Genomic DNA, 144,179 nt, shown 5'->3' on the forward strand with positions numbered 1-144,179 from the left:
GTTCTTTGGCTTTGAGATTCTGGAACTTGTATTAGAGGTCATCCAGGATTGCAGGTATTTGACCTCAGACTAAGAGTTACACCACTGGCTGTCCTGGTTCTGATTTATTATTTTTGGTGCTGGGGATGGAAACCAGGGACTCTCTCACACTAGGTAAGTGCTCTACCACCCCCAGCCTCTGGTTCTGATTTTTAAAAAATTATTTTTAGTTGTAAATGGACACAATATCTTTGCTTTATTTATTTGTTTTAATATAGTGCTGAGGATTGAACTAAGTGCATCTCACGTGCTAGGCAAGTACTCTACCACTGAGCTACAATCCCAGTCCCTGGTTCTGATTTTTTAAAAATTTGGACTGGGCCACACTATTGGCTCTCGTTGTTCCCCAACATGCAGTGACCCTTTTGTGAGACTTCTCACCTCCATAGTCTTATAAACCATTTCCTCTAAAATTTCCCTCAAATATCTTTCTGGGCAGGAGGATCACGATTTCAAAAGCCAGCCTCAGCAATTTAGTGAGGCCCTAAGTAACTTAGCGAGGCCCTGTCTTAATAAAATATAAACAAAAAGGACTAGGGATGTGACTAATCCTTCTCCTTATAATTCTAATTGGTGCTGTTTCTCTGGAGAACCTTGACTGATACAAAGAGACAAACCCACATAAATATGGTTATTTCATACTAGACAAAGGTGCCAAAAACATACATTGGAGAAAAGATAGCCTCTTCAACAAATGGTACGGGGAGAACTAGAAATCCATATGCCATAAAATGAAAATAAACCCCTATCTCTCACCATGCACAAAATTCAACTCAAAGTGGATCAGGGACCTAGGAATTAGACCAGAGACCCTGCATCTAATAGAGGAAAAAGTAGGCCCAAATCTTTATCATGTTAGTTTAGACCCTGACTTCCTTAACAAGATTCCTGAAATTTTTTTATTTAAACATCCTTTAATATTCTTTTTTTTTAATATTTATTTTTTGGTTGTACTTGGACACAATTCTTTTATTTCACTTATTTATTTTTATGTTGTGCTGAGGATCGAACCCAGGGTCTCAGATGTGCGAGGCAAGTGCTGTACTGCTGAGCCACAACCCCAGCCCCCTTTGATATTCTTAAGAGTATTGCTTTGATTATTTGTTGCTAATAACCATAAACTTGAGTTGGATAAAATAGCACACCCATCCATAAACTCATTTTTTTTTTCTTTTTCAAAGTGATCTAAAAGATTCATTTAGGGCATTTCAGAAGAATCCTTTTAAAGAGACACACAAGATCCAAGAAACAGCTGACTTGGAGAATGGGAAGAACAAATTTTCTGAGAAGTCTGTTATTCAAATGTACTTCAGATACTTACTTACAAGGAATATTTGATTTTCCACTTATGAATAAAAGCCAAACTGAAGGAAGCTGATACACATGTAAGGAACATTCTCCCTGCTCTTTTGAAATGTACTAAGTCAGAAAGCCTTTGAAGCAAACAAGGAGACAGTCCTTTGCTCACTGCAGGAGACATGCAGATGCCTCTCCTTTACCAACACTGACACAGGCCTCCAGCCGGAGGGGAGTCTAAATCTGAAGATAGTTTTCCACAACAGGAGCAGCAAGTTTTTCACTTTCATGCTTTATTGAAAGTAGAATATGAGTCAAAGACAGGTATTGGTAAGCAGGTTATGTTTCTGAAGAATCCCTTTTAGCTGGGCATAGGGCACATGCCTATAATCCCAGCAGTTTAGAAGGCTAAGGCAAGAAGATTGGAAGTTTGAGGCACCCTCAGCAATTTACCAAGGCCCTAAACAACTTAGTGAGACCCTGTCTTAAAATAAAAAATAAAAAGGGTTAGGAATGTGGCTCAGTGGTAAAGCACCTCTGGGTTCAATCCCCAGCACCACCCCCCAACCCCCAAAAAATCACTCTTAGTTCAGAGCAGAATGCTGTCTCATCTACTATGATACAAATCCTTCATGGATCAGTGCATCTGGTATGAAACTTGAGCAAGGAAATATAACAGAATTACATTCCCTCCCACAACTCTAATTCTCATATGTAAACATGATTTGCTTTTATTGCTATTAACCTGTTCAATCTTTACTTGCCCCCTCCCTCTGCCACCCCTCTCCACCACTGATATCACCGCCTACCACTGAATCTTTTTTATTTTTTAGTTGTACTTGAACACAATACCTTCATTTTATTTATTTACTTTTATATGGTGTTGAGGATTGAACCCAGTGCCTCCCAGATGCTAGGCTATCCAAGAGCATGGGAGATCTTTCCATCTTCTAAAGTCTTCTTCAATTTCTTTCTTTAGTGTTCTGTAGTTTTCATTGTAAAGGTCTTTCGCCTCTTTTGTTAAGTTGATTCTCAAGTTTTTTTTTTTTTTTTTTTTTTTTAGGGCTATTGTGAATAGGGTAGTTTTCCTAATTTCTCTTTCAGAGGATTCATCACTGAAGAATAGATATACATTTGATTTATGGGTATTGATTTTATATCCTGCTACTTTGTTGAATTCATGGAAGCAATCTAGAAGCCTTTTAATAGATGAATGGATAAAGAAACTCAGCATTAAAAGAGAATAAAATTTGGGGGCATTTGCAGGTAAATGGGTGGAGATGGAGAACATCATGCTAAATGAAGTAAGCCAATCCCAAAAGCCCAAACACCAAACATTCTCTCTGATAAGTGGATTGGGGGGGGCGGGGCATGGGAAAAAATGGAGGAACTTTGATGGGGCAAATGGGAAGGGAGGGCATGAGCGTAGAAAAAATGGTGGAATGAGATGGACATCATTACCCTAGGTACATGTATGACTGCACATATGGTGTGATGCTACATCGTATACAATCATAGAAATGTAAAGTTGTGCTGCAATTGTGTACAATGAATCAAAATGCATTCTGATATAATATATACCTAATTAAAATAAATTTTAAAAAATTAGTGGTTGAAAGTTTAAGAACAGCATTTTCCCATAATATCAAAGTATCTCCTTCAAAATATTTATATCAATACAAAAGAAACATCAGTAACTTTACTGCCTGGTAAATATCAGCTTAACCCTGTGATCAAGACTAATATCACCAAATAAGACACTGACCTCTGATATCATCTGTTGAGAACACAGTATTGCTTCTGTGATATTTTTGCCAACAATTCATGATTTAAGTCTAATTACAAGAAAATACCAAATTGAGAAACATTTTGCAAAATGACTACAGATGCTCCTGAACTCATGCTGGTAACATCTGGATAGCCCATCCATGATGGTCAATTTGGGGTGTTGACTGGATTAAGGAATGCCTGGATAACTTCAGGGTGTGTCTGTAAGAGTGTTTCCAGGGAAGACTGGCATGTGAGTCAGCAAATGAGTGAGATAGATCCTTAGTGTGGGTGGGGGTTGGGGCTCAGATAGAACTGGAAAGGTCAAGAATGGGGAAACTCTGGTTCTTCCTTCTGTCCTTAGACATCAGAGTCTGGTTTTTTAGCCTTTGAACTAGAACTTGCCCCAGCAGTCCTCTGGTGGCTCTGAGCCTTTGGCCTTCAACTGGGGACTACACAAACAATCTCGCTGGTTTGAGCTTTTTGTTTTTTTTTGGACTGAGCCATGCTACTGACTTACCTGGTTTTTCAGCTTGCAGACAGTCATTGTGGAAAATTTCACTCTGATTTTGTGACTCCATTTCCTAATAAATCAATATTCAAATATAAACATATTCTATTATTCTGTTTCTCTGGTGAACTCTCATACGTAAAAGTTGGAAGTATTTTAAGTTGAAAATGTGTGTAATTCATCTAACTTTCTGAATATCTTTTTTTTTTTTTTAAAGAGAGAGTGAGAAAAGGAGAGAGAGAGAATTTTAATATTTATTTATTTTTTTTTAGTTATCGGCGGACACAACATCTTTGTTTGTATGTGGTGCTGAGAATCGAACCCAGGCCGCACGCATGCCAGGCAAGCGCGCTACCGCTTGAGCCACATCCCCAGCCCACTTTCTGAATATCTTACCTTAGCAACACAGTACTAGATAGAGTGTTGGTGGTCTGTCCCTCCCCCAACACCATGTGGCTGAATGGGAACTTCACCCACTGCTACATCCCAGGATTTCATTCTACCACATATCACCAGCTCAAGAAAAGATGAAAATCCAAAATACAATTTTTTTTTTCTGACTGTGGATCGTTTTCTCACCATCTTAAAGGTGAAAAATTACAAGTTGAGCCATCGTAAGCCAGAGACTGTAATAAAACTCATCAAAAGTATCAAGGTCATGAAAATCAAGGAAGGCTGAGGAACGATTATAGATTGGCGGAGACTAAGGAAACAGATCATCAAATGTCGTGTGGGATTCCAGATTGGGTCCTGAAACAAAAAAAGTGCATTAGTCTCGGTCTATTCCCTAAAGACCTAAATAGAGCATGCTACAGGGACACTGCTGCATCGATGTTCATAGCAGCACAATTCACAATAGCAAGACTGTGGAACCAACCTAGATGCCCTTCAATAGACGAATGGATAAAAAAAATGTGGCATTTATACACAATGGAGTATTACTCTGCATTAAGAAATGACAAAATCATAGAATTTGGAGGGAAATGGATGGCATTAGAGCAGATTATGCTAAGTGAAGCCAGCCAATCCCTAAAAAACAAATGCCAAATGTCTTCTTTGATATAAGGAGAGTAACTAAGAACAGAGTAGGGACGAAGAGCATGAGAAGAAGATTAACATTAAACAGGGACAGAGAGGTGGGAGGGAAAGGGAGGGAGAAGGGAAATTGCATGGAAATGGAAGGAGACCCTTAGGGTTATACAAAATTACATATAAGAGGTAGTGAGGGGAAAGGGAAAAATAATACAAGGGGGAGATATGAACTGCAGTAGAGTGGGTAGAGAGAAAAGAGGGGAGGGGAGGGGAGGGGAGGGGGATAGTAAAGGATAGGAAAGGCAGCAGAATACAACAGACCCTAGTATGGCAATATATAAATCAATGGAAGTGTAACTGATGTGATTCTGCAATTTGTATACGGGGTAAAAATGGGAGTTCATAACCCACTTGAATCAAAGTGTGAAATATGATATATCAAGAACTATGTAATGTTTTGAACAACCAACAATAAAAAAAATAAAAAAAAAGTGCATTAGGAGAAAAAGTGGTAAAATCTGAATAAGTTGTACAGTTCAGTTACTAGTATTTTAGCCATGTTAATGTGCTGGTTTTAATAATTGCACTGTGGTTATGCAAGTTGTTAATGATAGAGGAAGCTATGTGAAGGGTATACATGAACTCTCAATGGTTCTTGTGACTTTTTTTGTAAATTTGTAAACTTATTTCAAAATAAAATGTAAAAAAAAAGAGAGAGAGAGAGAATAAAGTGTAGGGGTGTGATCTATAGCGTAGAAAAAGGAGGAGCCTTTGGAGGAGCTAAGTCTCTTCCACTGAACCAAGGGCTGGGTTGGTAGCGGAGGTAGGCTTACTGGCACAGTGGCAGGAAGTGGATGGAATTTTTCAAGGGCAGACCCTGGTTGTACTCTCAATGCCAATTTATAGGGCTTACCACTGAGTGGGGAACTCAAGAAATCTTTATTGACCAGACCTGAGTTTGAATCATGACTACATTATATCATGATTTCTAGTTGTGTGACTTTGACAAGTTACTTATTCTCTCTGAGCCTCAGTTTCTTCTGAAAATGGGAATAATAATCTCAGTTATTGAGACAGAAATTAATAAGTGTTCAAAGGAATCTGTTTCCTTCTCCTTCTGGACACACAGCTAGATAATGCTTTCCAACTTTCAATTAGGTTAGGCACATAACTGGCTGGCACTTCAGTGGCTCTGTTTGATGAAAGAATAAAAGTATTAAGATGTTCCATTCCAACCTTTATTATATCACCAGTCCTCTCTTGTGTCATTCAAGATGATACATTGTCTGGCCATGGAGGTTGTTTAAAAACAAATGAAGCCCAGTGTGCTGATGATAATGATAATCCCAGTGACTCAGGAGGAGGAGTAACAAAGACAGGAGGATTGTTAAATTCAAGACTACCTGGGCAATTTAGTGAGACCCTCAGCAACTTAGTGAGACCGTGATTTTTATCATACATACATAAATAAATAAATAAATAAATAAATAAATAAATAAATGGAATTAGGGATGTGGCACAATCGTAGAGTGCCCCTGGGTTCTATCTCCAGGACTATAAAGCAAACAAACAAAAAACCAAAACCAAAACAAAGAAACCCTCATAAAAATTTCTAAGAGACAATTTTTCATAAAAGAAACGATTTATTTTACAAAGAACTAACTGCTAATGACTAACCCTTCCCTAATTATGAGCCATGGAGAAAAGCCATGTATTTTTAATAACTTGTCATTGAATAGAACTGGAAGAAAACAATAGCTGCAGAAAAATTTTGCTTTAGTGTTTCTTCTCCCACCCTCTTGACTAATTTGAGGATTTGAGATTATGATAGGCAGTCTGAGGACAGTGGGAAGTGCTATTGTTAGAGAATGGAAGAATTGAACTTCAGCTAATAAAATCTTATTGGTTACTCAGAAAGTCTGGTAGGGTTGCTGTAACTTAGATTAAACTGACATGGTTCAGATTCTGAAACTTAACTTTTTGGGCTCAATAACAGTTAAAGAAAAAAAAAAGTTAAATGAATCCATGAATTCTCAAGGCATCCAGTCTCCTGTGAGAGTAATATATAGACTAGAATGCTAATTTATTAATTTATAATGAGAAATGTAACCAGACAGCAGATTGTATATTTTATCAGTTGCTTGAGACACTATTTCCTTGCAGGAATAGCTTCATGGAAAGCTTAGTTATAATCAGAAAATTTTCTGGTAGAGGAATCTGGAGAAAGAAGTGTTAGATGGATAATTTTTTTTTCTTCTTTTTTTAGTACTGGGGATTAAACTCAGGGGCACTTTACCATTGAGCTACATCTCTAACCCTTTTTATTTTTTTATTTTGAGACAGGGTTTTGCTAAGTTGTTTAGGGCCTTGCTAAATTACTGAAAGTGGCCTCCAGCTTGTGAGTCTCCTGCCTCAGCTTCCCAAGTTGGTGGGTCACAGGTAAGTACTACTGTGACCAGCTGGATGGGTAATCTTTTTTTTTTGGTCAAATGATCTTTTATTAAAATATTTTCCCATGTACTTCTTAACTAGCTGGGGACTCTACTGCACCACTACTGAGGTCATCTATGATGACATGAGGGTGGTGGCCATCAACATTACAACCCACAGACTGGGCAGTCTCCAGAATCTCCTTAAATAGGTCCAGAAGTTCTCTAGCTAAAGATCGGTGACGCATCCGTTGGACAATTTCATCGAAAGTAATATTTCCACTATTTTTAATGTTTCTCTGTTTCTTTCTGTCTCCTGGAGGGCTTTTTTATGATCAGGGCAGAGGCAGAAGGTACTACTTCAATCTGGGCCTGTCTGTTCTGAATGGCCAGTTTTAGTGTAATCCTCAGACCCTTCCAATTGCCAGTTGCTTTGGCAATGTCATCACCAACTTTTTTTGGAGATACACCCAGGGGGCTGATCTTGGGGACCTGGGCAGATATGGCACTGATCTTGCCACAGATGCTCCTCAGGAACACAACTTTGATCTCATTGGGGTCGAACTTGGGCAGCATGGTGGAGGCGGCTGGTGTTGGATAAAGCCGCCGGATTTGGGACTACCAAAGAAAGTTGCACTTTGACGTCCTTTGAGGCTAGACGGGTAATCTTATAAAATTGTGGAAACCAAATGCAACCATTTCAGTAATAAGAATATAATTGCTAAGAAAGGGTTTCTTTTTCTCTCCTGATAGTTTTCTTTCGTATGGGGTGAGCTGAAACGATGCAACTCCTTGCTATCTCTTTACTCCTAGGGAGGGAGAGAGTAATTTATCAGTCTGGTAGATTCAGGAAGAACAATGTAGAGGATGGTTAAGTGGTAGAGTACTTGGTTAGTATGCAAGAGGCCCTGGGTTTGATCCTCAGCAACACACACACACACACACACACACACACACACGAAGGAGAAAGAGAAAAGAGGAAGAACAACCTAGCATTTTGGTCTCATTTGTGGGAGGCCAACCTTATGGGTGACTGAGTTACACTCCCTAGCTGGGTGCTGAGGCGCTCAGTCACAGAAATGGGTGTGTCTTGCTACAGCCCCATGGGTGAAGCTATGCTCACCTGTTCCTTTGTAATATAACCCCTTGTCCTGTTTAGGATAGAATCTTCCATGGAAGTGCCTTGTGTGTGTCCCCTCCTCTTACTGTGCCCTTGGGTGTGGCCTGCCCAGGTGTCAGTCAACCTGCTGACAGTGGACATCATGAAGATAGACTCAGCCCCCTGAAACCTGACCCCTTGCCTCATTTGAATAGCTTCTCCTCAATAAAAGGGGTCAGCGCTGCTCTCTCTCTCTCTCTTTCTATGGACCCTTAAGGTCAGAGGAGCCGCCACAGCAACCCCAAAGAAAAAGGTATTTGTGTCTCTTGTGTGGTTATTTCATGAAGCCCAGTTAGCCCAGTTTAACTAGAGTGACCCCTGAGCCTTTTAGTCGCGAGAACAGAAACCCGGCACACATTTCTTCTTAAGAGTAAGCCTGCTTCCAGAGTTTAGGTTTTCCTCCAGGATTGAAGTTACCTGGTCCAGTGTGCTACCTAGGGCCAACTTCTCCATTAGACACAGTGGACACAGTGTCTAGGGTCCATATTACTTTCAGAGGCTCATGAAAATGTTTTAATTTCTTTTAAAACCAGAAGAAAAACATGAACTTTTAAGTCAAAGAAAAAAATGTTTTATTTATTATTATTATTTTTTTTTTAAAGAGAGAGTGAGAGAGGGGGAGAGAGAGAGAGAATTTTTTTAATATATATATATATATATTTTTTTGGTTTTCGGCGGACACAACATCTTTGTTTGTATGTGGTGCTGAGGATCGAACCCAGGCCGCACGCATGCCAGGCGAGCGTGCTACCGCTTGAGCCACATCCCCAGCCCCGAAAAAAATGTTTTAATATGTAATAATTTATTTATATTTATACCAATGTAGTCACAAAATAAAAATTTAAATATTTTTTTATGGGGGCAGAGGAGGACTCAAGTAAAAAAGCAAAAGTACCTCCAATTCCATGAAAGTCGTAATAAGGCCCTGTGCTGCCTGTGGAACAGGGTGGGTGAGTTCATCTCATCTCAGAGTTCAGGTGACAGGTCAGTTTGATTCTCATGAACTGTATATTCCAGCTAATCCTTACCAGTTCAAGGTGATATTTAACTTTTAATTTACTTTATGCTTGCCCCTCCCCCATCACACACCTTTTGTTTTGTTTTCAGTACTGGGCATTGAACCCAGGGACTTGCACATGTTAGCCAAGCTCTCTACCACTGAGCTACCCCACCAGTGCTTTTAAAATTTTATTATGAGACAGGGTCTTGCTAAATTGCCTAGGCTGGCCTTGAATTTGTGATTCTCCTGCCTTAGCCTCCTGAGTAGGTTACTGTGCTCAGCATGCTTGCCCATTATTTTCAATCTGGGCATACTATTTACTGGGCTCCCTCAAGACTCTAACACAAATCACAGGAATATATATTCTTATATGTTACTATATACTTAGAAAAATAACAAAAATGATGACTTGTATTTCTATATCTTATTTCAGATAAATTACAGCCAAGTACTATGTCTTACACTTTTATAATATCCCTACTAATAAGTTTTCAAGAAATATTGGTTGAATAGAGAATAATAGCCTGGTATTTATAGTATTTTTAAATTTTTTTTTTAGTTGTAGATGGATACAATATCTTTATTTTTATTTATTTATTTTTATGTGGTGCCAAGGATTGAATCCAGGATCTCACGAGTGCAAGGCAAGTGCTCTACCATTGAACTACAAATCCAGCCCTATTTATAGTATTTATAGAATACTATCTTTCAATTTCAGTGAATTTCAGTGATAGAAATAAATTGTGGAATTTATAGAAATAAATTGTGTGTGTGTGTGTGTTTTCTTCCGTACTAGAAATTGGACCCAGGGTCCATGCACTGCTGGGCAACTGCTCTACCACGAGCTATATCCCCAACCCTAAATTAAATAAGGTGCTTAGACTTATACCTGGCACATAGAAGATGCTATGTGTTAGCTATTATTGTTGTTGTAATTATTAATTGCAATCATAACTCAAATGAAATTTTATTTTAATTTTAAACATTCATTTTTCTTTTGTTTCAGGAAAGTTTGTAGGTTATTTATTAAAAAGTTATTAATAAAAGACTATGAAAAAATAAATAAATTGTGCTCTTCTACATTATAGTGTTCATAATGCAATTATTTTCTGACTTATTTCATATCAGATAAAATCTTGTCATTGTTTAAATTCACCTTATGTAAAAGATACATGAACATACATGAAACTTCTGTACTGAATTCTTGGAGTATACATTATGATACCATGCTCATACAAAATAAATCTAACTTCATTAACTCTAGGAGTTTCTTTGTAAATATAATTCTGGGCCTTCTAGAAATTTCCCTAAGAACTTCTTATCTGGTGCTGGGAAGAATGACAAAAATAGTAGGAGAAGATAGTATCATCTGTAGGTTAGAAAACGTAGATAGAGAAGGAAATGGACATTACTTTCTGAAGGAGTTAGCCTTAAAGTGTTTAGTAGTCCTAGACCTTGGAAACTTGAATATGCTGAAACGATGATAGCTAAGGTCTCTTTATCTGGAATTGTCCTTAATGCCTTTCTACCAAAAACACCCCAGACCAAACCAAACAAATAAAAATGTCCCATAATGCTCAAATTTCATCCTGATTATCAAAATTCATGAGTTTATCTTTCAGATAGGCCTTCACCAAACATTAATTGATCAGTCAAGTTCTTAGGCAGGAACTAAAAGTAAAGTCTAAAAGGTGGATGTATTACTTGTCCCCTGTCCAGCTTATGTTTTCCACTAGCCAACACCACCCTTAGCTTAGGGTGAATGTCTTTCAGAATGGCCTTGGATTTGGCTTCCTTCCATTGAGGGGTTGGTTGGTTGGTTGGTTTTGTATTGCAGATCGAACCCGGTTATGCTCTACCACTGAGTTATGCTCCCATATTTTTATTTTTTTGTTTTGAGACAGGGTTTCACAAGTTGCCCAAGTTGGGCTCAAACTTGAGATCCTTTGTTTCAACCTCTTGAGTGCCTGGGTTCAGGTGTGCACCACCGTGTCTGGCCTGGATAGTTTTTTTTTTTTTTTTCCCCTTTAATAGTACAATCAAATTTTGAGAACCCAAATAAACTCCATTACAAAGATTTTTTTCACTTCATTTCCACAAGCATTTACAGAAAACTACCAGAATAGATACTTTTGGATAAAACTATCAGAAAATAATTCAAGTTAGTTTAGGCCAAAAAAGAGGGAGATTTATCATAAGAATACAAAAATGTTTTGAAGAAACCAAGGGGAGCTGGCACCAGGAAAGAGTGGAACCAAGTTGTTCAGAGCCCAGTCTTTTCTCTTCATCTTTTTGCTTTGTTGGCTTTATTCTTTAAAACAACTTCCTTTCCTCTCCAGTTCCCATGTGCAATGCAGTTGTTCCCAGTTCATGAATTAAGCCCACAGACTCAGTGGTGCAAAGAAACCAAATTTCTCTAGAATCCTAAATCTTTTATGCTCACTTAGGTGCTATTTACTTTTTTTTTTAATCTTTATATATTTATTTATTTTTTTATTGTGGTGCTGAGGATTGAACCCAGTGCCTCATGCATGCTAGGCGAGCGCTCTACCTCTGAGCCACAACCCCAGTCCAAGTGCTATTTACTTTTACACAGAAAATATTCATTTGATTCAAAATGACCCTCCATACCTGCAAGTTCTTTTAACTGAAGATTGAAAATATTCAGGAAAAAAAGAAAAATTACTGGGTGTGGAGATGCTGGTCTGCAATCCCAGAGACTTGGGAGGCTGAGGCAGGAGTTCAAGGCTGGCCTCAGCAATTTAGTGAGACTGAGTATCAAAATAAAAATTAAAAAGGGCTGGTGATGTAGCTCAGTGATAGAGTACCCTTGAGTTGGATCCTCAGTACAAAAAAGAAAAAACAAAAACCACACATTTGGACTGAATATATACAGACTTTTCCCCTGACATATGGTTTAACAATTATTTACATAGCATTTCCATTGTATTAGGTTTTGCAGATAATCCAGAGATGATTTAAAGCACAGAGAAGGATGTGACTACATAATATGAAAATATTATGCTATTTAATACAAGGGACTTGAATGGATTTTGGTATCCACAAAGGGTCCTGAAACAATCACATGTGGGATACCAAGGGAAGACTGTATAGTGAAAAATCTCTCCATTCTCTTTCCTTTGGTCACCCAGTTTACTTTCTCAAAGACAACCAATGGAACAGTTTGTTCCATCTCCTTCCAGAAGTATTTTATGTACATGTGGTAAAATCTATCTATGTATCTAGCTATCTATTTCTCGCTATTTTTCTTTTTACACCAATGGCAGCATAACAAATACATATTTTACATAGAAAACATATCCTGGAGATTTGAAGCATCAGCACTTAGAGAATGCCATCATTCATTTATATTATAGGATTCTGTTGTTTTAGTGTAATCCTGCATTTAAACACTTCCCTATTGATGAACATTTAGGTTTCCCCAATGTTTTGCTATTACAAATCATGCTGCAATAAAAAAACTCAGGAACATATGTGATTTAAAATATGCTTAAGAACAAGTTGTATTTCTTTTGCTGTGAGAATTCCTTTTTATGTTTTGTCCACTGTTTTTTCCTATTGGGTTGTTGTTCTCTTCCTTATTTTTTATTTTTTTTTGTGGTAATTGGAATTGAATCCAGGGGTGCTCTACCACTGAGCTATACCAAACAACTACTGTTTTTTACTTTGAGACAGAGTCTTGCTAAGTTTCTGGGACTGGCCTCAAACTTGCAATCCTCCTGCCTCAGTTGCCTGCGTAGCTAGCATTACAGGCTTGTACTAGTATTTGTACTGGGTTCAGTTGTGCACCACGATGTCTGGCCTGGATAGAGGTTTCCCTATTGATTTCTAAGTGTTTATATATTTTAGAAATCAGCCTGTTGTCTGTGATGTAAATTGTGCTGGTTTTTTTTTCTTGTTTATCATTTCCATTTTGATTTTACTAATAGTCTTTGTCCCAAGCCTGATATTTTTCAGGAAGGGGCTAACTGGATAAAGATATCCAACCATGGTTAATTAACTGTGGCCATGGAGGGAGAGTAATTTCTCAAGTCCATTCTTGTAGAATGGAAGTAAGTACAACCAACAGGGAAATTGTGAGATAGGAAGGTTCCTGAAAGTGGATATACTACATTTCAACGTGTAAGAAACATTTTCTAGGGCTAGGGAAGTGGCTCAAGCAGTAACGTGCTCGTCTAGCATGCACTGGGTTCGATCCTCAGCACCACATAAAAATAAAATAAAGATCTTGTGTCCACCAAAAACTGAAATATAAATATTAAAAAAATTCTCTCTCTCTCTCTTAAAAAAAAAAAACATTTTCTAATTACTGTAGGTACATCTGCTGCTTTTTTAGGGGAAAAGAGCTCACAGTTCTAGTGAAGATGTACACCAATGAATCGTTACTATTGCGAATGAGTGAGAGAGATGTATCAAATTGCTGGGGGATTGAGGAAGAAGCAGTTCATTGTGTTTGGGACATCAGGAAAATTTTATATAAAGAAGAACATTTGAGTTGGGTTGTACAGACCCAGATAAATGAAAGAGAATGGTTATATGGGCCAATGGTTTCACCATCACTGGAAGTAGGATGTACTTGGTAGAGTGTGATTGTGTCAAATAGCAGAATGTCATGACTGACAAAACTTGTCAAATGTCAATAGGCACTGGGTTTGCTCTTTAGCAACCTGCCCCACAAATCATATCCTTTGCCGGTAAGGAAAATTTATATCCTGTAACCATACTTGTTGACTTTGTGTGTGCATGTGTGCATGTTCACCCACATGTGCACATTGGGGATTGAACGTAGGGTCTTGTGCATGTGAAGTACCTGCTCTATCACCAAGCTACACCCTCAGTCACTACGTGAAAATTTAGAGTGACATAAGCTGGAAGCTACTACAATATGCTTCCAGCCTGAGGTATGGCTTCCTATTAAAATCCCTCACAAAGATACAGAAGTGTGAATGTATCATATAGCAGAGGAGGATTATCCTAGTAATGAGGAAGCCATCCTTGGCATTATCAAGATTTTTTTCTTTTTCTTTTTTAGATACACTTTGGCAATCACATTTCCACCCTTTCAAGTTTGGAGACTGCCTCATGCCTATCCATTTACACACAGTGAAACTGGGTCAAACAAAGGTCTACTTCTCAAGAGCATCCCTCAGAAGACTTAGGTTTGAAGCCTATTTCAGGTCCATTCCTGCAGGAATAACAGGATTTGGAGGCTGGGACTGAGGGATTTAGATTTTATCTTCACATCTCAGACTTTTTTTTTTTTTTAGTTGCAGATGGATATAATAAACTTATTTTATTTTATTTATTTTTATATGGTGCTGAGGATTAAATCCAGTGCCTTATACATACTACAACCCCAGTCCTTCAGCCTTTTTAAAATGTTTTCTTTTTTCTTTTGAGATAGAGCCTGTAAATTGCTGAGGCTGGTCTTGAACTTGCAATCTTCCTGCTTTAGCCTCTCAAGTCCCTAAAATTACTGGTGTGTGAAACTGCACCCAGCCCTCTCTTAATTTTTTTTATTATGATAGACATTTATTTAAAGTAATATATATGCAGATGAAATAATTTTAAAATTGTATGCTTCAGATTTAACCGACTTCATAAAAATATTATGAGGACAGCTGTATCCACAGATTTCAACTACATGATTACTTCATTTCCCATTCTTCTCTTTCTTTTCTTTCCCAAATAACCTCTTTGAGATATGGTTCAAGATAAAATTTATCCTCCTCATATTTTGTCCACTGCTCTTCAGGCAAGATCTGTTGCCTCATGATCAGGTCTAGTGCTCTCTTAATGAGAAACATCCTGTCATCATAAGGGTTCTCAGGAAGCCTTCTTTTACATCTTCATCCTCATATATCGTATCATCTCGCATTAAGCCTAGTTTATTGAATCCTGCAGCATTGTAATACCATTTTGGAATACCGGGCCTGATGCTGCAACAGCAGCCATTCTTGACTGCCTTCTGGGTATGTCCTAGAGGACGCGCCGGGCCAGTGCCCTCTCTTCAAGTTTTATAAACACACTTATCTCATAAAAGCAGTGGGAATTTATTCAAAGGAAAGGCAATGAGAAGGCTTCCAGTTTAAAAGAAATGTATAACTTATTTATCTCTTATATATTTTTTCACAATTTTTGAGAAAAGCTAATGTAAATAGTTAAGTCTCTCAGAAGAGAAATAGTCAGATTTGGTTTTTCGTTAAGTTTGAATTCCGACTGGAGTATCTTCATTCTCCTCTGAAAAGTTACCTCTTCTTAGATATTCTTAGTACCTTATTCCTTCCCTCAGGAGATTTAATTATTTCCTTATTATTATTTTTTAACTGACTTTGTCTGTCTTTTATAGATAAGTAATTAAGTGGAGAAAATTACTTTTTGCTCATGACTAAGTACACTAGTGTATGTAATAATAACTACCATAAGTCTTTACTTTTACAGGTATTATTTTAATTCATCAGAAAGTAGATATTATGCCATTTGAGAGATAAGAAAACAGTCTTAAGCTTAAGTAATTTCCCCAAAGCCATAGAGCTAGCAGCACCTGTTGAGTGCGGTAAAGCAATTTTTGTTGTTGTTGTTGTGGTATTGGGGCTTGCATATGCTAGGCAAGCCTTCTACCATTCTACCACTAAATTACATCTCCAGTTCTTTAAAAAAAATTTTTAAATTTATTCTAATTAGGTATAGATGACAGTAGAATGCATTTTGATTCATTGTACACAATTGCAGCACAACTTTTCATTTCTCTGGTTTTCTACAATGTAGCATTGCGCCATATATATGTGCAGTCAATACATGTACCTAGGGTAATGATGTCCACCTCATTCCATCATCTTTCCTGCCCTCATTCCCCCTCCCTTCCCTTCCCTCCCCTCCCCTTCCCTCCTATTTGCCTAATCAGTTCCTCCATTTTCCCCATTGCCTACCCCTCATTTTTTTTTTTTTTGAGACAGGGATTGCCACGGTTGGCTTTGAATTTGCAATCCTCCTGCGTGGGCCTCCAGAGAAGGTGGGATTGACATGTGTGACACCTCCCTTCCCTTCAGCTTTCTTTCTTTTTTTTTTTTTTTTAATTTTTTATTTATTTTTTAGTTTTCGGCAGACACAACATTTTTGTTTGTTTGTGGTGCTGAGGATTGAACCTGGGCCACACGCATGCCAGGCGAGCGCGCTACCGCTTGAGCCACATTCCCAGCCTCAGCTTTCTTTTTTGTGTGTGGGATTGAACCCAGGGCCTCCAAGTGTTCTACCACTGAGCAACCTCCCAAGCCCTAAAGCAATCTTACGCAAATTCATTGAAACTCACTCACTTTGGATAACAGCAATATTACCTACTATTCAGCTTCCATCAGATTTGAAATTTAAAAACATAAGCATTCCAACATATGTTGGTCCTATTTTCTTTCAGTGAAGTTCTTGCAACAAATTTATCCTAAATTTAATTGGGAATGGAAACAATTTATGAACTATTATGTAAAAGAGAAAAACTTCCTGAGACAGATTTTCTTTTGATTTGCCATATATTGTGTCAAAGAGTAAATGCTTATTAATTCTTTCACTCAGCAGACATCCATGGGGTGTTTATTTTGTATGCTGAGTTTGGCAGCAAGGAATACAAGGCTGAATGGGAAACAGACCTATCTTAAAGGAATTAGTGATCTAGTGAGGGAGAGTGTAAACATGTAAATAATTATAATTAACTAGAATACTCCAAGTCAAAGCCATAAGAATATAAAGGTGGCACAGATTACTTTCAGTTGGAAGCAAATCATGTTCGACCAAACGTGGCATTAGACAAATACAAAAGGTTTATTTATAATGCCTTACCAATTTTATCTACAAAAGTTGAAGACATTTTTCAAAACATAAACTTCATTATTTAAAGGCTAGTCTTTTCATCTAAAACATTAGAACCAGCTAGGTGTCGTGGCCCATACCTGTAATCAGTCCCAGTTAACTGGGGAGGCTGATGTGGGAGGATCCCTTAATTGGAGACCAATACCTGAGCAGCAAAGTGAGATTCTTCCAAAAAAAAAAAAAAAAAAAAAAAATAGGAAAGAAAGAAAAAGCTTGAATTAAATAAGGTTGCAATGGATTATAACACAACCAGTATAATCAACTGGACTTCTACAGAGAGCAGGTTGTGAGATGGAGTAGCACCAACATAAAGATACTCAATAATTCAAAAATTTTAAAATTTCTTCTTACAAATTACAAGATACATGATCTTGAATGTGAATGAGCATAAAACAATCCATTTATTCCTTGTCAACCTAAAGCTGCCTCTCCCTTTGAAAGATGTGTTGTACTTTTCCTATTGGCTTAGAATTTGAACCAATAAGGGAGGAGGAAATCTTTACAAACATCCACAAAGGAAGGCTGGCCTTGTGAATGTTGAGTAAAGATTGCTTTGTTCTTCATTTGAGTCTGACTTTCAGAATTTTATGGTATTGACGTTTTTCTTTTTACTGGTAGAGTAAGGAAAAAAATTATTCAGCTTGGATGTTGTCTTTGTGCCTTGAAATATTCTTTCTAATGTTAAAAACACTTCATTTCTTATTGTTCAGATTTAAAATGTGATAACTCCTTAATAGATGTTCAAAGGAAAACAAAGAATTTAAATGCAAGCTTTATTATCATGTTGAACATATTTCATATGAACGAAATTAACATTAATTTGCTAGACTTGTTTGAAGTTTATAATTACTAGGGTTCTTTCATTTCAAAAGTGGCATATATTACAGTTATTAGTCTCTATTAAGGGCTGTTGAGAGGCAAAGCTAATATTAGGTTCTCAGCAATGGCTATTACATATTGAGATTCTGGATTATTACAATTTTTTGTTTTTGACATTTAGTAAAAGCATTAAGAAAGGTATTTGCATAGTAATTTCTTAACACTGGAACTCAAGAGATCTCTAAAAAAAAGAAAAGAGAAAAAAACAAAACAAAACTTCCCTTCTTCCCCTTCTCCCCTCGTGTGGGTGATTTTATCAGAAAATTTACCATCCTGAGTTCCCTGTTTACAGGTTTCTAGAAAAATCAATAGAATAGTGTTGGGGCACCAATTAGATCTAAATGAAGAAAAAAATTCACTTGCACTTTCCCCAAATTCACACTCAGTTTATAGCAAGTGTCCTAACAATATTGAAAGACCATGTCTTTTGGAAGTAAAGGAATACTTGGTCAAGAGTTTATTTCATTTCTCTGTTCTGCGAAAAAAAACATTTAAAGGTGGGATACAAAGTAACTGCAAAGAGATGGGACCGAGGAAGGAAAAAAACAAAACACCAAGCAAAACCACCACCATCAGTATCACTAGTCAGAAAGCTAAGATGGGAATTTTTCATAACCTGGAATACTTCATATCAGAACACAGAACAAATAAACCGGGGAAGACAGAGTTCAGGGGGACACATGGAGCAGGCTTGGAGCACAGGCTAATAATATAGAAATCGCAAAAGGGAAGAGAGTATTCTTGCTTTTTCTTGGCATCCGAAGGAAAAAACAAAAACAAAAACAAAAAAACCCTCAAGCTCTGCAGGGGGCAAAGGCCGGTGCCCACAGTTCCACTTGCAAATATGCCTGCACGTTTGTTTCCGCCAGTGAGTTCAGACCCACGTTGGCAGCGCGGGTAGGGAGCAGGCAGCCTCCGTCCGGCCGCCGTTTCCTTTGTCTCCGCGCTGGGCGCCGCGGCTGCGGCCCTTTGCCCAGAGTGAGCAGCCCCTGCGAGCAGTGCGGGGCCATCCGGCCCGCCCGCCGTCCCTCCCAACTTGCAGCCGGGACCCCACGCTGGCGGGCCCGCCCCAGCTGCTATTTCCTCCCTCAGCTCGGCCGGCTAGTACGACCTTGTGTTTGTTTTGATTTTCGGGCTTGTGAGAGAGAAACGAGGGCTGGAAACTGCCGTGGTTCAGCAACTGCTTATTTTGGCAGGAATTCCGGCCCCGGGTCGCTACATTCAACCGCGCGAAACGGCTCCAGCCTTCCCCCAGAACCTGATAAATGGACAGAAGCTTGCTCCTTCCGGTGCCCCTGACTAGGAAGGGGAAAGCCACAGGCTGGAGCCAGCCCGCGGGGGCTGGGGGCCCCACGCCATAGAACCGGCCAGGCCGGGGCTTGCTCTCCTGAGGGAGCGGGAGAGGTGGAGCGCCGGCGGGCTCGGGTCGCCCGGGCCGGCCCCACGGGGCGGGTCGACGCGCCCTGGCGGAGCCCCGGAACGAACCAGAGGTCGCGGCGGGGAGCCGGCGGGTGTGGGGGAGGCGGAGGGCGGCGATCCACCTGGGCGACGTGGCAGCCATTGCCTACTCCTAGAGACCCCTCCCCACGCGGCCGCCCACCCGCCCTCTCGCGGCTGGCTCCTGCGAGGCTGCTCTTCCCCGGTCGGACAGAGAGCGGCAGTGTCTCCCCGCTCCGCGCGCTCGTTGCGCGTCTCCCCCCCGCGGCCGCAGCTGCTCGCCAGCCCTGCGCGGCGCCGGAGAGCGCAGTGGCGGCGGCGGGAAAGGGCTGCGGACCCGCGGTGCCGCGTCGCACACTCGACGACGCGGCTCCGGCTTCGGTGCCCTCTGCCCGCTCCAGGAGCAGGTAAAGGCTTTGGGCGGGAGGTAGGCGGCGGGTCCGGGGAAGGGGCCGGGGAGGGAAAGGATTCCGGGGCGCCGAGCTGAAGCGGAGGGCCTGAGGCAGCGGCGGGTGGCGCTACGACTAAAAGCAAAGCTCCGAACGTGGGGGCCGACGCGGGCTGTCCGGCCCGCGGGCCCGGCCGCGGGACAGAAGGGAAGTGAGGCGTCGGCGAGAGGCGGGCCCTGGCACGTAGCCCGAGGCCGGGCGAAGGCGGGCGCCGCGGCTGCTTCCCGGCCTCCTAGTGCCTGGCGGGCCTCCAGGCCCCAGACACGCCCCTCTTGCCCCCCTGGTCACCCCCTCCGATTCCGCCGGGGCTTGACCTTGCACCCCTCCGCGCGCCTTCGGTGTTTCCCAGGCGGAGCCTTCTGGGAACTTGAGGCCACCTTCCCGAGCACGTAGTCCTAGTAGAGCTGTTTATTTACTCACTTCTCCAAATCCAAACACACAGCCACTCACTCCACACCTAAGGGTTTTGGATTCTGCAGGGAGACGTTCCCCTTCCCTAGTATTTGTGCGTCTTAGACCCGCTTCCACTTCCCACCCCCACTGCAACTTTGGGACCATTCTCGAGCTCTTCTCTGTTCGGGACCCTCTCCCAGCTCTCGGTTTGGAAATCCGACTTCGATAGAGTGAGTCATCTCACCGGGGACACTGTTTATTCTCATTCGTTTTTGGTTACCAGAGTTTTTCCCTTAAGAGAGCTAGAGGAATGAAAAATTGTAGATGTCAGATCATGGTCAGTCAGATCATGGCTTTGAAGAATCTTCCCTTCCCTTCGGCAACCCTCTTAGAACTAGTATCAGATCTTTGTAGCACCGACAGGTTTGTACACATTCTCGCCATGCAGTGGTTGTAATGTCTCCATAGCACAGTTCTGACTTGAAGGCAGGATTGGCTGGCTTTTCTACTCGACATCTTTAAGCCAATCAAGACGCGCTGCTTGCCTGGAGACTGGTTAACTCAGAAAAGGTGGGGATTGGTTGAGCTCGGAGGAGAAAATCTAGAAGATGAACCTGGCCTCTTAGAAAACAATGACTGGTTTCCACTTGCCTTTTCTTCCTCTTAAAAAACAAAAACGGTTATCTTTTGTTGCCAATATCAACCTTTTCATCCCGTTTTTATTGTTTCCTGTGTTTTCTCTCAAACCATCTCTCTTTTGTAACTCACCCCTTTAACCTCAGTTTTCCCCAGAAGAATTCTTAACACGCTTCAAGAAATGTAAACGTGTATTTTGTGTTTTGGCAAGCGTGGTTCATTTTTTTTTTTTTTTTTGTGTCTTTCCTTTTTATAGGTCAGAATTAAATCAATTTTTGGTTCCTATGCCAGAGCCTTTTAAAGTGCTATATGAGGATAGGGGCTATGCTGGAGGTGGTGGGAGAATAGGAAAGAAATGGCTGCTCTTCTGCAGGGAGGCTACAATTAAAGAAAAAATGATTAGCCTGTAGAACAACAACAACAACAATAATCATAACAACAACAACAAAAAACCCCAACTCTACAAATCATCATACAGTACTTGCGAGTATCAGTGCACCTGTTGATTTTAGTTGCTTTAAAGGGGAGAGAATGGGAGTACTGAACTGTATTGAAAAAAAATGACTTGGGCTGGGATTGTGGCTCAGCGGTAGAGCGCTCCCCTAGCATGGGCAGGACCCGGGTTCGATCTTCAGCACCACATAAAAAATAAAGGCACTGCATTGTGTCCATCTACACCTAAAAAATAAATATTAAAAAAAAAAGAAAAAAGTGACTTGAGTTATGGTAAAGGCATGTTTTTCTTCATTAAAGTAGGCACGGTGTCTTATAGAAGTTAAATAAGTATTAGTGCAGGTACATTTCTTTTAAAAAATGCTAATTATTTTCCTTATAACACTTCTCTTTCAAGCCCAGCTTGGCCTGTAGATAGATGCAATGCTTGAGACCCTGGGTAAACACCAGGTCCGGCCACACAGGGGGACCCTGTCTCAAAAACAAACAAACAAACAAACCTTCCCTTTATGATTATTCATGATTATGCATATCTTTTGATATGCAGTTTATTAGTCAATGTGAATTTTAGAAAATAACTACCTAGCTTTGCCTTCCCTTGACACTTTCCCCACCCCAGGAACTGGGTGCTTTACCACTGAGCTACATTCCTTAACCTTTTTGTTTTTTATTTTGAAACTGGGTCTTGTTAGATTGGTTACTCTGGCCTCCAACATGAAATCCTTCTGCCTCAGCTTCCTGAGTTGGTGAGATTATGTGTCCCTGTGCCATTGCACCAGGCCTTCAGCTTTTTATATACAAAATAACATTAAGATTTGGGAAGAAACTTGAGTTTGCTTTGTGAAACAGTAAATATCTATTATATGCCTTTAAAAGTAATTTACATTTGGAATTAAGAGATTGAAGCCCCGTGCTCTACCCTTCCCCCACATTCTGGGGATTGAACCCAAGAGGCACTTTACCATTGAGCTACACCCCCAGCCTTTTTTTTTTTTTTAACTTTTTTATAGTTGTAGATGGACAGTATGCCTTTATTTATTTATTTTTATGTGGTGCTGAGGATAGAACCCAGTGCCTCACACATACTAGGCAAATGCTCTTCCACTGAGCTATAGCCCCAGCCCAACCCCCAGCCATTTTTATTTTGAGACAGAGTCTGGCTAAGTATCCATTCTCCTGCCTCAGCCTCCCAAGTGGCTGGAGTTTATAGAGGTGTGGGCTACTTGGCCCATCTTAAATTAACTAGATTTTTATGACTACTAATCAATGGAATTACTGGATCAAAGAACCCACATTGTTAACACTTGGCTGAGAACAGGTCCTGGGTGTACTAGTTTCACTAAACCTCACTAGACTAATGGTGGATCCTGTTTTTCTAAATGTATATAACCTTTTTCTAAATGTTTATAACCTTTGATCATCTATTGGATCAAGCTCTTTTTTCTTAAAACTGAGCAAGTCCCCAAAATACGGTTTTTAGTGTCTTTTTTTCTTGAAAATATTTTTCTTTAATTTTGCTGTTACTTTGTAGTTAGTTTTTCCTTCCCAGGGCCTTGTGCATTCTAGACAAGTGTTCTACCACTTAGTTATGTATGTTCTTAGCTCTTCTAATGTTTATTCTCTTTCTTCTTTCACATTCCAATTGGTCATTGAACCCTATTGTATCTTTTTCTTTTATAATAGTCACTTGAATTTGTTCCTTTTCTTAATCTCTACTGCTACCATCCTATTTCATGGTTGGTATCTTTCACCTGGGTTGCTGCAGTGGCCTCTTGACTAGTCCTCCCTGTTTCTCGTCTTGTCTTGCAATCAGTTTTTTCCCCTTCACTGTAGCTAGAGTCATCTCTTTTAACACACTCTACTTAAAACCTTTTTTTTTTTTTTTTTTTTTTTTGTGGATTTTCATTGCTTTCAGTGAAAGCAATGATAAAGTCTGAACTTGATTTGGCTTTCAGAACCCTCATGACTTGGCTTTTAGTTACAGTCTTCATTTTCTTGTCACTTTCTCCCTTTGCCCTCAATATGCTAGTCCTATTCAGTTACTTGCATTCCTCCCTTAAGATACTGAGTTCATTAAATATATAGGCCTTAGTACAGAAGCTTGTCTGCCTGAATACCTATCTAGATCTCTCCTTACCTCCTCTTTTGCTTTGTTAACTCATACTTGTCTTTCAGGTTGTAGTTCTGGGCAATACCTCCATGAAAAAGTCTTCTTTGATATATATCTGGATTATTACATGACCCTCCAGTTTATTTCCCTAGGACTCTGTTCTCCTATCACATTGTGATTGATTATTTTTACTGGTTAGGTTATAACAAAGGAGGGAGGTAAATTGAGATAGGATTTCACTAAGTTGCTTAGGCTGGCCTTGAACTTGCAATCCTCATGCCTCAGCACCCATATCTCTGGTATTACAGATGTGTGCCACTGTCCCCGGTTTCCATTCTAATTTTTTTTTTTCTTTTGTTACGGGGAATTGAATCCAGGGGCATATTTAACTGCCCGGTCCCAAACCCCCTCTTTTAAGTTTTGAGACAAAGTCTTGCTAAGTTGCTTAGGGCCTCACAAAATTGCCCTGGCTTTGAACTTGCAATCCTTCTACCTCTTCCTCTATGTTGTTGGAATTATAGGCGTGCTCCAACATGCCTGGCTTTCCATTGCAATTCTTTTTTTTTTTGTTACTGGGGACTGAACTCAGGGGCATGTGACCACTGAGCCATATCCCCAGCCCTGTTTGGTATTTTATTTAGAGACAGGGTCTCACTGAGTTGCTTAGCACCTTGCTTTTACTGAGGTTGCTTTGAACTCATGATCCTCCTGCCTCAGCCTCCCGAGCCTCTGGGATTATAGGTGTGCACCACCAAGCCCAGCTCCATTGTAATTCTTTTTTTTTGGTGTAAGTTTTAAAAATTTTTTTTAAGATATTGATGGACCTTTATTCATTTGTTTATATATGGTGCTGAGACTCAAACCCAGTGACTTACATGTGCTAGGCAAGTGCTCTACCACTGAGCTACAGCCCCAGCCCTCTAATTCATAATTACTCTTCTGATTATGAATTTTATCTTTGTAGGTACTTAATTTGTAGGAAGAAGATGCTCTGTTTTATGGACCTGAGTATTCCTGGGACTGAAATGGTAAATATAATATTTTAGAGAACTAAATTGGCATTTTGGTTTGTGTTAGCGTACTATAAATGTTTGTTGAGCTCATTTGTTAAATAAGACACGTATCTGTAAGATGCTTAGGCTAGTAGTCTAAACAAATAAATATAAAGGTGCTAAGGTAAAGGTATGCATAGAATACAGTAGGAGCTTAAAGTGCTTAGTCAGATTTTGGGAGAGTAGAAAACTTTCCTAAAAGTAAAGTTAATTGAGCCAGGAGTACAACTTTGGTTGGATGAGGTATAGGGACTTCTGGACAGAGCATTTGTGAGGCAGAGATATCATTGGCCTACTTGATGAGGGAAGCAAATAATTAGGTGTAGGTGAAATAGAGAGTACCTGGGGAAATGGGGAAAAGCTCCCTAGATAGGGGGCAAGTTGAATAGGGAGAATGGATAGATATGATATTTGCATTCTTATTGAGGAATACAAAGTAACAGATGGAGTAAATTTTGCATAACATTTCCAGAGCTATCAAGATCTAGTAAAGTTATTTGTTAGGGGATCCAAAGTTGGTAATTAATTGTGCAGTTGCAATGAAATAAAATTTATTTTTCATTTTTCAGGATTTCTGCTGTGATTTTTTTTTTCTGTTTCTAACTCTACTTCTCTGAAGTGAACATTCTCTTTCCCTGCTAAACCACCACCTCTTTTTCTTTGTAGTTAACTCTTTACATTTTAATCTTTTTTGTGTGCGTGCATGTGGTACTGGGGATTAAACCCAGGGGCATTTTACCAGTGAGCTGGTGAGCTACCACCCCAGCCTTTTTTATTTTCTGTTTTGAGACAGAGTCTCACTAAATTGCTTAGGGCCTCAGTAAGCTGCTGAGGCTGGCTTTCAATTTGCAATGAGCTCCTTGCCTAGGCTCCCGAGTTGCTGGGATTACAGGTGTGTGCCACCCCATCTGGCTTATTTTAACCATTTAAAAATGTGCAGTACAGTCTTGCTAACTATATGCACATTTTCACCTTATAAAACTGGAACTCTGTATTCATTGAACAGCTTCTCTTTTTCTCCCTCCCCCGACCCTTGGCAACCATATTCTATTTTCTGTTATCATTCTAGTAAAATTATCAATAATTCCTTCATATATACTAATCATACCATATTCATGTTTCCCCAATTGTTCCAAAAATTGCTGCTTTTTTGTTTTGTTTTTTTAAATACCAGATTTCAATCAACTGTTACCAATTGCATTTGGTTGTTCGAATTGTCCTTCTTACTCTCCCACCCACTCCTATACCTTCCTTTCTTCCTCTGTGATACTGACCTGGTAACTCTGTTGAGACCATATTACATTTGTGTTGCTGGATTGTTTCCTCATGATGCAATGTGACTGCTTTCTCTGTTCCCTGTAATTCTTGTAAACTGGGAGTTAGATATAAAGGTTTTCACTTATTTGTGAAACTACAAACAAGTAGATTTAGGTAAAATGTATTGGAGAAGAGTATTTCATTTAGTAATACTGTGTACTTAATAGTCTTTCTTATTAAGAGGCATGTAATATCTTGTTGTAGTATTACAATGTTATCTGGTCATCAAGGTCAGGTAGTGACATTGATTTTTCATTGTCAAGTTATATTTCTCTCTTTGCATTGAGCAGGTAATCTGTTGTATGCTAATTTGGCACCAGATTAATTCTTTCTTTTTGTCTTTTTTTTTTTTTTTTTTTTTTTTTTGGGCCATGCTGGTGATTGAGCTCAGGGCTTCATGCATACAGGCAAATGCTTTACAACTGAGCTGCATCCCCTGCTCATCAGGTTAATTTCTATTAGCTTTTCACCTAATAATGATTTTAACATTCATTAATGATTTTTTTTTTTTTGGAGGTTCTGTTTTCACTTATTTGTGAAACTACAGACAAGTGATTAAAACAAAACAAAACAAAACAAAAACCTGGCATACAGATTTTGTTTTTTGTCTTGTTCTCATTGTTTTCATTCTCCTCTTTAACAGATGAAAAGATAACAGGTTAGACCAGTCATAGAACTAGGGGACAGTCCAGCCCTGGGTAACTGAAGTGAGGAGAAGGAGGAGCCAGAGGAGAGGCTTAGGAGCTTGGCTGATGGCCAGACACACTAACAGTTCTAACATAATACAATAAAACAGGGACTTCTTTATTCTCTTTTAATTGATGATTTTTGATCAGTGATTATGTGATCATCAGAATGATTGGTTACAAAATGGTGATTTGTTTTGGGTTTTGTTGTTCTTTTAACATTGCATTAGGCTAGCCTCTATAAAGTTTTCCCTCATCAACTAGGTCTACTTTATTACTTTGAAATTATCATTCTTCATAAAAAGGCAGAAAAAATGCCTAATTCTTTCTTTTTATATAACCATTTTCGGAGTCTAATAGACCCTTCCATTGGCGGTGAATGAAGTCTTTCTTTTTATGGCTTTCTCTTTGGAATGTCATGTATATTTACATTATAAACATTCTCTTGGATTTGATTTCATTTAAGGTTATAATTTGATATGAGTTTGCTTTTAATGTATGATATTTTATTTTATAGTAAGAAGACTTTATGTTGGATAACAGGAAGAGGTGTAGAGTTTGCAGGTATCAACTGTGGTCTTACTAAGCATGTCAATAGCATCAATGCCAGATAAACGGTAAGTATTATTAAAATTGTAGGGTATTTAACATGTAGATTTTCAAGCTTTCATTTATATAGTTGAATGATTAAAAGAACAATGTCTCATGAGAAGGAAAATAATCATGGATTTGTTTTACTAGAATTCCTAAAGGAGCTAGTGGTTGTATAAAACACCTTAGAGAATCTAAATGTGGTCCCAGTTTTTCTATTCATTGAGTGTTTTAGTTTCTCTATCTCTAAAATGCCACTCTTGCTTATTTATATTTTATATATTGTTAGCCATCCATAATTATTTGTGGCTTATTTTATGCATGGAACTATGCTAAGTGCTAGTTTGGTGTATATGTTATGATCTGTGTTCTCAAGGAATATAGCTAATTGGGGAGACAAACATATATGGATGAAATTGTAAGTTGATTCCAGTGTAGACATCCTAGGAGGTCACTCTCTCCAAGCCCTGTCTAAGTGGTGTAGGGGAGCATGGGGCTCTGCCACAGGATGTATAGTCTCTTTCCACAATGTCGGAGGTGAAGCTGGGCTTGCATCTTCCTATAACATCTCAGATTCCTTTGCGACTGAGGAGACAAACCATGTAGAAAACATGTTAGTGAAAAAAAAATGTCAGTAAAACTAATAATGGAAGGCTCTAAAATCATTAAGCAAGACTAGTGTTACAATAATTGGTAAAAAATTATAGAAAATATTGAAGGGTTATAGAGAAATCCATCTTCCTGCCTTTCTTCAAACGAAAACCACATTATTCAGCAACTGGTTTTTACCTTTAGCAACGTGTCTCAGAGCTCTGTCTGCTGTTTTTTTTTTTTTTAACTGCTGCATAATTTTTAAAAGTATTTTTTGCTATAATTTTACCATACTCATTTCCATCAGTGTTTAGGATGTTTTCAATTATCAGTTATAAGAAATAGTTCTTATGACATATAAATATCTTTTAAGGTGATTGTTTACGTTTTTTTTGTAAATATTGTCTTTGTAGTGATATGCCTTTTGTACCTTCATGAGATTTTGGTATCTGCTTTACCCTTATCATACAGTACACTTGAAATCATCTTTTAGGTAACCTAACCCTTAGTAAAGATGGATTGTGCTGGTTCTTGGTAGCCTTTGTTTTTGAGGGAGATTTCTGATCTGTCTGGAATCATGGTGTGTTTGGATCCTATATATACCTTATAGGGGAATTTTTTTTTGATGATTTTTAAAGAGCTAATTTATTATTCATATATTTGGTTGTTAGTATCAATTTTCTTAAGCCTGTTCTTCCTAAATGGCTGATAATGAGTATTAAATAGAAGTTTTTTTGGTATATGTGTGTGTGGTTTTGGGGATTGAACCCAAGGCCACGTGCGTCCTTGGCAAATGTTCTGTGTCTCCAGCCACCAGAACATCTTTCTTGTTATAGAAATATATTATTTTTTGCATGTTATTTCACAGTGACAATGGTAAGCTTATTTAAAGTTACTGGTCCTGACAATATATACATGTAACAACAGATTTATTCATAAAATTATATGGGAAACTTTTTGTGTTGATGATGAGATTTTTAGTTGGAGGTTTTTTTTAAGTGATATTATTCGTACGTCTACATTAATGACAGTATTGACCATTGCCATACCACTATAGAGTTTATGTTCACTCTAGTGTAGTTGGGCACCTTTTTTTTTTTTTTTTCTTTTTGGTGATGGGGATTAAATCCAAGGGCACTTGACCACAGCCCTTTTTCTTCCTTTTTATTTTGAAATAGGGTCTTGCTAAATTGCTGAGACTGGCCTCAAATTTATGATCCTCTTGTCTTAGCCTCCAAACATGTTAGGATTATAGGCTTGCACCACTACACTCAACCCTAGTCATTTTTATATTTGAGACAGGGTCTTGCTTAGGTGCTCAGGTGCCCAGGCTGGCTTCAAACTCACAGTCTTCCTGCCTTAGCCTCTCAAACAGCTGAGATTACAGATGTACAACACTGCACCCAGCATATTTGGACAAACTTTGCAAGAACTTGTCTCAAAATTTTAAAAGGACTGGAAGTGTAGCTTGGTGATAGAGTACTTGTTTAACATATACAAGCCCCTGGGTTTAATCCCTTGTACTACAAACAAACAAAGCTAGAATTGATAAGACCTCTGCTTACTGTGCTGGAATGCTATGATGATTATCAGGGAGTAAATATTTATCAGTTATTTTCTCTATCAGTTTAAAATTGAATATTAGAGGTAGAAGGGTTTGGAAAATGTGTATATGTGGAATTTATGTTCATAGTATTGTTATTAATAATTATCTGCTTTTAGATTCTTTATATGAGCCATTTTCTAATATGAGTATATTTCTAAAATATATCAAACCTTACTCATTCTTATTTTACATATCCTTTTAGGATAATCAATTAAGGTCAGGTTTATATGTGAAGAAACTTTATATGCTTTTTTAAACTTTTGTCTTAATATTAGACTCTCCTGGAAAAATGATATGTGAGATCAGATTGTATAAGAGTTAAACATGAACATCACTTATAGTGGAATAAGTGGGACTTAAATAAATTGGATATATAGAGCAAAAATGGTGTTTGGGAGGTAGTGCCAACTTTGTGTGTTTTGTATATCATATTTTTTTCTCTATACAAAACATTAGTTGGATACTCAGATTACCTATGTATTTAGATTTTTTTTTTTTTTAATACCAACAGACAAAATGAAAGAAAAGAGTATTAGGAGATATATAATTTGTACACTGATGAAAGTAAGCATAAAGGAAAGTCCAAAACTCATCTTTAGTTTATGATAATGATTGTTTTTTCCGTGATATGGAAAATGTATATGTTATAGATTACTTGAAAAATCCAAAAGTAGTATGTAAAAAATAAAATCACCTATAATTTTTTTTTGGGGGGTCCATTCTTGTGTAATTCAGTCCCATTTGGGTGTCTGTGAAGGTTGTATTCTAACATTGCCTTTAATAAAGTTTCCATTAAATATTGTCCAAAACATAGTCTTTTTTGTTTCTGTTTTTTAGATGGGGTTTTGCTGTATTGCCCAGGCTGTCCTCAAGCTTCTAGACTCAGCAGTCCTCTTGCCTCAGCCTCCCAAGTAGCTAGGACTAAAGGGACCCAGCTCAAAATATAGTCTTTAATGGCTGCATAAAATTCTATCTTGAATCTAAAGAGATACTGTATTTTATGGAATCTGACAAATCTTGTTTCAGATTAGCAGATTTAAAAAACAAGCAAATGATCTGAATAGACATTTCTTCAGGGAAGATATACAAGTGCCAGTAAACATCTATAATTGTGGTAGAAAACATTAGTCATTAGGGAAATACAAATAAAACCCAACTAGATAAAGCTAGATCCAATTAGAATGGCCATAATTAAACAGAAGGGTAATAACAGGTATAGGTAAGGATGTAGTGAAATTGGAATCCTTATACATTGCTAGCAGAAACTGGAATTTATGCAGTTCCTTTGGGAAAAAGTCTGGTAGTTCTGTAAAGGTTAAACATAGAACCAGGTACGGTGGTATAGGCCTATAATCCCAGCAACTTGGGAGGCTGTGAGGCAGGAGGATCATAAGTTTAAGACCAGTCTCAGCCATTTAGCAAAACCCTATATCAAACCAAAATATAAGAGGACTGGGAGAGAAGTTTAGTGGTAAAGCACACCTGGGTTCAATCCCCAACCAACTAATCAACCAAAGCTTTTGTTTATGGTGCCATATGATCTAGTAATTCCGCCTTTAGGTATGTACCTAAAAAATGAAAACATATGTCCACACAAAACTAATACATGAATATTCATAGCAACATTATTCATAATTTTCAAATATCTATTAACTAATTAATAAGTAAAATGTGGTATACAGTAGAATATTATTTAGCACTAAAAGGAATGAAGGATACAGGCTGGTTGCAACTTGGGTAAACTGAAAACATTGGACTAAGTGAAAGAAGCCACTCATAAAAGATCACATTGTATGATTCCATTTATATAAATGCCCAGAACGGTAGACAAGTCTACAGAGATTGAAAGTAAATTTGTGATTGCCAGGGTTTAGGGTATGGAGTTTCTTTTAGAAGTGATGGGAATATCCCGGAATTATGTTGTGGAGATAGTTGTACAACTCCATAAATATACTGAAAATAACTGAATTGTGTGTACCTCAGATTTGGTGAATTTTGGGCTAAGGGTAGTTCAGTGATAAAGTGCTTGCCTAATATGTGTGAGGCCTTGGGTTAATCCTCTGCAAAACAGACACACACACACACACACACACACACACACACAAACATGGAAAAAAAGAGAGAGAGAGAGAGAGCGAGAGAAACCCCAAATGGTGAATTTTATAGTTTATATATTATATTTAATAAAACTGGTATCAAAAAGATAATTGGGAGCTAATAAGCTTAAAAACAAAATCATATGAGAGATGCTGTTGCTTTTGAACCAGGTAGGTAAGGTGGAGGTAATGAGAAATGGTTGGATTCTAATTGTATTTTGAAGTTAGAACTGGCAGGATTTGCTAAGTGATGATTAGATATAAGGTGTGAAGGGAAGAGGAGGCAAGAATGACTCTTGACTTTTTGGCCTCAGCAACTGGAAACTTCTATTAGCTGAGATTTTCAAGACTAGTTAGGGCAGTTCTTTAGTGGAGGATCAGATCACTTTTTACACATGCCTAATTTGGGTTGTTTATTAGATACATAAAGTAGAAGTGTTCAGAGGGTAGTTTGATGTCTGGAGTCAGGAAAGAAGTATTATTGGAGATGTCAATTTGTTAGCAGGTTGATGTGTTTAAAACCATGAGTCTGGATCAGTGAGGGTCAGTGAGAAAGAAGAGGCTCCCAGGCTCAGTTGGAGCCTCAGAGCAGTTTTCAAATTGAGAGTTGAGAAAGCCTGAGTTGAAAAGCCTGAGAGTGGCAATGTCTTCAGGAGAGGAGAGTAAGTTCTCAGGATGGAGAAGCCGGGAGGAATATGATCCATCAGGTGTGGAAGTATTGCTGTGATAGATCTGAAAAAATAAGAATTGACCTTCAGATTTAATTTTGTTTTCTGATGTTTGTTAGTATAAACAAATACACCTTATCAGCCTTGCTAAATTATCTGATTACTAATGTATAGATTCTTTGGATTTTGTATTCACACACAAATCTATAAATAATGGTAGTTCTGTATTTTCATGTCCTATTCTTAACAACTTTTTTTTTCCTTTTCAAGTCTTAATGTGCTGGGTATGACCTCTACAACAATGGAATATGGAAGTGGTGATAGCAGAAATTCTTGTTTCATTTCTGATTATAAAGGGAAAACTTTCAGCAAGTTCGTAATTGTGAGGGTTTTTGTTTGTTTGTTTTTGATAAGTGTTTTTATCATTTCCATTTTATTTCTAGTTTGTGTAGAGTTGTCATAGGTGGAATTTGGCTTTTCAAATGCTTTTTCAGTATACATTGAGTTGATTATATGACTTTTCTTTATTGTCAGGAATTACATTGATTTCCAAATGTTAATACAATCTTGTATTTTAAAAATAAATTGATGCATTATTCTTTTTCTATGTAACTTTGATATTTGGTAACCTATCACTCATATAATTTATTCATCTCTACTTTAAAATTTTATTTAGGAAAGTTGCATGTGTTTTCATTAGTGAAACAGGACTGTAATTTTCCTTTTTCTTTCTTTGTGGTTCTGGGGATGGAATCCAGGGCCTTGAATATGCTAGGAAAGTGTTCTTTCTTTGTGGTTCTGGGGATGGAATCCAGGGCCTTGAATATGCTAGGAAAGTGTTCTTCCACTGAGCTATACCTCCTGCCTAGATATTTTTCTTTCTTTGAAAGTCTTTGTTAAGGGCTGGGGATGTGGTTCAAGTGGTAGCGCGCTCGCCTGGCATGTGTGCGGCCCGGGTTTCGATCCTCAGCACCACATACAAACAAAGATGTTGTGTCTGCCAAAAACTAAAAAAAAAAAAAAAAAATAAATAAATATTAAAAAAAAAAAAGACTTTGTTAAAGTTTTGGTATCAAGCTTAGGCTAACTTCATAAAATGAACCAAGAAGTCTTTTCCTCCCACCCTCCCTTTCTCTTGCTTTCCTTCTTCCTTCCCTTCTTTCTTTCTTTTCTTCCTTATGTTGTCCAGGTTGGTCTTAAACTCAAATTCTTGGACTTCAGCTATCTCCCCGCCTCAGCTTCTGGACATGCCTGCTTGGGCTGAGATTTATCATCCCCCTCCCCCTGCCCCATTACTCAGAATTGAACTCAGGGGGATTGTACCACTGAGCTACAGGATCCCCAGCCCTTTAAAAATTTTTTGAGACCATTTTTTTTTTTTTTTTGGATATGGAGTCTTGCTAAGTTATCCAGGCGGGCCTTAAACTTGTGGTCCTCCTGTCACAGCCTCCCAAGTAGATGGGGTTACAGGTGCATGCCCAATGTCATCTTAATTTTGATTGCCTTTTGTGTATTTTTGTTTTCTATTTGCTCTTTTGTTTTTATTCTGTATAGTTTTTTTTTTTTTTTAATTTGATTCACTGTTTTTTCCCAGTTGCTTGGGAATAAGATGCTTCTATTATTGATTTTTTTCAGTCATTTTTCTTTTCTAATATACATATTGTCTTCTATGCATGACTTTACAATATCTTAACCTGTGGTATACAACTAAAGTATTTGGTTTAAAATATTTTGTAATCAACATAGTGAATTCTTCCTTGACTCACTTATAGAGTTGTACTTAATTAACTTTCAAGCAATTGGGTTCTGATTATTATAATTATTATTTAAATTATACTTTTGCTGCTGATTTCTAGCATGATTTCATGTGCAGTTGAAAATAAAGCGTATGCTGTGGTTATTTGGGTGCAGTGTGTGTGTGTGTGTGTGTGTGTGTGTGTGTGTGTATATATATATATATATATATATATATAAATTTTTAAAAAACTTTTAAAAAATTCTTGATGGACCTTTCTTTTATTCATTTATTTATATGCAGTGCTGAGAATCAAATCAAATGTTCAAGGCAAGCGCTCTACCACTGAGCCACAACCTCAGCCCAGTTTATCTATTAGTTTATTGAATAGATATTAAGTCTAGTTATGTTTATTGCATGGCTCAACTCTATGTCCTTACTGTTTCTTCTTCTCTTTGCCCTGCCCCACTACTTCAGTTTCCCTGAATGGTATCCCTTTGTAAAAATATAGAACAAGATCACGACCAGGATATAGTCAAGATATAGTAATTCCTTAAGTGTCCCATTTATATCCATTCCTCTTTTTCCTTTTCCTTTTTTTGGTACCAGAGATTGAACCTAGGGGAGCTTAGCCACATCCCCACATCCCCACCCCTTTTCATTTATTTTTTTTTTATTTTGAGACTTAGGATCTCCTTAAGTTGCTGAGGCTGGCTTTTAACTTGTGGTCCTCTGCCTCAGCCTCCCAAATTGCTGGAATTCCAGGCATGTACCACTATGCTCTGCCCATTTCTACTTTTCCCTCCCTCTTTTACTCCTTTTTCAAGGCTTGAAATCACTAATCTATTCTCCATGTCTATAATTATGTCATTTCTAGAATATTATATAAGTGGAATCATTTAATATATGACCTTGTAGGGTTGGCTTTTTTCACTCAGTATAATTCTCTGAAATTTTATATAGGTTAATGTATGTATCAGGTCTTTTTTTTTTTTTTTATGCTGACTGGTGTTTCATGGAATAGATGTATCGTATTTGGTTTAACCAGTTACCCATTGAATGACATTATTATGAATAAAGCTGCTGTAAGCATTTGCCTAGAGTTTTGAGCTAATGTAGTTTTTCATTTCTCAGGGATATAAATCCAGAAGTGCAACTTGTATGGTAGTTGTATATTTAATTTTTTAAGAAATTGCCAAAGTTTTTAAAGTGACTATGCTATTTTACATTCCAATCAACAACATAGGAGGGATCTAGCTTAGACATTATTTGATGTTGTCAATTTGTTTTATTTTAGCCAATCTAATAGGTAAGTAAATGTCATTATAGTTTCAATTTGCATTTATTAATGGCCAATGACATCAAAGGTTGTTTATTTGGATATTTGCCATTTGTATGCTTCTTTCATATAATATTTTCTCCTTTTTTACTGATTTTCTAGTTGAATTGTTTATTTTGGCTGTTAAATTTTCATAAGTTCTTTATGTATTCTAGATATTAGTTCCTTATCATACATGTAATAAGTAAATATTCTTTCTCAAGTATGTAACTTGTCTTTTTATCCTCTTGAGTTTTTTTTCTTTTTTTAAAGGGATTTTTCATGGAGCAAATTTTTATTTTGAAGTGCAAATTATCAGTTTTTAATTAATTTTTTTTTTTTTTGTGGTGCTCAGGATTGAATCCAGGGCTCTCTACCACTGAGCTACAGTCTCCCAGCCTTTTTTATTTTTTTATTTTGATGTAAGATCTCATTAAATTACTGAGGCTGGCCTCAAACTTGTGATCCTCCTGCCTGATTCTCCCAGTAGTTGGGATTATAGGCATGCGCCACAGCACCCCAGTATTTCTTACATTTAAATCTGTGATCTATTTTGAGTTAATTATTCTGTAAAGTGTGAGACTTTGGTTAAGCTTTATATTTTTTGCCTCTAAGTGTCTGCTTGTTCCAGTATCATTTATTGAAAAGGCTGTATATTTTCCATTGAATTTCTTTTGCACCTTCATCAAAAACCAGTTGGGCATATATATGTTGGCCATTTTGGGGTTTTCTATTCTATTCCCAGATTTGTTACTCTGCTGATACCATACAGACTTGATTATTGTAGCTGTTTATGAACTCTTGAAATCAGGTTGATTGATCCCTTCCCACTCTATTCTTTTTCAAAATTGTTCTAGCTGTAGTTCCTTTTTCTTATGAATTTTAGAATAATCTTGTCTATGTTTGTAAAAAAAGTTTTGCTTGAGTTTTGATAGAAATTGTGTTAAACCTGTATATGAATATGGGAAGAATTGACATCTTTGCCATGTTGAGCATTTCAGTCCATGAACATGCTGTCTTGCCATGAATTTAGATCTTTGTTTTTTTTTTTTCATCCCTGTTTTGTAATTTTCAGCATAAAAGTTCTGCATTTCTTTTGTTAGATTTGTACTTAAGTATTTCATAGTTTTTTGGAGTGACTGTGAATATTCTGCAACCAAGTACATTGCTAGGAGAGGTAACTGTTGTATTTTTTGTGTTCTTTCTTTTTGTCTTGCATCCTTGCTAAACTTATTTGTTGGATATTTTGAAGATTCCTCAATGACCACATTATCTGTTATTAGGGACAGATTCATTCCTTCTTTTCTGATCTATATATGCTTCTTTTTTTTTATACCTTATTTTACAAACTAGAACTTCTAGCAATATATTGAATAAAAGTGGTAAGAGGGAATATTCTTACTATGTTCCTGATTTTTAGGAGGAAAGCATTTAGTATTTTATCACTAGATATAATGTTAACTCTAGGGTTTTAAATTTATTATTTTTTAAAAATTTTTTGGTGGATGATGGTATTGGGGATCAAACCCAGGACCTTGCACAAACTAGGCAATCCCTTTACCCCTGAGCTAAATCTCCAAACTTTTTAAAAAATTTATTTTGAGGTAGGGTTTTGCTAAGTTATTCAGTCTCACCTTGAACTTGCTATCCTCCTGCCTTATTTACCATAGCAGGGATTATAGGCATGGGCCACCATACTACTCGGTTGGCCACCCAGCCAACTGTAGGTTTTTTGTAGATGTTATTTATCAAGTTGAGAAAGTGCTTCTCTATTTCTGTTTTTTTTTTTTTTTTTTTTTCTGGTAGGTTTTTTAAAAATTATGAATGAGTGTTGATATTTGTCAGACTTTTTCCAATATTGATTGATATAGTTTAATTTTTATTCTTTAACCTGTTAATATTGTAGATTACACTAATTTTTAAATATTGAACCAGCTTTGCATCTTTGGAATAAACTTCATGGTATATAATTTTTTAAAACATATTGCTGAATTTTATTTGCTAATGTTTTCTTAACGATTTTGTGTCTACATTTATGAGGGAAGTTGGTATGTATTTTTTTGACTTTGTCTGGTTTTGGCTTTTTCTTTTTGATAGTGCTGGGAATCAAACCCAGGACCTCAGGTGTGCAGGGCAAGCTGTACCACCAAGTTACATCCCCAGCCTCAGGTTTTGGTATCAGGATAGTACTAACTTCATAAAATGAATTGAAAGTGTTCCTTCCTCTTATTTCCTAGGAGAGATTGTGTAGAAATCACCTTGAGTTTTCTTAAAAATGTTTGTTAGAGTTCTTCATTTAATATTGAGATAGATATATGTGTGTGTGTGTGTGTGTGTGTGTGTGTGTGTATTTAGTTTTAAAATTGTGAATTAAATTTAACTAAAAATTATAGTTTTTTTTCCCCCCCTTCTTTTTTGGTACCAGGGATTGAACCAGGACTGCTTGACCCCTGAGCCATATCCCCAGCCCATTTTTATTTTTTATTAGGAGTCAGGGTCTTACTAAATTGCTTAAGGCCTTGCTAAGTTACTGAGGCTGGATTTGAACTTGTGATCCTCCTGCCTCAGCCTCCTGAGCTCCTGGGATTATAGGCATGTGTCACCACGCCTGGTAAATTACAAGTCTTTTATCTATTGAGTGTGTTACGGTAGACTGGTCTTCTGTGTGTATGAATGTTTGTAGTTTACTAGTCTACTGATATCTTCAGGGTCTGTAATGATATTCCATTTTTAACCCTAATATTGATAATTTGTGTTTTCTCTCTTTTAGCTAGAGGATTGTGGATTGTATTTAATTAACTAGTTTGTACTTCTAAAATCTGATTTTCTCTGTTGTTCTCCTGTTTTTGTTGCTCTTTTCATTTCCTTCTATTTTTTCTAGGTTCTTGTGATGGGGGCTTATCTGTTGATTTAAGGTGTTACTTCTTTTCCAACGTATGCATTTAGCACTATACATTTCCCTTCATCACTGCTTTAGCTGTGTGCTGCAAATTTCAATATAATGTATTTTCATTTTCATTCAGTTCAGTATATTTAAAATTTTTTCTTTACACCTCATCTTTGATCCATGGATTATTTAGAAGAATATTAGTTTCCAAATTGGAGATTTTTCTGTTATCCTTTGACTTGTTGACTTCTAGTTTGATTCTATGTGGAGAACAAATTGTATGCTTTCAGTTCTTTTAAATTTGGTAAGATTTGTTATGTAGCTTAGTTATGGTTTGCCTTGGTAGATGTTCTGTGGGCATTTGAAAAGAATTTATATTCTGCTGTTGTTGGGTGGAATGTTCTAGAAATGTTGATTAGATTTCTTAATTGTTGGTATTGTTGAATTCTGTATCTTTGGGATTTTCTAATTGTGTAAATTGTTACTGGAGCAGTATTGAATCAGTGAATTTGTCTTTTTTTTTTTTTTTTTCCAGTTCTATCAGTTTTTTCTTTATCTGTTTGGTAGCTCTCTTATTAAGTACGTGGACATTTAGGCTTGCTATGTCTTCCTAGTGGATTGATCCTTTATCATTATTTACCTACTCTTTTTTCTGTCTCTGGTAATTTCTTTGCATTCTACTTATATCTAAGATATAAAAGTGTAATTTTATTTAATTTTAATTAATTTAAATTTAAATAGGCACATGTGGCTGGTGGCTGCCATATTGACAGTGCAATTCTGGAAGGTGGAGAGCCTATGACACAAATTTAATTAAAAGGTAAATTTTATAGTATGTTAGAAGGTGGCAAGGGCAATGGGTGGTCAGCAGGAAGGGAGGAGATTGGGGCAGAGGGAGTGGGGTATTGATTTTCAATTGGACAATTAGAAAAAATCATTGAATATGATACTTGAACAGAGACTTGAAGGAAGTATGGGAGTTAGTAATGCAAATGTCTGGAGAAGAGTAAATTAAGAGTCAGCAGGGAGGTAAGCCATTGAAAGAACTTTAGCTTTTACTCCAAGTGACATGGAGAACAACTTGAATTTAAAACAGATCCTGATTCAATTAGACTTAGGTTGTCTAAAGATCATTCTGGCAGGTATGTTGAAAATAGACTTTAGGGGACAAGGGTGCTAACCATTTAGGACAATAGTCCTATCTAGTTAGGAGACAAAAATGGTAGATGATGGTAGTTAGACCAGATAGTTAGAGTGGGTTTTGGGGAAAATATGTTAAATCTGAAGTGTTTATTGACTACATCCAAGCAGAGAAAACAAGTAAATTCTCTGTAGTTTTATTCCCAATACATGAGTCACTGCCCTTGTGGAGCTTACATTTTACTGGATTGTGGATAGTAAACACAATATTAATAGAACATATGCCATGTTAGAAGATAAGTCTTAGGCAAAAAAATCAACAAGAGGAAGGAATTAGAGGACTTGAGTTTCTGAGGTGGTAACATTTGAGTAATGATAAGAAGGTGGTGAGGAAATATATCTTATAAGTACCTGGGGTAAAAAGTAGTTCAGATATTAGGAACCAAGGTGTAAATGTTCCTATTTGGGAGCATGGCTGATGTGTTTGAAGAAAAGCAAGGATGCTAAGTGTGTCTGGAATGGCATGAGCAAGGGAAGGAGGATCTGGAGATGACAGTACAGAGGTAACAAGTGTTTGGGTTAAGGCCATTTGAAGGGCTTTTGCTTTCATTTTGAGACAGGAGGCTGGTGGATAGTGTAGGAGAAAAGGGGTATGATCCATCCTAGGGTTTAATTGAGCCACTCTGCCTGCTGAGCTAAGTAGACTGAAGGGACAAGAGTGGAAGCAGGGAGATTGATTTGTCTGATTAATCCAGGGGAGAGTCTGAGATAGCTGAATCTAGGGTGGTAGCAGTGGAGATGGTAAAGAATGATCACATCCTAGATACATTTTGTGGGTTGTATTTGGCAAAATTGGCTTACCAGTTGGATGTGGGATGAGAGGAGTCAAAGATGATTCCAAGATTTATGACATGAGCAATTAGAAGGATAGAGTTACATTAACAGAGATGGGAAAGACTGGGAAGAACAGGTTCAAAGGGTTTGATCAGGAACTCAGTTTTGGACATGTTTAGTTTATGATGCCTATTAGACATCTGAGTGTAGTTTCAATAGGCATCATAATTGTATTTATGGATTTAAAATGAAATAATGGTATTAAAACAGTGTAGTCACTGTGTTTCACACAGTGTATTCACTGTTCTGAAATATATTATGTTTGTTAATATCTTAATTTTTATTTAACATGTTCAATTCTGGAAAAACTGGAATATTTTGGACAGAGAAATTGTTCGACTATTTTTTGGCTTTGCTGCCAGAGTCGATGGTACTTTCTTAGCATTAAATAATAATGTCATTCCAGTTTTAGAAATATAACTACATAGCCTGAGTGTTTTTACTTGCTTTCTATTTTAGGTCCTATTACCACTGGATTGTGCAAGATTTTTAACGATATTTTCTTTGAATTATGATTTAATATCAAACATCTTAAATTTTTTTAAAAAAGGGAAAAATTTTAGTTTTGGAAGTCAGAATGCCAAGGAAAAGGAAAAATCTTGGGGGAAATCCTATTCGGAAGACTGCAAACTCTAAGGAAGTTGTCGTATCCAGTCTTGCTAGTCATGAGGAGTCAACCACTACCCTTCCTTCCGTGTGTGAGACAAACACTGATCAGGAAGAACTCTTCACCAGTATCTCAGAGATGTTTTCTGATCTGGATCCTGATGTAGTGTATTTGATGCTTTCTGAATGTGATTTCAAAGGTGAGAAAAAGTTCAGTTTGAACCCTTTGCGTCTTATAAGAAGACTTCATATATATGACATGATCAGTAGTAATATAGTAAAGTAACTGTCCTATTTCCCTTTTGTTTATCATTTTCTAAGCACCTGCCATGGGCAAGGTACTACGTTTGGTATTATGAGGAATATGAAGAAGAACAAAGCAAAATTTCTCCTCTTAAGAAATGCACAGTTCTAGATGTAAGATGCATGTATAGATATCATTCTTCATTTTATTTTTTTTATCTTTCCTTTAGAACAGGTTGGCACTGTTGACATTTTGGACTGAATAATTCTTCATTGTAAATGGTTCTGCTGTGTATTATAGGGTGTTTAGTAGCATCCCTAGCTTATACTCACTAGAAGCCAATAGCACCCCAACCCCTAGTTGTGACAATCACAAATATTTCCCTATGTTGTCATTTGTCCCCTGGGAGACAAAATTATATGTGGTTGAGAGCCAGTGTCTTAGAATGTAAGCTCCATGAAGACAGAGATTTTAAAAACTTTTTATTTTTCTTCTATATTCCTAACCCCTGAAATAGCAAATGACCCATAATAGAAGTTAGCAGATATTTATTGAGTGACTAGGTAATTGTTTATAATTACAGAAATAAGAGCTGATTAATAAGAATTGAGGCAAGTAGTGTTGTTTCAGAACATTGACTTTGGACTCAAGAGGCCTGGGTTGCATTTCAGTTCTGCTGACCTCTCTTAAGTCTTTCGTTTTCTAATCTGTTAATAAAAAAATAATAGCATGTGTCTTATAGGACTTTTTGGTTGAGGACTGAGTTTTTTTTTTTTCTTTTTTTTGGTGAAGTCTTAGTAAATTATTAATAATTTGTAATAAATTGTTTAGAAGTATGTTTACAGACTGAGGGACTGTATAAAGTTGACTGGATGAATAAATTACTTGATGATATTTAGTATTGTTATTGACCATGATTAGTATAAAATGAAGATTTGAAGGTTTTGATAATACATGATATACTTCCATTTTTAGTCATTGTGTGAACTGTGATGTGAGCATATTTTACCTATTCTGTTTTGGTATGTGTGCAGAAAACCAGGTTTCTACAACACACTTGGTGCTCAGAAATGATGGTGTGTAGTTTTGTAAGTGACTTTAACATTTATTTCCTAATTTTGGTGTCTTTAAGATTTGTTGAATATACATTAACATAGGAGCAGGAAATCATAAGAAAACTATATTATCCTATATCTTAACAAATAACTTATTTCTCTTTTTCAGGATCTTCTGAGGACCTTGTTATAAACATTTGATATTTTCAGTAGTTTGAATAATAGCATTGATGACATTTTATATTTTGCTTTTTAAACTTAATATACATAAACAGTTTTTCAGTGTTCTACAACCTTTTGTTTATTTTCAGCAGTTTTCTAGTACTCCAGTGAGGAATTGTGCTGTAACTTATTTATCTAAGTTTCTCATGAATAATTAACATTGTGAAGAACACCTTGGTAAAAATAGCCTCTTTCTTTCTTTTGGCTTTTTTTTCTTAGTCCCAAAGTTTTGTTTTCTGCGTCACAGGGTAAGAGCAGTTTTCGACCTTGGAAATACACTGCTTAAATTGCCCACCAATGAGGTATGCAGGTTTGTAATACCACTGGCACTGAATAAGTGTAGCCCTTTCACCGCAGCCTCTTCAGCATTATGTAGAATTGTTTTAAGATTTTAATAGTAATAAATTGTACCTTAATTTGTGTTTTTTAAATAAAGAGAAATAGTAAACATTTTTATAGATGACTTTTCATTAATTCTTATATTCTTATATTTATTGTCCATTCATATTTTTGTTTGTTTTTCTACTATAGTTTAAATTTTTTCCAACACTGTTTAAGACTTTTCTTTTTGTTTGATAATGATCTATATTGGTCTTGTATTTCTTTTTACTTAATGCTGTCTTTTTTGTTGTTGTTGTTATATACATGGCTAGTTTTTTAAGTTGATCTTTTCTGTTTTTTTTATCATGTAGATTTTTTTCATAGAAATACCTCTTATATTTGCTTTCTTTTTCTTTCTTTCTTTCTTTCTTTTTTTTTCCCCCTTTTTTCCATTTTTAGGGCTTCTTGCCTTTGTAGTATTAATGTGATTTCCTGATTGATCCTTCTGCCAGGTTTGCCCCCTCCAATCCCTCTTTGTTTTTCTTCTTAAGGGAACATTAATTGGGTGCTTACTAGGTGCCAGTCCTTGTGCACAGTACTTTTTCATGGATTATCTCATTTAGTCCTCACAACAACCTATGAGGTAGGTACTTTTATTATCCCAATATTACAAATGAGAAACTTGAGGCTTAGGGAAGCTAATTACTTGTTCAAAGTGATGTAGCCAGCAAGTAGGAATTTAAATGCCGGTGTTCTGACTCCAGACCAGAGCTGTTACATGCTGTGCTGTGCCATTTCCACATTAATCTTCTTTAAAACAAATCAAGGAAAAAAAAAACTTAAAAAAACAAACAACAAACCCCAAATTTTAGATGCTTAAAAGTTTTTCTTGTGGTGCTGGGAATCAAATCCAGAGTTTAATGCATCTAAACAAGTGTTCTACCATGACCTACATCCCCATTCCTAAATACTGAAAAATTCTAATGGTTGCTCATTTGTTATTACAAAAAGAGCTCAGCATTGGAGTCAGACACACCAGTCCTGGCTCTGTCACTTACTATCTGTGTGACTTGAGCCGAGTTGGTATACTTTTTTGAGCTTCATTGTCTTCATCTATTTCCATAGATGTCTTCATATACCTCATAGTATTCTTCGAGGATTCAGTGAGGTGATTTGTATAAAACTTCTAGCCCAAATGCTATGACTATCAGTTTCTTTTCAAGTTCCCTTAAAAAATAAAGTTAATATTTCTTAGCATGCCATATAAGACCCTTCTCAATTTTATCCCATCTCCCTTTGCAGTTTTCTTTTCTTTTCTTTTCCACCATACATATTGCTGAGTACTCACTCTCTCCAACTAACTTCTCTCAATACTTTAAACATGCTTTGTATTTTCAACCTTGGCTTACCTTTTCCTCCCATTTGGCAAACTGCTTTTTAATCTTCAAGGGCCAGTTCACATATCCCTTTATGTAAAATCTTTCCTTACTTTTCTGAACACTGCTGTGGCATTTGTACACTCTCAAAATGATGCATTATTTAATTTATAGTATGATATAATTATTTTTTAATGTAATTGTCCTCAATCTCCATTAAACTGCAAAATCCTTTGAAGTAGTAAAGACTCTTATTTGTTTTTTTAAAAAGTATTTCTGATATGTAGTACATGATTATAAAAATTTTTTTGTATTAAGTGAAATTTGTAGTATGGTCTTTATAAATTAGACTTACTAGAATATGTACTTAAATACGCAATACTTAAAATAACATGCAATAGGTAATTGTTGAATAAATCAACTGAATTTAGGACCTTTATAAATAACCCTAACACATACTATTCCACATATTTATACTTTTACTCAACAACTTAATTGAAGACTATATACTGGATGATAGTTTATTATTTGTCTGAAAGAACAGCATTGCATGTCTCTATTATTAAAACTTCTTCAGTAATGCAGTATTTGTTATATTAGTAAAAAATTAATTTCTAAAAGATGACTTGAATATATATAAATTTCTCTATATTCCTTTCAAGGCAAAATCCAGTATTTTCCTTGGATTTTAATAAAGTTATGTCTTACTTTTTCAACATCTATATGTATTTTTTTGTTGTTATTGTTGTTGTTCTTGTTGTACAGTTGAAAATGCCATGGATTGTCTATTAGAATTGTCTGCCTCTGATGCCAAGATAGAAGAATCATCTTCACAAAGCTTTGTTGCTTCTGAGAACCAGCCAGTTGAAACAGGAAGTGAAATAATGGAGAAGTGTCCTCTTGAAGAAGAGAGTGAAGATTCGAAGATGGATTCATTTCTGGATATGCAGCTGACTGAAGACTTGGATTCCTTAATACAGAATGCTTTTGAGAAATTGAATTCTTCTCCTGATGACCAAGTATACTCATTTTTGCCTTTGCAAGATGTTAATAGTTTTAATGACCCAAGTAAGTTTATAAATTCACATTCAAGTAGTACGACTCCTGTCCATTCTATGCAAAATATGGATTCCAACAGTGAGAATTTAGAAAATTCTGTCTCTACAGTAAGTTCAAACCCATTAACTTCACATTCAGTTTTGAATGGGTCCAAAAGTTTTATAAAGGATAACACTTTGGCTTTGGAAGATGATTACCAAGAAGATTCTCATGTCAGTAGTTCTTTAAATCCAACAAATGACTCTATCGTGGGTTGTGGCAATCTCAATCAGAGACAGAGCGAGCTTTTAGAATCTGAGCGTGTTGAGGCTCAACTTTCCAAAGCCTCTGTAAATTTGGATGCTAACGAACCTCAAGCTTCTTTAAACCTTCCTGTGCAAAATTCAGGGTGTGATTTGCCAGATACTGGTGGGAATCAGAGGTCTACTTCTGTCTCTGATATTTTTGTACCTTCTGAAGGGTTCAATTTCAAGCCACACAAACATACTGAACTACCACCAAAGGGGAAGGATATGAATTACTGCCCAGTACTTACCCCTCTCCCTTTACTGCTTCCTCCTCCTCCACCTCCACCAATGTGGAATCCAATGATTCCTGCTTTTGACCTCTTTCAAGGAAGCCATGGGTTTGTGGCTCCTGTTGTAACCACAGCTGCACACTGGAGACCTGTCAACTACACATTTCCACCCTCGATCATTTCTCACACTTCCCCAACAAAGGTATGGAGAAACAAAGAGGGAACAAGTGCTTATCAAGTACAAGAAACTCCGGTTTCTCAAGTTGTAAGAAAGAAGACAACATCATATGTTGGACTAGTTCTTGTTCTTCTCAGAGGCCTTCCGGGATCAGGAAAATCTTTTTTGGCGAGGTACGAGGTTTCAGTTGAATTCTAAGAAGTATTATGCATGATTCTGAACAGATAATCTGAATATGCAAAATGCTTTGCTTGATGGAGATGTTTAGTAACTCCTAAGGTATTTTTTTTTCCACTTGTTTTTTTGAACTTTGTAGCTAATAACACTTTTTTCTCTGGAAATTTTTATTGGAAAATTTCCTCTTAGAATACCTTTGAGAGAATAAAAGAAAAAATTAAGATGGTTACAATATATTTTTTAATAACTTTTTATTTATTTATTTTTATGTGGTGCTGAGGATCGAACCCCAGTGCCTCATGTGTTCTAGGCAAGTGCTCTACCACTGAGCCACAACCCAGCCCTGGTTCCAATATTTTGACCTTGTGAAATCAACAGGAATAACATTGTGTGGAGGAGAGTTAATTTGAGTGGGAGAAAGATGAGTTCAACTTTGATCATGGAGTTAAACAACCATAATTAATTTTGCATTCATGGAAAGGAAGTCTTAAATACATGAATTCTACTGGTAGTTGGGAGTCTGAGATTCTAGTATGTTGTTAAATTATATTTTTAGAAATGTGTGATTTCAAGGTAGAGCATAAGGGATGAACAATGGTAGTAAAAGAACTTCAAGTTTTCTGTGATTTATTTATTGCAAAACAGTACTCTCAACTATTTTCTCATATCCATTTTTGTTCATTTTGTAGTTAAGTTAGGTGGTGTGTGCCTTGGCCTGGGTGACCAGAGTCAGTGTTAGAAGTAGCCTTTTATGGTTCCAGTGGCACTCCTTCAAGAGTACTGTTTTCTCTGAGTACAATGGTGCATGCCTATAATTGATTTGGGAGGCTGAGGCAGGAGGATTGCAAGGCCCTAAGCAATTCATTGAGACCCTGTCTCAAAATAAAAAATAAAATGGGCTGCGGATGTGGCTCAGTAGTTAAGCACCGCTCAGTTCAATCCCTGGTACCAAAAAAAGTACTATTTTCTTAGTTCCTTTTCCCTTCCCTTAGCTTTTAAATGGCAAGAGATTTAATCCTAACATTTTATTTGCCTATACTTTTTTTCTTTCCAAGTTTTTCATTGTTTACCCTCTTTTCTTGGGAGGGTCTTTTCTTTTTGATCCTGGGTACATTTAGTCTTAGTGAGTATGCATAGTTATCTGTGGAATGTGTTTTATTAGCTCATTTCAGTTGTTTTTCTTTTTTTATTTTTTTAAATATTTATTTTTTAGGTGTAGATGGACACAACACAATGCCTTTATTTTATGTGGTGCTGAGGATCGAACCTGGGTCCTGCCCGTGCTAGGCGACCGCTCTACCGCTGAGCCATAATCCCAGCCCTCAGTTGTTTTTCTTTTGAAGTAAAAAATGTTTCTTTTATTGTGGGAACTATAATTACAGGCAAATATAAGCTATATAAACCTTGGAAGAGTGAAAATTAACAAAACCTGAAGTTTAAGTTGGAAAGGAATAAAAAAGAATGACAGTATTAATTACTGTTGTAACAGAACATTAAAATGGCCCGGGTTTCAGTTTCGGTGCCTGGAGAGGTCACTAAGGCTAAGAATCAAATAATGTGCCATGTCCCAAAGTTTGGCACTGGATTCCTTTTGCAGAGCTTTTTTTTTTTTTTAATTTTTATTTTTAAAGCTATCATTTATTAGATGTGTGTTATGTCCAGGCACAAGATACTTTCTACATATTATTGCTCATCCTTATAAAATATCCTCCATTTTACTACAGTTAAGACCTTGAGAGTTAGAGAGTTAAATACCTTGCAGATCAGTTAGCTAAAAACTGGCAGAGATGAGATTCATCTTGCAGAGCTTTTTGAAGGGAGTGGCACAAACCAGTTTTTTTTTTTGTATCCTGAGTACAAAAGAATGAATGATGTTGAAAGAGAAAGAGAAAATGGTTGCAGTGCTGTGACATTTTCCCTCTGTCAACTCAGGGTTGCTGAGGGGGATGATGCTTTGAGGTCAATCCATGGTTAGTGAGAAGGTTTTTCCCTTTAAAGCTTGGTGGGTGTTCGCCGGGCTGAGGGGACAGAGCGGGCCTGCAACATCTAAAGGCAGGAGGTTGTACAGGCCCTCAGCCCATTCACTTGTTTTTTGATAGCTTTTACTTGTCTAGACTTCAGTAATTTTCACTTTTTTTAAAAATATTTTTTTTAGTTGTAGGTGGACAACAATACCTTTTATTTTATGTATTCATATTTATGTGGTGCTGAGGATGGAACCCAGTGCCTCACACGTGCTAGGCGAGCGCTCTACCACTGAGCTACAACCCTGACCCTAATTTTCACATATTTTATTCATGCATTTACAAATGTATTCTTCTGTAGATAAATCATGGGCTGTTCTCATTGACCTAACAAAATTAAAGCAATTTAATAATGCATATATTGCAGAAAGTCACAGCATTGTATATTGAGAAAGAAATTAGAATGAAGGACCATATTTTAAAAGATATAGAGCTGTGAGACAGGATTGTAAAACTAGATTTCAGAGGCTTTAAAATCAGAGGCAGCTACACTTTGAGAATGGGAAGAGAAAAAAGTGCTTGTCCCAATGTAGGAATATTATTTTTTGAATGAAGAGAGAAATAAGTAGGATAGTGTGGAGACATAGAAGCTGAGTTTTTTCAGAGACAGTGGTCCACAGCATTAAACTAGTATGTGAGCTCAAGAAAAATAAGGGGAAAAACAGGGCTTTCAGATTTACTGGAAAGAGGGTTATGAAGGAATAAGTTAAACAATTTTGTGGGGTGCGGTGGTGCACGCCTATAATCCCAGCAGTTTGGGAGGCTGAGACAGGAGATCGCAAGTTCAAAGCTAGCCTCAGCAACTTAGTGAGGCTTTAAATAATTTAGTGAGACCCTGTCTAAATAAAATATAAAAAGGGTTGGGGATATGGCTCAGTGGTTATACGCCACTGGGTTCAATCCTCAGTACCAAAACAAACAAACAGACAAAAACTCTCAAGCAATTTTGTTGTCCCATGAAGGTGGAAGATGGATTTAGAAGTTTTGATAATGAATTAAGGGAAGGAGAGAAACTGGGAAATGATTGAAAGGGTTTTCAAAGTGTGGCTACAATTTTTGTTTCTTTTTTGTGTGCATCTCAAATATATAGCGTAAATTCCAGAATTAGAAGAGGTGTTAGGAATAAAAAACCTACCCACAAAGCTATCTTAAGTTTGTATAATTTTACTTAACAGATTAAATTGATAATCTATTAACATGATATTTTGGATGTTTTGGGTATACTTGTTTAATAGCAATATGCAGAGAGCTGTATCTGTTTTTCCTCCTCTTCATCCTTCTCCTCCTCTTATTGAATATTGAACCCAGAGATGCTCTACCACTGAACTACATCCCAATCCTTTTTATTTTTAATTTTTGAGACAGTTTGAATTTGTGATCCTCCTGCCTCAGCCTCCCAAGTAAGTGGGATTATAGGCAAGTGCCACCATGCCTGGTCATCTTCATCTACTTTTAAATATTAGTTCTATCTTAGTACTTGCCTGCTTTGAAATGACCTTCTTAAGGTGGGTGAAATAGATAATTGTGTATCAAGTGATCAGACAAGGGGAATGCTTGTGACTGAGCTCTGAAGCATTTTTAGTTGTCAGATATTCTTGATAATTAAAAACATACTAATCTTCAGACATTTATAGTTAATTATAATAGTTATAACAAAAATATTATAACAAAAATATTTCTGAAAATTACATAAGCAAACTGCCTTAGGCCAGTTTTATTGGGAATCAAACTTATGCTTAGAGGATTTTGGTATGATTTCTTTGGATATTATAATGTTTTCACTCTTGTAAATTGAGTAGTTAAATTTTTTATTTGAATTATGACTGTAAAAAGTAGGAGGGAGAATTTTGGAAGGAAAATTAATGAAAATAACTCCCTTTGTCATTCACAGGACTTTGCAAGAGGATAATCCAAGTGGAGTCATTCTTAGTACTGATGATTATTTTTATATAAATGGACAGTACCAGTTCGATGTAAAGTACTTAGGAGAAGCACATGAATGGAACCAGAATCGTGGTAAGAATAGACATCAGATTCTGGGTAATATTAAGAGTAATAGAAAAAGAAAATTCACTTAGTGTTTGTATTTTGAAAAACTTTAAAGAATTTATAGTTAACTTTAATTTTGTAACTATATAATATATATAGTATTATATTAACATGCTTTTGTTACATATTGCTTTAGTTAGCTTTTTTGGTCATTGTGACTAAGACACCTGACAAGAACAACTTAGTGGAGGAAATGTTTATTTGGATCTCATGGTTTTAAAAGTCTCAGTCCCAGTCCATAGATGGTCAACTCCATTGCTCTGGGCCAAGAGGAGGCAACACATTGTGGGGAAGACCCAGTGGAGGAAAGTTGCTCATCATGGCGGGGACAGGAAATGGGATGAGGGAGGTTCACAGGAAGAATAACACTTTCAGGACATTCCTCCAGTGACCCACCTCCTCCAGCCATGCCCCATCTGCTACAGTTACCATCTAGTCATTCCATTTAAACTAGGATGGACTGATTAGGTCACAGATCCCATAAGGCAAGCATTTTACCTCTGAACATTCCTGAATTGATAGGAGCTTTTGGGTGGACATCGCATATCAAAAACATAGTATGTAGTAAGAGTTAAACAAGATAGTTTTATTTCACAGGATTAAAATACCTTTCATAAATGCTTGAAATATTGTATGGCACATTTAAGTTGTATTTAATCCATAGGGATCTTGTCAGAAGTAAATCTACTTTTCTGCTTGAATCTCAGTAGCTCAAGGAGGTTACAGTATCTGGTATGCTTTGGTTCCTGTTTTTATTTATTTATTTATTTATTTATTTTTTTGTTTTAGGTGGACACAATATCTTTATTTATTTTTATGTGGCGCTGAGGATCAAACCCAGTGCCTTGCGCATACCAGGCCAGCGCGCTACCACTTGAGCCATATCCCCAGCCCCTGGTTCCTGTTTTCTAAAATGGAATTTGCCTTGTAACCATTGATCTTCCCTATAGTGATTTAATTTTTATAGAGGATAGTCTAACAATGGCTCTCTTCAAACAATCTAAAAGATGATCATAGGAGAAACTTTAGTTTCCTTTTTAGTACAGCAGCCAATTCACTGAAGGTGACTTTATTATTAAATGTTTAATGACTTGCATAATTTGAATTATGTGTGGGAATTTCTATTAAAACATGCAGATGGTATTTTAGTTAGTTTTTCTTTTATAATAAATGCACTCTGAAGGCGATACTTGAGTTTGGCATCCTTGGGCATTGTGAAGTTTTTACATATTCTTTCTTGAGCTAAAAATTAAAGTGAGAACTCAGGAATATGAAATTATGAACACAGCTAAAAGTAAAAGAGGCAGTATAATGTACTGGGAATCAAGTCTGGATTTGCCAGTTACTAGCTGTGTAACCTTGTACAGATTATTTATTTACTCCAAGGCCTAGTATTTTTGTCTATAAAAGAGGATGTTACTGGGTCAACATAGCCTTATTACAGCAACAACCACAGCAATAATGATGATGATGAAGATGATGAAATAACACATTTATAACACAGGCTAAATTCTTTTTTTGGTGGGGGAATACCAGGGATTGAATTCAGGGGGACTTGGCCACTTAGCCACATCCCCAGCTCTATTTTGTATTTTATTTAGAGACAGGGTCTCACTGAGTTGCTTAGTGCCTCTCTTTTGCTGAGGCTGGCTTTGAACTCATGATCCTTCTGTCTTGGCCTCCTGAGCCCCTGGGATTACAGGTGTATGCCACTGCATCCAGCTACCCAAATTCTTTTAATATTTTTTAGTTGTAAGTGGACACAATACCTTTATTTTATTTATTTATTTTTATATGATGCTGAGGATCAAACCCATTGCCTCATGCGTGCTGGGCTAGCACTCTACCACTGAGCTACAGCCCCAGCCCCCAAATTCTTTTAAGCAACTTTATTGGGATAAAAATCTGGGTCTTACAATTCACTTATTTAAATTGGACTGTTTTAGTTAGCTTTTTTGCTGCTGCAACTAAAAGACCTGATCAGCACAATTGTAGAGGAGGAAAAGTTTACTTGGGGGCTCATGGTTTCAGTGGTCTTAATCCATAAACATTAGACTCCATTCTTTGGAACTCTCAGGTGAGGCAGAACATCATGGTGGAAGAGTGTGGCAGAGGGAAGCAGCTCACATGAGGTTTCATTGTGGTTTGATTTTCATTTCCCTGGTGGCTAAAGATCAGGAAGCAGAGAGAGGTCTTCACTTGTCAGATACAAATATATACCCCAAAGCCACACTTCCAATTCCTACCTCCTCTAGCTATACCCTACCACTTCAGTTAGCACTCGGTGGTAATCCTGTGGGGATTAATTCACTGATTGGGTTAATACTCTCACAACCCAATCGTTTCTCCTTTGAATATTCTTGCAATGTCTCACACATGAGCTTTTGGGCAACACCTCACATCCAAACCATAACATGGACAATTTAATTGTTTTTAGTAGAATTTAATATTCAAAGTTGTGTACCCATTACCACAATCAATTTTAGAGCATATTTATTACCTCAAAAAGATTCTGTACCCATTAGCAGTCATTCCTTATTTTTTCTGTTTACCTTTTTTTTTTTTAAAGTGTGTCTCATTCTTGAGCACCGACGTTCTTTTTTTTTTTTTTTAAACTTTGTTTTATTTATTTATTTTTATGTGGTGCTGAGGATGGAACCTAGTGCCCCTCACAGGTGCTAGGTAAGCACTCTACCAATGAGCCACAACTCTAAGCCTTCCATTTTCTAACTTGATAGATTTGCCTATTCTGAATATTTCATATAAATTGAGTCATTTTTTGTATGTGGTCTTTTGTGATTGGCTTCTTTTAGTTAGCATAATGTTTTCAAGATTCATCTACACTGTAGCACGTGTTAGTACTTTTTTTTTTTTAGTACTTCATTCTTTATAGCTAAGTTTCCATTATATGAATATGTCACATTTTATTCATCATTTTGTCAATTGATGGACATTTGTTTGTTGCTTCCTTTTGGCTATATTAACAATGCTGTTGTAAACATGCATGTCTGTGTCAAAGCTTTTTAGGAATTTCTAACCTGTTTTCCAAAGTAGCTGTTTCATTTCCATTGCCACTAATAGTTTTCCTCACTAACAATGATTATTTGTCTTTAAAAAAATTTTTTTTGTAGTTTTAGATGGACAGAATGCCTTTATTTTATTTGTTTATTTTTTTATGTGGTGCTAAGGAACGAACCCAGTGCCTCACGCATGCTAGGCCAGCGCTCTGCCACTAGCTACAGCCCCAGTCCTATTATCTGTTTTTTTGATGATAGTTATTTTGGTGATTGTGAAGGTATTTCATTGTGGTTTGATTTTCATTTCCCTGGTGGCTAAAGATGTTGAACATCCTTTTGTGTATTTATTGGCCATTTGTAGTTTTGATTGGAGAAATGTCTGTTAATAGCCTTTGCCCATTTTAAAGTATTTGTATTTGTCTTTTCATTATTGAATTGTAAGAGACTTGGCAGAACATTTAAACTTTACAAATAATTTTCTTGTAGATTTTCTTGTTGTGGTGCAGTGTTAATTTCCTGAATGGTCTAATTCTTTGAGAAAAAAGTTAGTTTCATAAAAAAATCCTTTACAATAGTATGTGATAGCTAGGCGTGGTGGCACATGCCTGTGATCCCAGAGCATTGCAAGTTCAAAGCCAATCCCAGCAATGCAGCCTGGCCCTAAGCAACTTAGTGCGATCCTGTCTCAAAATAAAAAATAAAAAGTGCTGGGAATGTAGCTCAGTTGTTAAGCATCCTTTGGTTCAATCCTCAGTAAACAACCCCCCCAATAGTATATCATAATGTTTTCTTTATTTCAAATCATTACATATTTTATGTGTATTTATGGAGTTTAAAAAATATTTATTTTTTAGTTTTAGGTTGACACAACACCTTTTTTTTTAGTTTTATTGATTTTATTTATTTTTTAAATACATGACAGTGGAATGCATTACAGTTCTTATTACACATATAGAGTATGTTCACACCAATTCATGCCTTTATACATGCACTTTTGTTTTTTTTTTCTGCATTATAATTCTTATTACATATATATACCACAATTTTTCTTATCTGTTTATATATAAAGTATGTTGACACCCAGTCATACATGTACTTTGGATAATGATGTCCATCACATTCTACCACCCTTGCTAGTCCCCTGCCCCCTCCTTTTCCCCTCCCACCCCTCTTCCCTATCTAGAATTCATCTAATCCTCCCATGTTCCCCCTCACTACCCCAATATGAGTCAGCCTCCTTATATCAGAGAAAACATTCGGCATTTGTTTTGCGGGGATTGGCTAACTTCGCTTAGCATTATCTTCTCCACCATCATCCATTTACCTGCAAATGCCATGATTTTATTCTTTTGACACAATATCTTTATTTGTATTTTTATGTGGTACGGAGGATTGAACCCAGTGCCTCACGCGTGCTAGGCGACTAAGCCACAACCCCACTAAGCCACAACCCCAGCCTGTATTTATGGGTTTTTTGGTACTTTTTAGAGACATACATGATTTTTTTGGTTTGTTTTAGAATAATTTTAGATTTATCAAAAAGATGGAAGGTTAGTAGAGAGCTTCTATATATCCTTCAACCATTTCTGCTTGATGTTAACATCTTATATATAACTATGGTATGTTCATCAAAACAAATTAATATTGGTACATTACTATTAATTAAACTCCAGACTTTATTTGGATTTTAACATTTCCACTAAAGTCCTTTTTTGTTCCCAAATCTAATATAGCGTACCATGTAGTTTTTGTCTATTTATTTATTTATTTTAGTACCATAGATTGAACCCAGGGGCGTTTAACCACTGAGTCATATTTCCAGCCCTTTCTATTTTTTATTTTAGACAGGATCTTGTTAAATGGCTTAGGTCCTTGCTAAGTTGCTGAGGCTGTCTTTTTTTGAACTTTCAATCCTTCTGCCTCAGCCTCCCGAGCTGCTGGGATCATGGATGTGTGCCACTGTGTCCAGTCCATGTGTTTTTTTAGCATAATATAATTTTTTCTGATTACATAGCTTCAGTATTTATTATTCAACGTTGATCTGTACTTTAGCTTTGCATGTCCTCAAAAGTGGTATTTAGAAGTCAAGTAGTGAGTAAAATTATGTTATGTCTATGGTTTTCAAATTATGTAAACAAGATCAGATTTTTAAAAAATCAAGATAATACTTAGTATTATTAAAGGCGATTTGTCATTTTCTATTGTATTTTTCAGCTAAAGAAGCATTTGAGAAGAAGATATCACCAATAATAATAGACAATACAAACCTACAGGCCTGGGAAATGAAGCCATATGTTGCTTTGGTTTGTACCATAAGTTATCTTAAGTTTAAAATAGTGTGTTTGGAAACATTGGAGGATATTAATTACCCAAGTAAATCTCAAGCCCTTGAGAATCTCAGGTTGTTCTTTCTCTAACTGAGCTTTCTGGTTATTGGTAAAATAAGAAAAATAGCACGATCAATTCAGCTGGGTTTTTCCATAAGCTAGTAAATTTATTTAATTTTTAAATTCTGTAATTCAGATGTTAATTTCTGAGATTGTTTTTTGTTTTGATATATTTTATGAAAAGATCATGTTTATTAAATTACAAATTAACTAAAAACTTTTTTAACTATTCTGAGAAATTCAGAATTCTATAAACTTTATTATCTATTTGCCAAATTTGCCAAATTCCCCTTAATGCCTAGCCCTTCTTCCTTTGCCTGAAGCACACCTACGTCACCTTCCTACCTCATTTGCCTGGTTTACATTTACTTGTTCTTTTTTGCCCATCTTTGGGGTCATCTCTTCTGTAGCTGTCATTAACTTGTTAAAAGCCATTTAGATACTTTTTCTACTCCCATAGTACCCCGACTTACTTCTTTTTTTATTGATTTAAAAAAAAAATGACAGTAGAATGCATTACAATCTTATTACATGTATATAGCACAATTTTTCATATTTTTGGTTGTATATAAAGTATGTTGAGACTTCTTTTGTAACATGAAGCATACAGTTTTTATCAGTAGGCCATGGATTACAATCTTATTACATGTATATAGCACAATTTTTCATATTTTTGGTTGTATATAAAGTATGTTGAGACTTCTTTTGTAACATGAAGCATACAGTTTTTATCAGTAGGCCATGGATCAGACTAACTTTTTCTATAAAGTAACAGTAAATATTTTAGGTTTTGAGGACCATAAATAATCTCTGTTTCTTCCTCTCCTGTCTTTTCTACTCCTTTTTCCTTTAAGGATGTAAAGAACTATTCTGAGTTTCCAAGCTGTACAAATATTGGCTTTTGTGCTGGATTTGGCTTTAAGCCATCAATTTATTCTCATGGGTAGAACCATTGTTTTATTTGTCATTGAATCTTTAGGGCATAGCACTCACTATACTTGGCATATATTAATTATGTATTAATTGAGTAAATCCATAAATGAAGCTTTTGTGAACGTGGGGTAATTTTTTGGTTTATTTCTCCATCATTAGCACATGCAATTTCTACTGTAGTGAATGAGTGTTGTGTTTCCTCTTTTATATTCTTAACACATCCAGACTCTGTTTGTCTCCTTTGCTGTACCTAGTGCACTTGTACTATTTTGAAGGTATGATTCTTTACCCTTCTGAAGAAAATTGTTGTGTCTTTTGAAAGCAAATGAGATTTTTTTTGTGTGTAGGGGCAGTAGAGGAAACAGATTTGATTTTAGGGTACTGGGAGCTGAAATTTGGTTTACTTTTGGGCCCCAGGTGTTCTAATATGTTTATCATTGGAGTATACTGTCTCCCTTGACCTTACATGATTTCTCCATAGGGCTTCCTTTGCTTCCTGCTGTCTTCTTAGACATCTCAGCTCCTTGGGAGGTTGAGGCAGGAAGATCCCAAGTTTGAGGCCAGCCTTGGCAACCTTTGAATGATTCTATCTTAAAATGAAATGGTCTGGGGATGTAGAGCTCAGTGGTAGAATGCTTGCCTAGCATTCCTGAGGCCCTGGGTTCAATCCCCAGGAGTGGGAAAACCCCAAGGTTTAAACACTTTATTTTCCTATGTAGAAAATAGAGAAGGCTTCTCTCCTTGCTGAATTTCTGATTTTTTTTTTTTTTTAGGCCTCAGGCTTTTATAATTTTTTCTTTTTCCTTTGTTCTTATATAATAATTGAAAATATAGAAACTATTTTTCTGTATTGATTGCTTGGCTCTTCCCAGTTGCACTTTGATGTATATAAAAGATGCCACCTTATCATGGAGTGCCACACTCATATTTTCTTCAAAAAGTAGATACAGCAATTACTGTAGAGAAGGGGATCACTTTGTGGTAAGAGAGCTGTCAGGAAGTAGAATAGAGCAGAGAGAACAATCTGTTACCACTTTGCCTGTTCCTTCACAAAAGGTAACTAAGTAATGAGTTGAGCATAACTAGGGAGCAGTCAAGTAGTCTTATTGACAACTGCCACAACTTATTACTTTGCTTTAAACATATATATATATTACTTCTCTTTGGGAAGCTTGATGTAAGGCAGCCAGAATGCTCCCAAATAATATAACATTTACCTGATCATATAAGAGTTGAAAAGATTTTAAAATTCACATTCTCTCTTATGTGTTGCTACATGACACCCCTTTAGGTAATAAGACACCCAACCTATTGCCAGACATAGAATAAGTTGTTTGAAATTTGGTGCTGAGGTGAGGAGATAGGAGTAGGCACATTATAGGACATTATATTACTTCCTTGTTTCATGTCTGGGTTGACTTTTGTGCTTTTCTGTTTGGAATGGAAGAAAATAGCAATGACCACTTTGGGTATCTTGTCATAAAATTGAAGGGATGGATATTGGGAGATGTAATGAAATTGGGGTGATGGCAGGGCCGATTATTAAGGACTCAATCACTATAAGGATTTTGCATTTTTTTACTTTGAGTGATCTGTAGGGTGTCTCAGTTTGCTGGGGCTTCCATAACAAAATACCATAGACCAATTAGATTAAACAACAGAGATTTATTTTCTCACAGTTCTGCAGGTTAGAAGTCCTAGATTAAGCTCCTATAAGTTTGGTTTCTAATAAGGGCTGTCTTCTTGACTTGAAGATAGTTATCTTCTCATTGTACTTTCACATGATGGAGGGAGAGAGCACTTTGGTGTCTTATATTCCTGTTGGATGAGGGCCACACCTTTCTGGCCCTATTTAACCTTAATTACCTCTTTAAAGGTCCTATCTCCACTGTCACATTGGGTGCGGTTCTTTGATTCAACAGATGATTTCTGGGGATAGACAAACATTCAGTCCATAATAGAGAGCTCTGAACAGAGTAGTGATATCTGAATATTATAGGGTCTCTGTAATGCACTAATGAAAATAGATTTGGGGAGTAAGGTTGAAAGCAAGGAGACTAGTAGAAGGCTGCTGTAGTGGAATTAAGATTAGACATTGTGTGGTTTTTATCAACATAGTGACAGTGAAGATAGTAAGTAGTGATTAGATTCTGGATATGTTTTGAAAGTAGAGCAAACTGAATTTTTTATTGGATTGATGTATGATAGAAAGAGGAGTGCTGCTGAACATGTGACACACACCTGCAATCCCAGCTACTTGGGAGGCTGAGGTGGATCTTGAGGTCAACTTGGGCCACTTAGTGATATTCTGTCTTCCCCGTCCTCCACCCAAAAAAGACTGGGGATATAACTTTGTGGTAGAAAGCTTGCCTAGCATATGCAAGTTCCTGGGTTCAATTCCTAGTACTGGTGGGATAGAGGAGAAGGAGGAGTCAAATCAATTGTGACATTAAGGTTAGTCTTTGTCTGGTATAACTGGAGATTATCATTAGCTGAAAAGAAAGTGCTAGCATAGAAAAGATGGAGAAGAGTATGAAATAGAAGAGTGTGTCATAAAGTAAGTGTGTTAGATGTGGCTTAGAGTCAAGTGAGAGAGGACTGAGAATCATAGCATTTTTTCAATGTGGAAGTTATTTGCTTGTTTGATGCCTATTGGTGAGGCCTGAAGTGAGGCTAGAATAGAGTAATTAGAGAAAGAAAAGATGGTAATAATTTTGAGACTTTTTTTTTTAAACAAAAGGGAGCAGGAAAGTAGGGATATAGCTGACAGTGGAAGTAGAGACAAAAGTAAAATGGGAGAAATAACTGGATGGAGTTTCATATACTTATGGGATTGATTAAGGAGGGAAGGAAGATTTATTGATGGCACAAGAGGGAGAATTGCCCTTCTCAGTTATTTTTGGTTAGGAAAGAGGGGCTGGATGTTGTGTACAAGTATAGAGGTTGACTGTTAGTCTATACCTATATTAGCGCTTTGAAAATGTTATAAACTATTACTTAAAGGAGTTTCAAAATTATAAAAGTTATGCACGTATATGATAAATATTCAAATTGCAAAAAACAGTGCCTGAAGTTTTCCTTAGAGTTAACTGCTCTATATATTTTGACACTCTTTCTAGAAGTTTCAGTGCACATACAAATATGTGAATAATTCTTTTGTAACCAAGTGAAAAATTCTTTGTCTTAATTTTCTTAGCAATTTATATTAAGGACTTCTTTTATTAACACGTGAAATTTTAGAAAATACTGCATAATATCTTTATTTTATGGTTATACCTTCATTTACTTAGCCAAATCCAAGTTAATATTCACTGAGTTATTTGTATTTTTCTACTAGTACAAATGATAGTGCTGGATATCCTAACATGTGTATGTGGGGTGTGTGTGAGTGTGTGTGTGTGTGTGTTTATCTATCCTTCTTTGTTCTCTTATATTGGATATCAGTAACATAAATTTCTGTAAGTTAATTGCTGGGTCAAATAAATTGTGCATTTTATCAGTTTAACATACCCATCAGATAATCCTTGGGGTTCTTCCATTTTTTAACATGCTATGAGTTTAGAAACAATGTATATAATAATTTCATAGAAATAATTGTTTTAAAGTGTTCTTGTCTTTTCATTTGTAGTCTCAAAAACATAAATATAAGGTCCTCTTCCGGGAACCGGACACATGGTGGAAATTCAAACCGAAGGAGCTTGCAAGGTAAAACTTAGAGGCTACCTAAAATGTTTGTTATTTCATTTCATGACAGTAACAGAGAAATCCATGTAGATTTATTTTTTCTCTTATGGAAGATAAATGAAGTAAAATTGACTAGATTTTAGCTTTGCTACTTAGAAACTGATAACAAATTTTGTATTGTTTATGGGGTTTTTCCATTTTTAATAAAGGTTTTTTGTTTCTAAAATTGTGTTTATATTCAAAAAAATTTCAATTGTTTTATGTAGTAGTATTTCATTTCCTTTTAATAGTAACATTAATATCTAAAATGAGAACTGACTAGGATTTGGCACAGCTGAAGTTCTTACATTGCAGTTAGAATGTTGAAGGGTGGTAAGGATTGAAAAGGTAGTAAATGTCACATCCAAGTATTTTCACTCTTTCACCTCTTAGGATAATACTTTTTTATTTGGTTGCTTGATGAGTAAAAATGTTACTTAGGACATGGACATACAATGTGTTTTGCTTTATTCTCTGTATTTCTGTAGAGATAGACCTAACTTAATTTTGGTCATGCTGTTTTCTCTTGGTAGTTTTAACTAACTTTAATACTAACTAAAGGACAACCTAACTTTACTATTTACAATGTTATATGACCATTACCACTAATTCCTCCATTTCCTCAAAAAGAAACCCTGTAACTGCTAGCAATTACTAGCAGTTACCCCCTCCATCTGACAACCATTAATCTGTTTTCTGTCTCTATGGATTTTCCTGTTTGGATATCATATAAAAATAGTTGTACAACTATAGCCTTTTGTGTCTGGCATCTTTTATTTAGCATAATATTTACAAGGATCATCCATGTTGTAGCACATATCTGTATTTTTCTTTTTAATTATCTTTTTGATACTGTACTGGATTTAGTTATCTGTAGTCCATTTAGGATTTTTGCATCTGGATAAATGAGTGAGATTGACCTGCATTTTTTCCTTCTTTGGCTGGCCTTGGCTGCTATCAATAGTTTTGGGTCCACAAAATTAATTGGGAAGTATTGTCTCTTTTTCTCATTCTAGTTTATCTAAGTTCAGGCATTTGATAAAATTTACTTATAAAACTGTCTGGATCTGGTGTTTTCTTTGTGAGAAGGTTCAATTAAAATTTTTCCATCACACCAAAATTATTAAGACTTTTACATCTCTGCTGCATTAACAATTAAGTTTCTCCTTTCAACCCTAGTATGTTTAAAGTATCTTCCTTCTTTTTTTTTCTTGATTATTCTCACTAGAGATCAGATTTCTTTTTTGTTACATTTTATTTTATTAGCCTTTCAAATAAACAACTCTTGGGGTTGGTTGATCTTTTCTATTGTAAATTGTTTTATGTTTAATTAATTTCTGATTCTCTTTATTCTACCTTCTTTGCTTTTTAAAAAATCTGTTTTCTTTGCTTTTTCTGTTATTTTTAAACTTCATTACCTGAACATACAAGTCATTTTCTGATAGGAGCATTTGATGCCATATATTTCCCTTTGTGTTACTTTATCTGGTATCAGAATTTTAATATATAATGCTTTCTTTTTTCTTATTTGTTTTCTAAATTGCATATGGTTAATTTTATTCTCTAATTCTTGGGTTTTTAAATTTCTGGATAGTTGTTATCCTTTTTAAAAAATTGATTTCCAATTTACATATAGGAGATCAGATTACATGGTTTGTATCATATTAATTCTTTGATATTTTAAAATGTGTTATGGCCCAGTTGTCATTATTTAATAAATATTCCATGTTTGATAAGAATGTATACTGGTTATAGTATGTTAGCATATCCATTAATTATGCTTATTACTTAATGTTGCTTAACATCACCTATAGCTTGCTATCTTTTTTTTCCTGCCTGATAGATTAGTATTTGGGAAAGTGATGGTGAAATCTCCCAGTGTGAGAGAGGTGTGTTGATATATTCCTCTATTATGTTGAACATGTCAGTTTCTCTTTATCCTTCTTCCTAAGTTTACTGTATATGTATTGAGAGTATTTGTTCATAGGTGCTTAAGATTTTGGTATCACCCTAATGAAAGAAACTTTTATTCCTTTCTAGTGATTTTTTTCTTTCATTTTTAGTAGTAATTGTGCTGTGAAGTTTAATTTGTCTAATATTAATAGAGCTATGATAGCTTCCTCTTAGTATTTTAGTGTTTCTTTTTTTCATACTTGTGCTTTCAACCCTTCAGTGTCTTTATGTTTAGATGTATCTCTCGTAACTGCTATGGTCAGGTTTTAAAAATTCTATTCCGTCCATCTTGGCTTTTAACTCATAAACTTAGTTATTTTTGTGGTTTTGTTATTCATATAATTGATCATCCTTCTTACTGTCTCACTGTGCTTTCTCTTTATCTTACCTTTTCTGTGACTGTTCTGTCACAAGAAATTATATAGTTTTTTTTTTCTCCTATCATGCTTTATTTTGGAATTTTTTGATTGAATCTACATTTTGTATTCATTTTTTTACTTTACCAATTTGTAGATTATATACACTATATCTATTCTTTTGATGGTTACTTGATATGTTTTATCATACAAACTTTAAAACCATTTTCTTAGCCTTCTACTTCACAAGAACTTTAAGACATTGTAACTATGATACTTACTTCCCATCCAACTTACATGGTATCATTGTTCAGTATATATTGGCAGCATTTGTTTTTACTTATTCACGTAGTTATTGCTTTGGGCTTCATTTTTTTCTTGCATTGTAGACCTTTCATCTGGGAATTTCCCTCTGTCTGAATTTTTTTTCTTTAAAAATTTTCTTTACAATGAAGGTATGCTTGGTGTCAAACTCTTTTTTTTAAATTTTAATTTGAAAATCCTTTTATTGTCTTCATTCTTGTAAGATACTTTTGCTGTATATTCTAGGTTGATAGTTATTTTCTGTTTTTGAAGACATTTAACTCTCTTCTCATTTCTATTTTTGTTAACTTAGCTGTCTGTCATTCTAGTTGTTGGTTCCTTTGTAGATGACTACCTTAAAATTTTTTTAAAAAAACATTCTGGCTGCTTTTTAATATCATCTCTTTGTCTTTGGTATATGACAGTTTCAGTTCTGGTTTTCTAGTTATGGATTTCTTATTTTTATCTTGTTTGGAATTTGGCTCCTGAAATCAGGGGATTGGTATCTTTCATCAGTTCTGAAAAATTTTCGGCATTTTTCTTTAAGTTGATTTTGTCCCATGCACTCTCTTCTCTTCCTGGGACTTGAATTAGATATGTACTAGACCTTTTTGCTCTGTCCTCTATGTTTCTTAACCTGTCTTTCATATTTTCTATCTCTTTGCTTCTCTGTGATCTGAAACCAGACAAGATCGAGGTAGGTAAATATGAAAGCCAGATTCATCCAAGAGGCAAACAATAATATTAGCCCTGGGATTCAGATGTGAAACCTTGACTCTAACCTAGGATAGAAGAGATGTAGCTGACATGTTTTCATTAAGACAAGACACTTGAGTGACTAAAGCATAACCATCTCACCTCCTGGGCAGATGCAGATCCAGATGCCATATGAATGAAAGCTCCTTTAGTTTAAGGGCTAAGGATTTCCATGTTTTAGTTTCAACTAAATATGAGCTCACTAACAAAGATACATGAAGAAATAAGCCACCATGAGTGAAAACACAAATAACTTCATATTTGGATATCCAGAGTCTCTTCTTTGCTTGAACTTAAAATTTAATAAAACATGTTCATTTTAATTTACTTGGGATCTAGTTTTATTATAGTAGGAGGGCAGTTTGGGGCATCTGGTCTGTCATACTGGCACAAGGGAAAACTTTTATAATGTGATGTCTGTTACTTACTAGTTAATAGTTCGTTAATACCTTGAAATGACAGTCACATGCTTATGAGATTTTTTGCAGACTTGAGAACAACTTCTTTTAAAGTTATTGGAACCTCCTTTTTCACAAATTGATAAAGGGTATTTGGAAAAGATTGTATGGGATGATTAAGAAAATGGCAGTTTATGAAAAAGTCTGACAAAAATGAAAATTAGAATCAAATAGCATATATTACATCATAATAAACAGTTTAAGATTATATGTTAGAAATGTATCATTAATGGGGATAATAGCCCAGTGGTAGAATTCTTGCCTAGCCTGCTCAAGGCCCTGAGTTCCATCTCCAGTAGTGAAGGGAAAAAAAAAAAAAGGAAAAAAAGAGAAATGTATATGTATCATTGTTTTCCTAGACATTATATTTATTAAAAAAAATCAACTACCAATATCCTTTGCACCTTTTCTTTCCTGGAATTTTTAGGCGTAATATTCATGGGATAAGCAAAGAAAAAATAACAAGAATGTTAGACCACTATCAACGTTTTGTTTCAGTGCCAATAATCATGAGTTCTTCAGTTCCAGAGAAAATTGAACGTATTGAATTATGTGCATATTCTTGTGAGGATAGAAGTTCCAGGTAGGTTAAAATGCCTTATGTAAAAAAATTCAATTTGAAACATAATATTTTTTGAAACCGGTTACTTTTGGAGCTTGTAAAATTACTGCTGATTAACTTTAAAAATGAGGTAGACTTTTGTTATTTTTAAGGGTTTAGGTACAGTCTCCTCTGGAGTTAGCTGAGGTTAAGTTAGAGAAGTGAAAGTTCACGTGAAAGATAATATAAAAGTTTTTTCATTGTATTTAGAGTTTTGTGAATTTGTGATTGTACTATGAATACATCTGTCTTCTTTATGTAATGTGCTCTACTATTCCAGTGTTTCCCTATCTCTTCACTGTTGTTATTTTATGTATATCCAAATCACATCTTAATTTTCTAATATTTTACTGAAAATATTCTTTCAAGCTAGTCTCATAAAAGTTATTCATGATCTACTTTTACTGAGTTATATATGTTGTAACCCTTTGGAAGTTTACTATCTGGGATATACTTGTGTTAGTCAGCTTCCTTTTCACTATAACAGAATATGTGAGACAATCATCTAATGAACAGAAAAGGTTTACTTTTGGTTTGGTTGCCCTATTGCTTTTGCCCTGGGTGAGGCAGTTTATCATGGTGGGATTGTGTGGAGGAGCAAAACTGATTACCTTATAGCCAGGAAGCAAAAGAGGAACAAGAGTCAAGGATGGGGTCGGGGGCTGTCCCACAATCTCATTCAAGTACATATTCTGGTGTGTACTTGAAATATCCCGTTAAACTTACCTTCTCGGCAGCAGAATAGAATAGACAGTATGACTGATGTATGTACATTCCATGTATGTATTATATGTCAAAATACATTCTGGTGTCATGTATGACTAAAAAAAAATAAAAATAAATCGTATGGTTAAAAAATAAATAAATAAATAAATAAATAAATAAAATAAAAACAACAACAACAAAAAAAAACCCTTGCCTTCTCACCTCTGAATGTTCCATATTACTTAGTAGTGCCACTCAGAGAACTCATGGCCTTTGGGGAACACTTAGCCAAACCATATCAGTACTGATTCTACTAAGTATTTATAGTACATGAATATTTGATAAATAAGTGAGTAAAGAAGAACCTAGATATATGTAGAAGTCTTAATTATGAAATTTTATGATGATAAAAGATGGAGAGGCTCTGTTGAAAGGAAGTTGGAGCTAGGCGCTGTGGTGCACACCTGTAATCCCAGCGGCACAGGAAGCTGAGACAGGAGAATCAAAGTCAGCCTCAGCAACAGCGAGATGCTAAGCAACTCAGTGAGACCCTGTCTTTAAATAAAATACAAAATAGGGATGGGAATGTGGCTCAGTGGTCGGTGGTTGAGTGCCCTTGAATTCAATCCCTGGTACTCCCCCGCCCCCCCCCAAAAAAGGGAGTTGGGAATGGAGAAGAGAAAACTCATAAATGATTTTTAATTGAGAAATGGTATTGCAAAGTGGTTGGTTAAGAGCATGGACTTGAGCTATATTTCCTAGGCCCAAATCCTAAAGCTCTAATCTTTGATAAATCACAAACTCTACTTTATCTCATTATTACTAAATGACAGTAACAACACTCTCCTCATATGATACTGTAAAGAATAGAATCCGGCACATAGAAAATTCAATGAATGTCTGGTATGATTCCACTTTGGAAGCTTCATGGGAGAGTTGGGACTTTGAGGGTTCCTAGAATAAAGAAAGAAAGGAGGATAAATGGACAAATTAAATAAGGAAAAATCACTGAAGTTGAAAGTGTAAGATTAGGCAAAAGTGTTCTGAGTCTGAAATTAACATCAAGCATGATTTTAAAACATTTAACAGATGACATCTCAAATGAAATCTCTTCCCCTTTCTCTAATTTCTTTAATCATGTAAATCATCTTGGTTGGCTCTTTGTGACTCTGTAAATGAGGCTGCTCTAGTAATGCATGACAGATATAGATATAGAGGTAGACCTAGTTTTACATATGCTAAGTTTAAATAGGTTTGAAAGAAGCTGGGGAGGTGGTATGCTCTCCTGGGAACAAATTTACATCCTTGACTTTAATATTAATATTTAGTGCATAATGAATACCTTTACTGAAAAATCTCGTGTTTATTATTCAGTTCAAAGAATTTGCTTCAGATGTGTTAGGCCTCATGCTAGCTAAGTGTTTGAGGCTACAACAAATGAATGAGTTCATAGTATATTAGGGAAGATCAACATTAGCTTTTGTTTTAAAGAAAAAAAAATTTTTTTTTGGTGTTACACAGGGGATTAAATGCAGGAATTGCTGTATGTTAGGCAAGCACTTCATCACTGAACTATATCCCTAGCATGGCTTTTATAATTTTAATGTAGTTTATTTTTAGAATTTTTTAGAATAAGTGGTAAGTGCTCTGTCTTTCAGTCAAATACTTCTTAAATCATGGTATTAATGCCAACACTAAGAAACTTCCTTATAATACTTTTAAAAAACATCTTACAGCCCAAGAGACAATGAAGGTATTACCTCTGAAAAAGAAGAAAATGTTTTATCCTCATCACTGAAGCATCTAGAATTAATTGAAGAAAAGAATCCTGAAGTGACCAAAGAAACGGTGTTGCCTGAGAATATTACATATCTCCCCCATGCAGATATAAGCAAAGGAAGGAAAGAAATAAGTGGTATACATCATAACACTCAGAGTCAGTTCATTCAGGAAGCTGCACACATCTATCTTTCAGACTCTGGAAGCAAAGTTCAAGTAGCAGACAAGAGAGAAAAAGAAGAGCAAGTAGAAATGACATCTGAAAAACAGTGTATTAAAACTGATGCAGATAGAGTATCATCAAGTATTTGTTCTGGTGAAAATAATCAAGACTGCGATCTGGCAAATACTGTACCACTTCAAAATGAAAAATCTTCACCTGGTGAAATATTAGAAGAAAGAACAACAGTAAAGAAAAAAGCCTTTGGGAAACAAAAAAGCAAATCACCTTCAGAAAAGTTTCCAAGACATGAGCTATCGAATTTTGTTGGTGATTGGCCAGTTGATAAGACTATTGGTCAGAGAACAAAAAGGAACCGAAAATCTGAAAAAGCTTCATCTATACAAAGCGACAAAAAGTATAGTCGCCCTCAGTCACGCAAAGTATCAGATAATAGTGTGTCCATGATTACAGATCATATCCAACAACAAGGATCTCCATATGAAAGTGTAGATGATGACAGGAAGTCACAGTGTGATGATTCTTCAGAATTTCTCAATAGCTGTAAATATGATACTTATAAAAATCCTGAAAAAAACTCATTTAATATTGTGGGTGACTGGCCTTCATCTGATTCTTTAACTCAGAGAGAGCATAGATCAAAAATGCCAAAGGCTGGTTTAAGTGAACCCAACCTAGAATTTGGAACTAATGATAATATGAATGAAATATCCTTATATACAACACAAGACTGTTGGGGCACATGCCCTAAAGAACTAAAATTGTTGGGGAGCTCCACTCTACAAAGTGCTGACATGATTCCCAGTGAAATGACCCAGGAGAATCAAACTTATCTAGGTAAAATGATTCATGGGCAGCACACATTGCCTCTAACTTTCACTAGTAATACAGCAACCATTACTGGAGTGGTAGGGCCACAAATTCTAGCTGAATTTCCAGGGGAAATACCTAGAGGAGTCCCCGGAATAGAAGTAGGCACATGTACTCAGACTGAACCACAGGATTTTGCTCTCTTATGGAAAATAGAAAAGAATAAAATCAGTGTTTCAGATTCTATCAAAGTTTTAATAGGAAGATTAGATGGATTTAAACCAAAATCTTTCAATATTAACACAAAGTCAAATGTTCAAGAGACAATTCCATATAGGGTAATGTATGATAAAAGCACGTACGTTGAAGAAAGTGAACTTACCAGTGCTGATGAATCTGAAAATCTTAACATCCTTTGTAAGCTGTTTGGATCTTTTTCATTAGAAGCCTTAAAAGATTTATATGAAAGGTGTAATAAAGATATTATTTGGGCCACAAGTCTTCTGTTGGATTCTGAAACTAAATTATGTGAGGATACTGAATTAGACAATTTCCAAAAATCATATGATGAATCACAAGTTGGACCATTTTCTATGGGATTGAATTTGAAGGAAATTATTAGCCAAAGAGAAACAGTAGAGGATTCTAATTCTTTTGTGCCAGAAATTAGTCCTGGAATCTGTATCGGTAATATTAATTCACAATCTAGCTATAATGCTGAAAAGTTAAACTCAGAGCAGGCAGAAATAAGAGCCATAACTCCTGAAAAGCTTGGATCAATAACAAATGTATTTCCTAATGCTGCTGTAGATCTGAAGAGTAATAGTGAAATACTTCCTAACAGCCAGGTAGAACTATCAGGTTTATGTAGCTTCAAGCAGTCTCTTCCAGTTATTCTAAAATCCACTACCCCTAAAGATGTGAGTGAAATAAAGAACAGTCTAGTAGCGGCAGAGACTGAAGATAGTATGCGTTCTTCTTTAAATTTATCAGATATTTTAAACTCTGTATCAAGTACTTCAAATCTTGAATTAAATGAAGAAGTTTACTTTACTGACTCTTTGGAAATAAAGAAAAATGAAAATCTTCCAAAAGATTATGTGAAATTTGTGAACTCTGAAGATTTTATGAATGTAGATGAACAGGAAATGGAGAAAATTCTAATGGCGGGAAATAGCTTGTCAGTTGGAGTTAATGAAGAAGATAAAACTGAGATATTGAATCCCATGCCAGGGATGGCCAAATCTCTGACCATAGACTGTCTGGAATTGGCATTACCCCCAGAACTGGCTTTTCAGCTCAATGAATTATTTGGCCCAGTTGGTGTTGATTCAGGTAAGGAAAAACTAAGTTACCTATATTATTTTGTCTTTGTGTGAAAGAAATACAGAGGTTCTATTTAATTGCAAAACTATTTCATATGCTAACTGAAAAGTAAAAGTAATTTATGGTGTCTGACTGCGCATAGTGCCTTAATTTTTGCTCAGCATGTTTCTTAGAGGATTTAATAAAAAGAGATTTGAAGAAGTAGAGAACATTTATATTGTAGTTTGTATCCATCCCATGTGTGAATTGAATATTTACTGTGGTATTAATCTCACACTTACACAAATGAACTTCTTTGAGTCTTCTGGTGCTATTCCAGATACATTTAAAGCAAGAATTAATCCTTTAGAACACACTTACTGAAAAATCTGAACTAATGGAAATGAATCAATTACATGTATTGAAACTAAGGAAAGTGAATAACTTAGATTCTTTATGAAACTTTGTATAATTGTACCAATTAAGAAGTGTGAAAACAATGACAACAGAAAAATATTCCAAGAGGCTAAGTAAATAGATGAGCATAAGTTACTAATTAATAATACAAATCAGCTTTATAATGCATATGATAGTTGAGTACATATTTTGCAAATATATAATGAGTAATGAATGTATTTTCTTTTCTTTTTCTCCCCTTTACAAGGGTCTCTAACAGTTGAGGATTGTGTGGTTCATATAGATCTGAATCTGGCGAAAGTGATTCATGAGAAATGGAAAGAATCTGTAATGGTTGGTAGGCTTCTTTATATGAAGAACTCCTTTTGTGTCTTATTTTGTTACCTTTGTTTTCAATAAAATCTACCATACTATATAAAAGTTTTATTGAATTTTGACTTTGAGAGAATGAACTTTTACCAGTTAACAGATTACTGATTGTTTTTCTCTTTTCAGTATTTGAGCTATTTCCAGACTGGCCGATTATATAATTAGCAATGGAGCTCAATGTGATTGTTGATTTTTTTTTTTAAAGAAAAAAAATAAACAGTGAGGTTTTTATTCCCTAAAACACTGCAATGTGAATTGATTAAATTTCAAAAACATTTTTTTTTAGAAAATGCAACGTAAGAGCTCTGTAAGTGGAACAGTATGTAAATATAGCCATATTTATACTTTCATTTATCTAGTTTTATTGTTTTCCTTACAGTTAGTAAGAACAATTTACAATTATATAAAAATAAATGATTTTTAGAGAAAAATAATATAGCCTGTGAGCTTGGTCACCAGTGCACTCCTTTGTTAATCCCCTGCTCTGCATTCGTTTTTAGGAGCGACAAAGACAAGAGGAAGTATCTTGTGGCAAGGTTATTCAAGGTAAAGCATGTATTTTTATTTTTGATGTTCTTGTCTTAATGTTGTAACGTGTGTGTGTGTGTGTGTGTGTGTGTGTGTGTGTGTGAACTCATTCTAAATATCCTTCCAAAAATATGTTACTCAAATTTTGATTTGTAAATGAAAGTTCTTTAAAAGTATTTAATATTTAATCTCTTTCTTCCTTCCTTTCTTTTCTTTTTTTGTACTGGGGATTTAACCCAGGGGTGGTTTACCACTGAGCTATATCCCTAGAATCTTTTATTTTGATACTTTGAGATAGGGTCTAAGTGAGTGGTTTAGGGCCTTGATGACCTTGAATTTGTGATCCCCCTACCTCAGCTTCTCCAGCCTATGGAATTACAGGCATACCCTACCTTGCTGAGCTTTAACATTGAAACTTGATATAAAATAAAAAAGGAGAATAAAACTTCTATACTATATCTTTATCATGAGTGCTGTGAAACACCTAAAGTATGCTCTAATAAATATAGTCAAAGTGTTCCTATTAGGTTTTGCTCTGCATGAATGAAAAGTATTTTGGTTTGAGAACAGTAAAATATAATATCTGAGAGCATTGTTGAATAATTACATGGTTATTCAAAGTTTTTACTGATGTTAAAATATTAGAGCCCAAAGGCCAGCCTCCTTTTTGGAACATCCTACCAGCTTGAATACTTGATTACAGATGATTCCTTTAAGGCAGCATTGTCTTTATTGATTTCTGCTGAGGGGTAGAAGAGTGTTGATAAGGGTACTTCTTTGTTCATGAAATCCTCCAGGCATCTCTTTTGTCCACTCCCAGCTGTGACCAAGGCATAGAGCTCTAGGTTGGGATTCAGACCTATGCTCACATCATAGTTTCCACAGTTAGAGTGGTATGAGGGGTAGAAGAGCCTGGAGTGTATGGTGGTTGTGGGAATGCCAGTGTTTGCTGTTTCTTCTCTCCCTGGGAAAACAAAGCAATATGTCAGCATGTGTCTGTAGAGATGCTGAAATTTTACACATTAAATTCTGTTACTGTGAACTTCTTAGAATGTTCAGTTCTTTATTTTGAATATCATTAGCTCAATATTTATTGTGTGCCCCCAGTGAGTTACAGATTTGCCAAAATATTGATCCTCTCAGTCCTTGCAGTAGCTGGGAAGAACTGACCAATGGGTTCAGTTGCTCAATTCATTGGCTGCAACTTCCTCTATTTATTAGTGTCCTAAATACATATCACCATTATATGCTAAGTTGATTAATAGTTTTATTCAGATCAATGCTCTCATTTGAAATATTCCTACACTTACACATTTTATTTCTTGTTTGCAATTATGTTTAGATGTATTTTGAAATTTCAGAGCTATTATATATTTAAAAGCTGAAAAGTAAAACAGTAGCACATTTCCTTGACCTCTGTTGGATTTTGTACATTAATTGTTGAAGATTTGACAGTACTTATATTGCTCTTGTAGATTCTTCCCTGGTTGGACATATTGGTCTTGATAATCCTGAACAAAAATCATCTCAGAGAACAGGCAAAAAATTGCTGAAGACTTTAGCAGCACCCGAAATGCTCCCCTTGTTGGATCATTGGAATACTCAAACTAAAAAAGTATCACTCAGAGAAATAATGTCGGAAGAAATTGCCTTACAGGAAAAACATGATTTGGTATGAGTTAGTACAAATACTAAGCTATTGTTTCTGACTCAGTCAATTGTGCTTGTTTGTGATTTTCATTTAATTCTGTTTCCTAGACTGGACCCCATGCTTAACCTTTTATTTATTTATATATAGTCATATATCAATTAACAACAGGGATAATGATCTTAGAAATGTGACATTAGGCAATATGTTCAGTGAACATCATAGAGTGTATTTGCTTGAGCCAAAAGAGTGTAGGCTACACACTTAGGCTGTGGTACACCATGGTATGTGTGGTCTGTCATTGACTGAAATGGTGTTATGTGGTGCATGACTGTATATATATATATATATATATATATTCTTTTATTAATATGATTGAATGTATTGGATATGTATATATGAGTGTGTGTGTACATATTTATACACCCATACACATCTGTGTGATTATATATGTAGTTATATATTTATGAGCAACTTCAAATACTTTCTTTTTTTTTGCATCATCAGATGATATAATGTCTTTTTTATTGATTTTTTTAAAAAATAAATGACAGTGGAATGCATTACGATTCTTATTACACATATACAGCACAATTTTTCATATCTCTGGTTGTATATAAAGTATGTTGACACCAATTTGTGTCTTCATACAGTTACTTTGGATAATGATGTTCATCACATTCCACCACCCTTGCTAACCCCCTGCTCCTTCCTTTTCTCTCCCACCCCTCTGCCCTATCTAGAGTTCTATTTCTCCCATGCTCCCCCTCCCTACCCTACTATGAGTCAGCCTCCTTATCTCAGAGAAAACATTCAGCATTTGGTTTTTGGGGGTTGGCTAACTACACTTAGCATTATCTTCTGCAACACCATCCATTTACCTGCAAATGCCATGATTTTATTCTCTTTTATTGCTGAGAAAATTCCATTATATACATAATATGGAATATATGCCACATTTTTTTAATCCATTCATCTACTGAAGGGCATCTAGGTTGACTCTACAGTTTAGCTATTGTGAATTGTGCTGCTACAAACATTGATGTGGCTGTGTCCCTGTAATATGCTGATTTTAAGTCCTTTGGGTTTCAAATACTTTCTAAAAATGGGATATAAATAAATAGTGCAATGATACACTACTAACTTCAACTGTTAATCAGTGAAGAAATTCTGTGATTGCTTGTAAATTCTTAGTTTTTTTTGCAACAAAATAATTATTCTTTTGGTTAGCATTGCTTGTGTTATAAATTTCATCTTAAAAGGTGATTTTTATGTTTTTGTTTTAGAAAAGGGAAACATTTATGTTTGAAAAAGATTGTGCCACTAAACTAAAGGAGAAGCAGCTCTTTAAGATATTTCCAGCCATCAACCAAAATTTTCTGGTGGACATTTTCAAGGATCACAAGTGAGTGCTAGAAGGAGTATCTAGTTTCTACTCTAATGTCACTGAAAGCATATGCCAAATAATCTTTTTTTTAAATTTTTTCTCATTAAAAAATAATATATAAACAAATTTAAATGCAATGTATATAATGTAGAAGGCTAACAGTTCCTGGGAATTCATATTCTTCAATGTTTTTCTTACATATGTGCTAATGATATGTGCCTATTTGCTTTCGTGTGTGTGTGTGTGTGTGTGTGTGTGTGTGTACTTCACTTAAATAAGAGATTGTATTTTATGTACTGATTTTGTAGTTTTGCTAGTGTTTATTTTTCTGTCCTTGTGATCTGCTCTTTTCTTGTTCAAGCCTGCAGATTAATCCAAAGTGCCATAATTATTTAAATATACCTCTGTTTGTGGTAAGAAAATTCTGTAAGAATATTCTAACCATGTTACAGTGAGCATCCCTGAACATACATCTTTGTGTACATGGGTGAATGCTATTGTAGGATAATTCCTAAAATTGAAATTGCTGCTTTATAGTGTGTGTCATTGAAAAATTTTATAGCTAATGCTAATTTCCTTTAATAAAGACTGGCTGTATTAATTATATTTACAGAGAGTATAACCTCCCTGGATATTAGGAACTTTAAGTTTCTGCCAATCTGATAGGAAAAAAGATATTTCATTATTGTTGAAATTTTATTTTCCTGGGCTGGGGATGTGGCTCAAGCGGTAGCACGCTTGCCTGGCATGCATGCAGCCTGGGTTCGATCCTCAGCACCACATACAAACAAAGATGTTGTGTCTGCCGAAAACTAAAAAATAAATATTAAAATTCTCTCTTTATTCTCTCTCTCTCTCTATATCTCTCTCTCTCTCTCTCTCTCTCTCTCTCTCTCTCTCTCTCTCTCTGTTTTCCTAATTACTAGTAAGGTTGACCCTTTTAAAATTTTTTTCTTGCCAGGCATGATGGTAGACACCTGTAAACACATCGACTCAGGTGGCTAAGGCAAGAGGATCCAAGTTTGAGGCCAGCCTCAGCAATTTAGCCAGACCCTGACTAAAAATAAAAAGGGCTGGGGATATAATTTAGCTGTAGAGGGCCCTAAGGTTCAACCCCTAGTACTGCATGCATAGATAAATAAATAAGAAAGAAAATGGCCAAAAAGAGTTCTATTTTTTGGAATTTGAGATTTTCTTTGTGGTTTAATACATGATCACTTTTTATAAATATTTTATAGAGTACTTTTGAAAAGAATGTTATTCTGTTGAGTATGCAAAGTTCTAAGTAAGTCATTTAAATTAGTTTTTAAATAATATTATTTCAATCCATAATTTTTAAATTTATTTTTACTACCAATCTACTGTTTTCTTAAAATTATGCATTAAGATCTCTGAAGGTTCCGGGATAGGGAGGTGTTGCTGGCATCTGGTAGCTCTCTTCTGTTGGGGCAGGGGCCAGAGGATTTGAGGTGAAACAATTCAGAGTTGTGTTCCCCAGGCAAGGTGAGGGGGTTCCATGAGTCCTTTCTAGGGATGGTCAGAGTGATTGGTTAGTCAGGCTCTTGGAGTGGGTGGTTATCTGCCAACAGCTGATTCTTTTAGCAAACAGTAGCTTCAGCTTCATTATGATAAGGAGGGTAGGTGGGCTAAGTTACTTCTATACTTGAACTATAATCTTACAATCTATACTTATGAATGAAGTATAATCTTCTAGGGCCATAACCCTCAAAACAATACCAGTGGTGGGGACTAACTTCCAGCCCCATGAGTGGGCAGATGATTTTTTATTTGTTTTTGTGATCCTTGGGATTGAACCCAGGAGTGCTCTACCATGAGCTACATTCCCAGCTTTTTAAATTTTGAGATAGGGTCTTATTATGATCCTCCTATCTCAGCCTCCCAAGCCTCTGGGATTACAGGTGTGGACCACCATGTCCAGCTGGTAGGTGATTTTAAGGGCTCAAAAAGATTGGATAGTTGTTAGTAGCATTCAGCCCCTAGAAACCCCTCTGTGTTGAGCTTTTCTAAGGCAGCATCATGAGAGGATTAAAGCGAAATTGCAAGTCCCAAATGGCTTCCCTTCACAAGTCATCTATGATAAATTGAATAGTACTAATACATACTATTTTAGATAACTGCCTGTCACATTTCAAAAATATTCAGATATGTCAGCACTTCATTATCTGGCCAATGGAAGAAATGAGAGGCATAAATAGTCTGAAATAATGAGTAGTGTGAAATAATTTATAATTTTCTTTGGAATTAATTTTTTAGATATTAGAACATGAGGGTATCCAATGTGGTTTAATGTTATATAGATGTAGATAATATAGATAATATAATCACCCTTCTATATAATAATACATTAGAACATCTTGCTGTTATCTAACTGTAACTTAGTACCCATTGATCAACCTTTCTCCATCCCTCCCTTCCTCCAATGTTACCTTTTGGAAATTTTTTAAGAATTTTAAAGTTAGTTTTTGTGAGCCTGTTCCTGATCAGCTTCCTGCAGATCATTCTTGATTCTTTGAAATACACAATAAACATTTTGTTTCAGGGTTGAAAATTTATTTCTTACAAAATACTTGATGATTGCTTATGCTAATGTCTCCACGTATCTTATTTTTAATATTGACATTGTATTTGTACTTAAACTTTCTACAGCTATTCGTTAGAACACACAGTGCAGTTTTTAAACTGTGTTCTCGAAGGAGATCCTGTAAAAACAGTTGTAGCTCAAGAGTTTGTTCACCAAAATGAGAATGTCACTTCTCATACTGCACAGAAGACTAAAGAGAAAAAGGTATACCATTACTTACTTTTTCACTATAATGGTAGATAATTATATATAAATTAAGATTTGTTCATTAAGCATAATAATTTTAAGGATTATTTCTCACCATTGACTATGGGAAATTTAATGACCAATAGCATATTTGGTTTAGAATTCCATGTGCACCCCCAAAATTGAATAGCAGTGGGGTTTTATGGATCTAGAGTGTAAATATGTGGGCTGAAACATAGCTGTTTGAGAAAGTACCCTGCTCTTTTTCCAAAGTTGTTGCACATTTTACATTGGAATTATTTTCTTAATTTTATTTTTGTATTGTTCACTGTAAATGCATAAAAAAATTTTGTATATTAATCTTATATAAGTAGACATTTTTACATAACTTTATCATATTGCTCTTTTTATCTTCCTTTCTTCTTCCTTCCTTCCTTCCTTCCTTCCCGCCCTTCCTCCCCGCCCTTCCTCCCTTCCTCCCTTCCTCCCTTCCTTCCTTCCTTTCTTCCTTCTTTCTGGCATGCTAGGTAAGAGCTCTACCAGGCTAGGGATATAGCTCAGTGGTAAAGCACTTGTTTGGATTCAATCCCTAGCATCAAAAAATAAAAAATAAAGCACTACCCTTGAGCTGTATTTCCAGCCCTATATTATTGTTATTTCTAAGAATTCTCAGGGATAAATTACTTGTTCCTTTTTTTCTTTGAATATTTCACCATGACATAGTTGATATATTGGACTTGGGTAATTTTGTTATTCATGTGACCTATTATTGCTGTTCTTGGAACAGAATCTAAATGATATCCTTGATGCCTCTGAGCATATGGAAAATAAGGTACCATGATAGATAGATGCCATTTATTATAAGATGCAGATAGTGTACAGAATGATCATGCGGCCTTGTAGGCCAGACTAGAAATGAAGATTATTTCTCTGTCCTAATGGTATTCAAGGCACTGTGGGTCATTCTGATGATGGGGGAAATGATAGGGAGGAGGTGTATTGTTTGAAGTGGGAGATAACTGGAAAATCAGAAAAGGGAGTTTGTGTGAATTATATAAACCTTGACCAAAATGTTAACCTTTAAGTTATTCTGGAGATTAGTCTTGCTCACAAAATATGGGTAGGTGTCACAAAACTGGTAAAGATCTTTTAGGATTCTTTTACAAGCCTGATGCACTCTAATGCCAAAATCATTTCCTATGGATAACAAATCTGTACATTTTAATATTACTGCTTATTTCTTTATTAAAATGTACAGGTTTGTTATCCATAGGAAATGATTTTGGCATTAGAGTGCATCAATCAGGCTTATAAGAGAATAAGTGATACTTATTAGGTGGATTTTTAGGAAAGAAATAATATCTCACTTGGCTCTTGTTAATGAAATTATAGTATAGCACATTCGTATGAAATGGATATAAAAGTAAATGCCAGCTGCATTTTAAAAGAGTACCTGAGAAAGTATCTTTTATCATTTACTGTTTTTTCTTCTTTGAAAATAGGCAATGAAAGATCTCTTATTAGAGAACCAAATATGATTTGCATTGTTTAGTAAAAAGAGACCCTTGCTGTAAGAGACTTATGATGTCCATAGTGTTAGGCACTGTGCAAATTTCAAACACTGTAGAAAGTATTATTTTTGGGGGGTACTGAGGATTGAACTCAGGGACACTCAACCACTGAGCCACATCCCCAGCCCTATTTTGTGTTTTATTTAGAGACAGGGTCTCGCCAAGTTGCTTAGTGCCTCGACTTTGCTGAGGCTGCCTTTGAACTTGCCATCTTCCTGTCTCAGCCTCCCAGGTCGCTGGGATTACAGGCATGCACCACTGCACCAGGCTGTAGAAAGTATTTTTATTAAACTGCCTCCCTGAAGTCTTTGATTTTATTAGGAAGGTAAGCCAGGCACTCAGAATATTTGAACTTTAATATAAACTGGTCTGTGCTTAAGCACTAGCAAAAGTGAATAAAAAGATAGGGTCTGTGAATATTCTTAAAAAAGAGACATCCTTGCGTTGTTTTTTCATAAAATAAGTTGGGTATTTGTTGCAAAAATTGATTGATTTACATATTTTAGGTCTGGTAATGAGTTAGAAGCATGGTAATGTTATTATTCTTTCAAGCCTCTATAGTTCTAGGATCCAAATAAGCTAAAATATAATAGTGGAGAAATTATATAATCATCTACTAGTATATATTATACCAGTTGTTTTCTAGTCTTTCTTGGCTTCTGAACTCTGTTCACAGACAAGAAATGTGAAAAAAAAATTTTAATGAATTAGTATGATACATGTACATTACATAATACATTATAATTTTTACACAATAGTTACTATACATTAAAGATTACAGAAAAATTTTAAGCCAGAGTTATTAAGGATTGTTTTATGACTTTATAATTTATCTCTTGATAATATTTCTTTCTTTCTTTTTTTTTTTTTTAAAGAGAGAGGGAGAGAGAGAATTTTTTTTTTTTTTTTTTTTTTTTAAAGAGAGAGTGGGGGAGAGAGAGAGCGAATTTTCATATTTATCTTTTAGTTATCGGCGGACACAACATCCTTGTTTGTATGTGGTGCTGAGGATCGAACCCGGGCCGCACGCACGCCAGGCGAGCGCGCCACCACTTGAGCCACATCCCCAGCCCCTGTTTATGATATTTAAAATTTATAATTTGTTTTGGTTTTGGTATTGAATGCCTATAAATGTTTATTAAATTACTTGGTGTGGCACTTATTGCTTAGAATTCTTTTATTACTTTTTAAGGAAGTAAATTTAAGTAGTATTAATTAATTCCCTCCCCTATAATAAGCTAGGAGAGACGAAATTGCTGTTTGCAGGCAGTTCTTTGCAAACACCAAATTAACACTGGTTTTTGATATTCTAGAGATATTTGGATGCACCATGTGACAATATTATTTTAAAAATGTAATTTTCCTTTTTGGTGGAGAGCACTGAGGCAATTTACATAATGGTTAATTTTCATTATCTTTATAGTACAGTGACTTTTCCTTTAAGGGTCTGTTTTATACATTATTATTATCACAGGATAATTTTAATATGATAATATTATCACATGATAATTTTTTTAAAAAGATCTTTGAAATTGAGTAATAGCTAATAATAGCTAATTGACCTCAGTGGCTGGTGTCTGACCTCATCTAATTAGCTGGTTGAAACTGCCCCATGAACAAAGTTACAATCTTTATTAACTACCAGCCATGATAACTCCTCAAGCTCTTTTTTTAGTTTTGTTTTTTTGTTACTAGGCATTGAACTTAGGGGCAATGGACCACTGAGCCACATTCTCAGCCCTATTTTGTATTTTTTATTTAGAGACAAAGTCTCACTGAGTTGCTTAGTGTCTTGCTTTTTGCTGAGACTGGCTTTTGAACTTTTGATACTCCTGCCTAGTTGCTGGGATTACAGGAATGGGCCACTACGACTGACTCTTCTGTTTTAAAGAGAAGATTGTTCAGTTTATTGTATCAGTTCGCCCCCTGCAGTGCTGGGGATTGAACTCAGGGCCCTTGTACATGTTAGGCAAGTGCTCTACTACTGATATACCACCAGTTCTCAGTTGGATTTTTAAAAAGATAAATTGAAATATGCCATTTCTACCTTTAATGAACTTGGAATTCCTCCATTGGATAAATGAGTTTTATTCTTTCAATATCTCATATTCTGTTTTTTGGCTTGTATGTGACCTAATTATATTTCATAACTTTTGGGAACTCTTCATCATCTCCTGAGGTAAAAATGGTTAAAAAAGGAGGGGAGGGGGTAACATTAATGACATGAAAAAGTTACTGATAGTCAATAAATGCCTGACTTAAAAGGTAGAATCTGTTTTTTGAGAAGAAAGATGATAAATGAGAGAGCCCAAGTTTTGTATGTGTTTTCTGAAGATATGTGTTTTTTACTGTCTTTGAATGTTACTTACTATGTAATATCTTATAGGCAAAGAAATTGAAGGAGACTGAAGATACCCCAAGTGAACCATCTTTCCAGGATTTTGAGTACCCTGAGTATGATGACTACAGGGCAGAGGCTTTCCTGCACCAGCAGAAGAGGATGGAATGCTATAGCAAAGCTAAGGAAGCTTACCGAATGGGGAAGAAAAATGTTGCCACCTTTTATGCCCAGCAGGTAAAGTAGAAAACTGATTATAATTCATCTCTTTGTCAGTTATGGTATCTAAATAATCTTAAAGCAGATAACACCTGTACTGTGTTGTGATTGTATTATACTGGGTAGGGGGCGTGGTTTGGAGATTATATAAATGATATCAATAAGGCATTCTCATGTAAACAAAATGTGGTTGTGTGAATTTCATCTCCTTTGAATGCTCAATTGTTTTATATATTTTTAAACACTTTTTTAGTTGTTGATAAATCTTTATTTATTTATATGTCGTGCTGAGAAATGATCCCAGTGCCTCACACATGGCCAGGCAAGTGCACTACCCTGAGCCCCAGCCACTCAGTTGTTTTATATTTATAGCCTGTGTGAATTACGTATTATTCTGACAGTCCATATTTTCTTTAAGATTAGATTCGATCATTCAGTGCCACTTCTAAATGGGTAAGTTTTCTGGAGGAAAGGAAGCAGAATATATCTCAGTGGAATTAGTGGGTATTGGGCTTTCTGTAATGTATCACTTTTATGGTCAGAAAAAGAAAATGACATTAATATTTTTTAGGGAAATTAAATTTCCACCAGGGCTCATTTTGCATGGTATTTTAAGAAATCCTCTGGATTTACTTTTCATTTTGTGGTTCCACAATGGCTGTTTTGTGGTTGAGCAGAGAAAGGTGTCAAGCTGGCATAGCTCTGTGAGCCCTGATAACAGGGCCCTGTCGATGACTGTAGAAGGTAATTGTGGGATGGTGAGAGGAAATGACCCTGAAACCAAGATTATCAAAGGGCACACCTTGTTATTAATATTGAATGAGTGGGCTCTTTCATGAGATGGCTAGTGTTTAGTTTCCTTCTTTTATGATTTTTGGTTCAAAAAATTTGGTAGAAACCATGATTGAATATTTTAAAACTACATTATTAATCTGCAGAAATTTACCTAAATTTTGGTGCAGTTCTTGTACTTTAGCCCATTGGATTATTTGAGATTTTAGGCTTATCGTTCTGCCTTTTATTTAGAGCAGAGGAAATGTTAGTTTCGTCTTCATTTAAGTAGAAAATATCTGAAATATCCTTTGGTGATTTGTTGACAATTAAAGGGCAGTCTTCATGAGCAGAAAATGAAAGAAGCCAACCACCTTGCTGCTGTGGAGATCTTTGAGAAAGTTAATGCCTCCCTGCTGCCACAGAATGTCTTAGACCTCCATGGGCTGCATGTGGATGAAGCAATAGAACATTTGATGACAGTTTTACAGCAGAAAACTGAAGGTAGGAGTGAGGTGATGAACCATTTTTCTATTGTGAATAGAAATTGTCTTTTGATATAACTTGCAAATTCAGGAGCAACTGAACATGCAGGCTGGGGATATCTGTGCCACACGTATATGAGTGTCTTGTTGGCTTAGCATAGCTATATTCGTCATTCTTCCATAGAGCCTTCTTGTAGACAGTTCTCATTGGAATGACCATTATTCACATTGTTTCCCTTTATATCTCAGTGTTGGTTATTTGCTAATTTTATTGAAGGGAGGTGTAGTGTAGTCTGAGAATCTTTTGTGACTTATAAATGAGACATTTCAGTAATATTGTATATTTTTGTTCAGTTGATATTTGTTAAGCAATAGATATTTATAGGATATAAATTGTTTAATTGATATTTAATAAAATATAAAAGTAAATAAGGTGATAGATTTTTGCAGAATTGTCAAGTCAGTACACCCAATACCTCCTGGAGTTACCACTTTTTTTCTATGTGTGTGTGTGGTGAGAATACTTGTGATCTAGTCCTAGCATATTTCAAGTATATAATACAGTGTTATTTGTAATAGCTGCCATTGTTACACAAGCTCCTTGGAACTTACGGTTAAAATTGAAAGTTTGTACCACTTAACCAATATCTCCTAGCTACCACTACTGTCTTCTCCTGGGCTTTCCTTTTCAGATTCTATATATAAGTGAAATTATATAGTATTTGTCTTTCTCTGCTTGGCTTATTTTAACTGATATAATGCACTCTAGGTTTATCCATATTTGAAAATGATAACATTTCCTTCTTTTTACATCATTGAATAATCTCTCTGTGTGTGTATACACAAACAAAATGTAGTAGATCCATAAAATGGAATTTTATTGTATGATTCCATTTATCCAAATGTCTTAATAGGTAATCCATAAAGACAGAAAATAGATTCATGGTGTCTGGGGCTGGAAAGGAGTGGGAGTGGAGGTGACTGCTAATAGGCACAGAATTTCTTTTGGAGATGATAAATGTTCTCTGTTCTGGAATTAGGGGGATTGGTTGTAAAATGTAAATATACTAAAAATCACTGAATTATACATTTAAAATGATATTTTGTTATGTGAATTTTATCTCAATTAAAAAAATTGTAAGAAAAAAGAAATACTTTGCCCATGGTAACACCTCTTCATAGCTAAGATACAAATTTTTTCTGGAAGCCAAAGCCCATCTTGTTATGAGGTGACCTATAGTAGCCTGTAGTTACTGCAAATCACCACCAGATGGTAGTATTGTTGAATAGAAACGTTTTCAGGGGAAAAACCGTGGCTCTGCCCTGCATTGCTTTTTGTCACAGCATAAAAGGATTGTCAAAATTGTAGATTTGTAAAAAAAAAATAGAGACATCTGGGCCTTGTGTTTTGTGACTTAAGTTCACATCACTACCTACAGAGTATTTTTGCCCTCAAATCCAACCAGAAGCTGATCAAGCCTTTAGCTCTGATTACATATTGTAGAGATTTATGCGGGATAGAGGAACATGTTAAACAACACGAATGGGGATGCATCAGCAAATCCAGATTGTCAAAAATCTAGGATAAATGAATCATTTTTTCCTCAATATTTTTTAAAGAAAAACACAAAAGGAGGGAAAAACCTTTAGATTAAAAGTTACTTAAAAATATACCAAGCTGACCAGTAGTGCTGGTGCATGGCCCATTATCCCTCTGGAGGCTGAAGTAGAAAGTTTGCAAATTTGAGGCCAGCCTGGGCAGCTTAGTGAGACCCTGTGTCAAAATAAGAAATAAAAGGGCTTGGGATGTAGCTCAGTGTCCACCCGAGCCCAATCCTTATTCCCCAGGACCACAAATAAACAAACACTAAGTTGGGCATGGTGGCATCTGCCTATAATCCTAGCTTTTCAGGAGGCCAAGGCAGAAGGATTGTAAGTTTGAGGGCAACCTGAGCAACTTAGTGACACCCTATCTCAAAACAAAAAAGGGAGGGGATGTAGCTCAGGATAGAGCATTCCTAATTCAATCCCAGTATTGAAAACAAAATGCATGTGTATGTGTATGCATACGTGTACATATATACACATATTAGCCATGCAGTCTCCATTCAGTCCTCAGCATCACTGTGTGTGTGTGTGTATTATGTGTACAAACATATACACATCAACCAAATGTAATATGTGAACTTATTTAAATCCTGATTGGAGGGTGGGAGGAAGTGCTGGGGAAATTTATTGACCAAATTATATTGTTAAATTGTGTGCATGTAGGAAAATGTAGCAACAAATCATCAAGTCCCATCATCATGTATACACCAGTGAAAATGTGGAAAAAATAAATCCTGATTCAAACAAATCACTTAAAAGTATTTTTAAAAAATAACTGGGAGAGAAATTTTTAGAAACTGATGATATTAAGGAGTTATTAATTTTGTAAGATGGTGATGTTGCTGTTTTGTTTTTTGTTTTTTTGAGATGGGGGCTCACTGTTGCCCAGGCTGTTCTCTGATCAAGCCCAGGCTTGTTCTCTGTTCAAGTGATCCTCCTCCTTAGCTTTCTAAGTAGCTGTGACTACTGGCACATAACCAGTGTGTCTGACTTGTAGTGACATTTTTTAAAAGAGTGCTTTTTTGAGATACATATCGATATATTTGCAGTTGAAATAGTAAGCAGTCTGGAATGTGCTGAAAAGTGAGTTAAAGAGTTTTTTCAAAAGTGTTAAATAGCAGGAACAGCCTGTAATTTGGGAAGTTAAACATACACTTTAATTAATTAATGAAGCAAATATCCTTTGAACTCCCACTTTGAGGCATGTGAATCAACTGGACAATACCTTCAGGGCAGCATGTGAACTTTGAAAGGTGAGGTGGTATAAATGACCTAACCTATAAGAGGAACAATAATGAAGAGTATGTGAGAGTGAATTATGGTCAGTTAAGAGATTTAAGGTGTTTTTGGTAAGTAAACTTTTGGGATATAACATACCTAAACAACAGTTCCCTTATTTACAGGTGTGTAATATAAAGCCTTTTTATAAAGTGGAAACCTAACTATAGGTAGCACCCAGAAAGAGATGAGTTTTAACAACATTGCTTGAAATAATGGCTATGGATTAGAGTAGAAATGGGAAATTTAGGCAAATATAAGGAATTAAAAATGCAAGAGCAATGTGTTCTTTTAAAATTCTAAGCCTAGCCAGGTGCAGTGGCAGATACCTGTAATCCCAGTGACTTGGGAGTCTGAGGCAGGAGGATCGAAAGTTTAAGGTTAGCCTCAGAAATTTTGCAAGAACATCATCAACTTAGTAAGATCCTGTCTCAAAAAAAAAAAAAAAGGAATGGGAATGTAACTAAATAGTAAAGCATCCCAGGGTTCAATCCCCAGTATCAATCAATCAATCAATAAAAATAAAATACAAAATTCTTTTTTTCCTAAGCCTAACATTGCTCTGGAGATGATAAAACTTGAAAAACCATATGATGGGGTTTTCTTGGTGTATTAGGACAACTTAATGAGCAGAAGATGAAACGCTATGTTATGTTTCTATGTATTTTATGCTAAGAGCAAAACTTGGGCTATTTATGAATGAAGATATTTATTGAGTTCATTAAATCAACTTTGTATCATGAGCAGGTTTTGTTTTTTGTGCTTTTACAGCTGTCATTAACTTCAAGATTTATATACTGGCTTTCCCAAGGTCATTTCTAAAGCAGGAACTTTAGTTGTTCAAAAATCTTAGGCTCATTCAGTATTTTAACTGTTATCTATCAGGAAGAATTTCTTAACAATCATCTTTAACAGTAGGACTACACTTCATGGTATAATTAGTGAGTTTGCTAATAGCTATCCCTGGGAGGTAGTCTATAAAGTAATCCTGTTATCTTATTTTCCTGATGAGGAAAACAGACACAGGGGAAGCTAAGTAACTTGTGCACAGTCATACAGTCATTTGTTGGCAAAATTGTGATTCGGAAAAAAATATAAGTCATTTAAAGCATGCCCAACCCTCTGTGTATAGTAATTGTTAGATGTAATTAATATTGTTGCTGTCACCATCATTTCAGAGAGAACTTGCAGTAATACATGGAAACCTCCTTTCCCATAGGAGAAGTTCCACTTAAGTTTTTCAGGTAGAGAAATTGCTGTGAGGCAATGTATTTTTTTTTTAATATATTTTTTTGGTGTTGATGGACCTTTATTTTATTTATTTATATGTGGTGCTGAGAATCTAACTCAGTGCCTCATGCATGCTAGGCAAGCACTGTACCACTGAGCCACAACCCCAGCCCAGCAGTGTATGTTTTAAAACATATTTTTAATTTGGGGGCTTTCTGAGGTAATGAGCCTCTAAATCATCATGAAAATTTCATATGCATTTGAGTAGTTAAGGCATGTTTTCTGTTGAGAATGTAAGAAATGATTTTATCTGTTCCAATTCCTGTTGTAACAGAGTTTAAACAGAATGGTGGTAAGCCCTATCTTTCTGTGATTACTGGGAGAGGAAACCACAGCCAGGGAGGAGTTGCTCGCATCAAACCAGCTGTCATTAAATACCTCACAAGCCATAGCTTCAGGTGGGTACAGATTTCTGGTATTAATCATGACAATTGCCCATATGTAGTTAGGTAAACAGTAACAGTATGCTCAGACTGTTTATCATAATAGTTAACTGAATTGAACTTCATGGTTTAGGCCTGGGTTCATACTTGGACTAGGGTGTAACTTCCCTGCTACATTTATGTGGTGCGATAAACCAGCAATAAAAAAGCCATATTTATTTTCAGTAATTGTCTGATAAAACTTTATCATAACTTTGAAATTCTAAAAAATAATATAGAATATATTAAATATATTTGTGTTCCTTTGATAATATATTATGTAATTAGATTATATGTATACATACCATAGATTAAGCTTTGCTGTTAAGTTATTCTTTTGAAAGAAAAAATATTTTTAAATGGAATTGGACTTTTGCTAAAATATAGTTTACTTTGACACTGTGGAAACTTTTTAGCAGAAACTCTCCAGTTAATATGAATTTATATGTCTTCATAAGTTCCATTAATGATTTTTGCTGACATACATTAAAATGTCCTTTTTTATTGTGACCATTATTCAACAACAGAAAATGCCAAGTCCAAGATTAAAGATCTGTTGATAGATAAATTTCCTGAGGATATATGCTCTTAAGTCATGCCTCCCATCCAATTTTAGTTAGGGTAACCACTTATTTCATTTTTGCCATTTTGTGTATGGCATGTAATAAAATGTTTCTTGGCTACAGTGTAGAAAAAGGTAGCTTTTTTTCTGAGCATGAAAACAAGTGACATTTCAGATATTTTTACAAAGGAGTAGTTAGACCAGAAATGTTGAGATTAATGATCTGTTTTATTGCCTAATGTTCCTTGAAATTTTACCATGAGACAATTGAAAATATTGCATGGCCAGAATCAGACTTCCCTGCTTTATCAGAGATTTTTTGATGCTTTATGCACAAAAACAGTGTAATACAGACCCCATCTTATCCTCCATGTAGCAGACTCTTCTTCATGAAGGCCAAATTCATAAAGGCTTTTGAGAGGTTTTGAAAAAATCTTAAATTGTGTTGACTATTGAGTTAGGGTTACTCCTTTGTTTTGATAATAGATTAAAAGAAACATAAACATAGACAAAGGAGAGCACTTTGATAGTAAATATCACTAAGCATAAATACTTTAAAAAGATACATTTCTTAGCCAATTTGAAAATTTTATCTTTAAAACATCTCTTTTCTCATTTCTGCAGGTTCTCTGAAATTAAACCAGGGTGCTTGAAAGTCATGCTAAAGTAAAATAAATGTCCTTTGTCCTTGACTTAGAAGTATGAAGGTTTGTAGGTTAAAATTAATTTTATTTTAAATAATTCAATCAATTCTGCTGTAAACATGTGTTTTATTAGGAACAATGTTCACTTATAAGAAAAAAAATTGTTTTTCAAAATTGAAGAGAAGTTTAATTTTTTTACTGAATCAAATTCCAAGTAATGTTAACTGTTAAAAATATTAAAGAGAATTTTTATGGATTACAAAATGTCTAAGAAAATTATCAGCTGCAATTTTAAAGTCTGAAGTGCTCTGATTCTTTCTCAAAGAGAAAATGCTACCTTTGTATTAATTGTTGTTTGACATTTAGCAAAGTCCTAAAGGCTTCTGTGAGAGGTAATGTGCTTTGAGAACTGGTTCAAACCAGTTCAGAGGTGTGTATTAATATTAGTAAAGAAAGAAAGGCTATTTAACAACAACACTTGAATTCTTTTTGCTTTCGAAGCCAAATACATAAAATCATTTCATTTTATCATGTCCTGCAGAAGGGAACTCGTTGTCATACTTTTTTCTGCTTTGTATGTGACTCATCTCTTTCCTTTTGTTCTGTTCTTCTGTGTATGCATTTTCTATGAGGAAAGTTGGGTCTGAGATTATCTTGCAGTCTTATCCTTTCCATAGGCTGAAAGGTCTTCAGAGGTGAGATGGTGGGCTGTCTGCCACTCGTTACTGCCTTCTAGGACTCCCAGAAACAACCATTTGCCCGAGTGGCAGCAGAGACAGCACTAAAGAACTATATTATATTGGGGGCATGTAACTGCTAAACTAATAGGTCACAATCCTGTTGATTTAAATCAGAAGACATTTTTAATATCATCATAAAAGGAATCTGTCCAGTTTAAAAGATTTTTACGTTTATTTTGAAAAAGAGCCAACTTTCGGAAACTTTCATTGACTCCTCTTGTTTCATTAGCTAACAAGTCCTGTAAGTATGTAAATTATAATTTCTTTTATACAGGTTTAGTGTGGTAATGTATAATTTTTTAGTATGAGATAGTGACTAAAATAAATTTGATTTTGAATATATAGAATACTTTCAACATATAATTTTCACAAACAATTGTGTTGCTTTTTATTTAGTTTAAAAAATCATTTGGACAGGAATAATAGGATTGTTACCAAAAATATCCTGGAAAGACAGAATGATTTCCCAGATCGGCAAACATTTTAATGAAAATAACACTCAAAAAATGTGTTTTCATAAATCATCCATGCATGCTTTTAAAAGAAAAAGCCTATCTTTGAATTTATTTCCACAAAAAGGAAAATATGTTTATTATTTAGAAATGCTAATGACTGGTGAAGTATTATTCACTTTCTTACATTTGTAATAATTCATGGGAAAACATGCCAATAAACTAAACTGCACACTTTTGTAATGTTTAGAAGTGTTGTATACATTAAAATAGGCAATTCCTTTTGACAATTTATTATAAAATTATATTGTTAATGAAATAAAAATATCCCTATGTATAAATTAATATGATTTAAAAGAGATTAAAAACAACACTTAAAATGAGGAGTATTGGAGTATATGCAGTTGCATACTCACTTTTTGTGTCTATATTTTCTCACCTGGTTAAAAAAATATCACTTTTGAGCCCTTTGGCCAGCTTTACTTCAATATTATGATGATAATGATTGTTAATAGGGGAGCAGTCAAAAATAGTTATGGTAGTCTATGAGTAAAACCTAAATGAAAGAAGCTATGTTCTATACTGGTATCAACTTCAATTTTATGTCTTATTTTGGTAAATCTGGTAATATTTCTTCATTACCATTGATAAATTTGCAAGCAGAGTTTGTGCATCATAAATATTTTTATGAAGTTGTTTAAACCTATACTGCCTCCTGCCCTCCTACCTAGTATAGCTTAAGTAACATGTAATTTGGGAAAGAAAATTTATGATCCCTCTTCTTTTGCCCATTTTCAAATTCTATATGCCAGAAGGGAAGATAGCTTGGGCATTATTGAAGTTTTTGTGTGATGATATATTAGAAGAGCTCTTTGTAAACTTTAAAATATTTGAAAAGCATAGCACTTCTGTGGTTTGGAAGGTTTTAGTATCAAATCCATTCGTATTCTCTTACTGGTATCTTCCAGAGGAAAGAGAAAAAGAGAACTAATGTAGAAACCACAGAGTGCATGTCTCTGGGCCAGAGGATTCTTAACAGTGTTTGCAATCTGTCTATCTCCTTTGTCCAATGTGAGAAATTAGAAGCATGTTTTCATACACTTATTGGCTGTTCATATATCTCTATTGTTATTTTCAAGTTGAAGTTTCTTCTAATAGTATTTCAATACTATCTGCAATTCTGTGGCCTTTAAATATGGTTCATATTAGATAGTAGATATTGTGACTCTAAAATGTTTTGCATATTTTAACATTTTGAAAGGAAAAACAGTTTTTTTTGGATGGTTTTCTGTCTTTTTATTATAGCCTTTTTCTTTTTAAATTCAAGTGTTTTTGTATGCTTAGGAAAAGGATACATGTAATAACATGATTAGTTAGTTAGTTCTGAGCTGGAAATTGGAAACTTTTGAAACTCAGGAAATTGCTCTGACAATGTTTTAACTGCTCTCAATGTAAGAAAATGGCAAAATGCATAAAAAAAAAAGATAAAAATAACGTGTGCTGTTTTTTCCAGTGCTTTTTCTCAATGCTTTTTCATTGTGCAATGAGGTGAAGTTTGATGATATTTTTGTGTAGTGATTAAATATTGCTTATTTTTATTTACATGTAAAGAACAGATTTAAAAGTTTGTGTGGCCAAAAAAGTGTCATTTAAAAGGCAAAGTAAGTTTATGTAGAATGTATGTTAATGGTGCTTATTTTTGAAGTGTAATTCAAGTTTACAGTATTACTTAATGCCTCTTTACAGAATTTAATAGAGAAAAAAGGTCAGGACACATCTGCGTCCTGAAGAGCCTTTTGCAACTTCATGTTATAATATGACAAGGTTTATTATTTTCCTTAAAGTTGAGCAATTGACTTTTATGGTCCAAATGATGAACCTGTTATTAATAAATGATTGAATTAACCATGAGATTTTTCCTTAAAATATAACATTGCAGCTATCAGTTGGAGAATATAAGATCTTCAGATGGTATATCAGAAACAAAATGTTTTTATTTGTACTATAAAGAAAATGTAATTTTGCTGTTAACTCTGTACTTTTTTATTGAAAATGTTTATAACTTTGCTTTTAAATTTTCTTATGAAACCATTTGCAAATTTCACACTTAATTTAATAAAATGCTTTAGCTACAGTCCAGTGTGAGGAAATCCTTCGTTTGATGTGGTAGGTTTAGTAACTTAAATATTACAGAATATTTTTGTGTGTAACTTTGTAATTTCAGGGGTAAAGGGTCATAAAAGTTTCATCTCTGTACCACAGTTTTTCTTCTAGTTGATTTTGGTATAATAAGTAGGGATCCACTTTTGAACCAGATAAATGGATTAGGTAAGGCTTTTTTTCTTCACACCCTTGTATCTTTTGATTGACATCAAATGAAGAATTATGTCTGTTAGGAACTCGAATAATACTTTAAATAGCAGAAAGGACTTTTGAACTTCAGGAAAGCAGAATAATTTACTAATTAACAAGGACTTACAATATTTATTCAATAAATATTTATTGAGCACTTATTACTGAGAATATAGTGTAAGACAGCTGCTCTTCACAGGAATCTTACAATTATTCTCACCAACAATTATGTGTATAGTGATTTATACTCTGAAACACTTTCATATGTTATATTTTAAATCTCAAGAGAATCTTATTACATAGATGGTGCTATCCCAATTTAATGGATAAAGAGATAGGATTAGAGAAGTTAACTGATTAGCCAGTTAATGACAGAGATATAACTCCAGCCTCAGTTCTCTGATTCCTAGGATAGAGCAGCTGTATCTATCATAAGTGTAAGGATAATTACTTCAAAAGATATAATACCCCCTCCTGAGAGAGATGTAGCTACACAGTATAGGTCTGTAACCTGCCATTTATGAAACTGCCTTCTTCCTTTATCCAAAGAAAGCTGGTATTTTGTGAAAAGCCCAATATCAATGGCAAAAGAAAGGTTTACTTCTCCCTTAATAGAAAATCCCAGAGTCCAAGGACTGATGGAAGTGCTCTTTTCCATGAAGTTTGGGGATCTAGGGCCCTTATAGCTCACTATGCTGCCATAGTCAGGATATGGCACTCATTTTCCTAGGCCAGGATGGTGGCTGAACCCCAACTATCCTAACTATATTCTATTAAAGAATGGACAAAGAAGGAGGGAGCAAAGAGAAAGTACCAGTGGTCTTAAAGATTTTTCGAAGCTGCCATAGGACACTTATACTTCCATCCTGTTGGCTGGAGGTTAGTGATGTGGTTACATCTAGCTGCAAGGAAAGCTGGGAAATGGTCTATTTCAAACTGCCACATGTTCAGCTATATGTCGGGCGTCCTTGAAAGAAAGAAAACGGAAAAGAAGAATGAATAACAGTGTCTGCCTTATTAGTTTTTTTTATCATGTTATGCAAATAATGTGAAAATTAGTTTTTTGGGTTTGGTTTTTAATATTTTTTTTCTTTACTTGTAGATGGAGACATACATTTACTTTATTTATTTTTTTATGTGGTGCTGAGGATCATACCCAGTGTCTCACTTGTGCCAGTTGAGTGCTCTAACACTGAGCCACAACTCCAGCCCCTTTTTCCTTCCTTCCTTCCTTCCTTCCTTCCTTCCTTTCTCTCTCTCTCTCTCTCTCTCTCTTTTTTTTTTTTTTTTTTTTGTGGTGCTGGGGATTGAACCCCGGGCAAGCACTCTATCAACTGAGCTATATCTGTAGGCACCCTTTTTTGTTTTTTATTTTGAGACAGGGTCCCTGTAAGTTGCTGAGGGTGGCCTTAAATTTGTGATCCTCCTGCCTCAGCCTCCTGAGTCACTGGAATTACAAGTGTGTGCCACCATGCTTGACTGAAAATTAGTTCTTGTTGCATTTCTTCAATAGATCTTTGTTGATGACTTCCATATATGAGGAATAATGACAAGGAAATCACAGCTGTATATGTTTTGACTTTAAATATTCAAACAATCTTAACAAACAATGGGATTGATGAAATGGGCTTTCAGTTGATGACTTAATTGCAGGTGGGTTCACCTTTGATGTGATAATTTAATTGTGGCAACTAGATGAGGCTTTTAAGTTATTGCTGGTGATACTCCTTGGAAAATGTGTTTGCATATTGGCTTGTTTTCCTTTAAAACTCTTGTTTTAAAGTGACTATGTCCAAAAGCTTAGTACTTGGTGCATGATATTTAAAGCTAGTAAAATGGACTAGAATTGAATACATTTATGTCTATGAGTCAGAACTGTCATGCACTAAGTGAGGAGGAATAATTCTTTTGGAGGTGGTGAATCTGAACTTTTTTCTCCTGCTTAAAGTATTCAAATGACTTTCTGTAGGAAAAAGATTAAACACTTCAAGTCCATGGCTTTTGTGCATCACTAAAGGTATAATCTTGGTAGTTTTCATAGGTTCTGGAGCACTCTTCATGCTAATCTTGACTTATTCTGTTAGAGGTTATTCAGTTTGAATTAAACTAATGAAATATTAGCATTTTAATACTAGTGAAGTCAAAATGTAAACAAATTCCTCAACTTTGGGACTGACTACATTTTGGGGTAGAGAAATGTCAGAGTATGTGACCCATCAATAGTTTATCTCTGGTCATATGCAGAAGAGGCTGCAGGGTGTGAAAACGGGACAAAGAAATGGGGTGATGAAGTTGAGCGCTTATCCACAGGTCTCACAATGCAGAACTGAATATGCTTTCTTTCCTGTGGATTTAAAGTCATTTGGTGAAAATATTCTTTTAACAGGAAGGTATGAAAATATTTCTAAATAATTTTAAACCTGGCTTAGGCTTATAGGTTGTGTTTTGTTATACTAGTGGTAGAATAAATGAAGTTTTATTTAAAACGAGGTTCTAAAACGTTGTCCTTACTTGTGAAATTATTATGCCCTCTAAGGAAAACAGCATTGCCAATATCTAATGACTTGAGGCAAGTCTACTCACAGCATGAGAACTTTATCTGGGGAGGATCATAGCCTTGATCTAGTCATAGATCTTAGATTCTTAGGAAAGGAAGTAGTGACATAAGAGGCTGAACCTGGAAGGAGGTATGTAAGTCAAAGCGTGTTTCTGGCACTGTTGTCTCTATTTAGTATAGGATATGTGTATTTCATGTGTGTTTCATAGTTACATACTAAGGCTGACCCTCCCACTAAGAAAATTGGGGGAAAAATTAAAAACACCTTAAAAACATTGCATAGTTGGCCAGTTAATAGGGGCTTATGGGAGAAGTCTAAGTGAAAGCCCTTAAAGGTGCTGTGCAACTTGTATACTAGTAAGAGACACCCCACAAAGCTAGTACACTAAAAGGCTTTGCCTTTGTGGTGATGGGGATGGATCAGATAATTTTGCCCTCCTTTCTGTTCCCAGAAGACTCCAAGGAAGATAAACAAAGAGACCAATAAATTAATAAAATGATCCTGAAAAGTTGTAACATAACTAGTCCTCACAGATTAACAGCTTAAAGTCATATCACTAGGGAAGACCAAAAAACCCTGCAAGCCATGAAATGCATTTAAAGAGGGTCCCAGCCTGATAGAGTCACCATTAGCAGCCTGATAGAGACAGATGCAAGTCTTCTCAGAGATAATGCACCTTTGTCTTGGAGAATTAAATCTGATCAAGACTCCAGATTAACAACCACTTTGTAGAAATTCCAGAAGACAGAAGTATGGAAAATGTCAGACAAACACTGTCATCAGGATACAGTCACAGACTGGGAAACTAGACAACTTGCTTTCTTCAAAAACAATTGCGAAGAAAATAAAATCACACAGATGAAGGAAGAACTTGCACATTAAGACTTGAGAAGCATATCAACCATTTGCGATTTGTGGATCTTATTTGGGTATTGCCTCAGCAAAACCAAAACCAAAACCCCTGTGTATCAATAAAAGATAATTGGCAATGTGAACATTGACTGGATGCTTTATTATATTAAAGAACTATTGCTTTTTTTCCCCATTTTTTTTTTAGGAATGATGATGTGGTTTTCTATTTTTTAAAGAATTTACTTTTAAAAAAGGAGATGCTGAAACATGTCCATAAAATGACATTGTTGGGATTTACTTCAAAATAAGATGGCTGAAGTAGATGGTGCTACTTACTGAAACAAGACTGGCCATACTTATGGTAGATGCTGAAGATGGTTATTAAGAAAAACCTAAAATCTCCACAGTGTGACTTATTAGCAGAGTGAGTCATAGCCCTAGGTAGATGACCTTCACTTACTGCTGCCTCCTACCTCTCCTGAGGGTGTATCTAATTGGTGAAATCTATCTTTTATATAAATCATACCTGCAGGAGGGGCCTGGGAAATGTAGTTTTATACTTTCTACCCTCTGCAGTACAGAAAGGCTCATTAAGGCATTTGCCTAGACTTAGAATTTATTAAAGAAAATCAAGGCACATTTTACTCGGATTGTCTGAGGAAGCTATAAAATTTTACTGGTTTTCCTGGCAGTTTTCTCAAAGACTGACATAAACAGTCCCTTCAGGGCCTTCCCATTTTCACTAATTCTTCCAAGTTTTTACAGCTTCTCAGTTCCAAACCTCCCACATTAATTTTTTTTCAAGTAGCAGAACCCTCTGTTTGGCATCAAATCTGTTGTATCTATTGCTGTATGAAGAGTTACCCAAAAATTTGTTGGCTTAAAAATATAAATATATATTTCCTCAGAGTTTCCGGGGATTCTGGGAGTGACCTTACTGAGAGGTTCTCACTTGAATCTCATGAGGATCTGTCAAGATGTTGCATGGAGATCAATCATGTAAAGGGTTTTGTGGGGCTGGAGAATTCATTTTCAAGGTGACAGCTCACTCACCTGGCTTGGAAGTTGGTGCTGGTTGCTGGTGGGAATCCTAATTTCCCCCTATGTGGGCCCCTACAAAGGCTGTCCTTAAAACTGTTATGTTTGAATTTGGGACCCCCAAAGACCACCAGAGACCAAGATCGATGTAAGCAGCAAAGAGGTGTTTATTGAGAGCTAGCTCGGTCCTCTGTGCACATAGCAACTGGTGACACTGAGAGGCCCCGAGCCCAGGGTTTGCAGCAGTTTTATTCTCTCTTTGGGGAAGGCAGGGACTTCACATACATCATAGCATCTCTTAGCAAATCATCACACACCGCGGGAAAATCATAAAACAACTCTAAAACATGATTAGCACATTCACTGGTGGGAACAAGTTGGGTAGGGGTGATTGGTTAGTACAAGAGGGGGATTCATTTGAACTGATTGGTTTAAGCCATGAGGGGAGTACATGCTGAACTACATGGTTTCCCAACATGTTATCGACCACCATAAACTACTGAGGGGTCATCTGGCATCCCAGGTATTTCCCTGTCTCGTGCTGATTGGTGGTTGCTAGGGGGTTGCTATGGGTCCCCACCTAGCCTGACTGAGTCAGGGACACCTGACTCTGCAGATCTCTCCTGTTATTTGTAGATAAACAACTCAGCAGGGTGGGTATGTGCCTAGGAGTGCTCTGTGGGTCTTTCCAAGGACAAGGGTCACGCCCCCTTCCTTGGACAGGCTTTGCTCTGAGGTAGGGGCTGATTTTTCAAAAACATGTTTGTTCTCTTTCCTGAGTGGGCCATCTAGGAGAGGAAAACAAGCTCAAATCTTTTATGACTTGATGGTGGTGGTCTCACACCATTATATGCCTAATTAGTTTTGTTAGAAGTAAGTCATTAAGTTTGGCCCATATTCAAGGGTAAGGGCATTAGCTTTACCCTTGTGTTTTGTTTCAGTAGTGGGGACTGAACCCAGTGGCACTGTACCACTGAGCTACATCTCCAACACTTTTTTGATTGTTACATTTTTTAAAATTTTGAGACAGAGCCTTACTGAATTGCCCAGGCTTGTCTCAAACTTGTGATCCTTCTGCCTCAGCCTCCTGAGTTACTGGAATTACAGGCATGTGCCACTTAGCAGGGCTAGCTTTACATATTTGAAGGAGAGAGTATGAAAGAATTTGTAAGCATATTTGAAAGTCACTGCCTACTGTGTGCCAGGGAGCACCAAGTAAACTTTGCAAATGTATTCAATATAATCTTCATAACTGCCCATTGGAGTGTGTGTTATTGCTCACGTGGCAGAAAGTGTTGGCCTATTCGACAGATTTTTTCGAGTATAGTGATAAGTGTGTTCAGGGAAGATGCACCCTGCTTAGCCCCAGAGAGTGAATTATGATTAGTTACAAGCCAACTGTGGCAATCCTATTTCCCTTTGCTAGTGAATGGCTAAAGGGTAGATACCTAACCTTGCCAAAGAATTCTAATAGAATGGTTTTCTTCCCTAGGATAGAGAAGCACAGGGCGGGAAATGCAGTCTTTGTTGGGTGCAGAGCAGGCTGAACTGTGTTGTCTGCAGGGCAGGCTGAACAGATGTTGGCTGCAAGATAGCCCACGCACTCAAACCCCCCTCTATCTGGTCCTTTATCACCTGTTTGCCTCAAGTCTGAACATTCAACCCTGCTCAAGGCTGAACACTTAACCCCCCCCCTTGGGCCAACAAGGCAGCTTGCAGACCCAGAGGCCCCATTAGATTTGGGCTATAAAAACTCCCTCCTGCCAGGCCCCTCTCTCTCTCTCTCTCTCTCTCTCTCCCTCTCCTCTCTCTTGCTCTCTCTCTCTCTCTCTCTCTCTCTCTCTCTCTCTCTCTCCCTCTTTCTTGCTATCTCTCTTGCTTTCTCTCTCCTGCGTGCGCTTCCTCCCCCCCCCCCTCTTTCTCTCTCTTTCCTTCTTTCTTTTCTCTTTGTTGCACTGCTGCAATAAAGATCTTTTGGTTGCTCGAGTGTTGTGGTCACTTTCCTTTCAGTCTTCAGCTATGCTTCAGGGCTATGTGTGAAGCCTGGAATTGTAGTCACCATGTTGAAATCATGAAGAAACAAATCAAAGGTCCAAATCAATGGACCGAGGAATGAGGAACATAAGAAGAAAAATATTTCTGTTCTTGGTGACAGAGAGAGACCTCTAGAACCAATCTTGAGCTGCCTTGTTTTGGGAGACAATAAGCTACTTTTGTGAACTGAAAATATTATAAAGGATATACCCTATTTTACAAATTAGGAAACATGTTCAGAGAGGTTATATAATTTTGTTCCAATTTTCCTGGCTAATAAATAGCAAGAGTCAGATACAGACTGAAATCTGTGTGTCCTAAACTCTTGGGACTTGCTTGTTATATCAAGTGGCTTTTCTCCAGCAATTTTCAGGAGTCAGGGAGGAGGAACAGAGACATCACTGAGTTTATTAGGGACATAGACTGGCAACCAAGTATGGACAGGGTCAATGTGGGAGGGGAGGAGGAATTCAGGGTGCTCTGTGTATGAGGGTGAAGTGATTGTCAGTGAGATATGGCCTGGGTAAGGACTCAAGTGGAATCTGTCTGAAGAGGACTGATAGACTGGGAAAATGAAGGTGAACTGTGACAGTATAGTTGAAGGAAAAAACAGATTCAGAAAATTTGAGGCAGAAGGAAAGTGGAAAGAGGTGTAACAGAAGGAGTTCAAAATATTAGAGATGATGGTCATCAGAGTGAAGAAGGTCGCCAAATGATATAAAATTTCTGGATCATTCACTTTGTATACACATTACCCAGGAAGGTGACAGACAATGGAAGAGAGAGGAAGATTGAGAGCCAGTCACTGGTAGTGTGGGTGAATTAAAATTGTTTTCTTTATTTGCATGGTCCCCATCCTTCACACTGATAGGATCTGACTCAGTGCAGCCACACTTTAAGGAAAGATTTATAAGGATTATTATTCTTTAGTCTGCTGTTTTGTACAACCTGGAGAGATGAGATGGATAACGTTACTAGAGGAACCCACAGGATGGTGAGATAGTGAGTTTCCCAGGTCTTTTTGGATCAGTTCTTTGTCATGGGACATCACTGTTTTTTCTGAAGTTTCCTCTTTCCTGTTTATTCATCTGAATTTATAAAAGCCAACAAAATATACTCTAAAATTATCCTCTATCTTGGATTGTTGCAGTTTCATTATTTAGAGAAAGGCCTGAGGATTGATGGGAACTCTTCTGCATCTTTTTGCTAAAACTTTGACGTGGATGAGACTGTAAAGCAACAAGAGATGTATAACTATAAAGCTCTAATGTTAAAAAAGCAAGAACAGTTCACTGTCTTTTTAAGCTCTAGACTGTTTTTCTTTTCATTACTGTGTCTCTTCTTAGGTAAAATTAATTTTTTCCCTTCAAAAATAACTTCTGGCCATTGGTTACTTAGGAGTCTATTTTTAAAACACCTTATTAATTTTGTATTATATTCAATGAAATTGTTAGCTATAATTTCTGAATATAGTTTCTCCCTTGGCTCCTGTATTTTTTGGCTTCTGTCCTTGAGTCATGTTAACAATTTTAAGTCTTGTGCCTGTGATTTTATTTAAGCTAATTCAGTCCTTTTTTGGAAGTAGGCAGGGTAAAAATCAATCTATTCTTAAGGGAAAAAGAAGTAAGACACAAAAGAACTCTCATGAGATGACATCATTCATGATTTTTAAAAGGAAAGGATATAGGTAGGTAGATTAATGGTGTTGGTTCAGGATTAAGGTGTATTTCTTGACTCTTGTGTTCTTGCAGGAGAAAATTTCAGGCAAGACATGAAAAGTGGTAAAGGTAATAGCAAAGTTTATTAGGAAAGAAAGCACCTTACAGAGGGAGGGAGGGAGGGAGGGAGGGAGAGCAGGTTGTTTGTAAGAGTAACGTGGTACCCTTTGTCCCAAGCTACCCTGAAACGAGAACTTCAGGGTAGCTTGGGACAAGAGAGTTCTGACTCAGTGCAGCCACTATAAGGTCCTTGCTTAGCATCTGGACACCCATCTTAAGTGACAGTCACCATTTTAAGGAAAAAGTTTCATCATCCCTCCCAAGGGCCTTTCTGAGAAAGGCTCACCACTCTCTCATACCAACCCAACCCTTAACTGCCCACATTAAGTCTCTGATTCCTGAGCCTGCCCCATCAAAGTCCTGAACCCCAAGCTGTTTTGCCTCTCTCCATCTATGGAGAGATGTGCCTTTATTTGTCAGCTCTGAAAAATAAACTCTAGTGTGTATCTCAGCCTGGTCTCCATCTTTGATTTCTCACTTATCCGTCTCTTGGTCCTCACTTTCTCTTCAACCACATCACAACTTTTGACTGACAGTAAGATTGCATCATATTTTTAAAGTCCTTACTGGGCAAGATCTTAACCACAGATACCCAAATGAAACCCATGGAGGGGGTTTCAGACCTATTTTGTATTTTATTTAGAGACAGGGTCTCGCTGAGTTGCTTAGCACTTCACCATTGCTGAGGCTGGCTTTGAACCTGCGATCCTCCTGTCTCAGCATTCAGAGCTTCTGGGTTAAAGGCATGTGCCACTGTGCCTGGCTGCACTCTTTTCTAATTGGAAATTGTTCTTACGGATTTTATGGTTGGAGGGGCTTTGCTTTTAATTATCTGGTCTTCCTGAGTCCTGGAATCTTGGGTCTGTATAAAGGTCACAGAAGTTCTCCCTTCAGGGTAGCTTGTATTCTTAGCAGAGAAGAGTCTTAGGCCTGCATTTCTCCAACATCACAAGTAACATATCCTGTTGACTTAAGCAATAGCAGGGCCAAATGGCCTTAGTTAAGTTACTTCTTAAAAGAAAGCATATGACAGAGCCAGCACAGAATCATCCCGTTAACTTCATGTTCCCACTGCTCATGTCTGTTTGCCTATACTGTAAATCTTAAGTACAAATATATAAATACTATGTGTGTTTATGTATCTATAGATATGTGCACACATATGTATCTATCTGTACATACAAATAGTACAGACTTTCACAGAGAGTGAATAGATTCTGGGTCCCTAATGATTTGGCTTTAGAGAGTGTCATGTTCAGAAGACCATAAAAGTAATTGTAATCTTTATTTGTGTTCCTCAAAGAACTTGAATGAAACCCCTGTGTTTTATGTAACAAGTTATATAGATGTAACTTGTATGAACACTTACTGTAAGTCTGTCTTTCCTGGTATTTTTCTGTCTCTCCCTCTCTCATATCCTGTGGATACCCCAAAGCCTCTGACTCCATATTTCCTTCTCTGTCCCTTTCACCAAAACTCTCTTTGATACCTTTGCCAGTGCTAGGGCTCAACTATTATTCTTCCTTTTTTCTTTCTTTCTTTCTTTTTTTTTTTCTTGTAGTGAATAGCTCTGGGCCTTGTGGATGTAAATTTCTCATATCAATGTCTTTGATACTTCTAATATCCTTTCTCCCTCCCCATTTATCCCATCTGTATAATAAGACAACGGGGAGGTAGGGACTAGTGGGTAGGAAGTGGTCAGGGTGCAAATGTCAGAAGTTTTTAGTAAGGGGAAGAAGGAAGCCATGAATACTCCCACAGTAATAATTTTTGTTCCTGTTACACATGAAGAATTTCTGAAAGATTCTATGAGAAACATAAGAGCAGATTATCATGGGGATAGGCTTGGGGAGTCAGAGGGAGGAGTGGGAGATTTTACTTTCTTTGTCTTAAAATTTTTTTTAACTATCACTTTTAGAAAACATTAAAAAAAGAGACAATAAATGCATATTTTTAAATATAATAAAAAATCATACTTGATAACTAGCATTATCTAGTCTGCAAATTATATGTATTTTTCTTTTAAATATATTTTTATTTTTTTAATTTTTTTTTTTTAGTTTTAGGTGAACATAATATTTTTATTTTATTTTTATGTGGTGCTAAGAATCGAACTCAGTGTCTCATGTGTGCTAGGCGAGCGCACTACCACTTGAGCTACAACCCCAGCCCTTAATATATTTTTATTTTTAATTGGCATATAGTACAGTGACATTTCAATACATGTATACAATGTGTAGTGATCAGATTGTTATCTAGGATGGGGAGAAAGGTACTTCTGTCTCCCACACTCAGATAAGGGAGGGGAAAATTGGAGAGGGGGAGGGAAAGACTAAGAGAAATAAACATGCCTGTTTTAAAAATAAGTCACAATTGGCAGAACAGTAAGGGCTATATTCAAAGCATAAAGTGGACCACTCTTACAAGGTCAGAATAAATTAAGATATTATATTTCGTGTAGGTTGTTTTTAGTACTGTTGCTGAAAGCTTGGTCCTTGTCTCCGTTGCCAATCAAATAATGAGAACATGGTTTTGAGAAAAGGAAAAAGAAGTTTATTGCTTTCCTAGCAAAGAACACAGAGGACTCCTGTCCCAAAGGCTGTGATCCTGCCCATCAGCAGGAACAGGGGGCTTTTAAAGAGGTGACTCAAAGGCTACATTCCATGTGTTTTCTGTTGGAGTTGTAATTCACTTGTTAATTTGGGAGACAGACATTTCTGAGATCTTCTGGTACTGTTATGCTCGAATTCGGGACCCCCAAAAGACCACCAGAGACCAAGATCGATGTAAGCAGCAAAAAGATGTTTATTGCGAGCTAGCTCGGTCCTCTGTGCACACAGCAACTGGTGACACTGAGAGGCCCCGAGCCCAGGGTTTGCAGCAGTTTTATTCTCTCTTTGGGGAAGGCAGGGACTTCACATACATCATAGCATCTCTTAGCAAATCATCACACACCGCGGGAAAATCATAAAACAACTCTAAAACATGATTAGCACATTCACTGGTGGGAACAAATTGGGTAAGGGTGATTGGTTAGTACAAGAGGGAGATTCATTTGAACTGATTGGTTTAAGCCACAAGGGGAGTACATGCTGAACTACATGGTTTCCCAACATGTTATCAACCACCATAAACTACTGAGGGGTCATCTGGCATCCCAGGTATTTTCCCTGTTTCATGCTGATTGGTGGTTGATAGGGGGGGTTGCTATGGGTCCCCACCTAGCCTGACTGAGTTAGGGACACCTGACTCTGCAGATCTCTCCTGTTATTTGTAGATAAACAACTCAGCAGGGTGGGTATGTGCTTAGGAGTGCTCTGTGGGTCTTTCCAAGGACAAGGGTCACGCCCCCTTCCTTGGACAGGCTTTGCTCTGAGGTAGAGAGGCTGGTTTTTCAGTACCATCCCCAAAGTCTGGATTTCTTCATTGCTATGGTGGGTGTGTACTCAGAGACAGATAACTCTGCCTAGGATGGGGAAGAAAGGTAATCACATTTCCCCTGTGATTACAGACAGGGAGAGATTAGGGAGGAGTGGGGGAGAAGAAGAGAAAGAAACATGCCCATTTTAAAATTCAGTTGCTGTGGCAGATCAGCAAGGGCTACAGTAGCAAATTGAGCTGGTATCTGTGATGGTCCAATACTTTTAGGAAAGGCATTAATCCACCTTTTCAAAATCTTCCCTGGACACTGTAACTACTGGAAGAGGGAGGACAGATCCAGGAGATCTAATATGTGAGTAATAACAGTGAAAAAGGGAAAAGTCAAATTTAATAGAAGCAAATTTTCTGAGCTGACTGAAGTCTTACATTTGCAGGCCGAAAGTGCTCAATAAATTCTAGGCAGGATTGATGAAAAAAGGCACATGCCTAAACATACTCTGACAGAATTCCTGCAACTCAAAGTTAAAGAGAAAGGCCTTACATGCTTCCAGACAGAAATAAATCATTTACAAGTGGAAAAGAATTGAGCTGTGGATACTATTCACTGGCCAGAGTGAAAGAAGTGGAACCATTGTAATTTCAAGAAAATCTCATTCACATAATCCCATCAGTAGAAATGAAAATAGGACTCAACAAATGAATGACAAGAGAGATTGCAAGAAAGGAAAAAAAAATGATGAGTGAACAATGACACTTATTGTAAATGTGAATGAAGATGGACTCTGGAAATATGCACTCTACATGATAATTAAGACTAAAGAGAAAGGAGACGTGCTTGATGAGAAGGGAGTCAATGCTGCAAAATTTCTCAGAAAACCCAGGAGATGGGGTTGGGGGAGTGGTTAAGATCTACATGAAGACACACATCAAACAACCTAATGACCAAAGATAAATAAATCAAAAGGGAATTGTAAATGTAAGTTTAACTTCATAAAAAGGAAATTAAAGTAGATTTCACTATACATCTTTCAGAACTAGATAGATCTAGTAGACAAAAAAATAGAAGTGTAACAGTGGTCCACTTTATGCTTTATATAGAGAGCCCTGCTGCTCTGCCACTGTGACTTATTTTTTAAGTGGACATGTTTGTTTATTCCCTCCCTCTCCTTCCTAATGGCTTCCCCTCCATAATCTTCCTCTCCCTAATCTGGGGGACAGGATTACCTTTCTTACCTTTCTTCCCAGCATAGGCAGAGTAATTTGTCCTTGAGCACACACCCACCACAGGAACAAAGTAATTCAGACTTTGAGGATGGCAGCAAAAGATCTAAGAAATGACTATCTCCCCAATTCACAAGTGCGTTACCACCCTGGACAGACAGAGAACACGTGGAATATAGCCTTTGAATCACTTCTTTAACAGCTCCATGTCCCCTCCAATGAGCAGAATCGCAGCCTCTGGGACAGGAGTCCCGTGTGTTTCTCCTTTGCTAGCAAAGTGATAAAACTTCTTTTTCTTCTTTCTCAAAATGGGGTCCTCATTATTAGATTGGCATTGAGGACAAGAACTGAGCTTTTGGCAACAGAAGTATACTGTTACAGAAGTATAATCCGTGCATTTGCTTTAACAAATATGTATAGAATAATACATCCTTCAAACAGAATAGACAGGTTTTTCTTTTTTTTTATTAGTTATACATGTCAGTACAATGATCTTTTTTTTATTAGTTGTTCAAAACATTACAAAGTTCTTGACATATCATATTTCATACATTTGATTCAAGCGGATTATGAACTCCCATTTTTACCCTATATACGTAATGCAGATTCACATCGGTTACACATCCACTTTTTTACCTACTGCCATACTAGTGTATGTTGTATTCTGCTGTCTTTCCTAATCTCTACTATCCCAGCTCCCCTCCCCTTCCCTCCCCTCCATCCCCTCCCTTCCCATCTTCTCTCCCCACCCAATCTACTGTAATTCATTTCTCTCTCTTGTATTTTCCCCCTTTCCCCTCACTTCCTCTTATATGTAATTATGTATAACAATGAGGGTCTCCTTCCTTTACCATGCAATTTCCCTTCTCTCTCTCTTTCCCTCCCCCCTCTCATCCCTGTTTAGTGGTGATCTTCTCATGCTCTTCCTCTCTATTCTGTTCTTAGTTGCTCTCCTTATAGTACAATGATCTTGACAATTCATACATTTGAATCAAATGGGGTATGATTTCTCATTTTTTCTGATGGTACAGGTTGCAGAATCACATTGGTCATACTGTCACTTACATACATACAGCCATAGTAATGTCTATTTTATTCTGCTGCCCTTCCTACCCCCCTCCCCCACCCTCCCCTCCCATCACATCTCTCTACCCAATCTAATGTGACAAATTTCTTCTTCTTTTTTTTTCTCCTCACAACATCATATGTGTATTCTGTATAATGATGAGGGTCTCCTTCCATCTTCCCTGCAATTCCCCTTCTCCCTCCTTTTCCCTCTGATCTCTCTTCCATATTTAGTGGTAGTCTTCTTCTCATGCTCTTCCTCCCTATCCCATTTTGAGTCACCCCCCTTATTTCAGAGAAGACATTCGGCATTTGTTTTTTAGGGATTGGCTAACTTCACTTAGCATAATCTGCTCTAATGCTATCCATTTCCCTGAAAATGCCACGATCTCGTTATTTTTTAGTGCTGAGTAATATTCCATTGTGTATTAATGCCACATTTTTTTATCCATTCATCTATTGAAGGGCATCTAGGTTGTTCCACAATCTAGCTATTGTGCATTGTGCTGCTATAAACATTGAGGTGGCTGTGTCCCTGTAGTATGCTTTTTTTAGGTCTTTTGGGTATAGTCTGAGAAGGGGAATAGCTGGGTCAAATGGTGGTTCCATTCCCAGCTTTCCAAGGAATCTCCATACTGCTTTCCAAATTGGCTGCACCAATTTGCAGTCCCACCAGCAGTGTATGAGTGTACCTTTTTCTCGCATCCTCGCCAGCACTTATTGTTGTTTGACTTCATAATGGTTGCTATTCTTATTGGAGTGAGATGGTATCTTAGAGTAGTTTTAATTTGCATTTCTCTGATTGCTAGAGATGGTGAGCATTTTTTCATGTATTTGTTGATTGATTATATATCCTCTTCTGAGAAGTGCAGAATAGACAGGTTTTTCTAATTGGCCATTGGCTATTTATAAAAACATCATGAACTTGGAGACACACACACACATACACATGCAAACAGTTTTTTTAAAAAAAGGTAAATGATATATTTGCAGGTCACATTATCTGATGAAATTTGAGGTAAATCAATGAAATTGTTGCCGAAAGCTTGGTCCTTGTCCCTATTAACAATCCAATAACAAGGACACGATTTTGAGAAAAAGGAAAAATGAGGTTTATTGCTTTGCTAGCAAAGGAGAAACACAGGAGACTGCTGTTCCCAAAGGCTATGATTTTGCCCATCAGCAGGAACGGGGTGGGGGGCGGGCATTTAAAGAGGTGATTCAGAGAAAATGAGATTAGGGAGAAGAGAACAGGAAGGAGAAGGTTAGGGAAAAGAAGATAAGGGAGAAGAAGTTTGGGAAAAAGAAAAAAAAAACGTAAGTTTCAAAGCAACAAGGGATATATAAAGCCATTACAAAATTAGAAATAAATGTTTAAAAAATTAATTACTAATTATAATGTAATATCAACCTTCTAAATAATACTTGGATCAAACTAGAAACAGAATTGAAATTGTAAACCCTGTAAAAGAAAAAATGGAAAGCCCAATATACCCAAACTACAAGAGCCAGCAAAAGATGTTCACAAGAAGTCAGTGCTCCTCCCAAACAGTCAGAAAAAGAGCCAGAAGAGAAAATAGTGGAAGGAATCAATAAAAACAAAGACTTATATTAATGACGTGTAAACACAGTGAGAAAGACAAATCAAAAAGCTCCTCTCCCAAGAAAGATAAAGCCCTTACAAACCTCAGGGCTGAAAAAAAAAATCATTGAAAAATAATAACACACCTTAAACTCAGCAATTCTACTTTATGATTCTCATGAAATAAGACTTAAGTCTCAACATACAAGGTTGTTTACTGCAGTTCTGTTTAGTGGCAAAAACTGGAAATAAACTAATATGCCCTCAAAGAGAATGGAAGGATGCGGGAGTCAACGACCCCCAGGAGGAGAAGGAGAAAGATGGGTCCCAGGGAGAGAAGGAAAACCACAGGCTCTGGACTTCCACCATTTCCCAGCAACAAGGAGTTTTGAACTTTCCAAACTGTTCTCCCTGACTGCTCAGCCAACACATTCAAGCCTAACAGAACCATATAAATCTCAGATCACTATTGTAACCAGTTGCCATTTTTCCTCCTGAAAATGTGCCCCTCAGCTGCTTAATATAACATCACTAATCCATCGAGGTCTGCAGTTTCCTTTACTTTAGCGTTCACGAAAAATTGATAATGGGTGGCAAGGGAAGAATGGAGGAACTTTGGATGGGATGAAGGGGAGTGAGGGGAGGGCTGGGGGTGCGAGGGTGGGAAAGATGGTGGAATGAGACAGACATCATTACCCTAGGCACGTATGTGATTGCACGAATGGTGTGACTCTACATGGAGTGCAGCCAGAGAGATGAAAAGTTGTGCTCCATTTGTGTACAATGAATCGAGATGCATTCTGGTGTCACGGATAACTAGTTACAACAACGACTAAAGGGTAATCGAGCAGGTTGCTGCAGCCATTCTGTGAAAGTTAGCCCCTAGGAAGCAGGAGGTGATCTGGTTCCAGTCACCTATCACCATGTGACAAAGTTCCCTCGCAGCTTACTGACATCAAACAAAAAGCTCAGCATGCTCATGGATCCTGTGGGTCGGGAATTTGGACAAGGCACCACAGAGACACTGAAAGCACAATGGAAGTGGCTTCTTCCTGGTGGTGTCTTGGGGCTTGAGAAGGAATCGGTGGTAGGTGCTAGAATCATCGTGTCTGGCAGCTTGGCCTCACACTATGGCATCTGGGAGGAGAGGGAAGAGGAGGACTGTCTTTCTCAACCTGCTCACACAGTATCACGGCTGTCACAGTCTGTTTGTCAGGACAGAGACAGGTCCTCCTGTGGGAAACATGCTCACCTATCCAAACCCAAAGAATGGACTGAGAGGCAAAGGTACAGAGAAAGCCCGGCTCTACTTTTATGATGGTTTTGCCAGAGGGGTGTCTGGGAGAGAAGGCACATGCGGCTGTCACGATCAGCCTTTTATCCCCTCAGGAGAAAGCTCCCTCCTTTGGTTCCTCATTGCCTGAGTATTAGGTGGTGCACAATCTCCCCAAATGTCACCTAGGTTTCACTGTCTCCTATTAGGTTGTTTGAAGAACTATACTTTAAGGTGGGTGCAGTGGTACATGCCTGTAATCGCATGGAGGTTGAGGCAGAAGGATTCCAAGTTTAAGGTCAGCCTCAGCAAGTTAGCAAGGCCCCAAGCAACTTAGTGAGACCCTGTCTCAAAATTTAAAAAAAAATTAAAAATTAAAAAAAGGGCTGGGGATGTGGCTCAGTAGTAAAGTATCACTGGGTTAGATCCCCAATGTCAAGGGGGAAAAAAATAGACCTTTAGTTGTTTCTGCCTCCCTTTGTCCTCTGGTGGCAGAAAGCATTTTGACACCCCTTCCTCCTCACCTCCTGTTTGTCAAGGGGCTGTGAAGCTGTCACACTCAGGTGTAAACTGCTGGTAAACATTGTTCTATTTCCTTTTCTGCTGATTTTCTTATATCCTCCATAAGTCTACACTGAAGACTAAATAGCATCTTCTGAAATTGGGCCACCGGACTCTGTATTTCTCACACTCCCAGGTTCAAGAAAAGGGGAAATAGATTCTATATTTTTTCAGGAACGTGGCAGGTTCTAGAAAAGCATGTGGAACAAGATATATTTTGGCTATTTGGGGTAATACAATCTACCACAGATCCATACCAGTTAACTCGGAGGACACGCATGATGTTTTATTTTTCAATAAGCCAACAAACAGACAAAAAACTCCAAAGTGTATCTAATTCTATTTTGTAACACAGCCAATGTAAATAGGTGTCTATGTGATTACATAAAGGCAGAAGGCTGTGTAAAAAATAACCAGCAGGTAACTCGCTTTCATCAAGAGTGTTTTGGGTGAAGGGTGGAGGAAAACAAGAAGATAAAAACACTCATGTCCAGCATCTTCCATGCAATGAAAGAAGATACCGGGCTGGGGATGGGGCTCAAGCGGTAACATGCTCACCTGGCATGTGCGGGGCGCTGGGTTCGATCCTCAGCACCACATAAAAATAAAAATAAAGATGTGTCCACGAAAACTGAAAAATAAATATTAAAAAATTTTCTCTCTCTCTGTCTCGTAAAAAAAAAAAAAAAAAGACACCGGTGTGAGAAAAACACAGGGAATGCATGTGACCGTGTTGCATATCGTGTGAATTCTAAAGGACAAAACTGGGCCAATGTCTCAGTGGGTTACATCCATTCTGTGAATTCCAAGTTTTAAGTCTGACAAGTTATAAATGATAGTGGGAAGATTACTTTCTGAGGTCTAAATGTTACACTCCTCTTGATGTATTAATATTGCTTATGCTTTTGGAAACTATTATGAGTGATAAAGTAACATCTCTGCACTCCCTGGCACTTACATGGGGACCAATTATCCATATTTTCTCTTCCTTGCTTTGATTGCTTTTGGGTTTTCTACTGATCACTAGTACTCTTTGAGATGGGGGCAAAGGAGAGGTAGCTGAGTATCAAAGAAAAGGAAATGGGTAGATAGCACTTCTTGGTCACATGGGCAAGATAAGAGGAGGAGGGGGCAGGAGAAGAAAGGAAACGTGAAATCTATAAAGGGGCAAGACCGCTCCACTCCCTCAGGAACCAGCTGTGAACCCCCTCCTCTCCAGAGGAGTCTCTTTCTCTCTCTGTCTCTGTTCTATTTCTTAAATAAATTTGTTTTGCTCTTGCCTTGGTGTTTCTTGGGTGTTTAATCTCCAACACCCAGAAAACAAGGACCCGATCCTGATTTTCAAGACTGATTTCACTATGATGAATTTGGGGAAAGGAGCAGAAGGGAGTCTGAAAACTATCCCAAGGATTATTAATTTGGAGGTTTTGGACAAGAATTGCTCACATGATGCTTGAATTTAGTGTTAAAGATATTCCCATGAATACTCTCCTTTGTAAAAGGAGCCCGAAAACAAAGAGGCTGGCATCAGTGGGGATATAGACTTACGAGGTAGACCAGTTAGTCACATTTGCACAATGTGCTCACGGTGTGGTCACAGAATTCACTAATGTCCCCAGAACCAGCAAGGGTTGACGAGACCAGTTTTCTCTGGATGACTCTTTTCTTTGTAATCCATTGTTCTTTTCCCATTGACAGCAATAATTTAGACTTGAGTATATGTATTTGGGAACCTCATAACTTTGCCAGAGGTCAGAGATTAGCCAGTGAATGCTGTGTGGCTTGGAGGTGAGGAGAGGGTTATCTTTTCATTTTTGCTGTGTGACTAGATGCTTTATGATTTTTTTAAATTTGGTTCATACTTCTGATGAGGTTCAGATAATTTACCAGTTGGCTTTGAGAATTAGGATTCTCTATAGCGTTTTTTTTTTTTTGGAGTGGGAGGTACCAGGGATTGAACCCAGGGCACTCGACCATTAAGTCACATCCCAGCCCTATTTTGTATTTTATTTAGAGACAGGGTCTCACAGAGTTGCTTAGCACCTCGCTGTGCTGAGGCTGGCTTTGAACTCGTGATCCTCCTGCCTCGGCCTCCCAAGCCACTGAGATTATAGGTGTGCACCGCTCACCCAGCTCCCTGTAGCTTTTTTATACCACAATTTAGAACTGGATTACTTGGAGTTTGCCCTGCGTCCATCCCTCATCATAAACCTCCATGTTTGTGTTTTGCCTCTTCACTCCACTTCCCAGCCTAAGTGTTCATGTGACAATTTCTCTAAAGATTACAAATACAAAAGGAAATGAACTGGTAGATGTCTCCTAAGAACATCTGCATAAACTCAGCAAACTTGATCCATTTTTGTGTTCTAATTAGAAATTGTTGACGATATATATTTTTTCCAGCTGTGTCTTTTTGGCCAGATGCTGCAAAATGAGATAATCTCTTGTTCAATATCTGTATCAGGTTGCACATTAACTTAAATAATTGGGTTAGTATGTCATGGGCCATTTAAGAGTGCAGTTGTATTGCCAATACCCCCAGATTGCTCAAGGGTCTTTTCTGCCTTAGTCCCTCTTGGTGTGATTGAAACTGGGGCAAGAAGCTGGTGATCTGAAATGCATTTTCTAGATGCTTACAATTGGAAGATCTATTTGCTTTCTTGGCAACCTGTTTAAGAATTCAGCTTTAGTATTTCAGTGAAAGCAGATTGGCGTGTTTTAGTTAGTCCCCAGTGTTGTCAGTATACTAGAATTTGGAAGAAGCATTTAGATGTTTTTAGCCCATCTTGCTGGGTTGCAGATTTAAAGGACGAGGCTTCTACTTTTCTCGGGCTGCCTTCCGCCCTTGGCAAATTCCTCCAAACTGAAATGGCAGGGCATGCTATCCCCTTAGCTGTTTGCCATGCGCCCATTCCCTCTGGCAGGAGTGAGATAGAAAAGCAGGGGCCAAGCTCCAGGGAAGACTGCCAGGTCTCTTCCAGCTGCTGACCTTCCACTGCCCTGCTCCCTCCCCACTGCTTTTGCTCCCAGGGACGATGGGGGCAGTAGTTCATGTGCAACCTGGTCAGGGAAGCTGTTTAATGTGATCTGATGACATTTGGGTTTAGCTTTGGATTATCCCCTAAGATGCTGGTGGGTGTTTTCAGTAGAATTATGCCCCCCCACACACATAAATTCATATGTTAAAGTTCTAACTCAATTCAATTCTGCAATGTGGGTTTCAATCTGTGAGAGTATTTCACTATAACTTTCCTAACAATATGTTTTATTGTTTCTTAAAATCTCCTGATATCTAGCACATTTCTAGCTGAAGAAGTATTAATGTTTGCTGAATGATTGATTATATTGCCTCTACGAGCTTTTTTTTTTTTTTTTTTTTTTTTTTTTTTTTGTCTTTTGCAAAACACCACCTAGTATTCCCTGTAGGTATCTCTGAGAACATGTTCAGTTGACACCCCCTCGATGCTGACAGTTTGCTCCTCTATTCCCCTCCCCATTCTCCTCATCCTCTCATCCTCCAGCCCAGAAAAAAAAAGGAAGGTCTTTACCTACATCTAACTCTACTCTTGCCATCAGTAGAGGGCATTGCATGCACATCAGGCCAACTTCCCCTAGAACCTCTTGTCTCCACAGAGGAGCTGGGTTTGGAAACCTCTGTTTTCACACCGCACTCCATTGCTCAGAACTGTGAGCTAACTGGCAACTCAAAGTTGCAAAAGCCAACTGACTGCCCTAACCCCAGGGGCTTTCTGGAAAGCACCCTACGATGACAAAGAATACTCTGGATGAGGATTTCAGTGTGAAACTCTGCTGTGGGGGGGACACAGTCCCTGCCCTCCAGGACATATGCAATAGCAGCAGAGACAAAGAACATACATGGCTATCCTACAAGACAGCATTGATGATAAATCCTATAGTAGAGATGTGGGGGAAACAGGAAGAAGACGGTCTTGACTGGGGCAGTCAGGAAAGACTTCACAGTGAAAAATTATGGAAGGAGATGGAGGGAAATGTACCCTGTAGAAGGAGACAGTGTACAGAAAACGTAAAGCTGTGGTCCAGATATTCCCACTAGCATTCTCCTTCACCCAGGAAGCCTGGAAAGAAGCAGGCTGACATTGGTAGGGAATACACCAGGGCAGTCAACCAGCTGGTCACATTTCCACTGTGTGCTTGCTGTGCGGAGCCTGGGCTGGTCAACTAATTAGTTTGTGTGTCGCCCCTGCTGGCAAACCAGCTATATTTGTTTTCTTTGCATTGCAACTCTCTCTCTCCTCACCTATCCTCTCCTCTCTTTCCTCTCTTTTTTCTTCTCTTGTTTCTTTCTTTCTTTCTTTTTTTTTTTTTCCTGTCTCCAGAAGTAAGTACAAGTGTAAGAAAAAAATAACCAATACAATTTTGGTACCATTGTGAAAACACAAATAACCGAGATGGAAGCAGACCTCAATGGATCAGCAGCGGAGTCAATCAATCTAACACTGTGGGGCTCATTTTTGGAGTGGAAAATGGCCCCCGATTACAGAAGGGGCCTGAGTGTTATAGTTTACAATGAGAGTGAATTAGTTATTGAGGCAGAATGTATTGGTTTGAGCAGTCAGGAAAAATGTTGTAAAAAGTCTGAAACTCATTGTCACTGGGAAAAGCACAGAACTCAATGTTCATTACTATCTCCTTCCTTTGGGACCCACTGTTACCCAGAGCTTCACTATTTGCTATTCTCCTTCCAGGACTCATCTGCAATGGGAACGAAAGGGTAAAAGTTCAGGGCCCAGCATTTTGTTATCCACCTCCTCCCTTCAGGACCCATTGTGGTTAGGAAGGGATGGATGTTGCTTTTGGTGGAGATTCTGGGGATGAACCCCAGGAAAGGATGAAAGTTTGCTTTTTCCCCTGGAGGCCATTTTTCTGGGAAAGGATTTACTGGGAGAGGATTAATGATTGCCTTTCTCCTCCATCTTCCTCCAGGTCAGACAATTTCAGGGGGTGGTGTGGGGGGTTGTTGTCATTTCCTTGTCCTGGGGTTTGTCATTTTCTATATCCTTCAGCAAGAACAGAGAGTTTGGATTTTAGGTTTTGAACCAAAACTTTCCTTGACTTATTTCTGATGATAAAAACAATGCTTGTGAGAAAACACTGAAAATACAAAAAGAAGTATAAAGAAGAAGTGGGCTGGGGTTATGGCTCAGTGGTAGACAGCTTGCCTATCATGTATGAGGCGCTGGGTTCGATCCTCAGAACCACATAAAATAAATAAATAAAATAAAGGTATTGTGTCCAACTGCAACTAAAATAAAAAAAAAAAGAAGAAAAGAAGTATTCATTAACCTCATTCAAAACAAGTCCAGTTATTATCAAGAAGCAAGGGGTGACAAGAGTTGAGGAGGGTGTGGAGAAGAGGCCAGCTGTGCACCCGCCAGAGAGCTTTTACGTTGGTGCAGCCACAACAGAAGACTTCTGGAGGCTCCTAGAGAAATTACACTCATTACTAATGGATGCCTCAGGGACCCTCTTCTGAGGATTTGCCCAAAGGAAATGAAATCACTACTTCATAAAGATCTCTGCACCCCCACGTTCACTGCAGTGTTCTCTACTATAGCCAAGACATAGAAATAATCCTCAACAGACAAGTGCATAAAGAAACGATGGTATGTTGTGTATATACCATGGAATATTATATAGCATTTAAAAACAGAGGCTCCGCCATTTGTTACAACCTGGATGAGCCTGGAGGTCCTTATGCTAAGTGAAATAAACCAGATACAGAAAGAACAATATTGCATGATATTGCCTATATGTGAAATTTATTAAAAAAAAAAGAAAAAGAAAAAAATTAAGTTTATAGAGATGAAGAATTAAACAGTGTTATTAGGATGAGTTGAGGGAGGGGTGAGGAGGAAATAGGGAGATACAGACCAAAGGATGCAAAGCAATAGATATTATAGGAAGAAGCTAAAGAGCTTAATCTATGGCATGTTTATGAGTTGACATTTTGGTAATTTTCCTGTCCAGCCTTTCTGTATATATAAAACTTGAAATAAAAAATAATCAAAATGGGGGTCCAACATCAACAGGTCAGCTATGCTTTTTATTAAGCAAGGAAAAGGTATATTTTCAGGAGAAAAAATTGCGATGGGCTACGACAAGGGTCTGAGTTTTATAGGATTTAGCAGAGCCGGGTTGGGACAGTTGGTCAGCTACTTTTGGCGTGCTCATTTAGGGTGGGAGAGGAGGACAGGTAGGGAATTTTCTGGGGCCTATTGCAGTGGGGACCGTCAGTTCAGTCAGGAGTGAGTTGCTTTTGTCTTCTCCCCATTTTCCCTTCCTGCCTTCCCTCTGGCTGAGGCCTAGGCCTCTAAATGATAAAAGCTCCAATTTACCACATGTAAGCAAACATATCCAAACAGGAGCAGGCCTCCAGCATCAGCTGGCTGTCTTTATTAGTCAACGGTGGAAGGGCACATTTTCAGGGGAGAAAATAGTGACTGGTTACAAGAGGGGTCTGTTTTTCATAGGTCTTAATGAGAGTTAATCATAGCAGAATGTTTAGTGTGACTTAATCATTAGAGACTGAGGACAAAGTGCCAGTTAGGCCATTAGGAAACAAGTTGTGCAGGTTAAAAATCTAACTCAGGAAAACAGTTGTAAAAGCTTGAAACCCATTGTTACTGGATGAAAGGCCAGAGCCAGGACCTGTTGTTTGCCTTCCCCTCCTCCCCTCCCGGATCACAGGGTCCTCCTTTTCTCCCTGGGTGCTGTTCCTCTTTCTTGGGGGATGTTATTTTCCCTATCCTTCACAATAGACATCTCCACACAAGTGGCAGGAAGGTGGGTGGGGGAGCAGCTGCAGATAGGGGAAATGCCCTGGGGTTTATTCTCCATGTCCTTCAAAATTAATAGAGGTGGGATCGTATTTTACATGTGTTTAAAATTAATCATAATTGTTACAAACATACTCCGTAATACGTAACATATGATTTGTTTTTCTATTGTTGGACATTCAGGCTGATCAGTCTTCATCACTGATAATATGATGAACATCTATCCTTATTTCTCATTATTTCCAAAAGCAAATTCTTAGATTCCTAATTTGAAAGCAGGCAAATTGATACCAGAGACTAGAATCTAAGCTGTTGTGTCATTGCTGGGTAATTTTGAAAGAATGATAAAACATAATTGTAGGAAAATATTGTTTGCATTTTGGAGAGGTAAGGTCTTTCTAAGCAACCTCTACCATTACAAACTAGGGCATAGCATATGTAAATATATTATCAAAAAATGCAAATATATGTAACATACTGACTCTGAACTGCATTTCATCTTGACTGGCCAATATAGCATTTCTACTCATTTTTTTCCCCTAGGGGTTGTGGGAAATGAAGAATGTTCAGACAATAGGCCCCAAAGAGATTACATTCCTGTTCCCCTACCTGCCCTCTTCCCCTACCCTAAATGATCCTGCCACCAAAACCCCTCCCATGACCTGGCTCTGTCCCTTGCCCATCAAAAGGGCCCACCAAAGTCACTAACTCCTCCCATGACCTTGTTCTGCTGTAAAACCCAGACCTTTGTGGTGTCCTGCCGCCATTTTGCCCCTAAAGATGTGCCCCTCCAGTGCTGAATAAAGCATCACTGGTCCATGAGCTCTGCCTCATTTTTCTTCTTCTTTTTGTATTCCCTTCCATGTGCCTTCAGGGAAGCTCTTGTTTATTAGAAGCTGTGATTTCCTGCTTCCCCAAAATGTGCAGCTTTTTTATGTTTCACTTCTCTTATTGTCTCACTCTGCCTTTTCCTTGATTTTCTAAAACCGCCCGCTCACTCTAGCCAGACTACTGTGTGTATTAGAGTTCTGCTGGGAACTTGAGGATAAACTAGGGAATTACACTATAGTAGAGTTCAACAGATCAGAATATTTAACATTGCCTTCTCATTCTTTTTTTTTTTTTTAGTATTTATTTTTTAGTTGTAGTTGGGCACAATACGCTTATTTTATTTATTTATATGTGGTGCTGAGAATTGAACCCAGGGCCTCACACGTGCTAGGCGAGCACTCTACCACTGAACCACAACCCCAGCTCTAGCTTTCTCATTCTTAAAAATCTTCTGACAAATCTTTGCCTCCATCCTCCAATCCTCCAATACTCCTCCGGGCCCTGGCTTCTCACTGCGTTGCCAGCCCTTCCTCTTCAGCCTCTGTATTCCTTTGCAAGCTAGTCCCAAGGCTAGTTCATGTCTCCTCAACAGCAGTTCAGGGATACGGTTGTCACCCCTCTTCTAAAAGCACTTTTGCAATTAGTTCATCTCGTAAATTAATATTTCAATTAGGACTGCATTGTGTGTAACAGATACCCCAAACCAATGGTGGGCCAAGCAAGCAGGAAGCTGATTTCTCTTCTCTATGCAAATGGAGCCCAGAGGTAGATGTCCAAGGCGGGTATGGCAGCAACACCTGCATCAGGGGCTCACCGTTCTTCTTTCTTGTTCCTCTAAGCTGAACTCATGGCTTTTACTTCATGGTCCAAGATGGCTGCTCAGACTTGAACTTCAAGAAGGAGAGACAAAGGAGAAAGCAACTGCTCTCATCAGGAACATTCCTGAAGGGTGCTGGGGGTTTTGCTTTATATCCCATTAGCCAGAACTCAGCCATAGGGTAACAGCCAGCTGAAAGGAAGATAAGCTACCATGTACTCAGTTAAAAAATTACGTGTTATGTCTAAGGAGTGGGATTTGGGGGCATAACTTAGCATCTCCACCATATCAAATTATGTTTTCTTTCTTTCTTTTCTTTTTTTTGAGTACTGGGGATGGAACTCAGAGGCACCTTACCACTAAGCCACATCCACAGTTCTATTTTGTATTTTATTCAGAAACAGGGTCTCACTGAGTTGTTTAGTGCCTTGCTTTTGCGGAGGCTGGCTTTGAACTCTTGATCCTCCTGGATCAGCCTCCCCAGCCACTGAGATCACATGCATGTGCCATCTCACCTAGCCTCAAACTGTTTTCTAACTTTTCAAAATTTTAACTTCAATTGTACATATTAATGTGGTAATGTTTCAATACAGAGATATACATTGTATTCTACATGTTCATTTTCTCAAGACTTTATTGATGGATATGGAAAATGACAAACCCTAAGTGTGGCCTGGGGAGAGGGAGTGAGAAAGAATGCAATACATTGATAGCATTGATCCCTTTCCCAATACATTCTTTCCCAGTGACAAGATAGGCCCTGGGAGGAGATATCCATCAAGTCTGGAATGACAGTCTCTGGGAAGAGGCCGAAGCATTGCTCCTTCCCCAAACAAATCCTTTTCCAGATACTGACTGCTAACCCCAGACCCTCCATCTGGCCTGGGAAAACAGACCCCAAATTCCTGTGTGCCCAAACTGACACGCTCATTAATTAAGTCACCTCTCAGTGTGACCTACATAAGCACAGACTCCCCCTTTGGCCAGTGGCTACTTTTCTACCAGGAAAATGGAGTGATTCTGTTGGTGAATAAAAGCTTTTGCTGATCTGTGAAGTTTGTGCCTGGCTCCGTCCTTTTGTAATAACATTTATTATTTCTTCTCTTTTCTTTTTCTCCATGCTGGGGATTGAACCCAGAGGCGCTCTACAGCGACATCCCCAGCCCTTTATATTTTTTTATTTTTAGACGGAGTTTCACTAAGTTGCTGAGGCTGGCCTTGAGCTTGTGATCCCCCTGCCTCAGCACCCCGTGCCCTCCATTAGTGGGATCACAAGCATGAACCATCGTGCCTGGCTATCATTTCTTTATGGTGAAAAATTTCAAAATCCCTCTAGCTTTTGAGTTTTGCAGATAAGGTAAGGCTTTTTAAGTTGTGGCAAGAACACGCACAGAGACACAAGAATGTTCACTGTTTACAGTGAGGTTTGTGGTGGGAGAGGAGCCTGAAAAGACAGGCAGAGGCCATGTTAGGAAGGCTCTGAATGTCGGTCTGAGAAATGTGATTTTGCCCTGTAGGCAGTAGGAAGCCAAATGTATTCTTATATTTGATACACACTCTTCCAGAGATTTAAGCTGATGGCCTATTTGAACTACTTTGATTTTTTATTTGGTGTTATAGTGCTGGGGATTGAACCCAGGGCCTCTGTATGCTGGGCGCGCACCCTACCATGGAACTACATCCCCAGCTCTTATTTTATTTTGACAGAGTCTTACTAAATTTCCAGGCTGGCCTCGAACTTGAGATTCTTCTGCCTCAGCCTCCCTAGTCACTGCCATTATAGGTATGTGCCACTGTGCCCTGCTGTTAGGTATTTTTTGTAATATAAAAGTGGTAACGCACAAAGGCTAAGATTTAGAAAAGAGAGGAAAGGATTAAAGCACCCATGGACCATCCTGTTGCCTAAGACAGTTCCTGTTTGGGGCTTGGCATGGATGTCATTGTAGTGTACACCATCCTAAGTTCTGTTCTTCTTTTCCTTTTTTTCCTTACATCATTGGTATCTGCTCTTATGGCCACAGGATCTTCCTAGATGTTATTTTTTAAATGCCTGTGAAATTTCCCAATAAAACCATCTATCAGTCATTTCTATATATCATTCTACATTGCTGGCTGTTTAGGTGGCGTGTTAATGAAGTTCTTTTATATTGTACAAGATATTGATAGCTTTGGCTTCAGATTTTCATTATTCGTTGCTGCATCATTAAAAAACCCTCAGTTTCAAGTTTTAGAACAATGAATTGTGACTTAGATAATGAAGGCATTTTATTATCTCACTAAAATACTAAAATTGAGGTGGAAGTGGGTCAGCATGGTTGGGCTTCTGGCTCTGTCTCTGCAGTTTTCTTGGTGTTCTTCCTGAGGTAGCTGCTGGAAGCCCTCAGAGCAAAGCAGGAAGGGAAGGCTGGAGTTTCTGCCTGGGCCCCACGGCCACTCACAGCTGCAGGGGAAGGTAGGAAGCCAAGAAACAGAAGATTCTTTATCTCTGTCTTCCACCAGTCATCATGATTCATCCTCTGGTACAGGACATTCTGTCCATCTCCAAATAGATGTTCTTTTAGCAAAAGAAGAAGAAGAAATGACTCTTATGCAGGTAGTTATTTATATTAAATCTAGAGACTTATTGAGGAGACAATGAAAAAAAACCACAGAAATGGGTTTTCAGGTTGAGTTCTCAAAGCCTGCCCTACATGCTGCATGGGCCAGAATGGAGAAACAGGTCCCCCAAATACAGCACTGTGATTCCACATTGCTTTTTAAACACTGAAACCACATCAGCCTTTTTGTTATATTAAAAAAAAAAAAAATTCCCAGTAAACCAAAAAAAAAAAAAAAAACAAAAAAAAAACTGAAGTGAAACCAAATGCATTAGAGAATCACAGAAGAAAATAGAGAATAAGCTGAACATATAAAACACTTAAACACTTTTTAAAACACAAATTGTCAGTTGAATTAAACTTAGTAAACCTGTACTTAAAAAAAAAAAGAAACAGAACAAAATAAAAAACAACCAACACTGATTATAATGTTTACCCTTCTGATTACAGAGTTAATTTTTATTGACTATCAAAAATCTGCTTAGTAAAAACATTAAATGAAAAATATATTTTCTACTACACTATTCAAAGACATTGTTACTGTTTGGGATAATTATTTTTGGTCTTTCAGATATGAATATTTTTTCACATAAAATTGGGATTTTACTGTATAAGTAGTTTAGTTTTATAACTTATCCTTAATACTACTAATCAGTCTATGGTTATTTAAAAGTAAGGCATTGGGCTGGGGTTGTGGCTCAGTGGTAGAGCACTTGCCTAGCATGTATGAGGCACTGGGTTCGATTCTCAGCACCACATATAAATAAATGAGTAAAATAAAAGTCCATCAACATGTAAAAAAAAAATGTCCAGGGGATTAAAAAAAAAAAAAAAAGTAAGACATTTTCTCCACTTTTTTACATCTTCCTCTTTCATTCTATATGTAATTCTTGAACTATAAATAATTAATTTGGAAAAGTCATTTGTTTCCTGGGAGGAAAAATGCTACAGAACTAAACTGATCCAGAGAGTTCTCTCATTCATTAGCTTTGTGCCCTTATGTAAGTTGTTTAAATTTTGGAGTTTCATTTATAAAATGAAGATTCTGATAATAATAATAATAATAATAATAATACTGGGTTTTGCTATGTTATAGTGATCTTTTGGACATCAAATTTTAAAATTGAATATAAATTCAAAGTTAAAATAAATCTTAGTAATGTTAACATTCTTTCAAAATATTTTTAAAAATTTCAAAGCATTTTGTATTTAGAAGACTAATATAAAAGACAGGAATTAGGGAGCAAAAATTCTATATTTTGCATAACAAATATTTTCTGTAGAGATAGGTTTGCTAAAAATTGTAAAAATTGATGTTTTTGATAAACATGAGAAATCAAAATTTTATTTAGAAAAAAGTGTCTTAATAGAAAATTTGCTTTTTAAAAGATTTGTGTGGTAAAACAGTAAAAAGAACATACATTTGTTTATAACTAATATTGAATTTATTTATCTTTTAAAAATATTTATTTTTTAGTTGTAGTTGAACATAATGCCTTTATTTTATTTATTTTTATGTAGTGCTGAGGATCAAACCCAGGGCCTCTCACATACTAGGCGAATGCTCTACCACTGAGCCCCTAATATTGAAATTTTATGTGTAATTTTAAATGAATTTAAGCAGAAAGTGCTCATTAAGGAGAATATACAAGACTACTTCCTTTTCTTCTAAATGATTAAAAATATGCCCAGGCACAATAATTTAGGTAATAACAATAAGAAGAAAACAGCAGGTTTAGTTTGAAACCAGATCTTGTAATCGTTGGCTGCACTTGTCGCAAACATGTTTTCTTCAAATAAGCATCAAGCATTTCCCACTACCTCTTTCTTTTTGAGTTCAGACACTGAATTAATTTCACGGAAACCTCACTGCCTTATTTCTGAATACTTCTTTATCTTCCATTGAGAAAATTCAGCTACAAGATAGTACAGGATATCTTTTCCAGCTACGATTTCTATTTTAAGGGAAAGTTAAGACAGGTCTTCTATGTGGTTTAATGCAAAAACCTGTGGAATCCCTGTTTTAGGAGTCTTTACAGAGGTTGGAATTTGCGCCTGGTTGGGATCATCTACATGTGACCCTGTAGAGGCTGAATAATGAGGAAGATAGTTTTGCTGTACTTGGCTGTGGTCCAGTGAGTCTCCTCTGAGAAGTGCTATAAATCACTGGTTGTTATGTAAAATGTTGCAACTGAAGCAATGACTAAGCTTTATAGAGAAAACTTAGGTAAACTTGCTCAATGCAGTTAGAAGGGAAAAAAAAAAGAACAATGAATTTTTTCATCTGGTTCAGATAAATAATAGATGCTATAATAAAAAAAAAAAATTGGGAAATACAGAAAAACAGAAAGAAAAACATAAAAATCACTTATGACCCGACACGTAGGGGTACTTGTATGTAATAACAACTTAAATTCAAATTTTGTTTTTATTTATTTATTTAGGTATGTATGTTATATATGCACATATGTTTTGTGCTACTGGGGGTTGAATCCAAGAGTTCTCTACCACTGAGCTATGTCCCCAGCCCTTCTTATTTTATTTTGAGACAGGATCTTGCTAAAGCTGCCTGGGCTGGCCTAAAACTTCTGATCCTCCTGTTTCAGCCTCTGTAATAGCTGTTATTATGCACCACAATTCCCAGCCAAATTCAAGCTTTATAACAGGCTTCTCCCTACCCCCACTTAATAGCAAATTGTAAACATACTCTGTGTCATCAAGGATTCTTTGATTTATAGTGAGAGCCAATATGCCTGCTTCTTAGGACTGAGCCACCAGAAGTAGAGACTTGGGCCTCTTAGTGAACAGTGGTAGCCTCTACTGCCCACATCTATATCTTTTCCATTGAGTCCATAACTATTTCTGATATGCAATGCCAAATGGTACCAGGTCTCAGCTGGATGACATGATATTTTTTATTATCTATTTACTTATTCTATCTATGGGCCTAATTAGAAATTACAAATAAACACAAACTTTCACACAGGTATTTCAAACTGATAGTTTCCATGAAATTTGCTTCAGTGATAAAGTGAATGGAATTCATATTTTTACTTAGATGATTTGACATTTTTCACTTATATTGAATAAGGGAACATTTCCAAGACAAAAAGTTAATTTATAAAAAAGAAGGGGGAATACTGATTTGAATTTGGTTTCCCAAAGCTCTAGTCAAATTGTTGCAGATTTTGAAGTGAAGAAAGCTTGCTACTTTTTGGTAAACCATTTTTTGGGGGGGAGGTAAGTACGGGGATCGAACTCAGGGGCACTCAACCACTGAGCCACATCCCAGCGCTATTTTGTAGTTTAGTTAAGAGACAGGGTCTCACTGAGTTGCTTAGCACTTTGCTTTCGCTGAGGCTGGCTTTGAACTTGTAATTCTTCTGCCTTCGCAAGCCTCTAGGATTACAAGGTGTGAGCCACCACACCCGATCTGGTAAACAATTTGTTGTTGTTGCTGTTTTTTATTTAATTTGATGCAGTGTTTTAAAATGTTTATTTTTTGCTTTTTAAATTTTTGGGGGGACTAGTGACTAAACCCAGGGCCTTGCACATGCTACGTAAATACACTCCCATTGAACTACAGCCCCAGCCCTTCTCAACCATTTTTAACACTATAAAAGGAATTTTTAAAACAAGCAAAATCTGCATCCATTCAAAGCCAAAAATCTATATATATTCTGGGCATTTGGGTAAAAAAAAAAAAATTTTTTTTAAAGAGCTACATGTAATTAAAACCACTGGTCTCTCTATTTTCAACTCAGAATGTACCCTGATTTCCTTGTGCTGGTTTTATGTTTCCATAAGATGCATTTTATTCACTTAAGAGACCTTCCTGTTCAAATCATGAACTGACAATCCATAGTAATTCTATCTAGAGTTGTGTGGCTTTCAGACAAGAGTGACACACCTAACCCAGGAATCAATGCGTGTCTATAGCAGCTTCCAGAGCTTTTTCAGGAGAGCAAACACAATTTATTTTCACAAGTCCTTCTCATTGCCAGCAGAACTGTTTAGTAGTACATGTTTATTTATATCATGGTAATAATTAATAAAATACGGTGTCTAAAAATGAATGTGACTGAAAATTGTGCCCTAGATACCAAAGCAGGAAACGAGAGGCTTCTTAGGAAAATAAACAAAACGAAAAGAGCCAAAGAATTATTCTTTAAAAGTGCAAGGAACAGAGAGATAACAAAGGAAAATGCTTCTCTTTTCTTGATGAGAAAAATTGTAAATTTTAAAAAATAATGTTTAGTTGTAGATGGACACAATAACTTTATTTATTTATTTTTTATGTGGTGCTTAGGATTGAACCCAGTGCCTCACACGTGCTAAACAAACTCTCTACCATTGAGCTACAACCCCAGCCCCAATAGTGGTAATTTTTGAAGTTTAAAATAGATGTTTACCAAATAAGCTATTTGGAATCAGGATGGAGGAAAACAACTTGAGAGGTTGACTACCCACCTGTGTGAAAGTACTTGCAAATAATATTTAAATGGTTTAGATCTGTCCTATATTCAAGGGTACCAAAAATACTAGTTAAATTCAATTGGCTACTATCAGAAAGAAGCATAAAGAGGTACTAAGGAATCAGGCTGTGTCATTTGTTGCGTTTGAAGCCCTAAGCATAATATTTAAGCTCTCTGCGCCTCAATTTCCTTCTTTGCAAAGAGAGATAGGTCTGATCTGGTACCTTCCTCATAATTTTGGGGATCATTAAGTGAGGAAATGCCTAGACACTGCTTAACTGGCACATGTTAAGTATACAATAAATGGTAAACCAGTCTGATCATTATTATGCATTTATTCTTAGGATTTGGTTAAAAAGATGAACAGAGCAGAGACCAGCAAACTGAGGAAGAAAGCAGCACTGTGGAACTAGGGGGAATTTTCCACTCAGTCCCTGAGCTCTGGCTGTATTTTTCTGTAGATGTCAGTTAGCAATCCAATATGAAAACAGGTACAGGGATTTGGAGGAGAGACCCAAAGGACCAGAAAAGTGAAGGGGTGAGCAGTTCAGTGGAGGTTTGGGGTTGAGAGGTGAGCATGAACTTGGTCCCCTGCCCATTGGGGAAGAGCTACCATATAGAGCTGTGTGGTCTTCATCTCTCTCTTCTAGGTACATCCAGAGAGGAGGCAGGGCTCCCATGACCCAGGGGAAGGTCGATCATGGTGATGAACATGATCATGAAACCTAGGGATTCATGCCAATGGTAAGAACCATTAACCTTTAAAATGATCATTGGATGATTTTAAAAAAGACCTTACCTTTTTCTTCCACCAAGACCTTGTTTATTATTTAAAAATTCTTTTTATTTTGGTACTGAAGATTGAACTCAGAGGGGCTTAACCACTGAGCAACACCCTCATCCCTTTTTAATATTTTATTTAGAGACAGGGTCTTGCTGAGTTTCTTAAGACCTCATTAATATGCTGAGGCTGGCTTTGAACTCCCGATCCTCCTGCCTTGGCCTCCAGAACTGCTGGGATTACAGGTGTGCCCCAGCATGCCCAGCATGACCACCCTATTTAAACATGTACATCTTCAAGCTTCCTATCTCCCTTCTCTGCTTTATTTTCCTTGAGTACATTGGAACACAATGCATTACTAAATTGTGTATATGTTTCTTATCTTCCTGGAAAGTGCAAACTAATAAAAGTAGACTATTCTTGTTCTTGTTTTTCCTGCTATCTTTTAGTATCTACCACAATGCTTAGTAAATAGTATTGTAACTGTTTAATATTTGCAAAATGAAAAGAAAGGATAAATTCTCAGTTATCTTAAGGTATTTATAGTATGATAGTAGATGAGCTCAGGAGGCATTTCTGAAGTTTGTGTGGTGCTCAGATTATGCATAAGAAACAGTGTCATAAACAATTTGACTTAAAAAATTCTGGATCCTTTTAACCCATTGAGGCAGCACATAACATTAGAATCCAGTGCATGGGGTTTAAACTTTCTTCCCACCAGAATTTAGAAACTGGAAAAAGCTTCTCAAATCTTCCAGTTCAACTGTTGTTATTTAAAGAAGGGAAAGAGATAGAGGAGAAAAATTCCAGAAGTCAAAACCTAAAACATCAGTGACAATAATACATTAAATGTCTACTACATCTGAGGTAACTATAGAGCCTTTTGTTCTTTTCTTTTTTCCCTCATAAAACTCTTCCAAGATAGATATTATTATACCTATTTTGCAGATAGGAAGATCAGGGCCTCATTCTTTTTTTTTTTTTTTTTTTTAAAGAGAGAGAGAGAGTGTTTTAATATTTATTTTTATTTTTTTTTTTTAGTTTTTTTTTTCGGCGGACACAACATCTTTGTTTGTATGTGGTGCTGAGGATCGAACCCGGGCCGCACGCATGCCAGGCGAGCGCGCTACCTTGAGCAGGGCCTCATTCTTAGGAGTAAGTAGAGCAGGGATTTGAATCTTGCTTTGTCTGAATCCAGACTTCTACTTTCTCCAAGGGTTCAGCTTGCCTTTGTGTGTAAGCTTCAATCTGCTCCCTCCAGAACTGTGCAGGAGACCTGTTAATTTGAAAAGATGTCGAGTTAGCGCCCCATGGGCCTTAAAACTGAAATGTTTGCAACGCCTGCTCTGAGCAGATGTGCTGGGTTGCAGTCACCCTGTGATGTCTGTACCCAGACCGAAGATCCCTATCAAGACAACGAGCAAACCGTAACTGTGAGAAGAAGCTGCGATGGCTTTCCTCATTCTCTTCTTTTTTAAACAAACCAGACTGTCAGCATTGGTGTGAATGTTGAGCGCTTCGCAGTAGTGACCCAGGAGCTAGTGCACTTGACCCAATTCAAACTCTTCTGCTTTTGTTCTCAGAGGCTGCCTCACCTTCTTAAAAGAAAAAAGAAAAAAAAAAAAAATCAATGCTGGCCAATCTATGTCTTTGTAGAGTGCATTTGATTTAGGAGACAGCCCTTTGGAGCTACATCCCGTGAATAAGGTGGGTGAACAAGCTGGATAATATTTTGAGTCATAAGTAAGCCGGGAATAGGGTGCAGTGATACTGATTTTGTCTTGAAGTTTATTAAACAGTCTCTGAAGGACTTTGTCAAGAGCTTCTAAAAGTGCTTTAACGAATGTCTGCAATGTTGGAAAAGCACATCAGCCAGCAAGGGTCTGCTTTGAAGGGTAATGGTCACTTGACTACATCAGCTCTGTCTGAGGACTTTAAGAAGATGTTGAACCCTAACTATAGAGTCCAGTCTTGAATTATGACTTCGGGTGCTATCACCTTCTGCAATAAGACTCTGTCTGCATTGTTATGAATTGTAGTTCTGCAATAAAAAGAACCAGGATGTGAATGTTTGCTCAGTAAACATGGTTCTACAAGGCAAAGAAACCAGGATGCCAATAGCACCTCAGAATCCTGAGAAGCTAATATTCACAGGAACAAAAAGTAATATGCCGAGTTACACTAAAAACTTAAAGAGAAAATAGACAATGAGAAAAGCGGCAAAGCGGCAGGTGGGGTGGGGTGGGGTGGGGTGGGGTGAAAGATGTTTTTATGGTTCTGGCTCTAAGAGGGAAACTAGGAGATGTTTGAAATGATATTGTTATCTGGTTAGGGAGCCTGTTGTTTATAATGAATTAGAGGCACAAAGAGGAAGTCAGTCATGATATGTCTAGTCTGTGGCCTTTCTAAGATATTTCAATATTTAGAATTTTAAAGTGAACTTTGCATGAATGTCACTTTACACTGAAAGTGACACATCAGAATTGAGATATTTCTCGTAAGAAGAGTTAACATTTTATAATCCCCATCATGAAATCTCTCAATCAGAAGGAATTGGTGTTTTCATAGTCTTTTATCATTTAGAGGGGAGCTGGGTAAGAATAATTTCAATATGTTTTAATGATCTGAGTAGGAAACTCAAAGCATTCAGACCAGATTTTAGTACATATTTCCCATCTTCTGAAACCACTGAAAATGTTTTATTAGGTGGCATATTACAAATGAAGGCCTCTGTAAACATTCAAAGTTACCCTAAATCTAAATAATTTTGGTTAATATGATAAAAGTGAGAAGAAGAGGAAAGTATTGTACAAACCCAGGGTAGAAACAATGTAGTGAACGAGTCTTGTCTCGGGATTACAAAGATTAATCCTTCATTACAATTGTTATTAAGAGTTCTCTCTGGCCTAAGTGGCAGAGAACCTTTCCAACTCACCACCTCTGCGTGAGTTCAGGGTTCATAAGTCAGCAGATTGTTTAAAAATCTTCCATAAAAGAGGTCCTTGTTTTCAGGAGAATCTGAGAGGAAAATTGAGCTCTTCTTTGGCCATATCATTTAACATTTCAAAAGAATGTGTTTTGAGAAAGCCTTTGCCTTTTAACCTTGTCCTGTTGATTGCGTTTGTGGGAATCTCAAAGAAGGGCTCTTCAGAAAAGACACACAATTGGCCTTGGGCCTCTGACCGCCTGTGCTTCCCCACAGTGGTCCTGTTCCCTTCCCCTGGAGGCAGTGGGGTGAAAAGTCAGGACAGATGGAGGGGGAAACCTTGCTTCTGTTTTTCACAGGTTTTACAATTTCATGCAAATCATTTACCCAGCTGAGTTCTCTCTTTCCTGGTCGGTTAAAATAGGTTTTAAAATGTTTACCACATGGGATGGTTGGGAGGGTCAGATGGGAGAATCAGTCTGTTCATCAGAAAGTGGTTTTTCAGGGAATATTCATGCCTGGCTACCTGAGTGGGCAAAGCTGGGCCTCCAGCCTCCAGGGCCTCTGAGGGCACTCTGCAGGGCTGATTGATGGGTGGACTATGGTTCTTAAGGAGGGTTTGCTTCCCACTACATATGTTATACCCAGAAATTCCTTCCTGTCTGCCACTCTGAAGTCCTGAGATTGCCCCCATCTCTGTCCCAAGGCTGGACTACAGAGTATCAGAAGGGACACACTGAGAAGTTGGGTGCGTGCAGGTGTGTGCGTTAGTGCGTGAATGTATTTTAAGTCCTTTACTTCTTTCCTCTGTTGCTACCCCTTTTAAACCCTGTTAAGAGACTGAGAGGGGCTCCCAGTGACAGAGCACTTGCCTAGTTGTGCAAGGCCTTGAGTTCAATTTATAAAGGAAAAAAAAATGTGAGAGAGGAAAGGAGGGAAAAAAGGAGAAAGAGTGAGAGCACACAAGCACACTAGAAAAAAAAAAAAGGCATTTTCAGGAAAGGAAGAGGCATAGTTGTTTCTTCCCCTCCACCTAAGAAGCCCCCTCTGGGATTCAACTATATGTGAAGATGAGAAGAACGTGAGAGACAGCTGGGAAAACTTTCTCACAGCCAGGAGCAGGAGGAAGCACGAAGCCTGGCCGTCTGAGACCGTCGGAAACCCACACTTCCACACCCAGAGCAAGAGCGGGTCCTTCAGCTGAGGAGGGTGGTCAGCCAGGGAGCGGGGCAGGGAGAGGAGTCTTGCAGTGAAGGTGGCAGTGTCCTTCCAGGATGGGGTGGGAGTACCCAGGCCTGTGGACACACCAATCCATCCTGACCCCAGAGTATGTCCACCCTTTTGTGCAGAAAATGTGCAGGGGCGGGGTCCATGTAGGCAGCTGCCCTGGTTCTGGTCCAATTCCTCTGCTTTTCCAAAGGAAGGCAGTATCCACCTGGGACCCTGAAAAGAAAAAACAAAACAAAACAAAACAAAAAAAACAAAAAAAAAACCAAACACTGGATCTCTTGCTAGAAGTATGACATCCCCCACCCCCTTGTTGGCGATTGGACCCAGGAGTGCTCCACCACTGAGCTACATCCTCAGCCTTTTAAAAATCTTTTTTTTTTTCTTAATTTTTAAATTTTGTAAAATTTTGAGACAGGGTCTTGCTAAATTGCTCAGGCTGGCCTCAAACTTATGATCCTCCTGCCTCAGACCCCCAGATTGCTGGGATTATACACGTGGGCCACTTTGCTCTGCTATGACCCACTTTGGGGTCTTTTAGAAGCTTGAGTGAGAAACATTTTATGCTGAATTTTATGACACACATCTGAAGTCCACCGTCATCTCTGGGTTGAACTGGAATGAAGGAGCCCCATGGTGGTGCAGCACACACTATATTAACACCCCGCCACACTTTGCCCTAGGCCCTTTCTAGATTTGCTTTCAGTAAGCTTTTTGGTGAGAGGAAATCAGTTTAACATTGAGGGAAAAAAATATAAGGAACCACTTCACAAATCTTGTTGCTGACCATGGTTAGTCTAAGGCTCGGGCCATGGTGTCTTCTCCATGGGACCGCAGTGGCAATGCTTCTCTTTAGTGTCAGCACTGGAGAGCTAGGAAGACTCTAGTGCCCTGGTGACAAGTTTGTTTCTGTCCAGTGAGCACTGAATTTTCTATGCACTTTGTTTCCTGCTTGGTTTCCGAAAAGCTTAGAATTACATAGCAGACATTTTCTGTATTAGCCTCACCTCTCGTTTTAGCTTGATTTTTGTCTTCATTTCTCTGGCTTTGTTTTTAGATTCTTTTTTGTTTTTAACTTGCTGTACTGACTAAGGTGCATGTATCTTTATCATCTGCCCTAAATCCTCTGATAAAGCCAGAGGCAAAGAAAATGTCCAACAAGTCGTATGCTCTGCTCCTGTACTAACATCACAATGGTAATCTGACAGTCCACTGAGAATGTTCTGGAAGGAGATAATGTGCCCATCAGAAGGCTCCTGGGTCTTAGATGGCAGTTTGAGTTCCTGCTGCATTTTAATAAGCTGATACTTGAGTTCCTGTAAGAGGCTCTTGTGAGTTTGATAACTGTGTGTCCATCTACAAGAAAGTTCATCTTTGAACCAATTATTTCCTTCATCTCTACCCCAGGTACATTATTCTTCTTTCATATCCTCGAACATGCCAAGCTCTTTCCTACTTCAGGGCCTCTGCACGTACCATTTATCTCTGTTTAGACTGTTCTTCTCCTCTCCCAGGCTGCCTGCTTCTCATTCATTAGAGCACAGTGGCCTGTGCTCTAACCAGAATAACTGGGGGAGTTTAAAACAAAATTGCTGTCCATGTCCTTTGGCAGCTCAATTCAATTACAGTCTTTGTGGGTGGGACCCAGGCATTGATATTTTCTGAAAATCTTCTCAGACGATTCTAATTTTCAACCAGGGTGAGAAATACAATTTTGAGTCTCAGCTTAAATGTCAGCTGCTCAAAGACGCCATCTTTGACCACCTCTAGAATATAGCTATTATGGTCTTGCCATCTGTGCAGCACGTTTTCTGATTCCTTTGTAATGGTTACCATAATTTGTTTTTGTTACCTGTGTTTGACTATTTGTTTGTGTCCCCCATTCTTCCCTAGGATTTAGGTGCTGGGAGGCAGGGAGTTTATCTGTCCTGGTCTTTTTTTCTGTACATGGTATCAGGCCCATAACAGGGTTCTGAATCTGCCTGTGTCCCTAGGCCCTTCCTGTAACTATATACTGTCTCATGACAGACACAGGGACTGTATAAATCCTTGCATACTTGAATGGACTTTATTCTTATGGCAGGTAGTTTTTAACCAAGGTATCACCCTCAGCAATAAGATTGACAGTTATTTGGGGATTTGGGGCATGGTGGGTTGTGACCACATCATGCAAGTTAAAAAGCTGGTTTAGGTAATTCAGCCATAATCTGAATAATTACAGATGGCCTCCACACCTGGATTGCAGAGAGAGACAAGAAAAGCAAACGAATGTTTTTAGGCAAATAACGAAACTTGGAGGAGTCTGAAAACAACTCAGAGTCCAGTACCTCCCTTCACAGGTGCAGGGCCACCCAAGTGAGGGTCGCTGCATGGGGCCACAGGAGCTTTTGCTATGGCTGTATCTGTTCTTTCCAAATTATTATTTGGTAGTTACTAAAGCAAAGCAGATAGCTCACCTCCTGTCTTCATACCATCAAGCTGACCGTGTGTAAGCTCTAAGGTGTTTTTCCCTAAGTTTAAATTAACCAAGACCAGTCCATGTGGGGTGTGTGTGTGTGTGTGTGTGTGTGTGTGCGCGTGTGCGTGTGTGCGCGCTTTATTTCACTTCCTTAAGGAATCATCTTGGTTTCTCACACCTCCTTTCTCCAGTTGCATGTGGTGATTGATTCGTTGAAGGAAAATAGAGGCATGGGGGGAGAAGTGGTCCAGGGAGGGATCAATGAAACACAGACCCAGCTGTGCAGTAGGGGCCTCCCTCTGCCTCTTGGCGGGGAGGTTTCACCGTCTCATGGAGAGAAGTGCACGTGTACACCCCCAAACCCACACAAACGAAACCCCCTCTGCGGAGAAGCGGGCCACAGGAAATTGACTTGAGCACAGGAACTTGCTAATCGCTTTTGTCACATTCAGATTGTCCCTGCTCCCTCAGTCACCTCTGCGCGCTGAGCCCGACCAGCTCGGGTTGGATTCTCTATCAGCCCAACTTCATGTTTTAAGTTCTTCCAACATGAAGCAGTTGTAATCTTGGGGAGGAGAGAAGCACCAATCCTCAAAGTAAATCACCAGGATGATGAGGCTTCGCTTGCTTTTGTTTTGACAGACCTGTGCCCAGTAAATTTGATTTCCGGAGTCAGTCATCTTGGCGTCTTCTTCTACGACAGGTAAGAGTTTGTTTCTTTAAAAATATTTCTTCAGCGTCTACAGGAATCTTTCTCATTCTATTTAGCTTTAGTTTAGGCTGAGCATCATGGTTCCCTTGTTCCACTTGTTAGAAGGAGGGAGAATGGTTCTACTGTCTCCCCTCCAAAGTCCTAACAAAATGCATCTCATTTTTTGAAAACATTAAAAATGATAATACGCAGCTTTTTGGTTTTCCAGATGTTCTCCTAGAAAATGCACTGTTTGTAACTGACTAGGACTGAGCTCAACAAGCTAGGTGGTTTGAATATCACCCCGTGTGTGATGAAGTAAATCTAAAGATCCTCTAACGAGTATAAACATCAATTTAAAATTTTTCTAGTTTGGAAACAGAACCAAAATCAAAATGATGTAGATTTGGATCCAGTGTTTTTAGCTTGTTTGTTTCCCCTATTGGCAATGCTACTATCGACTTTCTAAAAGTAGTACATAGTGTCTATGTTTTGAAGTTAAAATTGGCTTTTGAGCTGGTTTCATTTGGAGACAAGTTGTGAAGTACCAACTAGTTGCCTGGGTTGTAAATAAGAAAGTCTGGGAAATCACCAGTTTTAGGTGCGTTATTAAGTCACAGCTGCCAGTGAAGAATTCAAACAAGCAACCAGTAATCAATGTTCACTTATGGGTTCTAAGCTGGTGCTTCGGAGGAGATGAGAGAAATATAAAGAAATATTTCCTTTGAAGGACCCCAAAGTCTAGTAGTTGCAATGAGACATAAAACCCAGGAAGCAGTGCAAGATGGGACTTAAGTGACAAAGGGGGTGGCATGGGCTGTCACAGTTACAGGAGTTCCAAGGAGGGGCTCTGGGAGTAAGCTGGAGGAGTTGGGAAGGTAAGGGCTTGGGAAGGATGTGAAGTTGGAGCAGATGGAGAAGGGGAAGGTTATTTTAGACAGGGAGGACGGCATGGGTCTTTGCACAAGTGTGAGACTGACTTGGAGATGACTCCAGTTGAAGAGATGGCCCAAGAAGACAAGAAAGTTTGTTTTGCACATTACAGAAAATAGGATTAGAAAGCTCCGGAGGGACCTTAAGGGGAAACTAAGGAGCACAGACTCCACTGGAAGGAGTCTTCTTATGGCGCTAGGTTCCACCTATCAGTTCTCTCTGCTCTAACGGAATTCCACTTGAGTGGAATTTGGGGATCTTTGCCATTCTTAGGGTTGCTTTCTTGTCCCTGCATCTGTCTGTGGCCCTCCATTTGTCCCCTACTGTCTTCCCCTTAGAATGTCATTTATGCAGAGAAGGGATTGTGTGGATTGGGGTGACCTCCATCTCCCGTTTCAACATTCTCAGGAGGCCCTTCAGGGCTCTGGTAATTGAAGTGGCCTTCCTCATGGGAGAGCGACTGGTGGATGGATAGGCTTGTCTCTGGTTCTCAAAGACCAGTCCTGGGCTAGGCTGGGCTTTGTGATACAGCACTTGCCTAGCACGTGTGAGGCACTGGTTTCTATCCTTAGCGCCGCGCGCCGCGTAAAAATAAATAAATAAAACAAAGGTATTGTATCCATCTACTACTAAAAATTAAAATAATAATTATAAAACACCAGTCCAAAAGTTTCATGAACTATGTGTTCCCTTGCATATTGGAATGAGATGTTATGGATACTCTGCTGTTCTTTCCCTGGGTGTTCCTTTAGGGAGTAAGTATATCATAATGATTCTTGGACCACGAAATATCTGAATCCATATAATAACAAACTTATAGTATGGTGAATAAGAACCCTGACACTGGAGCCATATTGGCTTGTGCTAAATCTTGGTTCTATCATTTTTGGTCTGTGGGAACCTCAGACAAATTAAGTTCTTTGATGTTCCTATTTTTAAAAAATCTGTAAAATGGCTCTAATGGTAATAATAACTGAAGATACCTACCTCAGAGAGTTGTTGTGGTCATAAAATGGTTATTATATACATATATCATATATATTTATAATAAAATGGTGTTATATATAATACACACATAAATACATATGTGTGTACATATGTACTGAACCTAGTACCCAACATTAAATACACACTCAAAGATGTAGCTATTATGATTCTTATAAAAACTTGGATATGGACAAATGACAACAATATGATCCATCTTGGGAGAAAGCTACCTGCCGACTAGCTTTTTAAATACCAATATTCCTTTCAAAGGAAATTGGTGGCAGAGACTGAGAATTGACATTTTTTTAGGCACCAAGTACAAACTAGACACAGGAGTTGGGTGTTTTATAAAGATATATAAAAAAAAGAAAATCAGATTAGAGACTGATTTTTCAAGTCTTTCTCTATCACTTTCTCAGGTTCCTCTGACTATGCACTGCCTCATTTGTGGGCATCTGTGGTTGATGTTGCTCTCTGAATGCTTTGGGTAGAATTATTGAGGTGCTCGGAGTCAGAGGCAGAGTGAGAGGAAGACATTTCTTCCTTGGCCAGATTAGATTAATTTTTAATTTTTTACAGTATTTCAATTTCAGGACTTGGGACCGTTTTGAGAGAAGTGTTGAAAGTACTTATTTGGGCTCTAGATGCTTGGGTCTGGGTGAAGGCCAGACAGAATGAAAAAGATCCTGTTTCCCCTTCTACTCCCTAGATTAGAGATTCTCTTGGATTAGAAAGCCCCTCCTTAAAAATGCAAGTACAGCTGGTACGTTAATTATGCAAGAGATTCTCAAATATGTGTGTAGATTACTTTAGTCAGAGAGTAATATTGTTTTCTTTCTAGTGAGAACATAGGGAGGAAATCTGGGCCTTCATGTGTGGAAAGGGATGGACAGGAGTCAGGATGGGGTGCCTGGTGGAGGCTGGAAGACAGCATGACAGTAGGGGGGGAGGGGTGGGCAATGAGAGAAGCAAGGTGTCACAGAAGGAAGGGGTGAACAGAGGGAAAGGCTGGGTTCAGAAGCACACAGCCCTTTCATGGTTCAGTCATTTGATTCCAGCAGCTGTGTGAATGCCCTGAGCAACTTCTTAATGACTTGCATAAAATATTGCCCAGCTATTCTCAGAGATTTGTCTGATTCTAGGCTGGAATAGTTGCTCCTAAGGCTGACTGGACATCAAAACCACAGGAAGAGCTTTTAAGAATTAGAAATTCTCAGGAGCAATGGTGCACTCCTGTAATCCCAGCAATTTGGGAGGCTTGAGGTAGGATTGCAAATTTGAGGCCAGTCTCAGCAACTTAGTGAGACCCTCAGCAATTTAGTGAGGCCCTGTCTCAAAAAAAAAAAAAAAAAAAAAAAAAAAAAAAATAGGACTAAGGATGTAGTTCAGTAGTAAAGCACCCCTGGGTTCAATCTCTAATACTAAAAAACAAAACAAAACCCCCAAACCCCATAAACCAAGCTCTAATTTGACTTGGAAGCAGTGATTTTATGGATGGGGGTTTGGGAGTCATTAATCCAGAACCTTCCCACCGGGGCCATACACACTGAGATGGTAAATTGAGTTAGTGCTCAAATGAGCCAAACTGTCTTCTCTCTCGTGTGTTGCATATCTTCACACAGAAAGCATTTTCTTTTATTTGAATTTATTCCTTGGAATGAGTTCGTGGGAGTGGGATGACTTGGTCAAGAGTGTGAACATACTTAGCTTAATCATATTTACATTTTAATATGCAAACATAGAGTGCCACTTCTTTAAAAACATGCAGAGGCTATATGTTATTATTCTGATCTCAGAGAAAGAAGTTGGCTTTCAAGGGAGAAAGTGCCAAATCACTTCTCTCACAAAATAGAATACAAATGAATTGCTTTTGGAAGAAATTTCCAGAGAATTGCTGAATGTTCAATGACTTCTTGGAGCTTAAATTGGAACAGTCTTATCTGTGCACTTAGTTTCTCGTAAAACGGATGTCAGCAGTGACCTCTTCCCCATTTCATAGAAAAGAAAGCCAAGGAACCAAGGCGGTGAAGTAATATGCAGGATAATTCTCATCACATTGGCCACATAACCTATTTGGCTTACTGTTAAAATAAACAAATGACTGAGTAGTTTGTATGCATGACCTCATGGGGATAAAGCACTGTAAAATAAATGCATGGGGGAGGGGTAGGCACGTAATTGACCAAGATATGAGATAGACTTCCCACCCTTTTTTTTTTCCTGCATCATTATTATTCATTATTTGTATAATCTGCTCCCCTAAAAGCATGGTCATCATTTGGGAATAAGATGAATTTTAAGTAGTTTCAGTGGAAAAAAAAATGCTATTGCAAAATACCAAGTGACAGAAGACAGTGGTGTTCCAGAACCAGCCTGCACTTGCTTGGAAGAAATGATTGTAATAGTTTTGTACATTTTGTAAGCCAGTGTTTACTTCTATTTCTCTGTGTAGTCAAAATACTTTATGATGGTGTGCTTGATCATCTCTCTTCCTTCTTCATTCAGTGAGATCATGTTGTAAACTACAAATTGGCTGAAATAGAAGTATTTATGCCACAGAAATCAGAAAACACAATAAATCAGGCTCTCCACCTTCCCCCACCACCCAAGACCCTGTCTTAAAATATTTTGCAGCATACCACCAAGGAACTGTGGGAAATGCAAATATGGCAATTTGACAGTACATGTCAAGATGTTCATATGCTTTATCCATTCATTCCATCCCTGGAAATTTATTCCAAACAATTCAAAGAAGAAAGAAACACCATGCAGGAACACATGCATTGTATTATCATTTATAACAGTGAAATCTGCTAAACACTAAGCAACAGGGGTTTTGGCAGCTTTAGCTCCATGGAATATTTTGTAGTCATTAAAAGTCCTAGTTAAAATTAGTTATGAAAATATGTTTGATGAAATGTTAAGTTAGAAAAGCAGGATTAATATTTTTACTTACATCTAATTTTATGATGATGAAAATTAAATGTGAGCCATTTAATTAAAAAAATGAAAACATTCTGTGTTAGAATGGTGAAATAGCTGAATTTGCTTTTTACTTCATTTATTGTAGTAGTGGTGTACGTGCATTTAAAAATTTTGGAGAAGTTCTGTAAAGAAGTGGCCTTGAGTAGTTTTAATATTTAAGAGGGTTTTGTGGACAAGATGAAGATGCTTGCTGTTAATCCCTGGGCAGGATTTTTTTTTTTTTTTTTTTTTTTTTTTGTACCAGGGATTGAAGCCCAGGGGTGCTTAACCACTGAGATACATCCCCAGCCCCTTTTGTATTTTATTGAGAGACGGGGTCTTGCTGAGTTGCTCAGGATCTTGCTAAGTTGCTGAGGCTGGCTTTGAACTTGAGATCCCCCTGCCTCAGCCTCCTGAGACACTGGGATTACAGGTGTGTGCCACAGGGCACGGCTGGGCAGGATATTTTAAAGGGCGTTTCAGTCCAAGCAGCCCAGAGTGGAAGATGCTAAGGGGGTTCCATAGAGCAGCTGAGAAAGGAGAGGAAGTGCCTGGGCCTTGAGGACTTGCAAAAATAGACGGCAGGAATAGAGACCAGTGTCCTCACATATACGCTAGGGCCCAGGGGTTTTCTGGACACAGCTCTCTGAGAAATAGCCCAGAGAAAAGCTACCCTCAAAGGCCAGAGGGAGCAAGAAGAGAACATTTCTCAGTAAAGGACAAAGAGATGCAGATCTCAGAAGTAAACAAGATGTATGTGAATAGCTCCATTTTAATCAGGGGGAAAATAAAAATAAAAAGAGGACTCAGACCAGAAAGCATACAATTCTTCTAAATCATGGGTTCTCAAATCTTAATAGGCTCAAGAATCACCTGGAGTTGGGGTTGGCTCAATGGTAGAACGCTTGCGTGGCATGTAAGGGCATTAGGTTCAATTCTCAGCACCACGTATAAATAATAAAATAAGGGTCCAACAATAACTAAAAAAAATATTAAAAAGAAAAAAAAAAAGAATCACTTGGATGGGTGAGGAAGGTGTTAAAGAATGCGGTATTTGAGGGGCCACCCTAAGCATTCTGATACAGTTGGTGTGGGAGCTGGCAGGAATGTGCATTTTTAGCAAGTCTTTGGATGTGAATGGTCTGCAGGTCAGGGTTTGAGAAAAACACTAACAGACTGAAGGAAATAGTCTGGTTTGGTCCAGGGAATGTATCTGTGTGCACACGTGTGCGTGCCTCTGGGTGTTTGTGGGTTTTGCAGGTGAGGCTGTTCTGTGGAGGCTCAGAATATCCGAGTGGCCGTAGAAGAGGTCGTGATACTAAGATCAACTACTTGGAACTTTAGCGATTGTCATAACTCACAAATAGCCTTTAATGTTTTCTGTTCTTCTTACACTGAAAATTATTCTTTTACTTTATTTGTGCTCCCCATTATCAAGCTTCTAATCTCTGTGGTAAATCAAGAGCCCATCTTCACAAAGTTGGAGGCCCATTTCAGGGCCTATTGGACGTGTGAGGGTCTGACCTCTGGAGTCCTCCTTCACAAGCACCTGACAGACACCTTGGTCTCTATGTAACTGGGTTTTTCATTGTAGAGAGTTGTTTCCTAATCACTTTTGGTCACAAATTCCTTTGAGCTTTGATGAGAACCAAAGACCTTTGAGAAAAAGCAAAAATTCAGGTAGGTGTACACATTTGCCATAGGGTTTCAGGGGATTTAGGAACCTGCTAAAGCCCATCTCTAGACTCCCAGTGATCCAGAGCCTTCACATTAATAATCGCTGCCTCAGAAGTTATTAGTGCAGGGGAGGAAGCCTTACAGAAGCTGAGAAAATCAAACCTCTGGGTATGCAATGTCAGATTAAGGCATAAATGCTGCCTCTCCAGTTAATGGCTGAAAGGAGGACAAGATGGCGGATAAGCGTATAGTTTTCGAGCATTGGATTCTTAAATCAAGTAGTACAGGGGGGCTCAAGTTGGTTCCTTTCAGAGAATATAGGATTAGTGTTCTAAGCCCTCCATTCTAAGCCCTGAATTCTTTTATGGGAAGCCAAGATCAGCTCTCATTTGGGAAGCAGTTTCTCAAGTCTAGCGTTAGGATCCTACTTACTGTCATATGTGATCTTGGACAGCACAAGAGATGCAGGCAGGCTGTAAATGCCAGGCTGGCCAACCCCAGAGTGCAGTGAGTGGTGAGGGACCAACTGATAGCTTCCTGGACACCTAGCCAGGCTGCTTTCCGAGTGAAGCCACTAACTGGTATATAATGTGCTTACTTCTAAGTTGTAGCTTTTCCTGGCTGAAGCTGAACATCTGGTGGGGCCCTGATGACTTTGGAGATACTCCTTTTGCAGTGTGGACTTTTGACCACTGAAACCCAGTTGGCCATCTTCTGTTAGTGGGGAACTGACTTGCCATTTGGGGAATTGTATGTTTGGGGTGAAAGCTCATGCCTTTGTTAATCTCACATCCACTTGGCCTGTGATATCAGGCAGGGTATGGAGACTTACTCCAAACCTTTTGTTTCAGTAAGCCAATTCTGCTGAAGGTGATGAGATGAAGACTGTGTTGTTATGTCATGGTTACAGAGGGGGCTGACACAGGGTGGGGAGGGCAACACACCCATCTCTAGTCCTCCAAAATAAAGTCTACGAAATTGGCCAACCATTTATGAAATACAAGTCTGGATTATCTACAAGGGATAAATGATAATCGTACATCTGTCTTTGGGGTAGAAAATGAAAATTTATAACATATACTCATTTAGTAAATATACTTAATTTTTTTATAACCACTTAAATTATTGCACAACCATTGTAAGGTTTCTTGCCAACTTTAATATTCAAATCATATGGCATCATATAACCCCTAGTTACAGCCCTCAAAAGACAAATAAAGGAGTGGGGGTGTAATTTGCCTAGTGTGTACAAACCCTGGGTTTGATCCCCAGCATGGCTAATAAAAAAACAAAAAATCCAAAACCCAAAGCAAAAATAAAACAAAACAATAACAACAGCAAACACATACGAATGTTCCTTAATTTATAATGGTTTGACTGATCGTTTTTTGACTTCATGATAGTGTCTATACAGCCCTTTGTTTCTTTCAGTGCAGTATTCAATAAATTACATGAGGTATTCAATACTTTGTTAAAAATAGGCTTTGTATTAGATAATTTCCTCCAACTCTATGTTAATGCAAGTGTTCTGAGCACCTTTTGAGGTAGGCTGGGCTAAGCTGTGATGTTCAGTAGGTTAAGTGTTTTAAATGAATTTTCACTTTGATGCAATTTTCAATTTAGAATAGTTTATGGGATATAATCCATTCTAAGTCAAGGAGCATCTGTTTTCTGTGTCCATTAAAGGTCAGCTGCAAACTTGTACCCCTGTTACCTCGTGGAGGTGGCTTCCCCTGCTTTGTCATGATGCCCAGCATCCTAGTTGCTGATGCAAGCAACTGACTGGAATATTCTCACCTTAATGCTTTTACTTCTTTCAGGTGGGATTCATACTTTTCCTCTGTCTCCTCCAATTCCTGGTCCAGCTCCCACCTTTTGCAGAAATTCCAAATACACATCCCTCACCATGAACTTTTTCCTCCCTTTCTTATACTTTTTTTTTCAGTTGCCACAAAAGTTTCTACTGATGTTTGTTCTAGTTGAGCTGAAAATGATCCCAAACAAGTGTGAGGATGCTTGTAATTATTCCTTCTAGCAAGGAAAAAGAAAGCCATATATTTAGATTCAAATTTAAGTGATGTAAAGCTATTGCCATCATCTGCAAAAACCTGGAAGAGGTCTACAAATCTCCTTTGGTATACTTTCTCTTGATAAAATCTGATTTTCCTTAAGCTCCAATATCTTCAGGTAGTAACTTGTTCGGACTTATATTGATGGCTTTTCTCTTTCTCTTCCTCTGGTTGTGATGAGGGAGTAGAAGAGGGTGTTGGACATATATACAGGAAATAGGAGGGGAAAGGCCAGAAAAATCTTACATATTTGCAGTACTACAATTTCCTACATCTGCTAAAACAATACTGTCACTATATTCCAGTACACACACTATCTGGAAGTGTCAAAGAAGTTTCTGAAATAATGTTAACTTTAAAAATATAATAGCAGTTGGTTTTAGTGATGCACACCTATAATTCCAGCTACATGGGAGGCTGAGGAAGGAGGATGGCAAGTTTGAGGCCAGTCTTGGCAACTTAACAAGACCCTGTTAAATCCCCAGCACTGCAAAAATAAAATAATAAAAATACAAAACAAAACAATAGTGTGGGTATACATAATAAATTATATATGCAAAATATATATTAGTTTAATGGTATGAATCTCATTTAATTTTTTAGTAATTTGAATCTCACTTATTTAATTAAAAAATATATTATATATGTATAATGCATGTTTATTGTAGCAAATGTGTATTTTTTTATACCTTTATTTTATTTATTTATTTTTATGTGGTGGTGAGGATTGAACCCAGTGTCTCATACATGCTAGGCAAGTGCTCTATCACTGAGCCACAACCCTAACCTTTTTAAAAAATTTTTTTAAATTGTAGATGGACACAATACCTTCATTTTATTTTTATTATTATTTTTTTTAATGTGGTATGGGAGATCAAACCCAGTGCCTCATGCATGCTAGGCAAGCGCTCTACCACTGAGCTACAGCCCCAGCCCCCTGTCTTTTATCTTAAGTATACTTTTTTTGTTTTATTTGTAAGTCTTTAAGTTTTTATTTATTCAAAGTGCCATAATCCTGGTGTTTTTCCTTTAAGATGTATGAAATCTATAACAAAAAAGCTTGAACGTTGTATCCTAACGTAATAGAAATACAACTAATGCTTAAAAGGATCATTTGAATTAACAAAGGCAATGATGGTAATCTTTGCTGAGTCTCTATCTTTCTTTTCATCCTCTACATCTCAGGGAAAAACAATTAAAATGTAGATTGTGGTAATATTTCTATTAAATTTTAGATGCATGAAAATACATGGATAATTTTCACATGGCAGCGGTGGGGTAAACCTATGTAAACCTTGTCTCAAAAACTCAAAAACCAAACTAGTAGTTTTGGATTTCCCCAAGGGCCACCCATTTGACATGTCATACAGGAAAGAACCATCGCACATATAGGGCAGGAAAAATTAGTTTCTCTTCCAACAGGGGTTAGATACCTGTGGTTTCAGTTTTAAAGCTAGATTGTGCAACTGTACTCAGGGGGCAGGAAAATAGTTTTCAGCTGAAGTTCATGTTTTTTTTTTTTTTTTTTTTTGTTGTTGTTTGTTTGTTTTTAACCTGTGCCAGTCAATCTTATAGAAGTTATAGTATCTTAAAGCTCCATCTGATTTACTATCCCTTTCTTTGGTGGACTGAAATGATCATACTTTCACAATTTTTCTACATTCATTCATTCATGCTATTTGGAGTTTACATGTTTGTGCTCCTTCCTTTATAAATTGATAATGGTTGGTTTTATTTCTCAATAGGTATTTAGTTTATTTTATCATTTTTCTCACCAATTGTAATTATTTTTTCTTTTTTGCCAATTGCGAGAGTGCTTAAAGACTTTTATATACTGTATCATTAACACAGCAAATGACCAGGGAAAAATGCAGAATAAATAAGTTTAGTCTCCTTTAAGTCTTTAAGGTTGTATTAGAACCTTTAGATTATTACCGAATTTTTCCTTTTTGTATAAAATATTGGCACAAGTACAATATATAAATAATATTATCAGTAAGTTGAGGAAGAGAGTCAAATGATCCCTTCTTCTCTCCACTCCATGTGCCCTGTCCTGAATTATGATTTGGAATTATTTTAGGTGGCTTTAGAAAGCCTCTTCTTAGGGTTGGGCTATGGCTCAGTTGGTAGAGTCCTTGCCTCACATGCACAAGCCCTGGGTTCAACCTGAGCACTATATATACACAGGAAAAAAAAAAAAAGGAGAAAGCCTCTTCTCAGAAAAATTATAAATTGGGCATTATAGATGATTCATCTTTAAATATTGATAGCCTTTGACCACTTCTAAGATGTATTCCTAAGAAAACAATCAGAAATTCATTAAAAAATCAAAACTTCTCAATACAATTTTTTTAAAATAATAGAGAAAACTAAAAAGAACCAAAAATATTCAGTAGAAAGATATGGCTAAATAATCTTTTATTTTATTAAACATTCATTATGATATTTTTTGAAAAATATTTAACAAGTGAAAAATTTTAGAATATGAAATTATATATTTTGTATATTTAAAAAGACCTATATGCATATTTTTACTCATGAATTCAGAATATGGAGATTAATAAACCAGTATGTTAAAAGTTATGGTCTAGTGTGTGATGTGGATACACATGACTTTAAAATATTCTTCATTTTTTCCTGTCTTTTCTGTGTTTAGCATGTATTATTTTTATACAAAGAGACCAGTGATTCTCAAGACACGTTGGCACAAGCCTTTAATCCCAGAGACTCAGGAGGCTGCAGCAGGAGGGTCACAGCTTTGAGACTAGACTGGGCAACTAGTGAGAATCTGTCTCAAAATAAAAAAATTAAAATTAAAAAAAAAGAAAAATTTTAAAAGGCTGGGCATGTATCTCGGTGGCAGAGTATTTACCCAGCATGCCAAGGCTGTGGGCTTGATCCCCATATCACAAATAAAACAAACCCAGAAAATTTAATGACCGTTATTAAAAGAAAGTCAGAATTTGGTGTGAGATTAAGAATGAAACCAATAAAATGATTCTGACATGAGAATTGAAGGAAACCTAATATTTTGAAGACCCAGAATATAACTATATTTTATCCTTTAAAATTGAGAGGATCTTTAGATTTAGGGGGTTTCAGTTTTCTTAGTTCTCAAACCTTGATAAGCACAGAAATTTTAATTTTTTGGTACTTGGCCTCATACATGCTAGGCAAGTGCTTTACTACTGAGCTACATCCCCACCCCAGAAACCACTTTTAATGAGAGCTGTTGGAGTTATTAAAAAGTTTGTGTATGGTTTATGCTTTTAAAATATGAGAGAATTAGCTTTATAGCTGGTTGTAGAATATAGGCAAAACATAAAACATTGATGAGTATAGATATTTCTAAATTTTTAATATGTAAAGAGATTCTCAAAGGGATCCTCTAAGAAGCACATTTTCTTTATGCATCTTAAATATTCAGTTTGGGAATAATTGTCTTTCAAATACTCTTTCAAAGACCTACTAGATGAATCATAAAAAAATCCATTTCATTATGAAATAGGAAAATTACCTTGTATCTTTTCATGATCATTTTTCTACACAGTGATATCAAATATCTAAAA

General features: G+C 37.1%; 1 protein-coding gene, 1 non-coding gene and 2 pseudogenes across 3 annotated transcripts; 2 read left to right on the forward strand and 2 right to left on the reverse strand.

Annotated features, from left to right (window-relative positions):
- Nucleotides 1-7,169: 7,169 nt before the first annotated feature.
- LOC143406442 (large ribosomal subunit protein uL11 pseudogene) lies at nt 7,170-7,707 on the reverse strand (annotated as a pseudogene).
- A 7,195-nt stretch (nt 7,708-14,902) lies between these two features.
- LOC143406423 (cytochrome b-c1 complex subunit 7 pseudogene) lies at nt 14,903-15,175 on the reverse strand (annotated as a pseudogene).
- Nucleotides 15,176-27,546: 12,371 nt separating this feature from the next.
- Nucleotides 27,547-27,732, forward strand: LOC143406573 (small nucleolar RNA SNORA73 family). Its single transcript, XR_013092221.1, has one exon. It is a non-coding gene; the product is annotated as a small nucleolar RNA SNORA73 family (small nucleolar RNA).
- A 12,854-nt stretch (nt 27,733-40,586) lies between these two features.
- Nucleotides 40,587-94,556, forward strand: N4bp2 (NEDD4 binding protein 2). 2 transcript variants are annotated; one of them, XM_076863870.2, is made up of 16 exons: nt 40,587-40,858; nt 44,642-45,803; nt 49,723-49,847; nt 55,112-55,200; nt 59,846-59,922; nt 64,194-64,349; nt 66,809-69,177; nt 69,812-69,897; nt 70,434-70,479; nt 71,937-72,133; nt 73,396-73,514; nt 76,164-76,302; nt 80,242-80,430; nt 81,519-81,687; nt 86,119-86,242; nt 87,453-90,798. In XM_076863870.2, the coding sequence occupies exons 1-16, from the start codon at nt 40,630-40,632 to the stop codon at nt 87,496-87,498; spliced, it is 5,322 nt and encodes a 1,773-aa protein (XP_076719985.2). In that variant the 5' UTR covers nt 40,587-40,629; the 3' UTR covers nt 87,499-90,798. The 2 variants fall into 2 exon arrangements, with proteins under 2 accessions (XP_076719985.2, XP_076719984.2); XM_076863869.2 differs by lacking the exon at nt 40,587-40,858 and adding an exon at nt 92,530-94,556 and having other exon boundaries at nt 44,653-45,803; nt 87,453-87,535.
- The last annotated feature ends 49,623 nt before the right edge of the window (nt 94,557-144,179 follow it).

Source organism: Callospermophilus lateralis, chromosome 8 (assembly GCF_048772815.1).
Source record: "Callospermophilus lateralis isolate mCalLat2 chromosome 8, mCalLat2.hap1, whole genome shotgun sequence".
Classification (NCBI taxonomy): domain Eukaryota; kingdom Metazoa; phylum Chordata; class Mammalia; order Rodentia; family Sciuridae; genus Callospermophilus; species Callospermophilus lateralis.

What these genes read in the sequence shown, in the direction of transcription:
- N4bp2 (XM_076863870.2), top strand. Translation starts at nt 40,630, where the DNA reads ATGCCAAGGAAAAGGAAAAATCTTGGGGGAAATCCTATTCGGAAGACT. An exon ending in GGAAAATCTTTTTTGGCGAG is followed by an intron (nt 45,804 to 49,722) that starts GTACGAGGTTTC and finishes TGTCATTCACAG; the next exon opens with GACTTTGCAAGAGGATAATC. An exon ending in AGAAGACTAAAGAGAAAAAG is followed by an intron (nt 76,303 to 80,241) that starts GTATACCATTAC and finishes AATATCTTATAG; the next exon opens with GCAAAGAAATTGAAGGAGAC.